Source organism: Erythrolamprus reginae, chromosome 5 (assembly GCF_031021105.1).
Source record: "Erythrolamprus reginae isolate rEryReg1 chromosome 5, rEryReg1.hap1, whole genome shotgun sequence".
In the NCBI taxonomy this organism is placed as follows: domain Eukaryota; kingdom Metazoa; phylum Chordata; class Lepidosauria; order Squamata; family Dipsadidae; genus Erythrolamprus; species Erythrolamprus reginae.
In genome coordinates this window covers 21,079,537-21,223,715 of record NC_091954.1, presented here as the reverse complement: position 1 = coordinate 21,223,715, position 144,179 = coordinate 21,079,537, and the positions used below count along the sequence as shown (strand labels likewise).

The 144,179-nt window shown below is 41.8% G+C and overlaps 2 protein-coding genes across 4 annotated transcripts in view; both read left to right on the top strand.

Moving 5' to 3' along the window:
• Positions 1-39,509, top strand: part of UNC5B (unc-5 netrin receptor B) — a 291,780-nt gene extending 252,271 nt beyond the window's left edge. The window contains exons 8-17 of one of the 2 annotated variants that reach the window (XM_070752210.1): positions 1,346-1,378; positions 8,206-8,400; positions 9,568-9,957; positions 16,001-16,088; positions 17,621-17,789; positions 20,726-20,959; positions 29,571-29,720; positions 31,814-31,978; positions 35,004-35,182; positions 38,721-39,509. In XM_070752210.1, coding sequence (XP_070608311.1) covers positions 1,346-1,378; positions 8,206-8,400; positions 9,568-9,957; positions 16,001-16,088; positions 17,621-17,789; positions 20,726-20,959; positions 29,571-29,720; positions 31,814-31,978; positions 35,004-35,182; positions 38,721-38,886 — 1,769 coding nt within the window. In that variant the 3' untranslated portion in view covers positions 38,887-39,509. The remainder of the gene's footprint in view (positions 1-1,345; positions 1,379-8,205; positions 8,401-9,567; positions 9,958-16,000; positions 16,089-17,620; positions 17,790-20,725; positions 20,960-29,570; positions 29,721-31,813; positions 31,979-35,003; positions 35,183-38,720) is intronic. The other variant, XM_070752211.1, reaches the window with a different exon arrangement.
• A 33,837-nt stretch (positions 39,510-73,346) lies between these two features.
• Positions 73,347-141,655, top strand: SLC29A3 (solute carrier family 29 member 3). 2 transcript variants are annotated; one of them, XM_070752208.1, is made up of 6 exons: positions 73,347-73,693; positions 78,664-78,965; positions 120,048-120,130; positions 126,979-127,205; positions 132,809-132,971; positions 138,700-141,655. In XM_070752208.1, coding segments are annotated over exons 1-6 (1,437 nt in total). In that variant the 5' UTR covers positions 73,347-73,692; the 3' UTR covers positions 139,361-141,655. The 2 variants fall into 2 exon arrangements, with proteins under 2 accessions (XP_070608309.1, XP_070608310.1); XM_070752209.1 differs by having other exon boundaries at positions 73,687-73,979.
• Positions 141,656-144,179: the final 2,524 nt, after the last annotated feature.

Here is a 144,179-nt window from a genome sequence, read left to right as displayed (position 1 = left end):
TTTTTTTACTTCCAGTTTGAGTCCATATAATTGTATTTCAATCCAATCCAATTCAAAATCCTCTTATCTTCTATCACCAAAACAGTGCATCATCAAACAGATAGCACAACACACACTGTTTTCAAGTCCTTTCAAACTCCTGGTTATCTTTTTATGGGCAAGGTCAGTCTCCCGCTGTCAGCTAATTCAAGCTTTCCACAGTCTGTTGTAATTTTTCTTTTAACCAGCAGATGGTGGTATGTTCCCAATAAAACAAAACAGTTCTTTTATAAAAGTCTTCAAAGTATTTTAAATTCATTTAGCAGTTATAAGATATTTTCTTCAAATTCGTAATTGTTTTTCAGTCTTTTTAATTTCTACCAAGTCAAATTATAAAGACATCCTCAAATTTGGGCTTTTAAATTTGTTCATTTAATTTTTCTATGGTATTTCCAAATGCTGGATAGCTGCTCACTCCATTTTAGAGACACTTTTCTCTCCTTTTGAATTTTAAATTTCTTATTTTGTCATTAAATCAGCCAAACACTCATCCAGCTTCAGCACTTCTTCACCTCTCTCTAGCACAAATGCTTACCGTAGATCCTTTCATCCAGACAATCCACAATCTCTCCATTTCAATCATTATGATTGTGGCCGTCCCAGCTAATGGCGACAGAGTTGTTTTCCACTCCTGCTGGCTGAGAGGCTGATGCCAGCTCCCTTGGGGGGGGGGGTTGCGAGCTCCCCAGGCCACTGACTGGTACCCCTCTTCTTCAATGGCCCTCTAGGTTCCAATTTGGTTCCAGGTCTCCAAACAACTCATATTCAGGGTTCCCTACACAGTGCGGGAGACACTGTGACATTGGCCCTCTCATCCTCATCTGGTGAGATTTGAACTGCCAAATTGCAGGCAGTTGGCAGTCATCAGAAGTAGCCTGCAGTACTGCACTTTAACCACTGTGCCATTGTGGCTCATTCCCATCATATTGAGCTGTTCTTGGGTTCTTGTGATTTCATTTATACTATATTCCAGGCCGTAAGGATGCTCGAACTTCCAACATTAACAAAAATGTTTTACTAGAGTTGTTGTGGGTCAAGAGACGCTTAAGAAGTAAAGGTTGCGCAACAGTTGTATCAAATGCTAATTTTCTTTTAGTTCATGGTTTTTAATTCATGATTTTCTTCTGCATGTAGCTTTTATGTTCCATTGTGTTTAAATTTTTCATCATTCCTTTTTCCTTTAGGTTTGCTGGAAAGGGTGGGGGATAATCAACCTTTTGTTTTCTGTTTATTACCATCATTACAGTCATGTCATGTCATCCTCATTTTCTTTTCTTTTTTTCTTTAATTTCTTCCCCTCTAACAGATAAAAGATTTGTAAGCGAACCCAAAACTCACCGTAAGTCTCCATTTCATAGTCATTTATTTTTATTGTTCTGCATTCAAATGATTGGATAATATTGGGTGGGTTTTGTTTTTTAAAAAAATAAGAGTTTCTACTTCCTTAATGTCAAGACACTCCTGAAGAAGCTCCATTGAAGGAATAGCTAAAGAGGATCAACAGGGACAAATCTAATAGAAGGAAACCTTGGAGATGCAACCGTAAAATAAGTCCATCCAGAGGCCCAATGGATTTTGCAAAAAGTGCCCTAGATTTATTTTTAAGAGTCGAAGGAATTTTACTTTAAATTTGGTAGCTGAGAGACAATAATTTTCAGCTCAGTAATAAAATTCAATTATTAAAATCCAGGCCCCCGAAAAAAGAAACATACATAAGTCTCTTGCCTTCAAGATTTCCCAAAATACTCACTTTAATAATTCAAATCTTTAGTTCCTTCATTTATTAAAAAAAAGGTGATAATAATGCTGCAATTAACTCCTCTCAGTAAAAGGAGAAGGTTCTATTACTGGGGCCATGATTGCGAAAGTACTGGTATGATTGAGAGAAAGTAATTAGTGTTAATTATATTTGAACAATTTATAATTATAACAGGATTAGCTGGACATCTCTCTCTCTCTCTCTCTCTCTCTCTCTCTCTCTCTCTCTCTCTCTCTCTCTCTCTCTCTCTCTCTCTCGAGATTCAAGAAAGGCTATGGAGGCTGCCTTTCTTGAATCCACTGTGGAAGAGACAATTTTGCATCTGGACTTTTTTTCTTCTTCTAGTTCTGTGCCATTTCCTTCCATTTCAAAGCACAATAAGACCTGAATCCTAAGTGGTTCTAAACAAATTTCTTCTTTTTCTTGCAAAAAACATGACTGGAAGGCTGAAGAGGTTTCTCTGCCCTGCCTTCTTCTCTGTTGTACTGCCAACTCACACACAAGGCTCCAAATTCCTTTCCTAAAATACAGTAGTACCTCTAGATACAAGTTTAATTCGTTCCTGAAGGGAGCTTGTATGTCGAACAACTCGTATCTGGAACAAGTGGCTTTAGACTTTGTTTTTCCCCTCCGATATAACCAAAAGCAAGGATTCTTGCGCCACCTAGTGGACGCTCGGCTCATATCCCGAATTTGAGCTCAGGTCTGGAACAGAAATTTCTCTCCCCTCGTGGCTCGTATCTTGGAATACTCGCATGTGGAGCAGCTCGTATCTAGAGGTACTACTGTACTACACCAACCCCCGATGCATCATGTCTAGTTAGAAAAATGAATAATAGGAACCTTTTCAGTTCTATGGAAGGGTGAAATGCTACTGGTTCGGCCATACCGGTAGCGACTACTGCCAGTGGTGAGCCGGTAGCAATGGCAGTGCAAAGCTCCGCCCACCCAGACATTGCCATTTTCTGTTTTTAACCCTCTGCGCATGCAAAAGGTCTTCAGTGCATGCGCAGAGGCTGAAAAAGTGCTTGCAACTGTGGCATGCCTGCAAAGCGTGCACTTCTGAACCAGTAAGGTATGTATATCCTCCAGAACCACAGATAGTCCTTGACTTACAACAGCTCATTTAGTGACCGTTCAAAGGTAGAATGGCACTGCAAAAACTGACTTATGGCTGTTTTTCACATTTACGGTCATTATAGCATTCCCATCGTCATGTGACCAAAATTCAGATGCTTGGCAACTGACACATATTTATGACGGTTGCAGTGTCCTTTTTCTGACCTTCTGACAAGCCAAGTCAATGGGGAAGCCAGGTTCTCTTATCTAACTTAACAACAGTACTACTTCACTTAACAACTGTGGCAAGAAAGGTCATAAACTAGGGCAAAGGTCACTTAACAAAAAAATTTGATTGAAATTTTGGGCTCAATTGTGGTCGTAAAAAAGTCGAGGACTACCTGTAATCACTGTTCCCTCTAATGTGCGCAGCGCGCTGGGGCGCAGGCAAATACCAAACACAGCGCAACATTTTTCAAGCCCACTCAGTGGAGCCAGCGCTGTTTCTCCCAAGCTGTCAGCGGGGCAGAAACTCCCGGCTTCTCCACCTCTGTCTGGGGCTGCTGTTGCACACACCTACCTCCCCTGTGACCTCCTGAAGGCAGAAGATTGGGGTGGGGGCTGATGGAAGCCAGCCCCCTCTTGCTGATCAAGGCCGCCCCACGAGCTTTCTCAAGCGTCTGGATACACAGTGCCAAGGGATACCCTTCCACTTCCCCTCAGCTGCCGCCACGCACCCCATATCACTTGCTCACCATCACTGTTGTAGGGCATCCGCCAGGCCTCATTTTTGTTTTGTGGGAATTGAAGTGTTCCTGTCAGCCCCCCCCCCCTTGCCAGCCTGAGGGGAATTTTCCACAGTGGCTGCTCTCAGAGGCTATAAAAGACCAAAGCATGTGCTCTCAATTGAACGTGCAGCATAAAAGATGTAATTGGTTCTGCTTGAGGGGGATCCTGCACAGAATAATTTTCATCATTATTAATTTAGGGCTTTCCCCCCCCTTTCTCTAAAGCCCATCAAAAATCAAATGAAGGGTTAGCTAATATGAACACTGTTGAAAGTATCCTGCTAGGTTTCCCAGATATTGGACAGATTTGGGACCATCTCTGAAAACTTTTACGCTCTTCGTCTCTTTTGTCTGTCTTTATTCCCTCTTCAAAATACTTTATTTCTGTGAGGCCTGGAGAGCCATTCCTTAGCTCATGGACAGGGAACATGTGGCCACAGATGTTGCTAAACTAAAACTCCCATCTTTGTTATTGTACTCAACAACATCCGGATATTACAGTTTCAGCCCATGGATCACCTTCATCCTTCCATGCCCACATTTTTCTTTCTTTCATCAGATTTTATTTATTTATTTATTTATTTATTTATTAGATTTGTATGCCGCCCTCTCCGAAGACTCGGGGTGGCTAACAACAATATAAAAAGACAATGTAAACAAATCTAATATTAAAAGACAATCTAAAAAACCCCAATTTAAAGAACTACTCATACATACAAGCATATCATGTATAAATTCTATAAACCTAGGGGGAAGGGAAATTTCAATTCCCCCATGTCTGACAACAGAGGTGGGTTTTAAGGAGCTTGCGAAAGGCAAGGAGGGTGGGGGCAACCCTGATATCTGGGGGGAGCTGGTTCCAGAGGGTCAGGGCCGCCCCAGAGAAGGCTCTTCTCCTGGGTCCCGCCAAACGACATTGCTTAGTTGACGGGACCCGGAGAAGGCCAACTCAGATTTAAGAATAGGATAGGATGGGATGGGATGGGATGGGATGGGATGGGATGGGATGGGATGGGATGGGATGGGATGGGATGGAATGCAATGAAATGGAATGGAATAGAATAGAATAGAATAGAATAGAATAGAATTCTTTATTCGCCCTGTGTGATTGGACAGTCAAGGAATTTGTTTTGGTGCTCTCAGTGTACATAAAAGAAAAAGATACTTTTGTCAAGAATCATGTAGTACAACACTTAATGATTGTCATAGGGGTCAAATAAGCAATGAAGAAACAATCAATATTAATAAAAATCTTAGGATACAAGCAACAAGTTACAGTCATACAGTCCTAAGTGGGAGGAAACGGGTGATAGGAAGGATGAGAAAAAACTAATAGAAATAGAACTGCATCTTTCGATCTAGGTCCATATATAAATCATGATGCTGTATCTGTAATTCAGAATAAAGTCTTCTTGACCATACCCACTTTCAGGGTTTCAAGAAGATGTTTCCCATCCCCACTTTCCGGGGCGTTTTATTTATTTGCCTTCCTGTCAGTCTTGTCCTACGGCCAGGGGATTTCCTGTTGGACATTTATGTAGACATTAAATGGGTTTGGCCCTGGTTAGCTTTGCAAAACCAGCCAAGGTTGACTACATGCTGCCATTTGGTTGAGCATATATATATCATAATAACATCAGAGTAAATATTATACGGACGCACTGCAGGAAGAAGATTACATGTCCTTACCAGCATTAGTCATAAATATATACAACCTCTATGCTACCTGATCTGTATTTCACCTTGCAGTGAGGCTGGTGGACCGAGGAATTACTTTAGTAACAGCTAATGATGGAAACTAGACAGAACGTTCCCCTGCAAACCCTTACCATCTTTATAAAATCCCCTGTATAGAAAATATGTATTTTAAATTACTAGTTACTTCTCCTTCATTTCACTTCAATATTCCTGCTGTCCCTTGATGAAGAACCTTCCCAGAGGACCACACACCATGATAAATACAGCCCAGATATAATCGCAGCATAAAAATCTCCTTAGTTCTGCTCCATATATTCTGCCTCGCAGAGAAGGAGACTCCAGGACACTTGTAGCGAAAACAAATGCAGAGAAATGGGAAAGAATTTAAAAGAAAGGGGAGGTGGGGGAGGAGAAACCAAGGTAGGTCATGTGAATGTTAGTCTCTTCGCTGGGCCTGGGATAATTCATCATCTTAAATAAAGGTGAGATGAGGCCTCTTCGTAATATTTTGAAAATGGCCAAAAACTGATCACAGGGAGGGGGAAAGATTACGTACCCTGCAGATTCTACTGACATTTAAGTGTTGTAGTCTTTTTATTTTATTTTCCCTGGTTCTGATTGACAGGTTTATCTGAAGAACCTCATAGAGACTGAATTTAAGGCCTACAGTTTTTGACATAAGTACCACTTATGGCAAACAAGGTGTTTTCAGAGAAGGGTGGCATACAACTCAAATAGATAGATAGATAGATAGATAGATAGATAGATAGATAGATAGATAGATAGATAGATAGATAGATAGATAGATGATCGATCGATAGTTAGATAGATAGATAGATAGATAGATAGATAGATAGATAGATAGATAGTAATGATAATAATAATAATAATAATAATAACAACAACAACAACAACTACTGCTACTACTACTACTGACCGAATTCTGAAGCATAACACACCAGACATTGTGATCGTGGAGAAAAAGAAAGTATGGATCATCGACATCACAATCCCAGGAGACAGCAGAATTGAGGAGAAGCAGCTAGAGAAATTACTGAAATACGAAGATCTAAAAATCAAGCTGCAACGACTCTGGTATAAGCCAGTGAAAGTGGTCCCAGTGGTACTTGGCACGCTGGGCGCAGTACCAAAGTATCTCAGCAGACATTTGAAAACCATCAGAATTGATAAAATCTCCATCTGTCAATTGCAAAAGGCCGCTTTACTGGGATCGGCAAACATGATTCGCCGCTACATCATGCAGTCCTAGGTGCTTGGGAAGCGCCCGACTGGTGATGAAATACGAAATCCAGCATAGTGATCTCATTTGCTGTGTTGTACTGAAATAATAATAATAATAATAATAATAATAATAATAATAATAATAATAATAATAGGTGGAAGTCAGGAGCCACTGGGGTAATGGGGGAGGGAGAAAGAAATACATTTGCAGGAAATATAATTGCCAACTCAACTGCTCAGGACCCAACACTGCTTTAAAAGGAGAAATGAGCAGAAGGAATTGCTCTATTTCAGTGTTTTTTGAACTTGGCTTTTATGATGTGTGGACGTCAACTCTCAGATTCTGGGAGTTGAAGTTCACACATCTTAAAGATCCCAAGTTTGAATAATTAGCATCATCATCATCATCATCATCAACATTATATTTCCTAACGCAAGGCAATTCTCTCCTACAAGGCAGAATATGTAGAAGCAGTTTCAAAGAATGGAGACAGTTATTGTACAAGCCTGCTTTGGCGCCCCAATCAATTGCACACTTCCACTTGTATTTATCAGTTCTTGCTAGAATAATACCCACTGCCACAGCTATTTCTCCTGATCTTCCCTTCCTATTGGTTCCCTCCTTCCTTGCTTTATCTTCCTGCTTTTGACTGGCTTATTTCTTTCTTCAACTCCTATTTGCTATCCAGGCTTTGGAAGCAGGACCATATAGTAGATTTCCCTAAACTAGCTGGCCACAATTATGGGAGATGGGAATAGTAAAACACATATCCACAGAACTGTGAATTGTCTCTCTTTCCTTCTTGGTGATTCCACTAGGCCAGTGTTTCCCAAACTTGGTAACTTGAAGACATCTGGACTTCAACTCCCAGAATTCCCCTGCCAGCAAATGCTGGCTGGGAAATTCTGGGACTTGAAGTCCAGAGTTGAAGTCAAGTTGCCAAGATTGGGAAACACTGAACGAGGCAGTCAACCTAAATAGTGGCCGGTGGAGAATTGAGCCCCAGTATCATACTGTTAAGAAAACAAAACAAAAATGAATGCTTGCTTCCTGTCATTTAGCTGATGAATGGTATCAGCTTGTCTGCAGGAAGTGGGCCAGAAGGGCTATAAGAAACACCCTGCTTAGTGCTACAGACCTGAATTGTGAGCCCATTGTCTTGGGGGAAGCTTCAACTCCTTTTCCCCCTGGTTTGAGTAAATAGGAAGCGTAATTGACAGAAGACTGGCAAATAGAGAGATTAAGAAAACTATAGGGTTCCCCACCCCAGCTTAAAGAGCTTCCCCATTATTTCTTTATGCCCCATCCCCAAATCCTGAGAGAGGTCAGAGAATGAAACAAGGGAAATGTAACCGATTTTGAATCCTTTGGCTTTGATCCTCAATGTCTATGGAGAGCCTCAATTACCCAGGGCATGGTTGTCCTAAATGTGTTTTTTTTTTCCAAAAGGCAACTGGATTTTCTTGGTTTCCTTGGCCTTTTGGAAAAACACCTTTGGGGACATCGATCCTTATGTTTCTATAGTCACAGTTTAATTGTAACTTTTCTAAATTAGAAACTGAGCAAAGAGAAAGCGACAACGCTATCTAATTTCTCTCTTTTTTTCTCTCTCCCCCCAGTATTGGAGGCATCTGGTGACGTGGCTTTGTATGCTGGCATAGTGGTCGCCATTTTTGTCTTCATTGTTATCTTGTTGGCTGTTGGGCTGGTTGTGTATAGGCGAAACTGTCGTGATTTCGACACGGACATAACGGACTCCTCTGCTGCGTTAACAGGAGGCTTCCACCCAGTTAATTTCAAAACTTCCAGAAATGGTAAGTTCCACAGCTTGCTCAGCTTTGAAGTTTGTGACATGTGGCTTTGTATCTTCTGTGTGTTGATGAAATTTCTTAGACAGACAGAGGTCAAACCTGAGATTTGAACTCATGGCTGCTGGGTTTTTTTTTTCCAACCCAGAGTGAACGAGCTTGATTTCTTTACAAGATACAGTTTCCATGAAAACAAAAAGGATATTAACAAGAGGTTAGATCAAATGGGGGAGGAGGATCCTGTTAAGTAAAAATGTCCATGATTTCATGTAATTATGACACAACCTTCTCCATCCATTTGTACTAAACGTAGTCTCATTGGTAGATCTGTTCACCTTACATTGCTGTAATGCCAACTTTCTTAGGTACATTTTAATAGATAAAATGCTTCTTTTTTTCTATGTATCAGTTTTCCTAGGAGAAATTTGTGGTATTGCTACGGGGGGGGGGGGGGGACTCGTGGCACTGTAAATATGAGATAAAATAGCTCTTTTCAACTTGATGTCCCAAGTATGTTGGACCAAAGACCCTATCGTCTTAGCTAACATTGTGAAGGAAAATGTGACCTAATATATCTGGAAGGCACCAGGTTAGAAAAAGGCCAACATATGGTAAATAATTGCTGACCAGTTGATTGCATCAGATTCAGATTCCATCTGATAAAAAGGAATCAAGTCCCCAAAAATTTCTGATATGGTATGTTAGCATTTAAAGATTCTAAAGAATGCTGCTACATTTTCTGTGTTTGAGAGATATTATAATATATTATTATTATTTATTAGATTTGTATGCCGCCTCTCTCCGAAGACTCGGAGTGGCTGAATTAGTATTTTATGAAACATACGCTTCTGTATGCTATTTGCACGAATTCTATAAAATACATAAAGTTAGCAGATATACAACTCAATATTTGGTAGCTTCTTTAACTGATCAACACAAAAGTGACACCATTTCTACACTCCACTCTTTACGGCAACACATTTATTACTGTCCATAGCAGTGGTAATCAAAATTCAGTTTTATTTACTATTTAGGCAACGGTGGTTGTTGTTGTTGTTTTCAGCTCATTACCAAGACGCAGTTAATTGAATGTGTGCTTTTTTTATTATATTACATTTCCCTTTATTGAAAATGCTTACAGATTATTAAACATTTTCCTGCCTTCTTTTTCAGATACCCCCCAGTTGCTCCACCCTTCAGTGCAGCCTGATCTAACTGCCAATGCCGGCGTATATCGTGGTCCTATGTATGCCTTGCAAGATTCCTCTGACAAGATCCCCATGACCAACTCTCCATTGCTTGACCCGCTCCCTAATCTCAAGATCAAAGTGTATAATTCCTCCACAGCATCTTCCTCCATTGGGACGCATGAAGGAGCCGACCTGTTGGGAGCCATGCCCCCAGGCACCTTCCCAGGGGACAGCCACAGGGATAACCACTTCATGAATCTAAGAAACAAAACTATGGGCTCCCAGCAGCTTCTGACTCTGCCTCGAGATCCTGGGAATAGTGCCACAGGGACATTCGGCTGCCTGGGAGGAAGGCTCGTCATCCCTGGCACAGGTATGTAAGGGAATACACGTTTCACAAGGTGAAGACTCAGCCCACTGTCTCATAGGTCTGAGCTCCGGACTAACACCAGTAGACAAAATGCCACACGCTTGAATACAGCCAGACTCTGGCAGGCAACGAGGTCAAGCAGCAGTTAGAAAAATCTAGGTCCATGATGGCGAACCTATTGCATGCTGTGGCATGTGGAGCCATATCAGAGGGAATTGTCCTATGTCAGCTGCAGCACGCATGTGGATGCTGGCCAGCTGATTTTGGCCTTAGGGTAGGTCGTTACAACTTCTGGAGGGTTCAGGGAAGCTTCCAGGAGCCCCCGAGTGAGAAAAACAGCACAAAGGGCAAAGTAGAAGTTCAAAAAATGGAGTTCTGGTTGCCCTGTTGTGCTGTTTTTTGTACTCCGGGGGTTCAGGCAGCTTCCCTGAACTCTCAGGAGTGCAAAAAACAAACAAACAGCATAATGGGCAAACTGGAAGTCTGTTTTTCTGAACTTCCAGTTTGCCCGTTTGGCTATTTTTTCACCATCCCAGGCTTCAGTGAGGCCTGTGCAAATTCATGGGGATGGGGGGGATTGTGCGCATATGTAGGGGCAGCACAGGGGGTGCACATGTGTAGTGGGGGAAAGTGGTGTGGGCATGTATATAGAGGGATCATAATCTCCCTCTTCCTGCTTGTTATACCTCTAGCTATGCAGCCAAGCATCCTACTTGCTTTCCCTACCGCCTGACTGCACTGTTCACCCATTTTGAGACTGTCAGAAATCACTACCCCTAAATCCTTTTCTTCTGTGCTATTGGCAGTTCTGTGTTAGCAAAAACTTCAGAAGAAAAGGATTTAGGGGTAGTGATTTCTGACAGTCTCAAAATGGGTGAACAGTGCAGTCAGGCGGTAGGGAAAGCAAGTAGGATGCTTGGCTGCATGGCTAGAGGTATAACAAGCAGGAAGAGGGAGATTATGATCCCGCTATATAGAGTGCTGGTGAGACCACATTTGGAATACTGTGTTCAGTTCTGGAGACCTCACCTACAGAAAGATATTGACAAAATTGAATGGGTCCAAAGACGGGCTACAAGAATGGTGGAAGGTCTTAAGCATAAAACATATCAGGAAAGACTTAATGAACTCAATCTATATAATCTGGAGGACAGAAGGAAAAGGGGGGACATGATCGAAACATTTAAATATGTTAAAGGGTTAAATAAGGTCCAGGAGTGAAGTGTTTTTAATAGGAAAGTGAACACAAGAACAAGGGGACACAATCTGAAGTTAGTTGGGGGAAAGATCAAAAGCAACATGAGAAAATATTATTTTACTGAAAGAGTAGTAGATCCTTGGAACAAACTTCCAGCAGACGTGGTAGATAAATCCATAGTAACTGAATTTAAACATGCCTGGGATAAACATATATCCATCCTAAGATAAAACACAGAAAATAGTATAATAGTATAGATAGATAAAACACAGAAAATAGTATAAGATGGACCATGAGGTCTTTTTCTGCCGTCAGTCTTCTATGTTTCTATGTGCACACACCTCTGGCAAATGAACCAAAAAAGGTTTGCCACCACTGTTCTAGGTTAAGCAAAGTCTGTTGATGCAAAGTCAGTACTGGGAGCATCCAGCTCCCAGCGCACTTAAGTAGACGAATCATGCCTTCCCTGACCACAGACTGATGTTTGCCTGATGACTGTCATGTGCTGATGATGAGCAGGCTGATGACTGTCATGCCCAGTTGATGATTGGGCTGATGTAGCAGCTGCAGAGTGGGACATGCTTCCATGCCTTGCAGCGTGGGGCTCTGCGTTGGCCTGGGACAGCTGATTGGCATGGCTTCCACTTGGCCATGCTGCTGCACCTTGCAGTTGAACTCTGGCACACCAAACCAGGTCTGTTTTGACATCCCACATCACCAGTGCATTTCCCCCCCATCACCCAGGCTCCTGCCCACACTTGATTAAATGACCTGGTATCTGGTGCCACTTCCAGCAATTAGCCGAGTTGTCTTTAAACATCTTTGCCAACCTTGCTGGCACTAAATGACATCTATAACAACCTATAAAACATCTTATACTAATTTTCTTTATAAGCAGTTGACATTTCCAAATTATAGTTCCTGTTTCACAATTTCTGCCATTTGTCTAATTCTGTTGTATAACCAATTTTTTTTTTGCCCATACTAGCATTGTCTTCTTCACTTGTTCACTTTCCAGTCTCATATCCAATAAGTAGCTGAATGTTTTCTTCATTAATTTTCCATCTGCTCTTGTTAATATCTTGCCTAATTCTGTTGTTCTGTATAATTTAACATCTTTCTCATATCTAGAATGTATCTGCACTTGTGAGTACCATGCCATATCGATCCCTTCATCACTCAGTCCTTGTTTAGTTTAGAATCCCCCTTTTCATTCAAGATACCTTTCTAACAATATTTTCCATGTTAATAAGATCTGGGTGAATCAGTGCTTCCATTGTTGAAAGCCAAACTGATATCCTCAAATAATGTTGTTCTCTAGTTTTTCCCCCAGTTTAACAATATTTATTTATTTATTTGTTTGTTTGTTTATTAATTGGATTTGTATGCCACCCCTCTCAGTGGACCCGGGGCGGCTCACAACAAACATATAATACATCATAAAACAATGTGATCCAATTAATTACGATTAAAAGGCTTTAAAAGATCCTAAAAACTTAAAAACATTCAATTTAACATTCACTCAGTAGGTCACTCTAAACACACTCGTTGGTCAGGGGGAGAGATCTAGTGGACCCAGGCCTGGTGGCAAAGATGAGTTTTCAAGCTTTTTCAGAAAGTAAGGAGGGTGGGGGCAGTTGGTTCCAGAGGGCTCTTACCCTAGGCCCCGCCAGCCAGCATTGTCTGGCTGATGGGACCCTGAGAAGACCCACTCTGTGGGACCTCCCCAGACACTGGGATTCCTGCGGCAGAAGGCGGTCTTGGAGATAATCTGGTCCTATGCCATGTAGGGCTTTATAGGTCATAACCAACACTTTGAATTGTGTCTGGAAACCAATAGGCAGCCAATGCAGACCGTGGAGTGATGTTAAGATATGGGTATGCCCTGGGAGGCCCAATACCACTCAAGTGGCAGCATTTTGGATGATCTGAAGTTTCCAAACACTCTAAACAATAATGTTTAGAGAAACAATAATGCATTCCTAATATAAAGTCTTTGGAAGTAACCATAAATTTTATTTCTCCCATACCAGTAGAAAGCATTCCAGCCCAATTGCAAATTGTTCCCCTTTCTTTGGAGGACTATTTTCTTGGTCATCTTTAATTTAACAGCTCATTTAAGATCATTCCACAGTTCCTTTGATTCCTTGTCAATAAGGTTCCAAGATTCAGGATGTCAAGGGGATTCCTTGTGGTCTCCTTGAACTTCAGAACCACGGACAGCTCTAAACAGATAATATACTGCATTGAGGTCTCTGAACACAATTGCTATACCTCGACTAATTATAACCATTTGTTTAATGACCCTTCAAAGTTATAACATCACTAGGAAAAAAAAGGGACATAACCATTTTTCACAATTAATGACCATTGCAGCACCCCCATGATGACGTGATTAAAATTCAGATGCTTGGCAACAGGTTCCTATTTATGATGGTTGCAGGTCACCAGGATCATGTGATCACCCTTTTGCCACCATCTGACAAGCAAAGTCAATGTGGAATCCAAATTCACTTAAGAAGTGTGTCACTAACTTAATGGCTGCACTGATTCACTTAACAACTGTGGCAAAAAATAGGTTGTAAAATGAGGCAAAACTCACTTCGCGTCCCTGAGCGAACTGGCAGTAAGCATAATCCGGAACCCAGCCCTGGGTGTCTTATTTTGGGGAAACCATTAGTATTCTTGGAAGTCTTACTTTGAATTACAGTTTCCTTTTCTGGAAATTAGCATTATTCTTGCTGACTTATGAAACCAAAGAGGTCTCCTGCTATTCTAATGAACCTGTATCAAAATAATAATAATAATAATAATAATAATAATAATAATAATAATAATAATAATAATAATTTATTGGACTTGTAAGCTGCCCCTCTCCGAAGACTCGGGGTGGCTCACAACAATAATAAAACAATATAGCAGTAAAACAAATCCAATATTAAAAAACATATATAAAACCCCGGCAATTAAAACCATACACCACATACATACCAAATATAAAATATAAAAGCCTGGGGGAGGATGTCTTAGTTCTCACATGCCTGGCGATATAAGTGGGTCTTAAGTAACTTGCGAAAGACAAGGAGGGTGGGTGCCGTTCTAATCTCTGGGGGGAGTTGATTCCAGAGGGCCGGGGCCGCCACAGAGAAGGCTCTTCCCCTGGGGCCCGCCAAACGACATTGTTTGGTCGACGGAACCCGGAGAAGGCCAAAAGCAGCAACTACTTTGAAATTCAGAGATAAAACTCTTTCCCCCATATTCTACCACAATCTTTTTTTTTTAGGGGATGTGCTGTTAAAACTAGCCCATTATTGACCTCAGATAGGCACTGAGAATACAATTGTTGGGGTGACTTAAGTTATTACAAGAATGTCAGCAAAAGTTACTTGACTGCCAGACTGTTAAAAATAGCTTTCTCCATTCCATTTCAAATAGATTGAAAAAAATAAATGACCATGTACATGGTTGAAAAGCTACAATAACAATATTTATACCAAAAGCATCATTCTTAAAGATAATTAAGATAGCGTCTATAGTCACCATCAAAGATGTAACTACTTAAAAACATTACTATTATTTATTATTTTTATTTGATTCGACTTTTATGCCGCCCAATTCTGTGGGACTCAGGGTGGCTTACAGCAATATAAACATACAATACAATAGTGGAAAGAAGTCAAATATTAAATACTAAAACAATAAAAACCCCATTATAAAAACCCACAAAGCAATCCAATCAAAACAAACATGCACACACATCAAACACAATTCGGCCGTGACAGATGTTAGCATTCATGGCCCCCCAGGCCTTCTGGTAAAGCCAGGTCTTCATAACCTTTCGGAAGGCCAGTAGGGTGGAAGCAGTACAGATTGGTTCCATAGAGCCAGGACAGCCATAGAGAAGGCCCTCCCTCGCTGTCCCACCAACCTGCATTGCTTAGTTGACAGGACCTGGAGAAGGCCAAACCTATGTGATCTTATTGATCTCTGGGAGGTATGCAGCAGGAGATGGTCCCATAAATAGTCTGTTCCTAAGCCATATAGGGCTTTGTACGTAATAACCAACACCTTGAATTGTAGCCAGTGCAATACACGGAGCGTTGGTGATATATGGGTGTCGCATGGTACACCCATGACGGCTCACGCAGCTGCATTCTGGACTATTTGAAGTCTCCAAACCCTCTTCAAGGGTAGTCCCATGTAGAGCGCATTGCAATAATCAAGAGAGGAGGTGATGAGGGCCTGAGTGACTATATGCAAAACCTCCTGGTCCAAATAGGGCCGCAACTGGTAAAGCAGACAAATCTGGGCAAAGGTCCCCTTAGCCACAGCCGAGAGATGGTAATCAAGGCTCAGCTGTTGATCCAGGAGGACATCCAAGTTGCAGACTTTGTCTGAGTGGGTCAAAGTGTCCCCCCCCTCAAGAACAATGGACAGACAGATGGAGTGGTCCTTCAGAGGAAATGCCCAGAGCCACTCGGTCTTGTCTGGGTTGAGTTATGATTAAGCCATATTCATTTGTTCAGAATAATTAGACATAGTTCCCCATAGAAAGATCATGGCTAAGACAAACAGATTATGAACTTTTTTGGAGGTTTGCTGGGAGATACAGTGATTGTAGGATGGGTCAGTTGCAACTTATCCTGAGTTCTTTCCTGCAGCCCAATTCAGGAGGGCGAACAGAGCCATCAGATATTATTTATGAAAAAACAGAAGATAGGAGAGGCTGCATAAAGTATTCCATGGAATTATGAATTATATCATTCAGCTGTAAAAAATAGACATAGAGTGATGCTCTAGGAAACGTTATTCATTATTTCATCTATTCCTCTTTTTTTTCTTTTGTAGGTGTGAGTCTGTTAGTGCCACATGGAGCAATTCCTCAGGGAAAGTTCTATGAAATGTATCTGATGATCAACAAAGCAGAAAATATTCTGTAAGTAGACTAGATTGTGTATCTTGTCTTTTTTAATACTCTGACCTCCCTAATATTCTAATAGCCTAAAAGCGATATCAAATTAAGGGATAGCCAGCTAAGCTTTCTTTTTATTACAACCTTCCCCATCTTCATACATTCATTTACCTTCAAATATTAACATGCCAGATTAATTTCAAAGCAATTTTCTTTTACATAAGTCTCAATGTTCAGAATTATCTTACTCAGTTCCAATTCCTAACAGAAGAAATTAGAAGTGCAGATAACGTACCATATTTTTCAGACTATAAGATGCACTGCCCCCCCTCAGAAATGTCTGTGCCTCTTATAGAGTGAATATTGCCAAAGTGCCCCCACCCACCCACCTGTCGGTCCCCACCTTTTGGCATTTGCCTTCTAGCAATTTGCCTCCTTGCAGCAAACAACAAACAGGCTGTGCTGAAGCTGACCAGGCTGTTTGCTGCAAGGAGGCAAATTGCTGGGAGGTGAAGGCAGATTTCTTCCCCCCCCCCCCCATTTTCCTCCCCAAACGTTAGGTGCTTCTTATAGTCTGGAGCATCCTAAAGTCCAAAAAATATGGTAATCCCCTCACTAACTGATTGTCCCTTGGCTATTAGACATATCCTGCCCCTTTATACAAGTTATACTACTACTTCTAATTTCCAGCCAAGAACCATAGGTATAGTTAGATTACTTAAAAACAATATTTCCCAAACATGTGCCTTCCAAATGTAATGAAGCAACTCCCGTAGCATGGCCTGGAGTTGATAACATATACATCTAAATCAGGGGTATATTCCACTTACCATTCCCACCGGTTTGCATTGCAACAGAATTACATGTTTTGCTGGCGTGCATGCCTAGGTCACATCTGGGAAATATCCCTCTGTGCATGTATAGAAGGTTCTTTGCCAGTCACAGTGATGAGAGGACTGGTTTGGGGATGTGGACAACCAGCTAGCAGGTGCAAATTTCCACCACTTGTATGGGTGAACTGATAGCAACCCACCGCTGATCTAAATGGAAAAAGCTATCAGCACCTTACTGAAATCTTAGGATTCTGACTTTATGAGTTGAGTTTATGTTGACATTTTTTGCATCCCACCTTTATTATTTTTACAAATAACTCAAAGCAGCAAACATGTCCAATACACCTTCCTCCTATTTTTCCAACAACAATAAGAACAACAACCCTGTGGGCTAAGCACTATATGGTAACAAGTATACTCAGCAAATTAGTCAGTAAAGTTTTTGGGATAAAGAAAAGGGGGGGAAATGAACCAGTTCAAGGGAAAATAACAATTATTTATTCACTTAAATATTAGGACAGTTCAAGAAAAAGAATATTTCACATTTTAAAAATAACAGGATGGTACATTTTCAAACAGTTGTGAACTTCAGCAGATATGCATTAACTATTCCACTTGTTCCTGCTAAAGAATATAGAGTTCCATTTTCTCAGATTTCTAAGGCAATTACTCTGCCAGAGTTACACAGAGCCAACAAAAGTATCTTGTGTTTGTCCTTTTTAGCTTTCCCTCTGAAGGCACACAGACAGTACTGAGTCCCAGAGTGACCTGTGGTCCTACTGGGCTGCTCTTATGCCGTCCAGTCATCTTGACTGTTCCACACTGTGCAGAGGTCACTTCCCCAGACTGGATGTTGCAGTTGAAAACCCAGTCCCACCAAGGACACTGGGAGGTAAGTTGAATTAACTAGAGGAGTAGATGATTTATTTATTTATTTATTGGATTTGTATGCTGCCCCTCTCCATAGACTCGGGGCGGCTAACAACAATGATAAAAACAGCATGTAACAATCCAATTAATAAAACAACTAAAAATTCTTATTATAAAACCAAACATACACACAAACATACCATGCATAACTTGTAATGGCCTAGGGGGAAGGAATATCTTAACTCCCCCATGCCTGGTGCCATAAGTGAGTCTTGAGTAGTTTATGAAAGACAGGCAGGGTGGGGGCAGTTGTAATCTCCGGGGGGAGTTGGTTCCAGAGGGCCGGGGCCACCACAGAGAAGGCTCTTCCCCTGGGGCCCACCAAACGACATTGTTTAGTCGACAGGACCCGGAGAAGGCCAACTCTGTGGGACCTTATCGGTCGCTGGGATTCGTGCGGTAGCAGGGGGTTCCAGAGGTAATCTCGTCCAATGCCATGTAGGGCTTTAAAGGTCATGACCAACACCTTGAATTGTGACCGGAAACTGATCGGCAGCTAATGCAAGCCATGGAATGTTGAAGAAACGTGGGCGAATCTTGGAAGCAGCTGCGTTCTGCATGATCTGGAGTTTCCGAACACTTTTCAAAGTTATCCCCATGTAGAGAGCATTGCAGTAATCGAACCTCGAGGTGATGAGGGCATGAGTGACTGTGAGCAATGACTCCCTGTCCAAATAGGGCCGCAACTGGTGCACCAGGTGAACCTGGGCAAACGCCCTCCTTGCCACAGCCGAAAGATGATGTTCCAATGTCAGCTGTGGATCGAGGAGGACGCCCAAGTTGCGAACCCTCTCTGAGGGGGTCAGTAGTTCCCCCCCCAGGGTAATGGACGAACAGATGGAATTGTCCTTGGGAGGCAAGACCCACAGCCACTCCGTCTTGTCTGGATTGAGTTTGAGTTTGTTGACACCCATCCAAGCCCCAACAGCCTCCAGGCACCGGCACCTCACTTCCACTGCATCGTTGACTGGACATGGGGTGGAGATGTACAACTGGGTATCATCTGTGTACTGCGTACTGATGATACCTCACCCCATGCCCCATGTCCTTGGATGATCTCACCCATCATGATGATGATGATGACGACGACAACCACGATGATATTGGAGTGAAGTCTTATAGAAGAAGTTGTAGTCCCAAGTGTTCAATATGTGTTGCTTATCTTAGCAGTGTGGTGGCCTAGTGGTTAGGTTAGGTTAGGTTTATTGGATTTATATGCCGCCCCTCTTCGCAAACTCGGGGCGGCTCACAACAATAATAAAAAAACAGTACAGTACATAATACCAAATCCAATGCCCACCCATCTAGTTACAATTTAAATTAATAATCTCATAAAAACAGTATATATAAAAAACAGGCACACAGTCAATCAATCAACAAAACAACATGGGCAAGGGGGAGGTGTTTTAGTTCCCCCATGCCTGACGGCAAAGGTGGGTCTTAAGGAGTTTACGAAAGGCAGGGAGGGTGGGGGCAATCCTAATCTCAGGGGGGAGCTGGTTCCAGAGGGTCGGGGCCCCCACAGAGAAGGCTCTTCCCCGGGGTCCCGCCAGACGACATTGTTTAGTCGACGGGACCCGGAGAAGGCCAACTCTGTGGGACCTAACCGGTCGCTGGGATTCGTGCAGCAGGAGGCGGTCCCGAAGATATTCTGGTCCGGTGCCATGAAGGGCTTTATAGGTCATAACCAACACTTTAAATTGTGACCGGAAACTGATCGGCAGCCAATGCAGACTGTGGAGTGTTGGAGTGATATGGGCATACTTGGAGAAGCCCATAATTGCTCTCGCAGCTGCATTCTGCACGATCTGAAGTTTTCGAACACTTTTCAAAGGTAGCCCCATGTAGAGAGCGTTACAGTAGTCGAGCCTCGAGGTGATGAGGGCATGAGTGACTGTGAGCAATGACTCCCGGTCCAAATAGGGCCGCAACTGGCGCACCAGGCGAACCTGGGCAAACGCCCCCCTCGCCACAGCTGAAAGGTGTTTTTCTAATGTGAGCTGTGGATCGAGGAGGACGCCCAAGTTGCGGACCCTCTCTGAGGGGGTCAATAATTCCCCCCCCCAGGGTAATGGACGGACAGATAGAATTGTCCTTGGGAGGCAAAACCCACAGCCACTCCGTCTTGTCTGGGTTGAGTTTGAGTTTGTTGACACCCATCCAGGCCCCAACAGCCTCCAGGCACCGGCACATCACTTCCACTGCTTCGTTGACTGGTTGAAGATACTCATCTTCCACTTGGCAGGGTTAGAGTTCAATTCTCAGTAGCAGCAGATATTTCTCTCCTAGGGCCCAAAGAAAAAAAATTCTGCTGCGAACTCCGCATCAGAAAGGACATCTAGCCAGTAAATGCTCAGCTCCATCCAGTCACCTCAACTCTGGATCCAGCCTGCAGGGCGCATAAATTTGGCTTGTAGGGCTGCCCTGGAAATAGCAAATGGTTGGGCCCACAGTGCCTCTGATAACCAAAATGGGGCAATGGTGGAAGGGGGCTTTTTGGCCTGGAAAGCCTCCTGCAACATTTTGCAGGGGGTTGGAGGGAATAGCATTGAAACAAGCCTGCAAAGACTTAGGGCTGGGGGGAAAATTTCTTCAAAGGGAATGGGAATAAAAAATCCTGCAAGCCAGGAAGATTGTTACTACCTCATTAGGGCTGAAAAAAACCCCTATTTTTTGAAGGGAATACCAATGGAAAAAAGCCTGCAAGCCAGGAATAGCCGGGAAGGTCATTAGCATCTCATTAGGGCTAGAAAAAAAACTTTTAAAAGCTGCATTTGGAGTATAAAATGCACCCGGATTTTCAGCCTCTCGTTAAATTTTCACGTACTCGTTTAAATGGGCATCCAGGTGGAACGTGCAATGTTTTTAATAACTCCTTACCCCCTTTTCTTCCTCCAGGAAGTTGTGACGATAGATGAAGAGACGTTAAATACACCTTGTTACTGCCAGCTGGAACCCAAGTGCTGCCATATCCTGCTAGAACAGCTTGGGACATACGTCCTTGTGGGAGAATCCTATTCTAGGTCAGCCATAAAGAGACTGCAGCTGGCCATCTTTGCTCCCACCCTATGTACCTCACTGGAATACAATCTCAAAGTCTATTGCTTGGAGGACACACCTGATGCTTTAAAGGTAATGCCTAGCTGAGGTTCTGCCTTCTTTCCCCTTCCCTCTTGTTAATGTATAAGCAGAGTAATCCTTGTTTACCGAGGTTGTGCACACACAGAAACATTTAGATTAGTTGTGAATAACTACTCAGCCACACACAGATATACTAACTTGAATTAAAGTTTCCTTTGAGAAATAACACATTCAGATTAAACAGTCTAAAGTCTGCGGAGAGGGACGTCATACAAATGTAATTAATAATAATAATAATAATAATAATAATAATAATAATAATAATAATAATAATAGAACTTGGGACAGCTCACAGCATGTATAGAAAAACAAGAAACAATAATAACAATCCAATTAATACATTAAAAAACAATCTTTGAAATTCTAATTAGAAAAACTATCAATATCATTCATTCAACAATCAAACTAAAGCATTCATTGGTCATGGGGGAAGATCTAAGGAAGCTCAGGCCTGGTGGCAAAGATGAGTTTTTAAACTCTTTCCGAAGGCAAAGAGGGTGGGGGCAGTATGAATCTCCGGGGGGAGCTGATTCCAGAGAGCCGGGGCCCCCACAGAGAAGGCTCTTCCCCTAGGTCCCGCCAGCCAACATTGTTTGGTCGACAGGACCCCAAGGAGACCAACTCTGTGGGACCTCACCAGTCACTGGGATTCATGCAGCAGAAGGCGGTCTCGGAGATAGTTTGGTCCTATGCCATGTAGGACTTTATAGGTCATAACCAACACTTTGAATTGTGAATTTGATATTTGTGATCCTATTAAGAAAACCCTCAAACCATAAAGGGCAATTTTTCCTTCATGACACTGAATGCTTATTATTATAAGATAAGCACTGAGTTGCTTATCTTAGACTGTGCAAAGTGATGTTTGCTCCACACAGTTTTAACGGAGACTTGACATATGTTTTAATTAAAAGAGGGGGAAATCACAGATGTATCTTACATGGTTTTGTGGATCACACCAGCAATGGTGTAATTTGATTGGCGATTTAATCATCTTTGCCTTAGCTTATCATCCACTATTCAGTTCACCAGCAGCCGTGCAATCACGTTGCAGAAGTTGAAATGTAGATACCTACAAGATCAAAGTTTTACCAGCTAATGGTATATCTATGAGGTGCAATGGCTCAATGGCTTAATAACAATGGAGATGGTTTCAGCTCCAGCACTTTGAGTCCTTGCAAGTGGGTGGTGGGGTGAGCTCCCATCACTTGCCTCAGCTTATGACTTACTTGCTATTCAAAAGCATGCTCTATGGGAGTAGATGAAATTGGTACCACTTCGATGGGGAGACGAGCTGTGTTCGGTGCAGGCAGTCAGAATTCTGATGGCTCTGAATATTCCTGGTTGCTCTAGGAAAGGTGGAACCTTTGGGTGAAGCTTAAGGAAAACTCATCTTTCTTTCTAATGTAGAGCCAGCTTGCCCTCCTGTGGCACATTTTGGGAAGAGCTCATTTCTCATAACAGGGTTGGTTACCTTGGCAAGACAAACTAGTACTTTGCAATAGCATTGTGGTCTCCTGGCCATGCACTAACAATAATAATTGGTATATCTATGTCTGTTCTTCAATGGGAGAGATAGATGTGGATATCATTATTACAGCTTTCATATCACCCAGAAGTCTTCAAAACAGGAAATGTAACTATTAGATCAGTTTCCATGGTCCATTGTCATTCTTTATTTCACTGGACGCATCTCAATCTGTATGGCCAATGATGAAGAATTAGGTTATACATTTGTAATGGAGGAAGTAGACTGCGTTAGATCTGGAAAATTTTGCATAAATTACATCAAGTAACACAAATAGATTAATGTCTGAACTACCCTTTTTACCTCCTGAAATGCATAAGAAACTAAATTCCTAATAAATGTTCTAAATGTCTTTATGTATTTTCATTAGGACTGGAGTGTGTCCCATAAAGTTAAAGATTAGTTCATCATGCTTATAAATTGCTGGATTTCTCTACATATATGCTTATGCTCCATATAAATGCATTAAAATTGCTTAATGTTATATATGCAAACAATTAATGTGGCGATCAAAAGATTATCCATTTTTGAATTTTCATCTTTAAATACCTGCACCTTTTAGAAACACTTTTTGGCTTTCTTTCCTACTTCTATACTGTACTGTTATCTTTCCCATATTTTTTAAGAAAGCTATAATAAGGTATTCAAGAAAATTGGTTGCTCAGTACTTCCTGTCCAGCTCTCTCATTTGCACTGATTTTGGACTTCTCTGCCCCAAAGAAGGCTTGCTGGTAATCCAAGCATGCAATGTGACTTAGAAAAGTGGTTACTCAAGGGAGCAAAACAGCCTGATGCAATGAGTTGAAAAGTGACCCAGAGTTTAGTTTCAATAATAAGTTCCTTTAACCCATTCCCTTAGGGAGCAGCCCTGACATTTTCCACGCAGCTCCCAGGAGAAGAAAGAAAGCATTGCCAGGCCTATTTTGTGCCCTAGTTTGAAGATATAATAAAAAGTAACTATTAGTTTTTCATAGTTTTTGCAAAGCAAAATACATTTTTCCTATTATTACTAATGTAGATAATGTGTAGACTGCTAATTCTGATGCAAATATTGAGATGAAAGAAAACAAAATAACAGTGGCCCAGCATAGACTGAATGGTGCTCTAGTCATGTATTGTAACTCCTTAACCTAAATATGAATATCTTGGAATAATAATAATAATAATAATAATAATAATAATAATAATTTAATAATTTATTAGATTTGTATGCCGCCCCTCTCCGGAGACTCGGGGCTGCTCACAACAATAATAAAAACAATATTAGAGCAAAACAAATCTTTAATATTAAAAAGAAGCATATAAAACCCTATCATATTTAAAACCAAACAACACATACATACCAAACATAAAATATAAAAAAGCCTGGGGGAAGGTGTCTCAACTCTCCCATGCCTGGCGATATAGGTGGGTCTTGAGTAGTTTACGAAATAGTTTACGGAATATTGTTTTGTCAAACAGTTGACAACCTTAGGAAGCTGGGGAAAAGGCTACAGAAAGGAAGAGTTACTACTTTGCTCTTTCATTGCTGCAGCAAAGAATAGAATACACAGGTGAAACTCAAAAAATTAGAATATAGTGCAAACGTTCATTTATTTCAGTAATGTAACTTAAAAAGTGAAACTTAATATATGAGAGATATTTATAACAAGCAAGTCAAGATTGTTCAAGCCATAATTTATCATAATTGTGATGATTAGGGGGTACAACTAATAAAAACCCCAAATCCCCCATCTCAGAAAATTAGAATATTACATGCAATCAATAAAAAAAGGATTGTATATAGAACAATATCTGACTTTTGAAAAGTATAAGCAGAGTTGAAATCCACAAGTCTTGAAGTTGCCGGGTTTGAAGACCTCTGTACTAGCCTGACCTGTTTGAGGGCCTCCACCAGTATGTTTTGATTTGGTCAGGTTCTGGTCTAAATATCGGACTTTTCTCCATAAGGTCTTCATCTAATTAATATAATGGCATCATTTACCATTTTATCATTCCCTTCCAGGCAGTGTTCCCTCTAATTTTTTGGGGGGGGTGGGCGGAAAAGTATAGTGTCTGAGTTTAGTGCCCTTCAGGACTGGGCGGCACAGAAATAATAAATAAACAAACAAACGAATGAATGAATGAATAAACAAACAAACAAACAAAAAATAAATTAAAAACCCACCCTGTTTTGCCTCAGAGAATTTCAAAATAAAATACTGCACTGTGTGTCTATAACAGTGAGCTCATAATAGGGCAACTCTATCAATATCAAAATGCCACTTAAATAGTTGAGCTAGTTTCAAACTAGATTTTGATTTTCTTTCTCTCTTCCTTACTCCCATTCTTTTTCTTTCTCTTTTCCTTCCTCTCTTTTTTCTATCTGTTTCTCTCTCTTCCTCTCTCTCTCCTTCCCTCTCGCTCTTTCCCTCTCTGCTTCAGGGCAGGTTTGGAAAACTCTGAGTTGATGATGATTTTTAAGTGAGCGATTACTCACTGCTCAGCTTAGAGGGAACTATGCTTCCAGGGTGATCTGGAGAATATGGAACCAAGGAACACACATTCTGATTTGTTATCTTAACTTGTATATTTTATTTTATTTTATTTATTTATTTGTCCAATACACAAAGAAGGTTAAAGAGAGTAAACATGTAGTAATATATATCAAAGAAAGTGTAGAAGAAAAGATAAAGAATAAAATGCATCAATGAAGAATAGAGGAAAAGATATATGAATGGAAGAGAAGATATATGAGATATAGGAGAGACAATTGGACAGGGGACGGAAGGCACACTAGTACACTTATGCACGCCCCTTACTGACCTCTTAGGAACCTGGTGAGGTCAACCATGGAAGGGGAAAATGTTGGGGGTTAGGGGTTGACACTATGGAGTCCAGTAATGAGTTCCACGTTTTGATAACTCGATTGCTAAAGTCATATTTTTTACAGTCAAGTTTGGAGTGGTTAATATTAAGTTTGAATCTGTTGTGTGCTCTTGTCTTGTTGTGGTTGAAGCTGAAATAGTCATTGACAGGGAGGATGTTGTAGCATATGATCTTGTGGGCAATACTTAGATCGTGTTTAAGGCGTCCTAGTTCTAAGCTTTCTACACCCAGGATTGTAAGTCTAGTTTCGTTTAGTATTCCAAGGCCGCCCCGAGTCTTCGGAGAGGGGCGGCATACAAATCTAATAAATTATAAACTATAACTAAACTAACTAACTTACTGAGTGGGGGTTATCTGTGAGATTTTGTTTATTCAGTTTATATATGAGGTTCAAATTATTTTTGCCGATGTGGAGAACAGAGCATTTATTGGTTGATATTTGAAGTTGCCAGGTGTTAGACCAATCTGAGACAAAGTCAAGGTCTTTTTGGAGAATAGCTGTGTTGTCCGTGGTGTTGAAGAGTTTTATATCATCAGCAAAAAGAACACAGTTGCTTGTGATATGATTGCAGAGGTCGTTGATGTAGAGAATGAAAAGAGTAGGTCCTAGTACGCTGCCTTGGGGAACATCACTTTTAACAGGGACAGGGGTGGAAATGATGCTCCCAATTTTGACAACTTGTTGTCTGTTTGACAGGAATGCTGTAATCCAGCTGTGGAGGGATCCTGAGATGCCATAAGATTTGAGTTTTAGGGGTAGTTTGTCGTGAACCACTGAATCAAAGGCTTTGCAGAAGTCAATAAATTGCATCAATGGATTTTCCTTGATATGACCCAGTCTGCCCTTGATAGCAACTCACAACAAACAAGACCAGAATAGGTTTACTTGTATGTTTTGTTTTGTTTTATAGCCAAGTTTTCTTTCTGATCAAAGTATTAAGGCCAATTATGAAGGAACCACAAGAAACTGCTTAGTTTCTGTTCCTCTGAAAATACCTATTGTCAAGTTATTTTCAAAGCCTATCAATAATGTTAGCATCTCTTTGCATCCTAATGAAAGTGACCCATCATTCTTAATGAAGTATAACTCTCCATCTGCCTCCATCTACAAACCAGAGTGATTAGTTCCAGCAATCAACACACCAAGCTGGTATTTCAAACCTTACTGTGTTGTGCGTTTTAACCTTGATGTCACAACTGGTGTTCAACCTCTCCACTCCCATCCCAAACCCCAGTTTAAAGTAGCTTTTAAAAAAAAAGAACTCTGGAAATTATCATTTTCCATTTTAATAAAGGATAAAGCTCAAGAAATTGAAGGTTGTAATGGTATGTAAGAGGAATGGAGGTGAATGCCTTCAGGCAATGAGCTCTACCTATTCGCTCCTTGAATAAAGCTTTGATCAGGATAATGTTGTGAAGGATGCAAATATAAGATGGGTGCTTTCATTATTGCTATTTATTATTATTATTTTTAGGTAAGTGAGAAACCTGCATTATAAAGAAGACTATGTAAATGAGCTGAAATAAGTCATAAAGAGATTACTGATGTTTCCAAGTGATTGGTTGGTTTGAATTACGGCATGTGAGAGCATAGTGTACTAGCATAGCTAGATGAGATTAAGTTAAATTTAGCATCTGCACATTCAACAGGTTTTGCAGGGTTCTCCAAACTTGGCAACTGTAAGACTGGTGGACTTTAATTCCCAAAATTCCACAGCCTGCATGGCTGGCTGGAGAATTCTGGGAGTTGAAGTCCACCAGTCTTAAAGTTGCCAAGTTTGGAGAACCCTGTTTTAGAGCATTAGAGAAGTATTAGGGGATAGCTGGTATTAGGGGATACCTGGTGCCCAAAGTAGGTATTATGGGTGTCAACTCAATTTCATTGAGGGCCACATCAGGGTTGTGTTTGGGAATGGGCATGGAAAGAGTGGGCATGGGCAGCTTGGCATCACTCATGTCAGGATGCCTGTGGTGGCCCAAGTGCTCTGCCAAAGGGCACCCAAGCAACCTTTTCGGCTGTGATGGCCTCCTGCAACTCTCTGCCAAAGCAACCCTTCCAAGCACTATTTTCACTATCAGAGGTACTGCAGGCCACTCCTTTACTGTTTCCAGAGTGGCTTGGTGGGCCAGATCTAAGCACCCCGCAGGCTGGATTTGGACCCCGGGCCTTGAGTTTGACACTCCTGTCTTAGAGAGAGGGGGGGGGGGAAGAGACCTTGCTCAAACTTTTATTGACTTATTCAAAGAGATACCAAGATGTATTTTGTAGATTGCTGGTAGTTCATCTGTATCCAATACTTCAACAAGCATGGAAACTCAACCTGGAACCTAGAAATACAAATAGTCATGTATGTCAGCCCTCTTCAACCTGGTATCTTCTGTTTCAGTTGGAACAGGAATTCCCAAACTTTGAATGTTAGATTGGCCTTGTTAAGCCAAAAGTTCTGGGAACTGCATCAGAGGTGGGTTTTAGCAGGGTCTGACCAGTGCTGGAGAACCTGTAACAAAATTTTTGAGTAGTTCGGAGAATAGGGGTATACCACCTCTGACTGGCTTCGCCACCATCTATTTTCTGCCTCAAATGGGGATTTTGCAGTAATTGTCCCCTGGAGTGGGGAGGGAATGGAGATTTTACAGCATCCTTCCCGTGCCACACCCACCAAGCCAAGCCCACAGAACCGGTAGTCAAATTATTTGAAACCCACCACTGAACTGCATATTTGGAAGATGCCTCTGAGGAAGGCTATTACAAGCACAGATGGCCTGCCATGCTCCGGTAGCGATTTTCAGGATGCACATGCAATTGTGCATCCCCAACATGTGCATGTGCACCCCTGCACAAGATTTGGCTGCTGTGTATGTGCAGCATGTGAAATCTGATGTGAAGATGGTCACGCGAGTGAGATTTCGGTGACTTTTACTGGGTTTTTGCTTCTGCGCATGCATGGAAGCAAAAACGTCAGCAAAAATTGCCAAAATCTTGCTTACACGTGCATTTTCTTGCAAGATTTTGGTTGCTGTGCATGCGCAGCAGCCAAAGCTCTCACCAACATGCGCGCTTGCACCCGCAAGAAGCCCATTTATTATTATTTATTTATTTATCAGATTTGTATGCCGCCCCTCTCCGTAGACTCGGGGCGGCTAACAACAATAATAATACAATGTAAACAAATCTAATATTTAAGTTAATTTAAAAAAAACCCAATTTAAGAAACCAATCATACATACTGACATACCATGCATAAATTTTATAAGCCTAGGGGGAAGGGAAATTCTCAATTCCCCCATGCCTGACGACAGAGGTGGGTTTTAAGGAGCTTACGAAAGGCAAGGAGGGTGGAGGCAACTCTGATATCTGGGGGGAGTTGGTTCCAAAGGGTCGGGGCCGCCACAGAGAAGGCTCTCCCCCTGGGTCCCGCCAAACAACATTATTTAGTTGACGGGACCCAGAGAAGGACAACTCTGTGAGACCTAACCGGTCGCTGGGATTCGTGCGGCAGCAGGCGGTCCCGGAGATATTCTGGTCTGGTGCCATGAAGGGCTTTATAGGTCATAACCAACACTTTGAATTGTGACCGGAAACTGATCGGCAACCAATGCAGACTGCGGAGTGTTGGTGTAACATGGGCATATTTAGTAAAGCCCATGATAGCTCTCGCAGCTGCATTCTGCACAATCTGAAGTTTCCAAACACATTTCAAAGGTAGCCCCATGTAGAGAGCATTACAGTAGTCGAGCCTCGAGGTGATGAGGGCATGAGTGACTGTGAGCAGTGACTCCCGGTCCAAATAGGGCCGCAACTGGTGCACCAGGTGAACCTGGGCAAACGCCCATGCACCTGCAACAGCCTGGGAGGGTGCACCAGTAGCGCCAAAAATGGCAGGGTGTTTATGTTTCTTTCATGCATGTGAATGTATACAGTTCAATATAATACAAAGTGTAAGAAATGAGATAGGTAACAGATATGGAGTATGACCTGTTCAACAATGTACGTATATATTTTTTCTTTTTTAAAATCAATATATTTTTTTTAAATAACAGCAGTCCTTTACTGATTATAGGGTAGATTTATACACTATCTGTCATTAAATGTAGTCCATTTCATGTTCCTTCACGGTCTCACCTATTTTGTATCACTTTCCCAATTGAATTGCTTTCTGGTGTTTTACTTTATGGTGCTTTTTCTTTTCTTTTGTTTGTCTCTAGGAAGTCCTTGAAATAGAAAAGACCCTTGGCGGCTATCTGTTAGAAGAGCCCAAGCCTCTACTGTTTAAGGACAGTTATCACAACCTGCGCCTTTCTGTTCATGACATCCCTCATTCACTTTGGAGGAGCAAACTCCTAGCCAAATATCAGGTGAGTGCTTTTGACCTGTCAGTTCAACACCAGATTTAAGAGTGGTTCCAAATTTAATTAGTAAAGTATTCGAATGTGCAGAACTCAGCAAGATGTCAATGGACCTGCAAGACAAGGATGAATCAGAATTTTATAAAACCTGGGACAGGTGTACAACTGGCTCAAACATAATAACTGCTAAAAACTGTTATAACTACATGTTATAACTAATAGGATATCACTATGAATAACGATTGCCTACCTTTCTCTATAGACCGGAAGAAACTAAAGGGATATCTACAAACCTACTAAGTTTTTAATCATTGATTTAATTAAACACAAAAACCGTTGTTGATATTATACCATTGCAAAGATAATCGAATATTTTATATTACACCAATAGAACTGGATAAGATGGATATCAATGTAAAGAATAATTATATAGGATAAATATTATATTGTACTAATAGGCTGTAGAAGGAAGTGCCAATGGGATGTTTGGCATTAATGTTCAATGTTGCCTTTTTATCTTTTTTCAAAGAGATTGGACATGCCATATTTGAATATATATATATATTCATATTTGTTGAATATATATATATTTGTTGAATATATATTGTTCTGTCGGGCTCTCTGGTAGACTCCTCCCAAAAATTCACAGGTACAAATTTCAGACACACACACGTTTGAAAATTAAAAACAATGTTCTTTATAATTTAAACTAAGCCTTCTTTTGGTATAGCAAAGAGCACTGGTCTCCAAACAAACTGGTAATTTGTACAAGTCCCTTATCAGTTCTGTGATACTTAGCTTGCAGCTATGAGGCAATTCGCAGTCCTTCTTCTTTCACAAAGTGACACACACTTTGCTCTGGTTTAGTTTCAAAGCAGGGAAAAATCAGCACACAAAAAGTCAGTAAAGCAGTCATGAAACACACTGATCAGATAATCCTCCACAATGGCCAAACCCACAGGCTGCTATTTATAGCAGCCTCACTAATTACCACAGCCCCACCCAACCACAGGTGGCCTCATTTTCTTTGATAATAATCTCTCAGTTGTTGTTGCCTATGCATCGCTCTCTGCATGCGTGGATATATCATTAACTCTTGTTCTGAATCCAAGGAGGAGCTAGATAATTGATCTCCTTCTGAGCTGTCTGCCACACTCTCCTCCTCCCTGTCACTCATGTCTTCTTGGTCAGAGGAGCCTTCATCAGCAGATTCCACCGGGGGCAAAACAGGCCTGCAGCATTTGGATGTCTCCCCCACATCCACAGTCCTTGGGGTAGGAGCTGGGCCAGAGCTAGCCACAACAATATATATATTTGTTGAATATATATATATATATATATATATATATATATATATATATATATATATATATATATATATATTTGTTGAATATATATATATATATATATATATATATATATATATATATTTGTTGAATATATATATATATATTTGTTGAATATATATATGTTTGTTGAATATATATATATATATATGTTTGTTGAATATATATATATATATTTGTTGAATATATACATATTTGTTTTCATAGATTTTCACCTGTATAAGTATGTAGGTCTTGGCATATCCCATGTAAGATTGAGTGAATCTTAGAGACATTTGGACGAGGTCCCACTCGTCATCTTCAAACTGGTGCTTTTGGCTTCGTGCTAGGGAGAACAAAGCATGGTCTGAGCTGCCGGCCCTCTATAAATAGTGGTGGGTGGGTGTGGAGTGCTGGCTCAGCTGCTGTAAGTGGATTGATTGGCTGTGTTGAAACATCCTGATTAGTTGCTGGGGTAACACCTTGAGTAGTTGATGCAATTGATGTATGCAGATTAGTTGATGTTTACAGATTACGGATGACATCCTGAGTAGTTGTTGCATGTTGCCAACATTGGAGACCCCTGATATAAAGACTTTAAACCTTGTTTTTTGCTTCTCCTTGCCTGGAATTTGATATGAAGACAAAATACATGGGATTGATTTTGTTTAGTTTATTTTATCTTTTAAAGGGGCCCTCTGTAAATTTCCAGAATGGTGACATGTTGTGACACACACATTTGTTCATCTTTTCTGTTACTTTTTCTATTTCCTTCAGGAAATCCCTTTCTATCACATTTGGAGTGGTAGTCAGAGGGCACTACACTGCACCTTCAGTCTTGAAAGATACAGCCCAGCTACTACAGAACTTACTTGCAAAATCTGTGTTCGGCAAGTTGAAGGAGAAGGGCAGATATTTCAGTTACATATTACACTTGGAGAGGTAAGAAAGGGGAACTTAGATAAGAAAAGTGAATGGATGGATGGATGGATCGATCAATCAATCAATCGATCGATTGATCGATGGAGACAAAAGGAATAGGATATATATTTAATAATGGGCCTAGTAGTTTCTCTGAAACATTGTATTGGCCAGATACAATCGATAAAATATAGGCTAATGTTCATGTTAGGTTCCTCTAGTGCAGCGGTTCTCAACTTTAACAACTTTTAAGATGGATTTCAATTCCCGGAATTTCTTAGTCAACATTCTAATTGGGGATTTCTGGGAGTTGAAGTCCACACATCTTAAATTTACCAATATTGAGAAACACTGCTCTATTGTTTAATTTCAGCCACGATTCACTTCCACTTCTGCTGTTTCAAATGTCATTACTATTATATGGACAGTTAAAGAAAATCATATTTCTTATTGTCTGCTAATGTATCTTTGATATATCCATCTCTATTCTACTGGATATTAACAATACAGCCTGTTCTTTCATGTAATTGTTGTGTATCAGTTGGAACCTGCTGGATATTTTAAATATCCATTTCAGTCAGAAGTGAGTTCCTCCCAATTCGGACTAGTTCTGTAGAACTGGTAGCAACTTGGTGGCCAGGGTTGCTGGAAACAGCAGTGATTCAGATCTGCCACACCCCCAAGTCGGGGGTGTTTTTTTCTCCTGTGCATGCGCAGATGCTTTCTTTTAGCACTGCGCATGTGCGAAGTGCAGGGGGGGCGCATCACTGAGATAGATAAATAGAAATGGCCAAGTGTGATTGGACACACAAGGAATTTGTCTTTGGTGCATATGCTCTCAGTGTACATAAAAGAAAAGATACATTTGTCAAGAATCATGAGGTACAACACTTAATGATTGTCATAGGGGTCAAATAAGCAATCAGGAATATACATATATTCAGCATATAAATACAATAAATAAATAAACAATATTGTTTCCTGAACCGGCAGTGAAGAAAACCAGAATCCACCCCTGATTTGTGTTTTTATTTTAATTCTGGACAAAATATTATTGCTGAAACTTTTTTTGGAAAGCTCATGAAAGCTATCAAAACTGTTCAGCAACCAATTTGGTGGATGTACTTTATATATGGCAAGAAACAAAGCAGTGGGTGAATTCTCCTTCAGGCATTATACTGTGGTTGCACTTGAATTAGTGTTAGCCAACTTCAGCTGATTTTGAAAAGGCTAGGAGACATGGAGATATGTCCCTCACCCACCCACCCACTTTTAAAGGGCCACTTTTCAAAGCAGCCTCTCTCCTACTCGCCCACTGGCAGCAGCTGTGTCATCAGAAGGGCAATAACTATTTAAGAAGAGGGCAATAACTATTTAAATCTCAGCCCTGAGGCTCTTCCTGTACTTCTGAGATCATGGCTGTTTAGCCAGTTACATACAGATTTGTACAATTTCCTATTAAAGTTAGGAAGTGCATTATTCAAAACATTTCAAAACCACCCTCCCTCCCCCTGCAGACTAATTTGAGATTCCTGTCCTAATGTTGAAGGCCCATTATAGTTCAGTCATGCATGGCATTATTAGATAGCTGTTTCCTTCTGCACTTACCGAGGCAGGATAATTTGATGGTGCTGTGAAGATCACCGTTTATTTTTAAGACATGATACCCTTCACGTTCCTATTATTTTGATTTTTAGCATTTAGTAATTTTCCTAGTGCATTTTACTGACTGCTCCCTCCCCCCTCCAAATGCTTCTGGTTTTGTTTGTCTAGTATGTGGCAAACAAACAAACAAAAAATTCAAAGTTTTGTTCTGCAGCATAACCAAAGCTTCAGCTAATGTAGTTTAGAGCAGTGTTTCCCAACCTTGGCAACTTGAAGATATCTGGACTTCAACTCCCAGAATTCCCTAGCCAGCATTCACTGGCTGGGGAATTCTGGGAGTTGAAGTCCAGATATCTTCAAGTTGCCAAGGTTGGGAAACACTGGTTTAGAGGGTACCAATTCTGCTAGCTTCATTGCTGCTGCTAGCCACCAAACACCTAATCAGAAAATTGGGAATGCTGGCTCCGTTCCCTTCTGAACAGGCTTTCAAAATTCCAGAAAATGTAACCATCATTGCTCAAATGCCAGTAGAAGCCAGCTCCAATACTATTGTGTACTGACTACAACGAAACAAGATGGGACCATTTTCACACGTGAAGTTGATATGGGCTTTTAAACTTTTCTTGTGTAAACCTCTCTAGAAGTTTGTCCATTGTTTCAGTGACTAAAACCCAAAGCAGAATCATTTGTTGTATGCATATACATATGTATATTTGCCTCCCATCAAATACAGTATGTGGTTTCTGTTTATAGTAAATCTTTCAAAATCCATCTTGAAAGTGCCAGAAGGCAGACCGATTGTCACCTGAGAATATTTTTTGTTTTTTTCTTGTAAATCATGGTTGTCATTGAACTTGTGAGGTTGTGAGACAGTTTGACATCTGTAAATGACAAAATGGAACATATCAAGTTTTTAAAAATTTCCATATTTATCCAATTAATTGCTCAGCCTGCAAACCGGGGTTTTTTTGTTATAAGAGCTCCATTTGCATAATAATATACACAAGCCATTTCCATAACAACAAATGTATTGAATCAGCAAAATCCAAAATCACAGTTTTATTGTTTTTCCACCTCAAGCACAAAGTTCAGAAATGATTTCCAAGTGGAAACAAATTTATCTATATTATTTTCTTTAATTAAAGCAGTCGATTCATCCATCTCTGCTAACTTCATTAGCTTTTGCAACCAACCACCCATTGTAGGAATTAAAATATATTCCTATTTTTGTGCATAGAGCTATATAAAAGTAAAAAAAATGAGACTGTATGTTATTATCTTATTCTACAGGACTAAAGAGAGTCAGAACTCAATGCTTTTCTTTCTTTTTCCTGTTCTCCCCTACACTTTGTCCCCGTTTTCCTTATTTATTTTCCCATTATTTTCATTTTTCTTCATGTTTTATATTTTGATAAACTAATGCAAATTTCAAATTTTAAAGAACTCCAGCTCCTTTGATGCCTTGCGGTCCTACACTGGTGGTGCCATGATAACCCAGCTTGGACCACATGCCTTCAAGATTCCTCTGTCCATTCGGCAGAAAATCTGCAACAGTCTTGATGCTCCTAACTCCAGAGGGAATGATTGGCGGCTCCTTGCCCAAAAGCTTTCCATGGATCGGTGAGTTTTAATTCTATGCTTTTATTGTCCCACAGGAATTAAACCAACCAAGGAAGTTGGTGAACTTGTGTATACAGTGTTCCCTCAATTTTCACGGGTTCGAACTTCGCGAAAAGTCTATCACATGGTTTTTCAAAAATATTAATTAAAAAATTTCTTCGCTGTTTTCCCCCCTATACTACGGTTTTTCCCGCCCGATGATGTCATATGTCATCGCCAAACTTTCGTCCGCCTTTAATAAATATTTTTTAATAAACTTTAATAAATAAACGTGAGTAATAATCTAAATGGTTGCTAAGGGAATGGGAAATTGTAATTTAGGGGTTTAAAGTGCTTGAGATACTGTCCATAGCCAAAAATAGTGTACAGTGGTACCTCATCATACGAACTTAATTGGTTCCAGGAGGAGGTTCATAAGGTGAAAAGTTCGTAAGATGAAACAATGTTTCCCATAGGAATCAATGTAAAAGCAAATAATGCGTGCAAATCCTTCAGGAAAATCCCAAACTTTAGAAGGGAGGCGAACAGAGGGCAGGGAGGAGCAGCTAAAGGGGGCGGGTGGAAGAAGCAAGGCTAGGCTAAAGGGTGAGTGGGAAGGAAGAAAGGCAAGGGGGGGCGCCCCTCCCTTTTCTTTTTTCAAAAGACACCGTTTCAGTGCCTTTGCAAGGATGCAAAATCTTTACTCCTCCAAGCTGCCCCTCCCTTTTCTTTCTTCAAAAAAGGGGAAAAAAGAAACCCCTTCATCCCAGCAACAGCTGCTTGGGTTCGTAAGGTGAAAATAGTTTGGAAGAAGAGGTAAAAAAATCTTAAACACCGGGTTCGTATCTTGAAAAGTTCATTAGAAGAGGCGTTCGTAAGATGAGGTACCACTGTATTTACTTCCGCATCTCTACTTCGCGGAAATTTGACTTTCGCGGGTGGTCTCGGAACGCATCCCCCGCGAAAGTCGAGGGAACACTGTAAATATTCATTGAAGTTGTTTGGTCATTTCAGCCCTGACCTGCAGAGGCACTTTTGAGAACCAATTCATTTAGATGCCGTAATTTAGCTGAATGAGATGATGTGAATGAATAGCTTATGGGGCCACCTACATGGTTTTTACCCATTTTGCCAATATCAGAATTCCTGCCTACAATACTGAAGAGATGTATGAAGCCACTAGTGGAGATTTGCCAGTAGTTCAAGACCCAAAGATGCTTTTCTAAAAAACACTGGACTTTATTTTTTCTTGAAGATGTTTTTTATCTTATCCAAGAAGTTTCTTTTGTTCTTGGGGTGAGAAGCAAAATGTCTTCAAGGAAAACCAAAGTTCAGTTGCCTTTTGAAAAAGCACCTTTGGGCCAACTGTGATCTGAATGACTGAGAACCTCCATGGACATTTAGTAGGATAAGAAGCGATGACCAACATAACCACTTTGATTAGAACCAGAGATATAAAGGGATCCAACTTTGATGATGTTCTGAAAGTGTTTGAATTCCTGGGCATTCTCCCTGGACTTAGAATAATTATGAGGACTTGCAGGCTCCTCTTTTTTTCTTGCTATATATGGTTATTTCTCCTGGATGTACAGCTTCTATTTTTTCTTTCATTTTCCCCTCCTTTTTTTAAAGTGTTGGCTGCCCAGAGGTATCTGGTGTCAGGCAATCTCTAAGTCATAAATAGAACTACAACAAAGGTGGAAAAAAGTAGATTAAGTTCAACAGTCCTGATTGAACAAGATTATCTGTGTTTAATCTTCAAAGCCTGGTTTTAAAACCATAAGGTTCTAAACAGTTCAAATCCGAATTATCTGTGATAATATCTCTTTCAATAGTTAACAACCTGGATCTGCCACAACATAGAGAAAGGGCCTCTTGTATGGTTCAGAAGATAGTTGCCTGGTTGGGTAATAATCTTCTCAACAATAGAATGTCTTTTCCAGGGGTCCCCAAACCTGGCAGCTTTAAGAATTGTAGACTTCAACTCCCAGCTTGCCTGTAATAATAAAAGAAAAAAAATAGGAACTTAAATATAGAAACTGGTTAATAAATTAGCTCAGTTCATTACATGTGTGAATCAGCTTTGGTTGCCGTTCGTTACTCAACTTCTATTATTTTCGATATTTTATTTCAATTATATGATATTTTTGGCTTTATCAGTCACCAGACTTAGTTTGTGAGATGAATGGCTAAATAAATCTAAATCATCATCACCAGCCCAAAGTTTCAATTACGTGGAAGTTTAAAGCAGTTTATTTAGTATTATTGGGCTGCGCTGTTAGTTGAAGAACATTTACCTGGAGTCCTGGATGTATACAAAGAACTATTTCATACGTTCCTTGAAATAATGTTTAGAAATCCTAAGGGCAATATGATGGGGTTGTAATGTCTTAGTTGATTTATTGACAGGGGAAGCTTAAATAAAATATCTCATCCCCATGATTTTTCCTTAGTCCTTAATATTTTTATTTTATAGTCTCATATTTTTCTCCACTGGCCTTCTTACATAAACCACTCTGGTCCTGAAAATAATTATGATTTCTCGGTTCTGATTTCATGGTGGTATGGATTTAATTAGGATACTAGTTCACTTATTTATTTATTTATTTATTTATTATTTATTTATTATTTAGATTTGTATGCCGCCCCTCTCTGCAGACTCGGGGCAGCTCACAACAAAATACAGCAATCATAACAAATCCAAATAATTTAAAATATTTAAGAAGATTTAAAAAGAACCCCATTTACTAACAAACACACACACAAACATACCATGTATAAATTGAACATGCCCGGGGGAGATGTTTCAGTTCCCCCATGCCTGACGGCAGAGGTGGGATTTAAGGAGTTTACGGAAGGCAGGGAGAGTAGGCGCAGTTCTAATCTCTGGGGGGAGTTGGTTCCAGAGAGTCGGAGCCGCCACAGAGAAGGCTCTTCCCCTGGGGCCCGCCAACCGACATTGTTTAGTTGACAGGACCCGGAGAAGGCCCACTCTGTGGGACCTAATCGGACGCTGGGATTCGTGCGGCAGAAGGCGGTCTCGGAAATATTCTGGTCCAGTGCCATGAAGAGCTTTAAAGGTCATAACCAACACTTTGAATTGTGACCGGAAATTGATCGGCAGCCAATGTAGACTGCGGAGTGTTGGTGTAACATGGGCATATTTAGGAAAGCCCATGATAGCTCTCGCAGCTGCATTCTGCACAATCTGAAGTTTCCAAACACTTTTCAAAGGTAGCCCCATGTAGAGAGCATTACAGTAGTCGAGCCTCAAGGTGATGAGGGCATGAGTGACTGTGAGCAGTGAGTCCCGGTCCAGTAGGGTCACAACTGGTGCACAAGGTGAACCTGGGCGAACGCCCCCCCCTCGCCACAGCTGAAAGATGTTTCTCTAATGTGAGCTGTGGATCGAGGAGGACACCCAAGTTGCGAACCTTCTCTAAGGGGGTCAGTGATTATGTGAACAATGGCTTCAGAACAGAATATTTCAATAACTAATGTTGATGTTGAAGGTCAAAGTTGATACTTGCTAAGCTCTCCTACTCTCTACCTTATTTAGGTACCTAAATTTCTTTGCCACCAAAGCCAGCCCATCGGGTGTGATCCTGGACTTATGGGAAGCTCAACATCAAGATGACGGGGATCTTAACACTCTGGCCAGTGCCTTGGAAGAGATGGGCAAGAGTGAGATGCTGGTTGTCATGGCAACAGAAGGAGAGTGTTGATGCAACTGTTGGAGACTTCCAGCCACGTGGAGGATTGAGTAAGAGAGGGACAGGAAAGAAAAAAAAAACTTAACAGAGGAAAAAAAGCTCTTTGGAACCAGTGGGAAACAGTTGCAAAGAAGGAGCTGAGCCAAGGCGCTGAAGGATTCAACTCAGGTTTCTTCTCCTTCTCATACTCTTCCCTCCTGAAATCACAATCAGCCTTAGAAATTGCGGAGTTTACAAGCAATCCAAGTGTTAAAGACTCCTTCCTCCTATTCCTCACAGCCTTTGGATTACAGCTTGAAAGCAATGCATCATTGCTAACGGTGACCACAGCCTCAGGCAGCAGCGTGTTCTCCCAATCTCTGTTGTCTCTGTGTGTCTCTTATTATGAGGGCTGCTGGAATCTGGGCTGTTAATTTGTTTGGTTCTTTGTTGATCTCTTTTTGACTTTCTCTTTTCCCATTCCCTACTTTGCTCTTATTTCTTCTTTTCTAGCATTTATGCTTTGAAGAGTTGAGTACAATTTAGTAAAGACAACTCCTGTTCAGAAGCTTCAGACAGCTTAAAATATCCACATGTACAAGGGAAAAAAATGGAAATCCGTTTCTTAGGAAACGCAAGTAAATGTATTATCCAGATCTTTGGATGCATCCTTTTTTAAAAATATATATATATATATAAATATATATTAAGAATCTTTCATCTATGTGAGAGCAAGAATATCTTGGCACACAAAGAGAAAGAGAGAGAGAGAGAGAGAGACTTTTGGCAGTAAATTTAAAAATGGTCAATGTATGTCAGGAGTCTCAAACTGGCAGCATGCATTACCCTGTTTCCCCAAAAATAAGATGTACCCCGAAAGTAAGGCATGTCAGAGGTTTTGCAGAATTTGCTAATATAAGGCACCCCCCCGAAAATAAGGCGTAGTCAAGTTTACATACGGTACGGTGGAAAAACATACGGTACCATTCAAAGCTGTTCATAGCGGTACCGTAATAATGTGGCGTCCCCTGATGGCCCCTTCCATCACTTTGTACCATCCAGTACAGCAGACACAATCTGCTGCTGTCTCACCGCCATTACAGTCTCCACTACAGTGCGTAGACTGTAGTTCCTCTGGTGGCCGGAAGCTGCAATAGCGGGAGTATACTGTTGTACCATATAAGTGCTGTCGTTTGTGTGGGTGGGTGCCATACTGACAGGTACCGTACCGTAATCAGTGTACCATACGGTACACTTTCTTTGGGGGTGTCAGCTTTTCTGCCTGTCAATTTGTCTTATTTGAGAAATATAAGGCACCCCCCGAAAATAAGACGTAGCACAACTTTTGGAGCAAAAATTAATATAAGACAGTGTCTTATTTTGGGGGAAACACGGTATCACATCAGATGCATCACTTAGAGGCCACGCCCACCCCAGTTCTGCAAATGGGGAAAAGGTTACAAAACATCAAAGGACAGTAACATTATGCGGCAAGTTTGACACTTGTGATATATATATCTGAAGCTTGGTGGGGAAGGATTGCTAGTAGGATTAGAGAAAAAAAATGAGGGTCTAAAAGGACAAATTGTGTCCTTTTTCACATGGTGTTTAATTTTCTTTTATTACTATTATTATAGTTCACCATAGTAACAAGATTGCCAGAGTGTGGGAACAAGCTAACAATCCATTCATAGCATAACGCACTGACTTCTGAAAATGTAGTTGTAATGTGGGGTCAGATGTAAAAGCCTATAATAATCGGACATTTTGGGGTATACAGATTTGGAAGGCGGGGGTTTTTTTTAGAGCTTTCTGGGAAGACCAAAATATTGTGCATTCTTCCCAGCCTTCAAAACAAGTATAATCTTATTTCAGTTATGTCTCAACTCACTGCCTGCTTTGTGGCATTTATTCTCCTCTGAATTCGGTTCTTTTGGTGGTCCAACTGGAATGACACTCTGGCTAGTATCACAGTAGCTCCATTAAATTTGTCTAAAACTGTTTTACATTGTACGGGCTATATAGCATCAATTCTATACAGTGAGCTAAAATTCAATTGTACTTGATATACAGTGGTATCTCGGTATTTGACTGCTTCAAAAATTTGGTACTCAATGCATTTTGATGCAAAAAAATATGTTGCCCCAGTAGTCGTAGTTTCTTTCATACTTGGTGTGCTACAAAAGGAAGTAGGGGAACAGCTGCAGAGAGCAAACAGGAAGTTGACCGTGCTGGGAAGCTAGCCGACATAGGAAAAAGGACTAACAGAAAAAACTTCCCAGCCAAAACAAAGAATCACATGATGAGTTACCTAGTTTGTTTGGCACTTAGTACACATTGTGCTTCCCGGAACCAATTAACGTTGAATACTGAGGTACGACTGTACAGGTACAGCCTACAAATATGTGTTTCTCAGCTGTGTTCTAAAGCTCTTTTTAACTGTAGCAATGTCAAAATAGAATGATAGAAACCTTAAATGTGGAAGTATTTTTGCAGTCTTATGTCTGAATGATTTGGGGATAAGTTGAACTAAAGAGGCCTATGCTAACAGATTCCATCATAGCCCAATGTCTGTATGAGAATACACTCCATAGAATAACAGAATGACAAGAGTTGGACAATCCAGTTTTTCCAATCTCCAGAAAGTTGAAAAAACTGTAATGCTCACATATATACCACCTTATTTGGATAGAATGTGTGCAAAAAGGGAGAACAGTAAAGTTATCCATTTAAATGAAAGCTCTTCAGAATGTATTTTGGATATTGAGAGAAGTGGTATTACGGAGTGAATTTAAACTTTTAGGCGAATCCATTCATTATCACACACATACCATATTTTTGGACTATAAGATGCACACACCCCTCATAAAATTTGGGTGCGTCTTATACTCTGAATGTAGCTGGTTGTTGTTGTTTTTAAAAGCCCTAACAAATCGCTGAGGATCTTCCCAGCTCTTATGGGTTGCGGGCTTTTTCATTGCTACTCCCTCTTAAGAATGTTTTTTAAGCCCTAACCAGGGGATAAAATAATGTGCTGAAGCTGATCAGACTAAGGTTGCTAGCCAGATGAATACCTGGTAGGCAGATCCCACCCTCCCATTTTCCTCCCCCAAAACTGAAGTGTATCTTATACTCTGGTGCATCTTATACCCTGAAAAATATGGTATATTTCTAGTGATGGGCGAACCCAACGGTGTTCGGGTTCGGCAAGTTCGGATGAACTTTACGCAAAATTCGGATGAACCCAAACCGAACCCGAACGGGGAATCCCTCCCATGAAGAGATTCCAGGGGCAGAGCTTTGACGTCACCGGCAGGTTGCTAAGGACGCCAAGGTGATCACTTCCTGGATTCCATGGAATCCAGGAAGTGATCACCTTGGTGTCCTTAGCAATCTGCCGGTGACGTCAAAGCTCTGAACGCCAAACACAACCTCAAACTTTGCCCAAAGTTTGAAAAAAATTCAGGTTCGGGTTCAGCATACCGAACACCACAAAATTCAGTACGGACCCGAATTGTGCGGGTTTGGTTCGCTCATCACTATATATTTCCCCTTCTGTTTTTACAGTGTTTGCTGTATACCCTTTCTATCATGTGAAGTTGATGCTTTTAGGTTTGTTTGTTGTTATTGTTTTTTTACATGGCTTGTATTGAGATCTGTTGAGGTATGAAGGTTGCTGCAGGAATGTCAATTCAGTAACAAATGTGTGTGGGATTTATTCCCGGTAGCTAAAGTTAACCATGATACACCTTTAGCAAGAGGGTGAGGTTGTAGCTGCTGAAGTAAATAATGGGAGCACTGAGGAATCAATGCAAAAATGTATTTTGTTCTGATTGTTTATGCTTCTGAAAAGTAGAATGCAAGTAAAACAGCCCCTCATTTGCTTTTATACCCTTTTATTCTTTTTTACTGAGAGGTCATCCTTTGAATCACAATACAGCTCAGGTGCTCCTTGATTTGCAACCACAATTGGCATCAGAATTTGTGCAACCGCTAAGCAAGGCAGAATCTGGCTCCCCATCCCCCCCCCAATTGATTTTACTTCTTAGAGGACAGATGGGAAGGTCGCAAATACACACCATTTACTACTACCAATATCTGTGGGTAGGCTGCAATAGTTATAAGTGCGAGGACAGGTCATAAGTCACTTTTTTTCAGTGCCGTTGTAACTTTGAATGGCCTCTAAAAGGAATGGTTGTAAGTCCAGAATTGCCTGTGTTTGGGAAAATGTGACTAATTCTCCCTAGTCTGGCCATTTTCCCACTTGCTATTTGATAGCATCACTCAATCAAAGGATGCCAAGCCCATCTTTATGGCTGTTATTTTGGCACAACAAGGTTTGGATGGTGCTGGAAAAGGTTACAAGATGGTTGTGAGGAAGGACTTCTGTCTACCTGCAACCATGTTTGATGACAATGATGCAAGGCACAGGGATTCCTCAACCTCTCATATTTCACAGCATTGATTATTTAACTACAACTAGACATGACATTGGGTAAATTAGGGAGTAGGGCATGTCAATCTCTTTAACAGAAGAGTGTGATCAAGGAAACAAGAACCACATCTCCTTTAATTGAATTTCCATGTTAAGGGGCTACAGTAGAGAATCTTGAGAACTGACATAACCATTCAGCAAGTCCTCCCTTATTAATAAGTTCATTAAATGAGGAGGACTTTATCTTGGGACATCTGTGCTCTACACTACAGATAAATTTATTTGATGAGCCTATAATGAGATTTCCCATTGCTGCTTGTTTAGAGCTGTTCCTCCTTTGCTCTCAATCTCAGCATAGTCTCTGACAGGAGCCTTTCCATTTTATATGTGTACCTCTTTGAGCCAGCTTCTTTCTTTCCTTCCTTCCTTCTTTCTTTCTTTCTTTCTCTCTCTCTCTCTCTCCCTTTCTTTCTTTCTTTCTTTCTTTTATTTAATGCATTCCAGCATGTGCTGCAAACAGCTTTTTTAATCTTTCCTCCTTCCTAAGATCTATCTGAGAAGTGCACTTTAGTTCTAGCTTGCTTTACAGAAAGGTTAATATCCACCATTTAAAGTAGCTGAAAATTCACAAGGACATCACAACCTGCCGAGACCTTAGTGTTCTCACCTTAGAGGTATTTTATGATATTTTTAACTTTTCCATGTATGATTTTGCAAGATTTTGAGGTGAGATTTAAGATTTAAGTGAGCGAGCTGAAGTCTCGTGAGATCTTGCGCCATTTTCAAAAGTTATATTGGGAGGCTGCCAGGAACCCTGGAAAGGTAGCTAACCCGTAGAAGAAGAGAGATTGTGATCAATGTTCTTGAACTTTTCTCAAGAAGCATTTGTATCATAAGTAGGCAAAATTGTATGTTATTTCCTGTGTAATCCTCATAGGTAGGTTGGCTAACCAGAAGCTCTATCATTTCTCATACACATTTGCAAAACTGAGATAGCAGCAGGCTGATGAAAATTCTTTAAACCTCCTTAGAACCAGCAGCATTGGACAGCTGGATACACCCCCACCCCTGGACTGGTCCTCCAGCTTGAAATCCATCCACCAGCGCCATATTTACACAAAAATAGTGCTCTGCACATGTGCAAAGGCTTCTATGCATTTGCAGAGCAGTTTAACCCAGGGGCGACTGGGATGTGCAAAACACGCACTTCTGGCACGACTCTAAACAGGTAGGGAAGGAAAGTAGAGCCCACCCCTAGACTGAATGTGTACTTAACGTGGGCAGAGAATTGCTGCCAAGTAAAATAGAATTCACCCAAACAAACATATTAAGGCAATGCAAAGCATTCCGAAAGGGCTTTTTGCAAAGCATGTTAGTAAGGTCCTAGAAGCAACACAGACTCCTACTACTGCACTGAAGGCTTATCTGTGCATAATGTGGCCGTACACACATTTAATTTTGTTGCTGATTTCAGCAAAATATTTTGCACTGCCCTATAGCATGTCCTGAGCATCTTGGCATTTATGTTATTTTAGTCCTGAATCAAAATGCTGTCTTACAGAAAATACTGTGGCCACCAATTGAGATACTGACTATATTAAAAAAAACATACACAATTCTATCCGTAAGCATAGTGACAAGTATTTTTTATTAGTACTTGAGAAGAGTGCTTAATTCTCTTTGGGCAGATTCCTCCCAGTGGCCACAAATGATTAATTGTAGAAGCTATAAAAAAGATTGAACTAGGAAAAGTGTAGAAAAATCAGATGAATTATTGGCTCCTTATTATAAACGCTTTAATGATGGAGTCCTGCAACCTTTGCAAAACACAATTAATGCTGTCTTGCAGAGAGGAAAGATGCCTGAGATATCAAAAGATTCAAATAAACATTAATACCTAGCAAAGGATTTAGCTTGACAAGAAATTATAGTCCAATATAATTACTAAGTGTTCACAATGATCCTAGCTGATAGATTGAAAATAATTTTTACAAGAATTTATTTGTGAAGATCAAGCTGAGTTTTTATCTCAAAGACAAAAGATGTTATAAGCATGTTGATATTTTGGAATATTTTGAATACCTTTTGGGGATATTTACAGTGCTGACATCACCATTCCTGCCTGGCACTCTCAAAATTATTAGTTCTGTGTTGCTCCTGGAGACTGAAGGAACCAAATAAATGGAAGCTCTTAGCAAATTAGTTTTTTCATTTTCTTTTCTTTTTCTTAGAATAACAATAGCTAAACAATGTTGTTTGGCGGGACCCAGGGGAAGAGCCTTCTCTGTGGCGGCCCCGGGCCTCTGGAACCAACTCCCCCCAGAGATTAGAATTGCCCCCACCTTCCTCGCCTTTCGTAAGCTTCTTAAAACCCACCTTTGCCATCAGGCATGGGGGAACTGAGATATTCTTTCCCCCTAGGCCTTTACAATTTATGCATGGTATGTTTGTATGTATGTTTGGTTTTATAATAAGGGTTTTTTAGTTGTTTTAGTATTGGATTGTTACATGCTGTTTTTTATCACTGTTGTTAGCCACCCCGAATCTACGGAGAGGGGTGGCATACAAATCCAATACATACATACATACATACATACATACATACATACATACATACATACATACATAACAGAACAGAAAATAAAATAAAATAAAATAAAATAAAATAAAATAAAATAAAATAAAATAAATATTGCAAAAATGAGCATTGGGACTTTTACACTTCTAACATCATTTCAAAGCAGGCAAATTTATGAACAGGCCTTGTTTGATTCCAATGCAACTGCTTTCTCTATAGAAAAACAGGATGTAACAAATATCAGACCATACATTAAATTTGTCAAGAATCATAAGGTACAACACTTAATGATAGTCTGGGTACAAACAAGCAATCAAATCATTTTAGGAACCAATCAGTATAAATTCTAAGGATACAAGCCACAAAGTTACAGTCATATGGTCATTTGGGAGAGGAGATGGGTGATGGGAACACTGAGAAGATTAATACTACTGCAGACTTAGTAAATAGTTTGACAGTGTTGAGGGAATTATTTGTTTAGCAGAGTGATGGCATTCGGAAAAAAACTGTTCTTGTGTCTAGTTGTTTTGGTATGTAGTGCTCTGTAGCGTCATTTTGAAGGCAGGAGTTGAAGCAGTTTCTGTCCGGGATGCGAGGGGTCAGTAAATATTTTCACAGCCCTGTTTTTGACTCGTGCAGTATGCAGCTCCTCAATGGAAGGCAAGTTGGTAGCAATTGTATTCACTCAGAGTTAATATTGGTGTTACGACAGTTTTCTTCTTTCAGTTGGTAATGCTTTGCAGTGCCTTATATAGATATTTTATATTGCAGATGTTCTAGGACATGATTTTTCCTTTAACAAATAATACAAATGATTGTCTTGTAACAGTTCCGGTATTAAATATAAGTCATCTCCACTTTGAGTGGAAAACGAAAGGCAGCACATTTTAATTTCCTTCGTGGTGATCCCACAGTTGTCCACAACATCTGTAAAAAGCCACATGCAAAGGAGTCCTCAGCTTGGGCGGATCTTTCCTTCAGGTTTCTAGTCCTGATGATCACGGGTTGAAAACAAAGGTGGCGGCTGTTAAAGGATCAGGAATTGTTCTCTATATAGATAGTCCTCGGTTTTCAATAATTCATTTAGTGACCATGCAAGGTTACAACAGCACTGGAAAAGGTGTTTTTCACATGATCGTTGCAAGTTTCACATGATCAAACTTCAGACACTTGGCAACTGACTGGCAACTGATATTTTGGAATATTTTGAATACCTTTTGGGGATATTTACAGTGCTGACATCACCATTCCTGCCCAGCAATCTCAAAATTACTAGTTCTGTGTTGCTCCTGGAGACTGAAGGAACCAAATAAATGGAAGCTCTTAGCAAATGAGTTTTTTTCATTTTCTTTTCTTTTTCTCAGAATAACTATTTTACGTTATGGCGATTGCAATGTCCCGAGGTTACGGGATCTCCTTTTGCAACCTTTTGATGAACAAAATCAATGGGGAATCCAGATTAATTTAACAACCGTGTAACTAACTTAACAATTACTATGATTCACTTATCAACAGTGGCAAGGGTAAAAAATTATAAAAATGGGGCAAAACCCACAAATGTCTCACTTAGTCACATAAATTTTGAACTCAATTGTGGTTGTAAGTCGTGGACTACCTGTATTTGTTCTAGGAATTTGGAAACAGGTCCAGGTGAGCAAGGAGCTGAATAGAAACCTGTGTTAATAAATCCATCCTTTTGCCAGTGTTTTTTGCCTATCGCATTTTCCAGATCTTCCCAGCCGAAGAATTTAGCAGATATACTGAATATTGTGAAGGAATACAAACAGCTAACTCCAGCAGTACAACTCCAATGCAAATGCATGTGCATTGCTTTTATTTTTTTATTATTTTATTTTTAAAAAACCAACAATTTGTGCTGTTGCAAGAACTATGTAGTCGCAGGGTATTTTCTTATAGCCACTACCTCTTCAGATATTGTCCTCTTCTGCCAGCATGGTGTGGAGCAGTATTGCTCCAAATGCTGGTCATGTTCTTAATTCTTCTCCCCTTTCACAAGTGCTGCTTTGTAAGCAATAACTTCAAGCAATGGCATGATGTAGCAGGTTTTGTACCAAGAAGGTGTTGAGCTTCAATGATGCCCTTAAATTAAGGATTGTAGAAGCTGTGTCCACACACTCTCTGCTGTTTCGTTCCAGTTTTGATGAGCTCTATCCAGTACATACACTAGGCAGAGTTAAAGGAACTTGAGTAATACGACATCTGAACATCCACAGGGTCTCCACCTTCTCCTTAGCCTGACTTCACAAACCTGGTACCCTCCTAATTACTGAACCTTTGAGCTCAAAATTCCAGCTGGAGGGGACTGTCAAAAGCTACACATGCTATTGATGAACTCTAGGACAAAAGGGGGACAAGACCCTCACTCTCAGGGAGCAGAATTGTTACTAGAGATTATTTCTTTACTTGATAGCTTGGTAACCAATTGTTCCTCAGGATGTCTCATTCATTTATTTGATCCTTGCCCCCTCACCCGAAAAGATGTTGAAAGCAAGTTAGATTTTCTGCTCCAACAAACAGCGACATTTCACAGAGAGGCGTCTGGTTTAGAACTGTTTCAATGATGCAATATGGAGCAATGTTGATGAGGGATCCTTTATTATCACAAAATGATACAGCTCAACTTTTCATACAGAAAAGACATTTTTATATCTGTAGTTACACTCCCTCTCTCTGCGGAGAGGGGTGGAATACAAATCTAATAAATAATAATTATATCACACATATTTGCTGAATTTGAAAATTAAGGGAGACTAGGATAGATCTATTTCAGCCTTATTTTGGCCTCATCAGCTAGCCATATCCTCACTGCCATATATATGTATGTATGTATGTATGTATGTATGTATGTATGTATGTATGCAATGTATGTACACATACAGATAGAATTGTCGGCTATCAATAAAATTAACTGCCTTGGAAATGGCCCTGGGTTGGGCCGAGAGGCAAATAAGCAGCTGTGATGTTCCTTCAATACACCAGGGTGATTCAACACAAAAATATGTAACCCTTCCTTGGTGCAGAGCTGAAGGGATTGGATACTGTAGCCTAGAGGATAATTCTCTGCCTTACAAGGCAAAGGTTGCAGGTTCAAGTCCCAGGGGGTATGGCTAGATGATGAGGCCAAAATAAGACCGAAATAGATCTATCCTAGTCTCCCTTAATTTTCAAATTCAGCAAAAAAAAATTTCTTAGATTTTCGGGTTTCTTCCCATGTAGGTTTCAGAGATTTCTGGCGACGTTTCAATATATTTATTTATATATATATATATATATATATATATATATATATATATATATATATATATATATACACACACACACACACACACACACACACACACACACACACACACATATATAAACTGGTATGTTGAGAAAAAGCATCACTGGGATGGAATTTGCAGTGCTGCAAATTAAAGACCCTTATAAGTTTTCTTCTAAGGTTATGTAAAGCTTTGATTTAGAGACTCAGCTTGAAAGCGTAGATTTGCCTCCAAAACTGAATCGAGAGACATGAATCCAAAAGTTCCCATTGTTGATTCAAAAGACTCAAAACAGTTTGAGTCTGTGAATAGACTCAACAGTTTTACAAATCCGTTTATATTATTGACTTACGTTGAATCAACACTCCCACTGAAATCAGTGATTTGAACTAGAGTGAAACAATCTAGAACATTCTTGCTTTCTTCAGCTCTTCTTGGCCTCAAACAGAAAATTATTTCTGTAAGGTTTGCAGTCCTGTTCTCTAGTCTTTAAGGATGTGTTTTGAATTTGTGCCATTGATAGTTTAGATTAGAAGGACAGAACATCACAATCCAAATGCTGTATTTCTTCAAAGTACTTTATACAAAAACAAATTTCCAGTTGCAGCTTGGAAATCTTTAAAAGAGTATGGCAAACTATATCAAGATAAATCAGTATTGGGAGTTTCTTTTAATCCATCTGATACTGGGTATTTTAAAATGTGTGTCCTGTATATTCATTAGTTGGTCATAATTTCTTATAACGCAAATATCAGGGATCTACATATGCAATATATAGATCTGGCTAAATGTCCAGATTTTTGGAACCAAAAGATAAACTGTGTTTTACTTAATTGCCGCTGGGCTTTTTTAAAAAATGAAATAATCTGAAAGCCTCTTTCCTGTGTTCAGTAATAAAACAAAAACTGCTTCTGTTAAATATAAATATTATAGTCATTTAACCACAAGGTATTTGGGAAGGACTGCAGGCATTTCCTTCCTCTATAGCAGCAGGTAGAGAACAATGTGTCGTGGTGGTGGTGGGGGGGGTATTTCTTTTTTTATTCTTATGGGATATTTCCAGATAGTTGGGGGGAAAGAGATTGATCCCATTCTCAGTAAAATGTATGAAAGGAGTCCCGTTTCCTGTGTTATGATATTTTTATATGTCCACACTCAATCTAATTTTCTATTATTGCTAAATATTTGAATGAAGACGGGGCAATAGGAGGGAAAGTATTAGATATAGACAAGGATTTAACACTAGAGGTTGCTCTTTGAACCTCGATCTCTTTGGGCAAGGTATTGTTTATTTTGGGGCTGCATTGAGCAAACCAAATTAAGTCAATCTCCTCAACCCAATGCCCTCCAAAAGTATTGGACTACAATCCTCATCATCCCCAGCAAACATATTCGGAAGCAGTTGGGAAAAGCTGGTTTAAGGGATCAGGTTAGGAACGTAAAGATAGCGCTGTGGGATTTACAGGTGTCCATTACAGGTGTCTATTGAAACATTACAAAATCTTCTGCATTAATTGTATGCTACCTAGACACAGATTTTAAGGGCCAAGTGTCTTAAATATATATTGCGCTCTCTCTTCTCTCTCTCTCTCACTCTTTCTCTCTCTCTCTCTTTCACTTTTCCTGTTAATTTTGTTCAAGACCATATACAGTACATCTGGGAATCCTTGACGAGGCCTCAGTACGATCATTATTATTATTACTTTTCAGTTGCATGAACTTGTCTCTGCAGTCATCCAGAGGGAAGATCCTACAAGCTTATTTTAGTTGCTTATGTCAACTGTATGGGAAGAGCTAGAAATGGCATGTATGCTCAGAGACTGCTTATTGAGGGCCAATAGGAAGATAGGAATGCATTGGCCTGCCAAAGAAATCCAAAGAATGCAATGAAAAGTAAGAAGCAACCACAGCAGGCCCTTTCCAAAGGACTGCAAGGCTTCTGCCTTGCTCTTGAATTCATGTACATATGTGCGCGCATTCATATGTGTGAGTCTGGTGTCAGAACTAGGAAATGGGTCTGTGCTTGAGAAAGAGAGAACTCAATATAACAGATTGAGGGATGTTTGGACATGACAAGAAAAAGGAAATGGACATTGATTTCTCTAGCAGTTAGTAGAGTGCCTCTATTTCTTTGCTTTGGTTAATGTAGAACAGTGTTTCTGAATGTCAAGAACTCTACAAGATGTGAACTTCAACTCCCAGAATTCCTCAGCCAAGAATTGAAATTCACACATCTTAAAGTTGCTGAAGTTGAGAAACACTGGTGTTAATTCTAGTTATTCCAGAATTGGGAGAGCTGTCATTCTGCTGAAAGGAAGCCCGCATTTATTTTACCTTTTATCTTTTCAAGAGTGACCATCATTCTCTAGTTTTTCCTTCTATTTCAATATTTATACCTCCAGAGGATTTCTGGGTTTTTTGGGGGGGGGAGGGGGCAGAGTTTGGAAGCATCCTCTAAACACTCTGTTTATTCTGTACACTAAGAATTGTAAATAAATTTAGCATTCCTATTGTAACAAATTAATTTTTATGCAATAAATTATATTTCCTAGTCTAATAAAAAGTTTCAAACAAAAAAGAATGAACTGGTTCTTTGTGATCTGAGTAAGCTGACATCCTCCTTACCACTAAGAAAGGTAAGTTTCAGGATCTGTGTAGCACTGTTACTGGTGGCTAGTTTCTCCACTGGGGAAAATAAAATATAGAATGCTGAATGTGCCACAAAGAATGCAGGTAATGTGGCTTTTGAGGCCAACTCCACATAGACTCTGGAAAAGGGCCTGGGAGGAAGAGAGAATATTTACTTCTTTATCAAATGTCCAGACTGCCTTTTGAATGTGTTACCACTCTACACTGCTTGCAAAGTCTTAACAATAAAGGACTCAAATAAAATAAATAATTATGTGAGTGATGGCGAACCTATGGCACGGGTGCCACAGCTGGCACGTGGAGCCAATCTGCTGGCACGCGAGCCGTTGCCCTAGTTCAACTCTAATGTGCATCTGTGTGGTGACCAGCTGATTTTTGACTCACACAGAGGCTCTGAGAGGGCGTTTTTGGCTTTCAGAGAGCCTCTGGAGGGTGAGGGAGGGCATTTTTCTTCCCCCAGCTCCAGGGAAGCCTTTGGAGCCTGCAGAGGGTGAAACAGGAGGCTACTGGGCCCAACAAAAGTTGGGAAACAGACAGTTTCCACCCTCCAGGGGGCGGGGGAAGCTGTTTTTGCCCTCCCCAGGCATTGAATCATGGGTGTGAGCACTCATGCAAGTGTGATAGCACGTGCACACGCTCTTTCGGCACCCAAGGGGAAAAAGGTTCACCATCACCATCAAAAAAAAAAAAAGGAGAAAGCAAGCAACAATCCTGTTAAAAACTCAAGCGTCGGACCAGGATTCCATCAGCCACTCTCATCAGCACCTGGGATATTTATTTTGATAAGGTCACGATAGAGACCAGGGGCGAAATGCTCCCGGTGTGCTCATGCCTGTCAATCATCAGCCGGTCACAAAGGGAGTGTGAAGCTCTGCCCATCCACCCGAATGTTGCCATTTGGGCTCTTTTACATTCTGAGCATGCACAGAACTCTTTCCGCACATGCAGAGGGTAAAAGAACCCAAATGGCGGCATCCGGACAGGTGAGCAGAGTCTCGTACTTCCTTTGTGACCAGCTCTCCGACGACTGAGAGACACTAGCAAATCAGGAGCATTTCACCCTGATAGAGTCTACCAAAATCTCCGGGGGAGGGGGGGTCCAGAGAGCAGAGTCCATGACAGAGACAACATTTGGTTCTTGAGCCCATTGTTTAATCAGTGGGGCTCCGATGTGTCAATTCTGTCACACCAAATGGGACAGGCAGAAACTACAAGTTGCCCAAAGTTATTATTGTGATTAAGTAATTTGGTTGCCAATAACATGCTAGGAACTGAAGATTGTTTAGCTTCTTATAGGATAGCTGTCAGGCTGAAGCCATCATTTGATTTGGAGACTTTGGCCTGCCACACATTATGCATTAGACCAGGGGTGGGCAATTAATTTTGCCTTGGGGCCGCATGAGAAATTGGGATGGTTTTAGAGGGCTGGACCAATATAATTAACTCAGTTCTACCCAATACTGTATATAGTATACATATGCTATCTTTTCATAAACAAACAGTATGTTAAAACAATGCAAAGATTTACAATGCAATCTAAACACCCAGACTCTGGCCTGACCTAAACACCCAGACCCAGTCTACAGACCCTAATAGTTTGCTTTATGGCAACACGGTGCACCACTGGTCACTGGGCTGCTTGGAGCAGTATAGATCATGCCACGCCTCCACGCCCACCCGTTTTAGCACAGAATTGGAGACGTGATTAACCAGGAAAGTAGGAACCAGATGAGTTGTTGTTGTTGTTGTTGTTGTTGTGTAGGAACCAGATGAGTTGTTGTTGTTGTTGTTGTTGTTGTTATTATTATTATTATTATTATTATTATTATTTATTAGATTTGTATGCTGCCCCTCTCTGAGGACTTGGAGTGGCTCACAAGAAGAAGAAAAAAAACAGTACAAATGCAATATTTAAAAAACAATTTAAAACCCTTAAACAATCATACATCTCATGCAGACCATACATAAAGTGGAAACGGCCCAGGGGAATCAATTTCCCCATGCCTGACAGCAGAGGTGGGTTTAGAGGAGTTTGCGAAAGGCAAGGAGGGTGGGGACAGTCCTAATCTCCGGGAGGAGTTGAGCCCCGGCAGAGGTGGTGAGCTCTTTCATCCTCACACTAAAGCAGACCCCGACCTCCACAAACCAGTCTGTTCTGTCTGGGTTCCCCCAGACCTCAACACCAACTGGAAAAAACAGCCAGACACTCTGGTAAAAGCCAAAAGTATTTTATAACTGGAAAAAATAAGCACAGAGGAAAACCTGTTCTTCCCAACAGACAGGCTATAATACGGTACAGCAGGGTCCTGATGTCCAGACAATACAGCAAGCTTCTTGCTGGCACCCCCCCCCCCCCCAAGGTTTCAATAGTCAAAGGCACAAACCAGGAGTCCAAGACGCCAAAGTTCACAGTCAGGTCCCACGACTCTCAAAGATAAAACTCCACAAACCAGGAAGGGTGGGTCTGCCTTTTAGCCTTTCCCAAGAGCACCACACCCAAACCCAGCTGTTGCCACTTTAAATGCTGAAAGTATTTAGCCAATTGATTCCGTCTCTGAGTAGCTCTTCGTTGTCGCAGATCAATTATGGCTTGTGCACTTTCCTCTAAGGAATCCAGGCTGCTTGCTGGGGAGAGCTCCCCCTGGTGGGACTCTGGCTGTCCTCCCTCTTCTTCAGCCTGGGATTCCTCCTCCTCGTCTGTCTGCACCTCCTGTTCCTCAGCCTCTCCCTCTGAGCTGGAAACCGACAGAAGGTCAGCCGTTCCCGGAGGGGCCTCAGACGGAACCACAACACAGTCACAGATAGCGGGTGGGCCGGATGTGGCCCACAGGCCGCCCCTTTCCCAGATCTGCTTTAGACTAGTCGTGCTATGGGAATTTGGGAGGGGTTGTTGCATGACAGAAGTAGAAATGTAGCCATAACAAATTCCTTCTAGATTCGCAAGGTCATCCTTTGTTCGAGACCTGCCTGGAAGTTGATGGGAATAACAGACACATTGGCATGAAGGAGACTGGTCAACGTGATGAACTTGTGGGTGTGGGAACAAAGGAATGAACTTTAAAGTGGGTGGAGAAACCCTAGTAGTGTTAGATTCACGTTTCTCACAAATGCACCAACATGGCTCTGCTAATAAATTGAAACTTTGAGGAACGCTATTTATTTTTTTAATTTATTTATTGGATTTGTATGCTGCCCCTCTCCATGGACTCGAGGCAGCTAACAACAGTGATAAAAACAGCATGTAACAATCCAATACTAAAACAACTAAAAAACCCTTATTTATAAAACCAAACATACATACAAACATACCATGCATAAATTGTAGAGGCCTAGGGGGAAAGAATATCTCAGTTTCCCGATGCCTGACGGCAGAGGTGGGTTTTAAGGAGCTTACAAAAGGCAAGGAGGGTGGGGGCAATTCTAATATCTGGGGGGAGTTGGTTCCAGAGGGCCGGGGCCGCCACAGAGAAGGCTCTTCTCCTGGGTCCCGCCAAACGACATTGTTTAGTCGACGGGACCCGGAGAAGGCCAACTCTGTGGGACCTAACTGGTCGCTGGGATTTGTGCGGCAGAAGGCGGTCCCTGAGATAATCTGGTTCAGTGCCATGAAGGGCTTTATAGGTCATAACCAACACTTTGAATTGTGACCAGAAACTGATCGGCAACCAATGCAGACTGCTTCAGACTCTGATTTAATTTCAGATGCTACTTGAAAACCTGACAATATCATTATCATAGAAGAAAGCATGGCAGATATGAATGGGAGGGAGGAGAACAAGCCTTGAAAACCCAGGGAATCACTTTTCAGGGGAAAATATATGGCTGGAAGGGACCTTGGAGATCTTGGAGTCCAACTCCCTGTTCAAGGCAATAACCTTATACCAGCCAGTCAAATGGTTGTCCAGTCTATTTTTGAAAACCTCCAGTTAAATAGTTGACTAAAGGAAATATGGCAGCTGATAAAGATGCTATAATGATTAACATGGATTGTATGAGATTGAATCTGGGTTGGACACTGGGACCAAAGATACACTCTCCTGAGCTTTCGGACTCATTGTGGAGTCCATCTTCAGGGAACAGGCCCCTTGTCAGTTAACGGGAGTGATGATTTATCATCAACTTATCAAGTACTTAGGAGCCAAGAGCTTGCTAACATAAGGAAAGAGTAGTAGATCCTTGGAACAAACTTCCAGCAGACGTGGTTGGTAAATCCACAGTAACTGAATTTAAACATGCCTGGGATAAAATACAGAAGATAGTATAAGGGCAGACTAGATGGACCATGAGGTCTTTTTCTGCCGTCAGTCTTCTATGTTTCTATGTTTCTAAACAACAGCCAATTGCCAACTATCAACACACCAGTCAGCCAATAGGAAGGCATTACATACATTTGACTCACAGACTAGCCCAAAACTTATATTCCAGGAAAGAAGATCTCCACTTGAATACTGATTGGGCTCCAGCAGGAGTCTGAAAGCTCGGAAGAGTTGAACTCTGGTCCCAGTGACCAACCCAGATTCAATCTTGCAATATTCTCCTGGGACACATATATTTGCCTTCACCCTGAGCCAGGATGGCGCAGCAGGTAGAGTGCTGTAGTGCAGGGCCACTGAAGCTGACTGTATGATCTATAGGTCAATGGTTCAAATCTCATCACCAACTCAAGGTTGACTCAGCCTTCCATCCTTCCGAGGTGGGTAAAATGAGGACCCAGATTGTGGGGGCAATGTGCTGGCTCTGTTAAAAAGTGCTATTGCTAACATGTTGTAAGCCGCCCTGAGTCTAAGGAGAAGGGCGGCATAAAAATTGAATAAATAAATAAATTCATGGATTTGTACAGTTTCGGTGACTGTTGAAAATGGATTGCTGGTCTACTGGCTTCTATTCAACAGAGTAAGATATGCTGATAAACCTAAAATGGCATGAACATCAGTGTTCCCTCTAATTTTTTTGGGGGGTGGGCGGAAAAGTATAGTGTCTGAGCGGCAGTCCCTTCGGGACTGGGCGGCACTCTTTCCCTCTCATTCTTTCCCTCTCGGCTTCTGGGCAGGTTTGAAAAACTCTGAGTTGATGATGATTGTTAAGTGAGCGATTGCTCACTGCTCAGCTTAGAGGGAACTATGATGAACATTGTCAAGAATTCACAGGATGTTGGGTGAGACCAAGAATTATACATGGGCTGGGTCACATGTAACATGAATTACACATGAGAACACATATAATGAGTCTATAACCCTTGGATGAGAACATGGGTTGTATAATTTCAATGACTGATTAAAATGGATTGTTGGTCTGTTGGTGCTATTTAACAAGGTAAGAAAGGCCGATAAAATGGTATGAACACTGATAATGATTTATAGGATGTGGAGAGAAACCAACATAAAACTCACTGAAGTGTTTCAGAGTACAATCCAGGGGAGAAGAAGGCTGCAGAGGGAAAGTGCATGGGATGCTTACCTGGAAGGCCATGGGCCAGGAGATTAATGGAAATCAGAAGATCAAAGGTTTACCAATCAACCCAAGGTCACTTGCCAACTCCGTGAGGGATGGCAAATGGTCAATTAACATTGTGAGACCTTCACTTAAACCTAAATGGGTAAATAGAGCTGGTCCTAATAATCAGTAAAATACCGTGGTAAGTACACACAGTTCATTTCTTGAGGGGATGAAATATGCTGACCTCAAAACTTTGGAGAATCAAACTTCACAGGAAGAAAAAATAAATAAAGCATGAACATTTTTATTACTCCAGGCTTTGCTAGAGAAAGGGGCAAAATGCCCACATAAAGAAATACAAACTACCGTATCTTTCGGGACTACTGTATTTTCCCCAAAATAAGACAGGGTCTTTTGATCCCCAAAACATGGCCTTGACCTTATTATCGGGGGGGGGTCACTATTTTGGGAGTGCAGTAGGCGGCAAGTGTGAGACTGGGTGTCCCAACACCGCAGCCTCCCCTCCCTGTTCTTGAAGCCGGATGAGCGCCATTCCCACCCCACTCTGGGGGGCAGCCAGAAGTGGTATTTGCCGACCTACTCAAAATTTCTGCTACCAGTTCTCCAGAACCTGTCAGAACCTACTAGATTTCACCCCTGCATCGAATAAAATTGAATTAAAAAGAGGGAACACCCCTCCCCCCAATAAGAAACCTGTGTGGACCTACCTGTTTCAATCAGATGTTCTATTCTTTGCACTATTAAGAGTCACCTATATGTGAACTGGAAGCCAGACAAATTTATTTTATTTTATTTATTTATTTATTTATTATTTAGATTTGTATGCCGCCCCTCTCCGGGGACTCGGGGCGGCTCACAACAAGGCATAACAAATCGTAACAAATCCAAATAAATTTAAATATTTAAAAAAGTTTAAAAAGAACCCCAATATACTAACAAGCACACACACAAACATTTAATAAACAAATACAAATTAAAAGCCGAGAGGTGCAGATTAAGCAGGAAATGTCTTTGGAATCTCAAACAGAAACATTTCCAATTCTGGATGAAGAGAGAAGGACTGAACAGAAGCCTGGTGTGCAAAATATTTCATTTATCATCGAATGGAGCCTTCGGCATGGTATTACTGCCACCATGAAACATGAGGGTGAAGCTGCCCCATGCGCCCTACATTGGCTTACTTCAGGACCCCTGCAGACTGTTGTGGTTGACTCTGCACCAGCTCCTGCTCCAAGGACCGCGGGGGTTGATGTGGGAGAATCCTCACATTATCAGAGGCCAGTTATACCGCCAACAGCTTCCGACAGTGAAGTGTCTGTGTCAGGGGAAGATTCTGGAAGTGAAAGTAGCATCAATGGAGGAGGAAATTACAGGCAGCCCATCATCATCATTATCATCGTTAGATTCAGAGGAGGAGGCATTCATAGATGTTCGCAGACGCAGGTTGATGTCAAGGAAGGAACAACTGTGCAAGTATTATAGGAAATAAGGGAGAACCCTTGTGGCTGGGGCAATTAGGCTAATGGGGCTGCTGATAAATTGCCTCTCGGCTTGGGAGTTTATCCATTTGGAGAGAGAGAACTGTATTTTAAGTCAGGATTTTACAAGGACACTTTGAACTGTTTCAGGATTTTACCAGGACTCTTGGACTAATTCACAGTTAAGTTTGGCTTGAGGACTCTTGAAGGGTGTGTGGTTGTGACCTCTTCACAGCTGCCTTTATCTGTTTTGCTTTGGCTTTGGCTTATCACAGCCTTCAAAGTTTGTGGGTTGTGGGAGAGCACTTTGGCTGATAAAAGTGTGTTGGGACCGTATTTTGTCTTTGTGATAAACTGCCTTTGTTTACTTTACAAGAGAGTGTGTGTTTGAATTTCCACTTCAGACTTAATTGGGGCTTGTAACTTGATGCCCGGCATAACACAGACCAGGCCATCCATGCCCCAACACCTGCCTCGCCTCACCTCATGTTGACAGCACCCCAAGCAACCAGATGGAATGGACAGGTAGCTGGATGCCCAGGCTCTTAAGTAGGGCTTATTTTGGGGTAGGGCTCATATTAGGCACAAATCATCATACTAGGTTGGGAATGACAAACCTTTTTTGGTTTGTGTGCCAAAAGGGAGTGTGTGCGCGCACATGTCCACACCCATTCCCTCCCCCTGTGCACGTGCTCCCTGAGAATGTGCACAATCTCCCCTGTCCACACGCAAGCACACAGGCGCCACTGAAGGCTTCAGGGATGCTGAAAAAAACAGGCAAAAAGGCAAACCAGAAGTTCAAAAAAAAAAGGACTTCCAGTTTGCCCGTTGTGCTGTTTTTTTACACTCCGGAGCCTTCAGGGAAGCTTTCTGAAGCCCCGGAGTGGGAAAAACAGCAGAACAGGCAAACGGGAAGTCAATTTTTCTGAACTTCTGGTTTGCCCATTAGGTGGTTTTTTGCACTCTGGAGCTTCAGGGAAACTTCCCTGAAGCCTCCAGAGGGCAAAATGGCCTTCTTTAAGGCCGAAAATCAGCTGGCTAGCCCAGCATGTGCTCTGGCTAGCACAATATGACCCTGCGTGCCACTTGTGGCACGCATGCCATAGGTTCACCATCATGGTACTAGGGCTTATTTTTGGGATAGATCTTATTTTCTGGGAAACACAGTAGTCAAGTTGGCCACATGACCATTGGAAATGTCTTCAGAAATGCTGACTCCCTCAATTAAGAAACAAAGATGGGCATTGCTCCCTAGACTGGGAAATCTTTGAATTAATCCCAAGACCACCTCGACAGTTTATCTATAGTTTTGCTACTTGGAAATCAAGAATTTCTTTTTCAGGTATTTTGAAATGGACGATGGGATTGATCAGCTGTAAGATCAGTTCCTTAAATATTCTATTAAAGGAAAACTTCAAACAAAATGAAACCTGGGATTTTTGGGGATTATTTGTGAGCCATGATGTTACTAAAGAAGCTTTGGGTTCTAGAAAAGTTAAAATTCTTCAGTAAAACGAGGTCAAAAGTTTATTTCGGTAGATCTGCTTTTCCAGTGGCTGCTTTGCCTCCCAATTGCTGCTTTCTTACCTGTTGTGGTTCAGTCTGGGACCCCTCCGGGAATGGCTGACCTTCTGTCGGTTTCCAGCTCAGAGGGAGAGGCTGAGGAACAGGAGGTGCAGACAGACGAGGAGGAGGAATCCCAGGCTGAAGAAGAGGGAGGACAGCCAGAGTCCCACCAGGGGGAGCTCTCCCCAGCAAGCAGCCTGGATTCCTTAGGGGAAAATGCTCAAGACATCATAGATATGCGACAAAGGAGAGCTAATCAGAGACGGACTCAATTGGCTAAGTATTTCCAGCATTAGAGGTCAAAGCTGGGTTTGGGTGTGGTGCTCTTGGGAAAGGATAAAAGGCGGACCCACCCTTCCTGGCTTGTGGAGTTTTATCTTGGAGATTCGTGAGACCTGTCTGTGAACTTTGGTGGCTTACAATCCTGGTTTGTGCCTTGGACTATTGAAACCTTGGGGGGGGGGGTGCCAGCAAGAAGCTTGTGGTATTGACTGGACATCAGGACCCTGCTGTAACGTATTATAGCTTGTCTGTTGTGAAGACAGGTTTTCCTTTGTGCTTATTTTTTCCAGCTATAAAATACTTTTGGCTTTTACCAGAGTGTCTGGCTGTTTTTTCAGTTGGTGTTGAGGTCTGGGAAAACCCAGACAGAACACTTACCTATATTAATTTCCATTTAATCAGGGATTATAATAAACAGAAGAATCACGCATGCATCCAGCATGCCAAAGGTATTTAGTGAAGGCCATTCATTTAAGTAAATATTTCCATAAGAAAATTTGAAAAATTACCCAAATAGACTAGTACACCAACAGATATAGTAATTAAAAATGCTAACAATGTTATACAGTGATCCCTCGATTTTCGCGATCTCGATCTTCGCGAAACGCTATATCGCGATTTTTCAAAAAATAATAATTAAAAAATACTCCACGGTTTTCCCCATCTGATGACGTCATACGTCATCACCAAGTCACTTCTCTCTCCCTTTCTCTTCCTTTTTCTCTATCCTTTCTACCTCTTACTCTTTCTCTCCCTTCTTCATTCAATTTTCTCTCCCTCCCTTTCTCTCTCTTTCCTTTCTCTCCCTCCCTGTGCCTGCCCTGCACCACCCAACAGGGACGGACAGCCCCCGATCGTCGGTTCGTCGCCCCCCCCCACACAGAGGGAGATCGGGCTGCGAGGGCAGTGGATCCGCGTCCCCAGCCACCGGCTTGGATTCCCCTCCCGGCGGCATTGGGCTGCCCTGCATCACTCACGCGCTCGACTGCGGTGGCTGCTTTGGCAGGGAAGGAGGAGTTTGGGGAGAAGATGAAGGCAACGGGCAGCAGCTGAGGCGAAGCGAGGCAAAGGTGGCGAGGAGCGACGAATCCACCTCCCCAGATTGGGCTGGTGGGGGCGGCAGCCACCGGAGGGAGATTGGGCTGGTGGGGGCGGCGAATCCACCTCCCCAGCCACCGGAGAGAGATCAAGCTGGTGGGGGCGGTGAATCCACCTCCCCAGCCGGGCAGCGGCCGGCCGAGCGAGCGGGAGAGCGGCGAGTGAGTGAGCGGCCGGCCGGGCAGGCGGGCGAGCGCCAAACGGCGGGCGAGCGGGTGCTGGGGGGGCGGGGGCAGCCGACATTGAAAGCAACCTGTCGGCTTCCGAACTTTCGTCGCTCCCCAGCTCCACCATCTGCGCATGCGCGGCCATGGGAAAAAAGGGCGCGCATGCGCAGATGGTGTTTTTACTTCTGCACCGCTATATCATGAAAAATCGATTATCGCGAGGGGTCTTGGAACGGAACCCTCGCGATAATCGAGAGATCACTGTAGTGGCATTCAATAAATACCACCTGTTCCTTTTATTTTCCCATTTAATATTCCTTCTTTGTTTTCATATTCTCTATTTATGCAGAGATACCATCACCAATACTATTTGAAAAATACAACTTTTGTTCAGTTTGCTCACTGATATGGTTAATTTGGATGAATGATGGAATCCACTCATCATATAAATAGGAAAGATTTCAGCTATGAGAATATGCCATGAGATGGCAGCATTGCCCTTCCAACATTTGCTACAACTGGATATTTGCTTTTTAAGTTTATTGTGCACAGTTGGAACAAAGCGAACCAATCCTGTAATGATCAAAACTCACAGCCTGACATCTATTGAACATGCATTTTTATTAATCATTATATTGTGACTGACTGCTTGAGCTAACGTTGGATGTGGTCTGACAAGTTAGTTTGGCAGTTAGTTAGCTTGTTTGGCAGGGAAGAACTTCTTTTGCATCCTCCCAGGGGTGGGCTGCTGCCCGGACTGGGGGGGGGATGCAGTGGAGTAGCAAAAATGGAGCTCCACCCCAGAGCACCCAATTTGCACAGAAAGATGTTGAAAGAAAATGCAGGGTATCCTGCATAAGCCACGCCCACAGTGTGGTAGTAAAAATTTTGGTAGCCGTTCACTGCGTCCTCCTATACCAGAGGTGCTAAATTCAAGGCCTGTGAGCCAGATGTGACTCGTAGGGTGCTTAGATTTGGGCCATGGGACTGGTCTGGAAACAGCAAAGGACTGGCCCGCAACGGCCTCCTGCAGCCCTCTGCCAGCGAAAATGCCTCCCCACTCCATTTTTGCTGACAGAGAGCTATCAAAACAAACTAAAAACAATACAAAAGGAAAAATATTTCCCCTTGATCATTTGAGCAGGCAAGAAGGCCCAGGAAAGGAGAAAGGGAAAGAGGAAAGAAAGAAAAAGAAGGAAAGATAGGAAGGGAATGAGGAAGGAAAAAAGAGGAAGGAAGAAAAAAGGAGATGGAGGAGGGAAGGAAAAAGGGAAGGAGGGAAGAAAGGAAGGAAGGAAGGAAGGAAGGAAGGAAGAGGAAGGAAAAAGGAAGAGGAAGGAAAGAAGGAAGAGGAAGGAAGGAAGGAAATTATGAGAGGGAGGGAGGGTCTCAGGGGAGTCCTGCATAAGCACTTGGCCACCACAAGTGCCCCCAACACAAGTCCTGTGTCGTCAATATGGCCATGCCCTAGCCATGCCCACCATGGCCACTAATAGCGGCTTCCTAACAGTACAGTCAACGCCATTATAATGGTAGCGAAAATGGAGCTACTTGCGCATCTCCGGCATGCGCCTGCATTGTCTGAGCAAGATTTTGATTCTGCGCACGCGCAAGAAGCAAAATCTCACGAGATGTGCACAAGAGAGACTGTCACTGGTGCTTAAGAAAAAAGGCAAGGAGAACGGCTTGCCAGAAGTTGTGAATACTCCAACACTGGAAGTTTTTAAGATGTTTATAATCATCTGTCTGAAGTGGTATAGGGTGTCCTGCCCAAACAAGGGGTTGGACTAGAAGACCTCCAAGGTCCCTTCCAACTCTGTTTTGTTGTTGTTGTTGTTGTTGTTGTTGTTGTTGTTTATGATGTTGTTGTAATTGTTGTTGTCATTACATTATTATTATTATTGTTGTTGTTGTTGTTATATAAAACCAGAGCAATTATCAGCTGTTAACTCACTGTTACAAAATGCATATGACAAACTTACATTAGCCATTACTGGCCACCACATGTTTACTAATTTGCATTACAGGTAGTAATTTAAAACACCCATGCTTTTGCTTTCAAAATTGTCTTTATTAATTGGACCGGAACAGCTATAGTTAAATGCAATTCCTTTCTGTTACTGCTTCCAAGTGCGTTGTTGTCACACAAACTCTTGTTCTCAACTTACCTGAGACGCAGACGGTGCTCTGACTTGTTCACTGTAAACAGTTCTAAGGTATCAGGCAGGTCCTTTCAAGATTAGGGTCAGGTCATGGTTATATTGCTTACCTAGTGTTAAATACACCCTCGGTCTTATCCCCTCTATCTTTATCCCTACCTCTATTTCTATCCTCTCTAATGCTGGCTGGGGAATTCTGGGAGTTGAAGTCCAAATATCTTCAAGTTGCCAAGGTTGGGAAACACTGCTCTACATAAACGATCTCTGTGACAATATTACAAGCAATTGTGTTCTCTTTGCTGATGATGTTAAGCTATTTAATATCTCCGATAATACTTCTACCCTTCAAAAGGACCTTGACCATGTAGCTGAATGGTCTCCCAACTGGCAACTGCAAATCTCATCCAACAAATGCTCTGTCCTACACATTGGTAAAAAGAATCCGAATACTAAATACACACTTGGGCAAACTGACCTCGCAGAGGACCCTCACTCAGTCAAAGACCTTGGAGTACTCATTTCCAATGACCTAAGTGCCAGAGCCCACTGCAACAGCATTGCCAAAAAAGCACTAAGAGTCACAAACTTAATTCTATGCAGCTTCTTCTCTAGAAGCACCGATCTACTAACCAGAGCATACAAAACATTTGTGAGACCAATTCTTGAATACAGCTCACCTGTGTGGAATCCTCACTACATAACAGACATTAATACAATTGAAGGAGTCCAGAAATACTTCACAAGAAGAGTCCTCCACTCCTCCTCATGCAACAAATTACCTTACTCCTCCAGACTTCAATTACTATGGTTAGAAAATTCACAGCTACGTCGCTTCCAATCTGATTTAACTGTTGTTCATAAAATCATACATCACAATGTACTCCCTTTAACAACAACAACACAAGAGCATGCAATAGATACAAACTAAATGTAAATCGCTCCAAACTAGACTGCAGAAAATACAATTTCAGCAATAGAATGGTCAACGCCTGGAATTCACTACTGGACTCTGTTGTTTCTTCCCCCAATCCTAAATCTTCAACCTTACATTATCTACAATAGACCTCTCCCCTTTTCTAAGAGGTCTGTAAGGGACATGCATAAGTACACCTTTGTGCCTACGGTTCTTATCCTAATGTGTTTTTATCTTTTCTCTCTCTATCCTTACATTATGTTAAACATACTACAATACAATACAATACTATATTTGTATGACAAATATAAATAGATTAGATAGATAGATAGATAGATAGATAGATAGATAGATAGATAGATGAAGGAAGGAAGGAAGGAAGGAAGGAAGGAAGGAAGGAGGAAGAGAGAGAGGGGAGGAGGTAGGAACTTAGTTCTCAATCCTTCTCTCCCTCTTAGCAGCCTGGATAAGGGATTTCAGCAAGAAAGGTTTAATCTGGCCCCTGAAATACTAGTCGTCTGTGGGCAAGGATTTTATTCCGTGCAATATGGAGACGTGTGTTCATTTACAGTCTGAAATGGCAGCGCTTAGGCACAAATTTATCTTCCCCATAAAGAGCAAGGGGAGAGATACAATCTGAAAATCCCTCTTTCATTTTTGTTAATCTCACATTGCCTTAAAGGTGACTGGTTTAAATTTAAATGTTAAGGCAGATCAGTAACTTGCAAATGAAATTCAGCTAGGGTGATGCCTCCAAGGAAGTGAAGTGAAGAATGAAAATGAATTAATTTGGAGTAGTCACTTTCTCTCCAATACATAAATGAAGATTTGAACATAGCAGCATCACTAAAAGTATAGTAATAGGTTGCATTCCATAAAGGAAGTTATAATTCTTTATATAGAAGGTGTATGAACTTATATGAAGATGTTTCCATATATTTGCTAATATCTACTACCATGTATGCATGATAAAGAGATATTTTCTCCATATGATATACTGTATCCCTCTTCTTTCAACACTTTATATCAAGTGCTGTTTCTCAACTCAGGCAGCGTGAAGATATGTGGACTTCAACTCCCAGTATTCTCCAGCTGGCCACTCTCCAATAATAAAATCAGGTTCTATCATTTTCAATTAACGTGGTCTTGCAGTCTCGCTCATCTGCAGGAACGTATTTAGAAAACGATCTTCCATTACTTTAGCTAAGCAAAAAGTCTATGGCATTTCAGAATTTACAAGCACTGTTTACAATTTGGGGAAAAACATTAGTCTGGACCTAATAGTTCAAAACAATCATTGCGAAGAAAGCCACTGTGAAGAAAAGGGTTATGGGACTGATTTGGAAATTTAATCAGAAAAGCAATTTGATAATTTGGATTTCTGAATCGAATTGCAAAAAAGAAACACAAAGTCTGGATTCAGTTTAGATGCCTCTAACTCGAAATTCAGACAAAGGAGTCAGGCAGTTGAAGGCTTTTGCACAGGAGTAAACATAATTTTCCTGGACCAATCTGGAATGTCTAAATGGGATCAACTTGATTTTCCAAAAAAGATCCAAAAGTCAAAATCAGATCAACTTTCCAGGCTCATCTGAAACTCTGAATGAAAACAGCTTTCTGAGCCAATTTGCCAATCTCTCTCTCTCTCCCTCCCCCTCCCTCCCAAAGGAAGTCTATTTTGAATAAATGCAGAATTAAATCAAACTTAGGCCTTCAGAAGAACTTCACTGGTCTTGTATCTTAATCAACCCATTTATTTATTTAAGTTTGTTTGTTTGTATATTATTTGTCAAACATTGATAGGATAGTAGTAGTTTGTATAAACGTAAGTTAAAAGCAACAATAAAAAGACAGTAGGACTGGGACAGTAGGCACACAATAGGACAGTAGGACAGGGACAGTAGGCACAGTGGTGCGCTTATGCACACCCCTTACAGATCTCTTAGAAATGGGGAGAGTTCAAAATCTAAGATCTATTGGAATAAGGTAGAAAAATGATTTAAGGAAATTACAAACAAGGAAATTAAGAAAACCCCGGAATTTTTCTTACTAGGTATTACTGATACTAAATATAAAAAAGAAATATACTATTTAATAATTCATATATTAGCAGCAGCAAGAATTGCATTTGCACAGAAATGGAAAGAAAGGGAAATTCCAAAAGACGAAGAAAATTATGGATTGTGCAGAATTAGATATGATGACGAGAAGGTTAAATAATCAAATGGAAACAGAGTTTTATAAAACTTGGGAGAAAGTATATAATTGGTGGAATGCTAATAAAGATTAATAATGATATAACAATAAACTATAGAAAAGTTAAAATTTCAAGGTAGAATATATAGTATACTGATACTTAATGGATAATTTTTAGTTTTACTAATTGATTGTGATTATTATAACTGCAATGATATAACGAAAATGATTTTATACCATAGTACAGTGGTACCTCGAGATACGAGTTTAATTTGTTCCAGACCTGGGCTCTTAAGTCGAGCAGCTCTTATCTCGAATGACTTTTCCCCATAGGAATTAATGTAAATAATTTTAATTGGTTCCAGCCCTCAAAAAACTCACAAAGTTAGTCTAAATTATACAGAAAGACATGTTTTTAATGAAGAAATGTACATGTACATATAAATGAATAATGAAGTTTCTTTCACTTAACTTGTAAACTTTCTTAAACTTTTAAATTTACATATGTTCAACTTCTCTGCCACCCAATCCTGTAGGACAGAGGTCCCCAACCCTTTTTGCACCAGGGACCGGCTTTAAGCGATCAAGAGAGGAATGGGTGAATGAATGGACGGAGGGTGGGAAGGAAGGAAGGAAAGAGGGAAGGGACAGAAACAGAGGAAGGAAGCAAGTAAACTTATGAAAGGGGAGAGTAAGAGAGGAATGAGTGAAGGGAGGGAGGGGGGGAAGAAGGTGGGAAGGAGAAAGAAAAGAAGAAATAGAGGAAGGGAAGGTAAAAGAGAGAAAGAAAAAGAGCAAGAAAGAAAGAAAGAAAGAAAGAAAGAAAGGGGGAAGGGACAGGAACAGAGGAAGGAAGCAAGGAAACTTATGAAAGGGGAGAGTAAGAGAGGAATGAGTGAAGGGAGGGAGGGAGGGAAGAAGGTGGGAAGGAGAAAGAAAAGAAGAAATAGAGGAAGGGAAGGTAAAAGAGAGAAAGAAAAAGAGCAAGAAAGAAAGCTGCAAGCCCCCCCCCCCCCGAGCCCCCCAGGCCGGCTGCAACCTTTTAAAACACGCGCGCCGCTTCGCAGCTGTCTCCTGAAGCCGAACGCAGAAGTTAGCGTTTGGCTTCAGGAGACAGCTCCTTGGCGCTTGTATCTCGAATTTGGGCTTGTAAGTAGAACAAAAATATCTCTCCCCTCCCAGCTCTTATCTCGAGTTGCTCTTAAGTAGAGCAGCTCTTATGTCGGGGTTCCACTGTAGTATATTAAGAGATATGTTACTAACAATTTTTATCTTTCTGTATTGATTTAATTATAATTAGTTATTCTTTTTTGTAGTAGTAAAACTTCTATGCTTAGCGGAGCAATGGTAGCTCCTCTACATGTTAAATGTTGTTTGTTTTGTTTTGTCTTATATTTTAAAAAATTAATAAAAAATATTTGAAAAAAAAAGAAATGGGGAGAGTTCGACTATAAGGTTAAAGTTTTGGGGATTTGGGGAAGAAACCACAGAATCAGGTAATGCATTCCAGGTGTTGATCACTCTATTGCCGAAGTCGTATTTTCTGCAGTCGAGTTTGGAGCAGTTTACATTGATTTTGAATCTATTATGTGCTCATGTATTGTTGCGGTTGAAGGTGAAGTCATTAACCATTAACAGGCAGGACGTTTTGGTATACGATTTTATGAACTACGTTTAGATCAGATTGGAGGCGACGTAGTTGTAAATTGTCTAATCCCAGTATTTCAAGTCTGGTGGAATAAGGCAGTGTTTCCCAACCTTGGCAACTTGGAGGTATCTGGACTTCAACTCCCAGAATTCCCTAGCCAGCATTTGCTGGCTGGGGAATTCTGGGAGTTGAAGTCCAAATATCTTCAAGTTGCCAAGGTTTGAAAACACTGGAATAAGGTATTCTGTTGCGAGAGGAGAAGGGAAGGACTCTCCTTGTGAAATATTTCTGGACTCTCTCGATTGTATTAATGTCTGATATGCAATGTGTGGGCATATGCACCATCTCTGGTGATGCAAGTCTTAGCCACCCAACCAGAAAATTACCTTGTGACTCCACAAAGTGATACTATAATTAAATGACAAACCGACCCAACTTTTAATTACAGTTGTTAAAATACTGGGTGAAAAAAAAAATACTGGGTCTGAGATCCCTATAAGGACAGGAAGAAATTGTCCCCTTTTATTCAAGCTGAATAAATTACTAGAGGCTCTAGGGGGCGCTGTTCAGTCATGTGCAGTGCAACGCAGCCTTTTCTAGTCACATCGAACCAGAGGTGGGTTCCTTCCTGTTCAGCTGTAGGTATAAACAATGCTGGGCAGCAGGTTCGATTGATAAATGATTAACATTCCCACTTTATTCAACTGTAAGTCATCAAGGAAGCTGGGTTTATTAATTTCCTGGCCCGGAAAGGCTTTGCTGGACAGAAGGAAAGCCCAAGTAGTCAATTTCACAAGGGAAAAAATATTTTTAATAGGCTCCACCATGTCAAAAGCTGCAAATTTTCCAAATGGGGATAAAAGATATACAGCCAAACACTTGTTTTGTTTTTGTTTGTTTTTGCTATGGCCCAGATTTTGCTATTGCCCAGGTTGACTCAGCCTTCCACCCTTCTGAGGTGGGTAAAATAATAATAATAATAATAATAATAATAATAATAATAATAATAATAATAATAATAATAATAATAATAATAATTATTATTATTATTATTATTAATTAGATTTGTATGCCACCCCTCTCTGAAGACTCGGGGTGGCTCACAACCATAATAAAACAGTGTGACAATATAAACAAATCTAATATTAAAAAACATTTAAAAACCCCTCATTTAAAAACCATGCAACACACGCATACCATACATAAAGCTATAAAAAGCCTGGGGGAGATGTCTCAATTCCCCCATGCCTGGCGATATAGGTGGGTCTTAAGTAGTTTGAGAAAGACAAGGAGGGTGGGGGCAGTTCTGATCTCTGGGGGGAGTTGATTCCAGAGGCCCGGGGCCGCCACAGAGAAGGATCTTCCCCAGGGGCCCGCCAAACAACATTGTTTAGTTGACGGGACCCGGAGAAGGCCTACTCTGTGGGATCTAATCGGCCGCTGGGATTCGTGTGGCAGAAGATGGTCCAGGAGATATTCTGGTCCAATGCCATGTAGGGCTTTAAAGGTCATTACCAACACTTTGAATTGTGACCGGAAACTGATTGGCAACCAATGCAAGCCACGGAGTGTTGGAGAGACGTGGGCGAACCTAGGTAAAAATGAGGAGCCAGATTGTTGGGGGCAATATGCTGATTCTATAAACCCCTTAGAGAGGGCTCTGAAAGCACTATGAAGCGGTATATAAGTCTAAATGCTATCTAGCAAAGCCGATGATGTCTTCCGCTTAAGCCAGGGATGTCCCAGCCTTCTGGCTGGGGAATTCTGCCAGTTGAAGCCCACAAGTCTTAAAGGTGCCAAGTTTGGACCTAACAGAATCACCTCAGTGATGCCCAAGGAAGATTTTTTGGAGGATATTGAAAATTCCCTCCCTTTTTACAATACTGGAATAGAAATGTGCCCTCTGCTTCATCTTTTGCAAGAATCTCTCCCTCCACACACACACATATACACAAATACAGGCACACAAGCATTCTCAAGGACCAGTTTTGTATGTAGAAGTAGTTTTGTATGACAAAGCCAATCATGTCACATGCAATATCTAGAAGGGGAGGTGTCCTATCTTGACAACTTTTAAGTTTTGTGGGCTTTAACACCCCTCGCTGGCTGGGGAATTCTGAGAGTTGAGGTTCACATGTCTTAAAGGTGCCAAGTTTGGACTTAAGAGAAGAACTTCAGTGATGCTCAGTAATGGGCTGCTGCCCCCATGGCGGGGGGGGGGGGACACACAGAGGGAGTAATAAGTTTATGTACTATTTATTGAATAAATAATAGGGTTTTTTATTGTCCTTCTTTCTCTAGTACCTTAGTATGATCCTTAATCACTTTTAAAATAGGAAATAATTAGTGTTTTACCCATAAACGCTTTAATCATTTTAATCATTATTGCAATGAAAGAAAATTGAGCTACTTGCCTAATCTGTTATCGTACTGAACCTTATGGGTTCAGTACAAAAACTTACAATGTTACTGTGCTCTTCAACAAATATTGCTGTCTATCACTTGTCCTTTTTTGTGGCTACTTAAATAATGTGACTTAATGGACTGAAAAAAGAGTCCAAGCACCTATTTGAAAACTTATCTTGGTCATAAGCCACTCCCACCCAGTCAGATGACCTTTAAGCACCCCTTCACATGATTATCAAGCCACTCCCACCTGGTCACATGACCATCAAGCCACACCCACAAAAATAAGCCAGACCCAGTGTGGCAGTAAAAATTTTGGCAGTCCATCGCTGGTGATGCCCCAAGGAAGATTTTCAGAGGACACTAAACATTTCCTTCGCTTTACAATACTGGAATAGAAATGTGGCTTTTGCTTCATCTTTTCCAAGAAACTACACACATACAAATAAATACAGGCACTCTTCTTACTACTCTTTCTTTGCTTTATTTTTCTATTCTTCCTCCTCTGGTATTTCTTTCCTTTCTTTCTAAATCCCTTTTCCTTTCTTTCCCTCTCCATCCCCAATCACGCATGCTATATAAGTAAACTATAATTGCTAGAATGTACATTATATATATTCCCTTTACTTTTCTGTACCCTTTTTCATGTATATAACCAATAAATATTAAAAAAAAACCAAATAAATACAGGCACACAAGCACTCGGAAAGATCCAATTTTATATGAAAGATCAGTTATGTACGTAGAAACATAGAAGACTGACGGCAGAAAATGACCTCGTGGTCCATCTAGTCTGCCCTTACACAATTTTCTGTATTTTATCTTAGGATGGATATATGTTTATCCCAGGCATGTTTAAATTCATTTACTGTGGATTTACCAACCATGTCTGCTGGAAGTTTGTTCCAAGGATCTACTACTCTTTCAGTGAAATAATATTTTCTCACGTTGCTTTTGATCTTTCCCCCAACTAACTTCAGATTGTGTCCCCTTGTTCTTGTGTTCACTTTCCTATTAAAAGCACTTCCCTCCTGGACCTTATTTACCCCTTTAGCATATTTAAACGTTTCAATCATGTCCCCCCTTTTCCTTCTGTCCTCCAGACTATACAGATTGAGTTCATTAAGTCTTTCCTGATATGTTTTATGCTTAAGATCTTCCACCATTCTTGTAGCCCGTCATTGGACCTGTTCAATTTTGTCAATATCTTTTTGTAGGTGAGGTCTCCAGAACTGAACACAGTACAGTGGTCCCCCGATTATCGCGAGGGTTCCGTTCCAGGACCCCTCGCGATGATCGGTTTTTCGTGAAGTAGCGGTGCGGAAGTAAAAACACCATCTGTGCATGCCGAAGATTGGGGTTTCCCTGCCGCCCACGCAAACTCCTCGCTGCTGCCGCGCCCACCGCTTGTCCGCCCGCCGCTTGTCCGCCGCCTGCCTGCCTGCCCTTCGCCCGCCCACGCCGTTCGCTCGCGCCGCTTCCCAGCTGAGTCCTGAAGCGAACTTCCGCGTTTGGCTTCAGGACTCAGCTGGGAAGCGGCGCTGGGGTTTCCCCGCCGCCCACGCAAACTCCTCGCTGCTGCCCGCCGCTCGCCCTCCCGCCAGCAAGAGGGGGAAGACCCAGGGAAGCCGCCCAGCAGCTGATCTGCCCGGCGCCATCTACGCATGCGTGGCCATAGAAAAAAGGGCGCGCATGCGCAGATGGTGTTTTTACTTCCGGGTTGAAAAATCGCGATATAGCGTTTCGCAATGCTCGAGATCGCGAAACTCGGGGGACCACTGTATTCCAAATGTGGTCTCACCAGCACTCTATATAGTGGAATCATAATCTCCCTCATCCTACTTGCTTTCCCTACTGCCTGACTGCACTGTTCACCCATTTTGAGACTGTCAGAAATCACTACCCCTAAATCCTTTTCTTCTGAAGTTTTTGCTAACACAGAACTGCCAATACAGTACAATACTCAGATTGAGGATTCCTTTTCCCCAAGTGGAAGCAGTTTTGTGTGACAAAGCCAATCATTTCACATACAGTAATCTAGAAGGGGGGGGGGGTCTCCAATCTTGACAACTTTTAAAGATGTGCGGCCTTCAGCACCCCTTGCCGGTTGGGGAATTCTGGGAGTTGAAGTCCACAAGCCTTAAAAGCTGTTGGTAGCCTCCACCCCCACCCCCTTCCGCCTTTAGGAGAAGAATCTAAGCGGCGCCCCCAAGGAAGGTTTTTCGGGGCGTCTCGGCGGCACTTCCCGGGGCGAGACAAGGCGCCCCTCTTGGCCTGGAACCGGATTCGAAACCTTTCCGGAACCAGGATTGGCGCCCAGCCGCGCTGCGACTAGGCCTCCGAAGGGCGGCCGGCCGGTGTTGTCGCGCGGCTCCGCCCGGTTGCAAAGAGGGAAGCGAGGCCGGGCCGAGGCGTCGTGGAAGAGGCGGCCCGTGGGAGGGGTTTTTCCTGAGGGCCGCCGGCGGTTGCTCGGCAAAAGCCTCGGCGGATGAGTTGGATGGGGAGGCGCCTAGAAGCGGCGACAGTAAGTGGTTTTCTTCGGTGGCTCTCCCGGCTCGCTCTTGCGCGGCCCCGCCGACGCTTTGTTCGGCTGGCGTCCCTTCCTTTTCTTCCTCCGCTCGCTTTTCTACCTTTCTCTTTGGAAGGACCGGTGCTTTTCAAGCGCGCATCTTTCTTTGCCCGTCCGAATTTCGGTCTAATCGGTCGGCGAGGCTCCGTCCCGGACGCACACCTACGAGAATCCCCCGGGTTGTTTCCTTAAAGCTTAATCGCTTGGGAAGCTGGTCTCTCCGCGCCGCTTTCCTTTTACAGTGGGTAGAAAAACCTCCCTCCCCCCCCCCCTCCGGTGATCCTATGGTGAAAAAAACCCCAAAGAGCAATTTTCGTGCTGGAGGTTCCCAGATTTTAAGATTCTGTTACTTTGTTTTAAACGCGCAAGGAAGTGCGCGTTCGGGGCGCGCCCGTGTCTCGGGCGCGCGCACGCTAAACCAAAACAAAACTTGAAAGGCTTAGCAGTCTCAGAATTCAGAATCTGTCTGTCTGTCTGTCTGTCTATCATCTATTCTATCTTTATCGTTTGTTTGTCTGTCTGTCTATCTGTCTGTATTATTTGTTGTGAGCCGCTCCGAGTCTTTGGAGAGGGGCGGCATACAAGTCTAATAAATTATTATTATTATTATTATTATTATTATTATTATTATTATTATTATTATTATTATTTATTATCTATTATCTATTATCTATCTATCTATCTATCTATCTATCGTCTGTCTGTCTAGCTATCTATTTATTTTGTCAAAACATGTACAAGATTATTATTATTATTTATTAGATTTGTATGCCGCCCCTCTCCGTAGACTCGGGGCAGTTATTGGTATGAACATAAACAAAAGAAAAGTAGGGACAGGTAAATTTGGACAATAAGACAGTAAGACAGGGATGGTAGGCACAATGATGTGCTTATGTATGCCCCTTACAGACCTTTTAGTAATGCCAGGAGGTTAGCTTTGGAGTGGCTTACCTCCCTAAAGGTCTCTCTTTTCCAGGGTCAACCCAGCAGGAGGATACAGCTTTGGGGTTTGGCTTTGGGGCTGGCCACTTGGCAACTTTAAGACTTGTGGACTTGGCAACTTTAAGACATGGCAACTTTAAGAATTGTGGACTTCAACTCCTAGTGTGCTATTGCTATTATGAGGGTTGCAGCATTCTGGGCTGATGTGGTCACCATTTGTAACCTTCCCAGCCAGCTTCCAACAAGCAAAGTTCATGGGGAAGACAAATTTAGTTAATGACCATAAGGTTTTTTAGCAACTGCAATGATTTGCTTAAAATTTGCGACAAAAAAAGTTCATAAAATCAGGCACACTTGACTTAACATTCATCTTGCCTAGCAGCATAAGATGTGCCCCAAACTGTGGTCACAACTCAAGGACTACCTATAATCCCTCGAGAAGGCTATTTATTATACACCAGACTTCTTTTAAAACTGAGCAAGTAACAATTTAGAGCCCCGTCTCCCCAAGTAAATGAATAGCAAACTCAATGCATGCCCTCAAACTCTGTCAATAAAACCATATGACAAAATAGAGACAAAAGACAGATTTCTTACTGGTACCAGTAAGTCCCAGTGAGCCTGCAGATACTTCCTGAGCATTCATTAGACTGTTCCACCGGAGTTTTTAGATTTGTTTAGATTTGTTAAAAAAAGATTTTTAAAGGCAGAGTGCCAGTCCAGAGTACCTCTGCTGATTACAATTACGGGCACCAAATCAATTATAAGCATCTCTAAACCAAAAATAAGAAGGATTTCTTTGTCTCATTTGCCCAGAAAAGGGGAGAGAGTCTAAGGAACATCCATACTGGCACAAGACCTCAGTTGGTTCTGGTGAGCAGTGTGGTCGGGTGGTAGGAAAAGCAAGTAGGATGCTTGGCTGCATAGCTAGAGGTATAACAAGCAGGAAGAGGGAGATTGTGATCCCCTTATATAGAGTGCTGGTGAGACCACATTTGGAATACTGTGTTCAGTTCTGGAGACCTACAAAAAGATATTGACAAAATTGAACAGGTCCAAAGACTGGCTACAAGAATGGTGGAAGATCTTAAGCATAAAACGTATCAGGAAAGACTTAATGAACTCAATCTGTATAGTCTGGAGGACAGAAGGAAAAGGGGGGGACATGATCGAAACATTTAAATATGTTAAAGGGTTAAATAAGGTTCAGGAGGGAAGTGTTTTTAATAGGAAAGTGAACACAAGAACAAGTGGACACAATCTGAAGTTAGTTGGGGGAAAGATCAAAAACAACATGAGAAAATATTATTTCACTGAAAGAGTAGTAGATCCTTGGAGCAAACTTCCAGCAGACGTGGTTAGTAAATCCACAGTAACTGAATTTAAACATGCCTGGGATAAACATATATCCATTTTAAGATAAAATACAGGAAATAGTATAAGGGCAGACTAGATGGACCATGAGGTCTTTTTCTGCCGTCAGTCTTCTATGTTTTTATGTTTCAAAAAAATCAAGATTAATACCGAATGATCCACATCCTTTTTTTGTACATGTGCTGTGTGTGTGACACATAAAAAGGGCGTCCGATCATCTAGACCTGATCTCCAGTTTGCCTTCTATCTAATATACCAACTATAGCAGCCATTTTGTGACTAGGCAATCAAACTGTCCTATTTCAACCATTTTGTCTAAGTATCCAGTCAGGAAAATACACATACACACCCACAGCAAAGAAACTGGGGAAAGCTGGTCCTGGATTAAAAATTAGTGCCCAATGCCTAACAGTTTTTCAGTTCCGTTCCAGGTCCCTCTGGAAATAACATCAAGAATGTTTAATCTGTCGCTGCAACTCCTAATGGTAGCTAGTTGAGATTTTGTTTCTCAATACACCCAAAGATAGAGTTACCACTTCTGCTCTGCAGAACTACCTACGAATCACCAATAGATGACAGGAAAGAGTAAATGTTCTGTCACTTTGCTGCCATCTAGCAGTTCTCTGGAGCAGGGGTCTCCAACCGCCGGTCCGCGGACCAGGACCGGGCCGCTGGGGTTTTTCAGCCGGTCCGCGGCGCCAGGGCCCCCTCGGCCTTTCCGCGCTGCCCACCGCCTGCCCGATTTGCCCCCTCTGCTCCTCTGCCACCTCCTGCCTTTCACCGCAGCTCCTCCCGCACCCGGAACGCACACCCTGCCCGCCTCACATTTGCCGAGAGCACTTTCGCCCCGGGGCTCTCAGCAAAGGGGTTGCAGGAGAGGCGGGGCCGGCGGAAGGTGATATTCAATGTCGGGGGCGCATGGGCGGTTGCGCGCACTCCCTATCTCCCTGCTAGCCCACTCGGAATATCACCTTTGCCGCCGGCCCCGCCTCTCCTGCAACCCCCTTGCTAAGAGCCCGGGACGAAAGTGCTCTCAGCAAATGTGAGGCGGGCACGGTGTGCGCGCGTCACCGCTGAGAAGAACGGAGAGAGAACGAGAGTGAGTGAGAGCAACAGACAGCAAGATAGAGAGAAAGTGAGAAAGAGAGAGAGAGAGAAAGGGGGAGAGAAAGAGATAGCAAGAGAGAGAGAACAAGAGAGAGAAAGAGCGTGAGAAAGAAAACAAGAGAGAAAGAGTAAGAGAGAGAGAAAGCAAAAGAGACAGAAAGAAAACAAGAGAGAGAAAGTGAGAAGAAGAGAGAGAAAGAGGGGGAGAGAGAGAGAAAGAGAGAGGGGGGAGAGAGAGAAAGAGAGGGAGAAAGAGAGGGAAAGGGGGGAGAGATAGCAAGAGAGGGAGAGAGAGAGAAAGAGAGAGGGAAAGGGGGAGAGAGAGGGGGAGAGAAAGAGAGAGGGAGAGAGAGAGAGGAGATAAAGGAAGAGGAGAGAGAGAAAGGAAGAGAAAGAAAGAAAGAGGGATAGAAAGAGAGAGAGAGTGAGAGATGCTCAGTGAGCCTTTCTTTGAAGTTGCCTTTCTTTCTTTCTTTCTTTCTTTCTCTTTCTTGCTTTCTTTCTTGCTCTTTTTCTTTCTCTCTTTTACCTTCCCTTCCTCTATTTCTTTTCTTTCTCCTTCCTACCTTCTTCCCTCCCTCCCTCCCTCCAGTCCTTCCTCTCTTACTCTCCCCTTTCATAAGTTTCCTTGCTTCCTTCCTCTGTTCCTGTCCCTTCCCTCTTTCCTTCTTTCTTTCCTTCCTTTCTTCCTTCCTTTCCTCCCTCCATTTCTTGCTTTCCTTTTCCTTCCTCCCTTCTTTCCTCCCTCATTCCCTTCTTTCACTCCTTCCTCTCTTACTCTCCCCTTTCACACCTTTCTTTGCTTCTTTGCACCCTTCTTCTGTTCCTGTACCTTCCCTCTTTCCTTCCTTCCTTCCCACCCTCCGTCCATTCATTCACCCATTCCTCTCTTGATCGCCCCTTTTACGGCGCCGCTGACAGCTAGCTCCCCCCCCCCACCGGGCCATGGAAAACTGGTCTAGCTTAAAGCTGGTCCCTGGTGCAAAAAAGGTTGGGGACCTCTGCTCTGGAGTGCTGCAGGAAAGAGTAAATGTTCTGTCACTTTGCTGCCATCTAGCAGTTCTCGGGAGTGCTGCAGACTGGTTCTGGGAACTAATCAGGGAGCCTACATCCTTTCATGGAAAAGTTCTCAACGTCAGTCTCTGGTGTCTTCAGATAGGATTGGGTAAACCCTCTCCATCCTGAAGGGAGCAAAAGTAATCACTGGAATACTGAGCTGAAGAAGCCAATTTGGTACAAAATATCAGACCAAATAATATGATTTATATTTCCCCCCCCCCCAAGGCAGCCAATATTTCCACTGTCATCTTTCATAAGATGAGAACTGAATTAAGATTGCAAGTGCTAGAAAAAAATCTCCATCGTGCATATCTTAATTGATAGCCTTTTGTAGGTACAAAGAATCAACCATACAATAATTCTGATGGTGAGGACTTGCATTGGGTAACAAAGATTTTGTGGTTAATATTTTATCCTAATGATATTTATTTTCTTCATAAAAGTGTCTCTTGATTTGGAAGACAGCGAAGATGACTTCCAGCCCATCACAAGCTCTTTGTACAAGTCAAAGAACCCCACAATCCAAGAAGAGAAAGCACTCCTAGAAGAATCAGGGGCAAACCAGTATATTCTCGGAAAGCCCAAAGACCATTGGAATGCCACCTATATGATTTTCTTCCTCCTTGGGACCAACTCTCTCTTGCCCTTAAACTTTATTATCACTGCAAAGCACTACTGGATGTACAAGCTTCAGAACTGCTCAGAAGACATTTCTCCTGAAGAGGAAGGATCATCAGATATCCGCGTGAGTATGACATTTTTGGGATTTAAGTTAATTTGCTTACATGAAAACAGGACACAGACAGGCATCTTCTAACACAGTGTTTCCCAACCTTGGCAACTTGGAGATACAGTGGTACCTCATGATACGAACTTAATTGGTTCCAGGAGGAGGTTCCTAAGGTGAAAAGTTCGTAAGATGAAACAATGTTTCCCATAGGAATCAATGTAAAAGCAAATAATGCCTGCAAATCCTTCAGGAAAATCCCAAACTTTAGAAGGGAGGCAAACAGAGGGCAGGGAGGAGCAGCTAAAGGGGGCGGATGGAAGAAGCAAGGCTAGGCTAAAGGGTGAGTGGGAAGTAAGAAAGGCAAGGGGGGTGCCCCTCCCTTTTCTTTCTTCAAAAGACACCCTTTCAGTGCCTCTGCAAGCACCCTGTTCTCCTACTTTTGTTAATGCAGTCTTTCCCCCTCCAAGCCGCCCCTCCCTTTTCTTTCTTCAAAAGACACCCTTTCAGTGCCTCGGCAAGCACCCTGTTCTCCTACTTTTGTTAATGCAAAGTCTTTCCCCCTCCAAGCCGCCCCTCCCTTTTCTTTCTTCAAAAAAGGGGGAAAAAAGAAACCTCTTCATCCCAGCAGCAGCGGCATGGGTTCGTAAGGTGAAAATAATTCGGAAGAAGAGGCAAAAAAAATCTTAAACACTGGGTTCATATCTCGAAAAGTTCGTTAGAAGAGGGGTTCGTAAGATGAGGTACCACTGTATCTGGACTTCAACTCCCAGAATTCCCCAGTCAAAATGTCTTCAAGTTGCCAAGGTTGGGAAACAATGTTCTAACAAGTCTGATTAAAAAGCATAAAGTTTTATTAGATTTGTTAATCCAAATAGGTGCTACTGGACTTCTCCTGATTTGTGGTTGCCATGGACCAGGGTGTTAAACTTAAGGATCCTGTCCATGGGGTGCTTAGATCTGGCCTGCAGGGTCACCCTGGAAACAGTAAAGGACCAGACCGCAGTGCTTCTGCTGGTGAATACAGAGTTCAGTACAAAGCTCTATTTTTGGCTGTGACGGTCTCCTGCAACCCTCTGCCAGCAAAAACAGAGCTCAGGAGTGTCGTAGACAACCCTTCCGAACTCTGTCTTTACTGGCGGAGCACGTGGGCCCCCAAAGGTGCCCCCGACATGAGTGATGTCGAGCTGGCCACATCCACCCAGCTCTCTGATGTCGTCCTTATGAAATTGATACCCCTACCATAGTCAATTTCTTCAAAATACATAGAAGGCAATCATTGACTGACTTCAGTTGGGTTGGCAAAGATATGTGATTTCTGTCAATAAATAATTGGGTGTTTTCATTTGGAGAAATGTAAAAGCAGCATGATAAAGCAGGTCAGCTCAGATGATGGTCTTCTGATTTTTTATTTTCGGAAAGACAACTTCCACAACTCTTTTGCCAACAACCTTGGAGAGGGGCCGCATATAAATCCAAATAACAAACAAGCAAACAAACAAACAATAAACCACACTTGCAGGACTGATGGGATGTGATCTTCAATGTGGTTGGCAAATAGCAGACTTTCTACTCCTATGCCGTTTTTATTATAAGAATTTATAGAAAATATACATTGGGTAGAGAAATTGAGAGAACAGGTTTTTCTTCCCTTTCTCTGGGTTTTTCCCCCCACTATGGCAATAGAATTTGGAAGTATGTGGATAGTTCTTTTACACAGTGAAATTGACTTGGAGAATATTCTAGATTCTAGATTGGGCATCCAACCTTGGAAACTTTAAGGCCTGTGGACTTCAACTCCCAGAATTCTTCAGCAAGCCAAGCTGGCTGATGAATTCTGGGAGTTGAAGTCCACAAGTCTTAAAAGTATCTCTTACTTTTACTATCTCTTACACACACATAAGAAAATTGAGGCAAAAGGCACATTTCTATTCCAGTATAGTAAAAGGGAGAGAATTTTCAGTGTCGCTAATGCCTTCTCCGGACTGGGAATTTTTTCAACAATTTTATTTAAACGTGCAGTGAATTCCCCAAAATTAATATTTGCAAGACTTGTTTAAAAGCCTGTCCAGCAGAAGAAGAACAGAGAGCCTAATGTTCAGACCTCCTCTTTTTTGTGGCATGTTTGAATCTCACCAGGCTCAAGATTGACTCAATCTTCCATCCTTCTGAGATGTGTAACATGAGGACCTATTTTAGATTGTTGTGGGCAATATGGTGATTCTGTAAATTGCTTAGAGAGGGCTGTAAAGCACTGTGAAGCAGTATATAAGTCTAAGTGCTATTGCTATTGTTATTAATGTTCAGAAGGGGTGTGTGTGTATGTGTGTGTACAACATACATAACGAGATAGATGTCCCTCCATCGTGTTCAAGGAGGACCTTGACATCTAACTGGTTGTGGGCTGTTTACGATGTGTCCGCAGGTAAGGCCTATGCGGGCACAAAATGTTCTGCCACATGGAGTCTACGGAGAGGGGCGGCATACAAATTTAATAAATAATAATAATAATAATAATAATAATAATAATAATAATAATAATAATAGTCACAGCATTTGCAGCTCTGGCTTTGCAGAGTGCTCACTTCTCTCCTGCTTTGGTTATTCTTCTTTCCTCGGATATCTGGCAGGCTTGGTGAATCAGCATGTGCCATGTTGATCAAACTTGTGCCAGGGTTTTCCAGGAAGTGGAGTCAATATCGAGGGACGCAGGCGGCTTTCAATGTGTCTTTGTATTGCTTCCTTTTCCCCCCCGTGCGATCACTTTCCGAAACCGCCTTGTGCCGCATGAATTCCAGCGGCCGATTAGGTCCCACAGAGTGGGCCTTCTCCAGGTCCCGTTGACGAAACAATGTCGTCTGGCGGGACCCAGGGGGAGAGCCTTCTCTGTGGCGGCCCCGGCCCTCTGGAACCAACTCCCCCCAGAGATTAGAACTGTCCCCACCCTCCTCGCCTTTCATAAGTTATTAAAAACTCATCTTTGCCGCCAGGCATGGGGAAACTAACACAAACCCCAATTGTCAAGGCTGGTGTAGGGTTTGATTGGGTGTGTGGTTATTTTATTTTATTATAAGGGTTTTAAATTGCATTTTAAAATTGGATTTGTACACTGTTTATGTTGTTGTGAGCCGCCCCGAGTCCTCGGAGAAGGGTGGCATACAAATCTAATACATTATTATTATTATTTCCTTTAGACAGCTCACCATAGAGGAGCTGTTTAGGGATGCGATGGTATGGCATCCTAGCAACATGGCCTATGGCTAATAATAAATAATAATATTAATAATAATAATAATAATAATAATAATAATAATAATAATAATTTATTAGATTTGTATGCCGCCCCTCTCCGAAGACTCGGGGCGGCTCACAACAATAATAAAAATAATATTATAGTAGAACAAATCTAATATTAAAAAACATATAAAACCCTATCATTATTTAAAAAAACAAAGAACACATTCATACCAAACATAAAACAAAGTATAAAAGAGCCTGGGGGAAAGGTGTCTCAACTCCCCCATGCCTGGCGGTATAAGTGAGTTTTGAGTAGTTTACGAAAAACAGGGAGGGTGGGGGCAATTCTAATCTCCGGGGGGAGTGGTTCAGTCGCTGGGATTCGTGCGGTAGCAGGCGGTTCCGGAGGTACTCTGGTCCAATGCCATGTAGGGCTTTAAAGGTCATAACCAACACTTTGAATTGTGACCAGAAACTGATCAGCAGCTAATGCAAGCCATGGAGTTTTGCTATTAATGAGAGGGGCATGAAGCAAACATGTGGTCTATCTTTAATAGTGGAAGAACCTCACTGCTCACCCGAATTCCTGAAAGATCTTGCTGATGTTTAGAAGGTGTGTATGTGTGTGTGTCTGTTTGTATGTATGTATGCAGCACAATGGGGGAGAGAGAGAGAGATGGTTTAATGATATTGCTTTACAAATAAATACATCATTTTTCTTTTTAAAATATCTGCATAGGCATTTGAAATTCCTTTGCAGCCTTGCACAGGCATCCTAATTCATAGAGAAATCAATATGAGAGAGGCTACGAATTGCCAGCCTTGAGATAAAAGACTTTCTGAGCCTGATAAATGTTTATAGTTTTCCCAGTTGCCCGGGCCGTCATCTGTTAAGCTCACAGACTTAAAAAGACTTTGTTATAATATATGGACTGTGACAATTTTCCAGCTACATAATTGTAACTGCTATTTAAATAAGGGGCTCCAATCGAATAAAAGAGCAATGCAGGTGACAGGTGTTGGATCTGATGTGAAAAGATGGAGACAGAATTCTCATGAGAGGTTTTGGGAATACAGTAACTTTGAGGAATCATTTGCTTGGGATTCTGATTTAATTGTGGATGCTATTTGGAATTCCAAGAGCACTTCTTAGTCATCACGTGTAGACCTCATGACCCTGGCAAGCTCAAAAACAGATTTTGGAGGCTCAAGTCACTGTTGGGCATACAAGGCTGACCTGGGTCCAGTATTTATTTGCCTTGTACCTAGGATGAATAGCTGGATTAGAGAAGAGGCATTATAGTTTACTCTTTGTAGCTACAACCTTTAGAAAAGGTAGGAGTGCCTTTTACAAATCCTCTAGCCAAGCAGAAAGACAAATCATAGTTCCCATGTAGTCAGAGCTTCCAAACCATGGTTACTTGGAATATAGACTATATTCAATTCTAGCCTTAATCAGAGCACCAGTATAGAAGAATAATAGGTTTAGTCTAGACTAGATTTCCACTTTCAACAGCTATCAGATTCTCAACAGGAGGTTCAGTAAGAAGGTGAACTAAGATTCAGATAATACGGAGGAAGTCAGGAATTAGGCGTGTCTACTGCTAGTTACTCTCTTCCGATTAAAATCAAAATTCCTAGAGGCTGACTGCAAGATATTACAGTGTTCCCTCGATTTCCACGGGGGATGCGTTCCAAGACCGCCCGCGAAAGTCGAATTTCCGCGAAGTAGAGATGCGGAAGTAAATACCCTATTTTTGGCTATGAACAGTATCACAAGCCTTCCCTGAACACTTTAAACCCCTAAATTGCAATGTCCCATTCCCTTAGCAACCATTTAGATTATTACTCACCATGTTTATTTATTAAAGTTTATTTTAAAAAATATTTATTAAAAGCAGAGGAAGATTTGGCGATGACATATGACGTCATCGGGTGGGAAAGATCGTGGTATAGGGAAAAAAACCATGAAGTTTTTTTTAATTAATATTTTTGAAAAACCGTGGTATAGACTTTTCGCGAAGTTTGAACCCGTGAGAATCGAGGGAATACTGTAATAGATTAACAGAGTTGGAAGGGACCTTGCAGGTCATCTGTCCAACCCTTTGCCCAAGCAGGAGACCTTACATCTGCCTCTACCTATTGTGATTGTGAGGCAAGAGCTCCACCTCTAGCCACAAAATGTAGAATCAAAATACTGGGAGATACAACAGTGCTAGGTCTAGAGCAGAGGGTTCCTCAACCCCTGAGTTGTGGACTGCTCCATGGCCCATTGGGAACCGGACTGTATCAGTGATAGTGATTTATTTACAAATCTGTGGGATTAGATTACACACACCAAAAAGCATCCCCTCCCCAACACCGCTGCCACCACTGCTGGTCCATGGAACCAGAAAGGTTGGGGACCATTGGTCTAGAACAGGGGTGTCAAACTTATGGCCTTCAGACCGGAGTCTACAGAGAGGGGCGGCATACAAATTTAATTAATAATAATGATAATGATAATGATAATAATAATATCACATGCAAGCCACACCTTCATCTAATTTAACGAAGGGAAAAAGTCGTGATACATCACATGACAACGATGCAATGAAGCGAGTTTAACACCCCTGGTCTAGAATGGGTCAGCAATTTTTCAGGCATTAGGGACCATTAAATTCATGATTTTAAATCCCATAGACCACTAATATGATTTTTTTTAAAAAAAGATAAATAGTATTTAGTGCAATGTAAAAAAAATGCAAATAATTTTTCTGCAGGCCACCAAAAATTATCTTGCAGACTGCTAGTAGTCCGCTGACCATCAGTTGGTGACTTTCTGGTCTAGAAGATTCTTCATATGTAATTTTTTTGCTCCTGGAAAGACAAACAAGTGGGTGAGATACTTGCCTTCCTCAAAGTTGGAACATTTTGCCAGATTTCTGCTTTTGCTGATGGAAGCTATCAGTTTAATCACATGCCTCTCCTTCCCAGTTTTCTTAATGATGATCTAATTTTGAGAAGTATCAGCTGCCTGCATGCAGATAGTTCTTGACTTATGATCACAATTGAGCCCAAACTTTCTATAGCTAAGCAAGACAGTTGTTCAGGGAGTTTTGCCACAAAATTTTACGACCTTTCTTGCCACAGTCGTTAAAAGTGAATTGATGCAGATGTTAAGTTAGTAACCCAGTTACTAAAGTGAATCTGACTTCCCTATTGGTTTTGCTTGTCGGACGATCGCAAAAAGTGATCTCGTGTCCCAAGGACACTGCAGCCATCATAAATAGGAACCAGTTGCCCAAGCATCCGAATCTTGATCACGTGACCATGGGGATGATGCAGTGGCTGGGAAAACAGTCATAAGTCACTTTTTTCAGTGCCATTGTCACTTTGGTCACTAAATAAAATGGAATGGGATGGGAAGGGATGGGGTGGAATAGAATTAGAATTATTAGAATTAGAATTTCTCCAGATACTGCCACGTCCATTATCCAGAATTTTTTGTCTTTGTTATGCAGCTGTTAAATCTAGGATGCAGGCGCCTGTCTGTTTGAATTCTAAAATTCTACTTTAGCTTCTTCATTTACTGTTACTTTCTCTAAGAACATATGTAAACAAGTGCAAGAGAAAATATGAAAAATAGAAGAAAAATAATGCAATGCAAATGAATAAAGCAGGGATTTAAAATGTCATGGAACTCATAACTTTCCAAAATACTTTTATGAAAATTAGATATTAAATAATATTTTTCAACACAATATAAATACATATTATTAAAAACCTATGCGTTCCAGATTTCTCCCCTCTTACATTATTATTAAATGTTTATTTTTATTAAGAAGAAGTTGCTAAGAATTTTGTTTAGTATAGAGGTAAGGTTTCAGATTGCAAGACTTAATTACTATTAAGGCCAAGGTAAAATCCTTTGGCTCACCAAACTTCACAATGGTCTAGTTCAGAGGTCCCCAACCTTTTTAGCACCAGGGACCGGCTTTAAGTTAGACGAGTTTTCCACGGCCCGGTGGGGGGGGCTTTGGTCATATGGGGGTGGGGTTATGGAGGGGTGGAGCTTAGTGACGCAGCCCTCCACACTTCTCCACAGGGCGGGGAGAATCAGGAGGCTCCTTTGGCGGCTGGGGGCTGCCTGGCTTTGTGATTTTGGCTGGGGGGTGGGGAGTTAGGAAGGTCCTACTTCTCCCCCCACCAGCCAAAAATTCAAAGCCTATCTGCTGAATACGGGCGATGAGTGGGACAGAGCAGCGCGGAAGCCTCTTGCAGCAGCTGCCACAGCCACCGGCTTCGGCGCCGCTCGTCCCGCTCATTGCCCGTGTCTGGCAGAAGCTGCTGCCCGAGTGCTCTTGGCCGGCGGGATTTAAAGTGCTGGGGTGGGGGGGTGTCCCAGCGGGAGGTGAAGCACTGGGGTGGGGGGGCTGTCAGGACACCCCCCACCCCAGCACTTTGAATCCCGCCGGCCAAGAGCACTCGGGCAGCAGCTTCTGCTGGATACGGGCGATGGGCGGGACGAGCGGCGCCGAAGCCGGTGGCTGTGGCAGCTGCTGCAAGAGGCTTCCGCGCCATTCTGTCCCACTCATCGCCCGTATCCAGCAGATAGGCTTTGAATTTTTGGCTGGGGGGGGAGAAGTAGGACCTTCCTAACTCCCCTCCCCAGCCAAAATCACAAAGCCAGGCAGCCCCCAGCCGCCAAAGGAGCCTCCTGATTCTCCCCGCCCTGTGGAGAAGTGTGGAGGGCTGCGTCACCACCCGACGCCCCACCCCGTCCTGCATAATGTTCTCTGCCGGGAGGGCAGCGGCGCCGCGGACCGGCTGAAAACCCCCAACGGCCCGGTCCTGGTCCGCGGACCGGCGGTTGGGGACCTCTGGTCTAGTTTACCTGTTTGAGTTTAGCATCTTTATATACCATACATAGCACAGGTTCAAAAAACCCCCCCATCACCTGCAAAGACAAAGAGAAATATTTAGGGATCTGATTAAACTAACTTAGAACATCCATAGCTCAGCACTAGCTTCTGAGATGGTTTACTGAAGCTCCTATTCAACTCCATCTCTAAGTACAGTCCTGTATGTGCTAGGGCAAAAGTCTTAAAACTTGGTTTTGCTAGTGCAGAACAGTCCTGAATGTGCTAGTGCAGACATTTTCAAACTTAAGATTTATGGACTTCAACTCCCAGAATTCTCTAGCCAGCAAAGCTGGCTGAGGATTTCTGGGAGTTGAAGTCCACAAGTCTTTCTTTATTTTTCATTATTTTTTTCATTGATAAAACACACATTAAAAAGACAACAACAAAAAAGAAACAGTTAACAAATATGTGATGAGACTTCTAATATAAGTCTAAAATATAATCCACAAGTCTTAAAGTTGCCAAGTTTGGGGACTCGTATGCTAGTGTCTTTCCCAGAGGACTTAATGGTAGACATTTTCAAAAGCCATTTGCTATATACAGTGGTACCTCTACTTAAGAACCTAATTCGTTCCATGATCAGGTTCTTAAGTAGAAAAGTTCTTAAGTAGAAGCAATTTTTCCCACAGGAATCAATGTAAAAGCAAATAATGTGTGCAAACCCATTAGGAAAGAAATAAAATCTCGGAATTTGGATGGGAGGAGGAGGAGAAAAAAGATGAGGAGGACAATCGTTGCTGAAGGAAGAAGGTGAGGTGAGGTGAATTAAAAAAAATCCAAAACTTTAAGGCTTTTAAAAAAAAGAGGGACTCTGAGGTGGTGAGGAGAAGCACGTGCCTCCCATACACCCAGTGTGAGGCAGCCTCCCATACACAGCACCAGAGAGAGAAACCCAGGTAGGCGAGAGGGGGAAACCTCCCACTCCTTTGATCAAAAGGCGGCGGCTGCTGCTACCTGCTAACCTCTTCCTTCCCATGCTGAAGGGCTCCCCTCTCCTTTCGCTTGCTCGCTTTGTAGCCAGCGCCTTTCCTTCACTGTGGTGACTCCTCGGTTTGGCTGAAGCCAAGTTGATCTGGCGGGGCGAAGTGCCCCCTTTTGCCTTTCCACGTCCAGACGCTCCGAAAGGCAACCTCACGCTGGGTGTATGGGAGGCAGCTTGAGGGAGTCACCACAGCGAAACGGTTTATTCCCTCTCGGAGCACCCAGAGAAAGGAAAATGCTCTGTTCGCTCTGGGCTGCCAAAGCCTCCTTAAGCGCCACCGAAAGGCTCCTCTGGCAGACCAGAAAAGCCCGAGATGGCTCGGATTAAAGGGGTAATGGCAGAAAACTGGCTGGCCCTTTGTGCCGCTCTCAAATTTCCTGGGAAATATTTCCGGGCTCGAGTTCTTAAGTAGAAAATGGTTCTTAAGAGTGCTTCCGGTGGCTGAGAGCCGCGCTGAGAGGTTGGAGATGGAGCTCCGTCACCAGACCTCCATTTTTGCCCTGGTGGTCGCAACCCAGCGATCCAATCGGACCCAGACAGTCCGATCTTGAACAGGGGGCTCCCGTGCACCAGAGGGGGTATTCGCCGCTGCCCCCAGATGTAGGATCGCCCCGCAGCACCAGGAGGAAAGATCCGGGGCTGGATACCACCAGCGCCCAGCCATAGTGGCAACTCCACACAAGAGGAAGTACAAAGAAAAAAAAGTACAGAAGTCTAAAAAGAGCATAGAGAAGAATGAAGGTAAAGCAAATTTTACTCCCACAAGAAGAGGCAAAAAAATCTTGAACACCCGGTTTTTAACTAGAAAAGTTCTTTAGTGGCGTTCTTAAGTAGAGGTACCGCTGTATTCAGTTGCCCTCTCTTTGCGTGTAACTTGACCACACAAAGCATTCGAGGGGAGGTTATTCACAATGCATGCTAGCACAAGCAAGCTTTCCTTGAAATGTCAAAGGCCCATGCTTGTTTCATGGCATGGTTCCTGTGATGACTCTCCAATTGGTTACATGCACACACATACAAACAATACCAGTATTGAGTTTGCTGGTGAAATAATAGTGCGTGGAGATCGCTCAGTCACAGCTAGGGAGAGATCTGGAGCCAAGTGTGAGTCTTCCGTAGGATAAGGCTGCCTCATTGCTTCATTTCTGACCACATATTTTGCACCCCACGCCATAGTTCCCTCTAAGCTGAGCAGTGAGCAATCGCTCACTTAAAAATCATCATCAACTCAGAGTTTTCCAAACCTGCCCAGAAGCCGAGAGGGAAAGAGTGAGAGGGAAGGAGAGAGAGAGAGGAAGAGAGGAAGAGAGAGAAACAGAAAAAAGAGAGGAAGGAAAAGAGAAAGAAAAAGAATGGGAGTAAGGAAGAGAGAAAGAAAATCAAAATCTAGTTTGAAACTAGCTCAACTATTTAAGTGGCATTTTGATATTGATAGAGTTGCCCTATTATGAGCTCACTGTTATAGACACACAGTACAGTATTTTATTTTGAAATTCTCTAAGGCAAAACAGGGTGGGTTTTTTATTTATTTGTCTGTCTGTCTGTCTGTCTGTCTGTCTGTCTGTCTGTCTGTCTATCTGTCTATCTATCTATTTATCTATTTATTATTTTTGTGCCACCCAGTCCCGAAGGGACTTCCGCTCAGAAACTATACTTTTCCGCCAACCCCCCCAAAAAATTAGAGGGAACACTGCCCCACGCCCCAATTTCGAATGCTTTGTACAAGTCTAATATGAAGTAACAACTCCTTCTCTTCTTTTCACAAACACGCGCTTCCTGTATTTGCTGCTGAGTTTGTAAAATAGCTGCTGCAGCTGTCTAAGAAAACCAATTTTTGCAAGGGCTATCAAATTCCATCAGAGGCTTACTGGCCTATCTGACAGATTGCAAGAGAGTCTGGGGAGGATTAAAATGAAGTTCGGACAGCATAGCCCTAAGCAGTGAGGATTGGCTGTTGGAGTGCAACACTCAGAAAGGCATAAACAAATAAATTAATCCGGATCTTGAGAAGAGGTCCCCAGAGGACACAGACCATTCTCAGGACCTTACAATTCGAAAAAGTAGGAAGCCTATATCTGTTTGCTTTCTGATTGAAACGTCTCTTGGAAATATTAGCTAGTCGCACATGTGTGCAGGCTTAGACATTAAAGCAGCAAGCTGTGAGTTCAATCTTAGGTAGAGGCAGATATTTCTCTCTCTGGGCACAATGAGAATATGTCTGCTGAACAAAACTCTGCATTGGCGATAGGAAGGGCATCCGGCCATTAAAATACTGCCAGCTCCATTCGTTTGCCCAGACTCCACCCTGCAAGGGATTATGGGGTCATTAAAAGAAGATGGTGATTGCTGGTCCCTTTTCTAAATTCAAGCAAAATACAACAGCCTCTAATCATCCCTAAGAATGTTATGCTGGTCTGAATTAACCAAGAGATTCCGGTTTTAGAAACATAGAAATATAGAAGACTGACGGCAGAAAAAGACTTCATGGTCCATCTAGTCTGCCCTTATACTATTTTCTGTATTTTATCTTACAATGGATATATGTTTATCCCAGGGATGCTTAAATTCAGTTACTGTGGATTTATCAACCACGTCTGCTGGAAGTTTTTTTCCAAGGATCTACTACTCTTTCAGTAAAATAATATTTTCTCATGTTGCCTTTGATCTTTCCCCCAACTAACTTCAGATTGTGTCCCCTTGTTCTTGTGTTCACTTTCCTATTAAAAACACTTCCCTCCTGGATCTTATTTAACCCTTTAACATATTTAAATGTTTTGATCATGTCCCCCCTTTTCCTTCTGTCCTCCAGACTATACAGATTGAGTTCATGAAGTCTTTCCTGATACGTTTTATGCTTAAGACCTTCCACCAGTCTTTGGACACGTTCAATTTTGTCAATATCTATTTGTAGGTGAGGTCTCCAGAGCCTTCAAAGCAAATATAAATACTGTAGATGATTATTACCACTCTCCTAGTAGGATGTTATCATCTCGTTCCCAATGCTGAAGGAGCATAGAAGTGGAAAATGTTCAACCAGTGAAATAGCTGGCCTTCAGAAATTGTGGGAGTTTCATCACTGGAAGCTTTCAAGAAGAGACTGGCCTGCCATTTGTCAGAAACGATGTAGGGCAGTGATGGCGAACCTTTTTTGGTTTGCGTGCCAAAAGGATGTGTGTGTGTATGCTAGCACACATGTTTCCACACCCATTCCCTCCCTCCTGTTCTGCCGAGCTCTCTGGTAGAATCCTCCCAAAAAATGCACAGATACAATGTCAGACACACACACGCTTGAAAATTCAAAACAATGTTCTTTATACCGAAAATGCAAATAAACAGAGCACTCTTTTTGTTTAGCAAAGAGCACTTGTCTCCAAACAAATTGGTAATTTGTACAAGTCCCTTATCAGTTCTGTGATACTTAGCTTGCAGCTGTGAGGCAATTCACAGTCCTTCTTTCATAAAGTTAAACACACTTTGCTCTGAGTTAGTTTCAAAACGGGGAAAAATCAGCACACAAAAAGTCAAAGTCAGTAAAGCAGTCACGAAACACAATGATCAGATAATCCTCCACAATGGCCAAACCCACAGGCTGCTATTTATAGCAGCCTCGCTAATTACCACAGCCCCACCCAACCACAGGTGGCCTCATTTTCTTTGATAATAATCTCTCAGTTGTTGTTGCCTATGCATTGCTCTCAGCATGCGTGGCTGTATCATTAACTCTTGTTCTGAATCCAAGGAGGAGAGAGATAATTGATCTCCTTCTGAGCTGTCTGCCACACTCTCCTCCTCCCTGTCACTCATGTCTTCTTGGTCAGAGGAGCCTTCATCATCAGATTCCACCGGGGGCAAAACAGGCCTACAGCATGTGGATGTCTCCCCCACATCCACAGTCCTTGGGGCAGGAGCTGGGCCAGAGCTAACCACAACACCTCCCATCCATGCGTACACCTTGCGCTGCCCCTGTGTATGCACACAATGTCCCTCCGTCCCTGCACATCCTCACTGAAGCCTGGGACAGTGAAAAAACAGGCAAATTCAGAAACAGGGACTTTCGGTTTGCCCATTGGGCTGTTTTTCACACTCCGGGGCTTCAGGAAGCTTCCCCGAAGCCTCCGGAGTGCGAAAAACAGCACAATGTGGAAAACGGAAGTGTATTTTTTCTGAACGTCCAGTTTGCCCATTGGGTGTTCTTTTGCACTCCAGGGTCGGAGGGTAAAATGGCCTTCCCCAAGTCAAAAATCAGTTGGCTAGTGCATGCATACATGCTGGAGCTGACATAGGGCAACACTTGATGTGCCCTCCGATATGGCTCCGAGTGCCACCTGTGGCAAGCACGCCCCAAGTTCGCCATCATGGGTGTATGGTCTCTTGCTTGGCTGGGGGGTTGGACTACAAGACCTACAAGGTCCCTTCCAACTCTGTTAATGTATTGTGTTCTCCTTCTTCCCTTCACCTCACCTGGCACCTAGAGAGGAAAAGCCCTATTTCCCCTCCCCTTACCCCTCCTTAGCCAGAACACAGAGTTTTATGCAAAAAGATTTTTCTGGCAGGCTTCGATTGGAATGTGTTGCTGTTTGGAAGCTCAGTATCAAATACAGTGGTACCTCTACTTAAGAACTTAATTCGTTCCGTGACCAGATTCTTAAGTAGAAAAGTTTGTAAGTAGAAGCAATTTTTAGAAGCTCAGAATTTTGGTGGGAGGAGGAGGAGGAAGAAGAGGAGGAGGACAGTCGCTGCTGAAGGAAGAAGGTAAGGGGAGGGGAATCAAAAAAATCAAAAACTTTAAGGCTTAAAAGAAAAAAAAGAGGGACTCTGAGGCAGCGAGGAGGAGCACGCACCTCCCTCCATTGGCTCTGGGCTGCCAAAGCCTCCTTAAGCGCCACCGAAAGGCTCCTCTGGCAGCCCAGAAAAGCCCGAGATGGCCAGGACTAAAGGGGGAATGGCAGGAAATTGGGTAGGCCTTTGTGCCGCTCTCAAATTTTCTGGGAAATTTTTCCGGGCTCGGGTTCTTAAGTAGAAAATGGTTCTTAAGAAGAGGCAAAAAAATCTTGAACACCCGGTTCTTATCTGTTTTGGATGGCTCTGGCCCAGCTCCTGCCCCAGGGAATGGGGAGGTGGATGCAGGGGGAACTTCAACATGTCACAGGCCTGTGTTATTGCCGACAGAGTCAGTTCAGAGTTTAGTTTCCTCGCCCGGAGAAGGTGGGAGTGACTTGGAAGAGGGGGGCTTGGCACACAGCCCAGACAGTAAATCTCCATTATCTTCCATTGATTCAGATGAAGACGTCTTGGACCCACGCAAGGGCAGAATTATGCGTAGAAGAGACCAAGTAAGGACATATTACAGGAGATAAAAGTGGCCACCTGTGTTTGGGTGGGGCTCCAGTAATTAGGGCTGCTGCTATAAATAGCAATGTGTGGGTTTGGCCATTGTGGAAGAGTATCTGATCGCAGTTCTTCAGGAATCCTGTGTTGCTGTTTTCTGGACTTTGTTGTTTTTTCACGCCTTTGAAACCAAAGCAGAGCAACGTGTGTGTGTGTGTGTGTGTGTATGTGTGTGTCTCACTTCGTTGGAAGAAGGGGTGTGAAGTTTCTTCACAGCTGCTAGCTAAGTACTTAATGACTGCTTAAGGGAAATTGTACAGACTATCTGGTTGTTTTGGGACGAGTGCTCTTTGCAATACAAAAAGAGTGCTTAGTTTATTTTGAATTTTGTGATAAAGAACATTGTTTTGAATTTTCAAACGTGTGTGTGTCTGAAATTTGTACCCTTGAATTTTCGGGAGGCTCCTACCAGAGAGCCCGGCAGAACATTATCTAGAAAAGTTCTTAAGTAGAGGCATTCTTAGGTAGAGGTACCATTGTATCTGTGTATGTCACAGGATTTCCACAGGTTGGTTATTCCTAGAGAACTCAAGAGAAGGGAGGGACTTAAAGAAATCAAACATCGTCTTCTAAGAAGCTAATATTGTGCACCCTGATTTGGGGTTCTGTTGCACGCACCCTATCTCTTTGCCAAAGTAGGTATATAAAAACAGAGTCCAGATGTGATCTAGAACTCTACAGGTGCCGATTATGGTCTCTCTTTTTCAAAGAGCAACCTTATTTGGAATGATGCAAGCTGCCTATAGTATTTTATGGCTTTTTCCAATGCCCTGGCAGGTGTGATGAGGCAGCCTATTGCAGCCATGTGCCTCTGGTCTTGGCATGCTGAATTAGGAAGATGTCACTTCTCAATTCATGGTCTAGACAGTCTGCTACAAAAAGCCACCTGAGAACGCTTGGTAGGCAAGTCTGGGGTGTAACTTTCCCCCCTCTTCGTCCACCTTTGGATTTTTAAACTCTTAGGAAGCAAATACCGTAATTTCTCATGGTAAACATTAAGACACCTATCATAACGAGTGATTATAACGTGTTGTGATCTATTTTTTTCTTTCATTTTCTAGCTTGTCTACCCCAGCTTGAATGTATGGTTGGATGCTATTGTTGTATTCATTTTTCAAACTCTGACATGGTGAAATTAACTAACCTGATTTGCAGCTTTACTGAAAAACCATGTTTTCCTACTTAGACAAATAATGCTGTGCTTAGTGGGGAAGGAAATACCCATACATTTCAGGTAAATTGTGGGGAAGTGAGTAATATACATTTTTGTGTAATGTGTGGTTTCTGTACCGCAATGGAAATGATTTGTAGTTACCTCCTTCTGGGATATTTTTTTTCCTCCAATTTCCCAATTTATGAGGCTAGAAATCCTAAAAAACCAGGAATTACTAAAATGGCTGTTCAATGAAGTATAGGCATAGAGTTGATGGCTAGAGAGGCTAGAGAGAAGTTCCCTTAAGATGCGTTTCAGCAGGAGTCTGAAAGCTTGAAAAACAAACAAGGCCTCTGTTCCCAGTGACAGATCCAGATTGGATCCTGCAACTTTATCCTGGGACATGGATATTCGCCTTCATTCATAAGCAGGGCTAGGCTTAGTTAGAATCTTATGAGTTTAGGTTTTCCTGGGAAATCTGAGCTGTGGTGGCGCAGTGATTAGAGTGCAGTACTGTAGGCTACTTCTGCGGACTGCTGACCGGCAGTTCAAATGTCACCAGGCTCAAGATTGACCTATCGTTCCATCCTTCCAAGGTGGGTAAAATAAGAACTCAGATTGTTTAGGGCAATGTGCTGGCTCTGTAAACCACTTAGATAGGGATGTAAAGCACTATAAAGCGGTATATAAGTCTACATGTTATTATTGTTGTTATAGAAGACAACAGCAGCAATATACAGTAATACCTCGTCTTACGAACTTAATTGGTTCCCGGAGGAGGTTCGTAAGGTGAAAAGTTTGTAAGACAAAACAATGTTTCCTATAGGAAACAATGTAAAATCAATTAATACGTGCAAGAAAAAAGGAATCACGTCTTCCCCACCTCCGTTTGAGCCTCCCAACCGACCAACAGCTCGGCGGCTCTTTTGCAAAGCTGACAGCCGGGCGGCGGGGCTTCTCAGCATCCTCCCGAACCCAAACTTTTGCCGAACATCCAGGTTCAGCATTCAGGAGAACGTCGAGAAGCCCCCCGGCTGTTTCAAAAGGCGACAGCCCGGCGGCGGGGCTTCTCGGCGGCCTCCCAAACGCTGAACCCGGAAGTTTGCAAAAGTTTGGGTTTGGCGTTCAGGTTCGGGAGGATGCCGAGAAGCCCCCTGGCTGTTTCAAAAGATGACAGCCGGGCAGCGGGGCTTCTCGGCGGCCACCCGAACGCCAAACCCGAACTTTTGCCAAACCTCCGGGTTCGGCGTTCGGGCGGCGGGTTCATAAGGTGGGAAAAGTTCTTAAGAGGCAAAAAATTTCCAAACCCCAGGTTCGTATCTCGGAAAGTTCGTATGACGAGGGGTTCGTATCATGAGGTACTACTGTAATTGTAAAAAAAAATTAGCAATCAAGCTGGACTTGGGGGAGCCTCTACCTTAGATAGGATATGTGGTTGATATCAATTAGATTAGCTTTATTGATTAGCGCATATGCCATACCAAAATACAATATGTATCATCAATGAAATCCTTTAAAAGCCATTTAAAATAAAAATAAGGCAAAATACAATAATTATGGAATAAAATACAATAATTTAATACATGAAATACGACTAAAATAACATAAAATTATATTTCTGTATCACCCCTACACTCAGTGATGGGTTGTAAAATATTTTGCCACTGTTTTGCGGGCGGGCATGAGCAGGCACGACATTTCTGTGCTTGCACAGAAGCACCCCGAGTGGGTGGGTGAAGCCTCCTGCTGCTGGCGCTACTGATTCTAAGAACCGGTCTGAACTGGGAGCAACCCAGCATTGCCTACAATCTCTCCCAATCAGGCCCATATATACCGATCTCAGTTGGACCATTTTAGTCAATGGCTGATGTATAAAATACTGAAAGCATTTTGCCAAAGCTCTGAGTAGATAGAATGGCTGCCGTGTGAGTTAATAAACTAGAGTTATGGGTGATTATGGTTTATGTCGTAGAGGCATCCAGCGTGAACATGAGGATGGGCTCCCTAGCTCCTTATTCCTCTGTTGATGAGATGCATGGAGATAAGTCATTTCCCACCGTGGTGGAACATATGCACGAACAACAAAGTGACTACTTCCAGCGGTGGCTTCGTTTTGTAAACTCAGTGAGAACTTCCTGCTTAGCAAAAGCAGGAAATGGTTATAGATCTTCTCTAGGATGGCCATCACTATATTTTGGAGGGGCTCCCAACGCGTGGTTCTTTTGCATTAGTGGGTATCGTGGGGACAGTTTTGCTTCTGCGCTCTAGTGTAATAGGCTTGCGGAAAGGCATGAGTTTCTCGCTTCTCATTTAACATAGGAGTGATGTTCAGCTTGAAACAAAACGTCAGTAAGAAATGATGTGTGCCAACTTCCTTCAGTGCTGTTTATTTAGGATAACCGCTCAGACACTGAATTATAACCACCATTGGAAATGAATCACGGTAAAGCAGCCCAGAGGGGCAGTAGAAGAACAGCACTGCACAGGCATTGTGATTCTATTGGTAGTAGTGCAGCCTTGCCTTTAGTAAATTGTCTAGTCCATCTTCTGATGGACCTCTCAATGGTGGTTCTGGTGGGAAGAAAGACATTCCGTTCTTTCAAACAAGACTAGAAAGCACAAATATATATCACATCACTCTAGCAAGTCTCCATTTCTCCATTTGGAGTGTTAAAGATTAGAAGCCTTTGTGTCCGTGTTAATTGCTGCCATTTTTCTGCAGCCAGCATGGAAACAAGCTGCTAGCCTTATGGAAATGTAATAACATCTTCTTCCCAGCTAATAATACTTGTTGCCTTGTTGATAGGGCTGATTGAAAGTCATTTCATAAAACCAAGAAGCGCTGCTTTGAGGTCACTCCATCAGTTCAGTATGGCATATTGTGCAGACCGATATGATAAAGTGGATGTGAAAATACAGTGATACCTTGTCTTACAAACTTAATTGGTTCTGGGACAAGGTTCTCAAGGTGAAAAGTTTGTAAGACGAAACAATGTTTCCCATAGGAATCAATGGAAAAGCGATTAATGTCTGAAAGCCCAAAATTCACCCCTTTTGCCAGCCGAAGCACCCGTTTTTGCGCTGGTGGGATTCCCCTGAGGCTCCCCTCCATGGGAAACCCCACCTCCGGAGCCTGTGTTTTTGCGATGCTGCAGGGGAATCCCAGCAGCGCAAAAATGGGTGCTTCGCTGGCAACGGAATTTCGGAGGTGGGGTTTTCCAGCGAGGGGAGCCTCAGTGAAATCCCAGCAGCGCAAAAACACTGAAGTCCTCGAAACCCCACCTCCGGACCTCTGTGTTTTTGCGCTGCTGCGATTTCACTGAGGCTCCTCTCACTAGGAAATCCCACCTCTGGACTTTCATTGCCAGCGAAGCGCCCATTTTTGCGCTGCTGGGATTCTCCTGCTGGGATTCCCCTGCAGCATCACAAAAACACGGAAGTCCGGAGGTGGGGTTTCCCATGGAAGGGAGCCTCAGGGGAATCCCAGCAGTGCAAAAACGGGTGTTTTGCTGGCAACGGAAGTCTGGAGGCGGGGCATTCCAGTGGCGGCGGTGGGTTTGTAAGGTGAAAATAGTTTGTAAGAAGAGGCAAAAAAATCTTAAACCCTGGGTTTGTATCTCGAAAAGTTTGTATGACGAGGCTTTTGTAAGACGAGGTATCACTGTATACATAAAGGCCCGTTTGATCTAGTGGTTTAGGTACCAGGCTAAAACCAAGGGGTTGTGAATTGCAGTGTGGCCTTAAGCATGAAAGCCACTTGCTGGGTGACTTTGAACCAGTCCAACTCATCTCATAGAGTTGTTGTTGTGTGGAAAATAAGGGCAGGAAGGAATATTATGCATGTTTGCCTTATTTATAAAAAATAAAGGTGGGCTAAAAAATAAAAAAGAGTGAAGGTACTTAGTTATCAAATATATAGCAACTCCTTCAGTATCTTATTAACTTGCATTCTGTTTGATAGGTAGGTAGGTAGGTAGGTAGGTAGGCATTTATTTATTGTTTGCTTGCATTTTTTTTAAAAGATAATCTTTATTAAATGTTTGGGTACATTTTTTTGAGTCGAGCCGGGGGGGTGAGTTCCAACGGTAAAATATTTTATATAGATTTTCCGTGTATGATGTTGCTAGAGTTAGTTTGTGGTTTGTGTTCCAAATTTTTCCCATTCTGCTAAATTTATGGAATATCCAATATGCATTTATTTATTGTTTGCGTGCTTGCATTTATATACCCCTCCATTTTACATCAAACTCCGGGAGGCTCCCAATCAAAAATGAAAACAATATAAAAGTATTAAAACCGTAAACATTAAAAACAAAATTCTGGCATTGAGTTAAGCTTCTGACATGCTGTCATGTCATCCTATTCCAGCACTGAATATTCTTCAGTGTATTTTTTCTGGGGGGACACTAGGAGGAAATATTGGATCACTAGCAGGCTGGCATTTGATAGCTTCAGGGAAAAGCATGGTACAGGTGGGCTTGGCACAGTAAATTTGAATTGGCCCTTTTAAAAAAAGGAGGGGGGATTTGTCCTCCCTTTATTAAATGCTGAAGCCAAAAATGCACCTTTTGCAGCCAATGTGTTTTAAAATTCCAGGCACTTTTTCTCTGCCCTGAAATTCATTTTTTCCTGATCCTGATTTGCAAGCAAGTATGAAGTAGCTTATACCATTTCTTTCTCTCTCTCCATATCTGTTCTCCTTCAGCACTTCTGGAACCTTATAGCTTTCTTTTTATAGTACCTGTTAAGAGTGCAATATTTATATAGTGATTGGAAGGCCTAGGGAGGTTTTTGCTTCTGCTGAAGATCTCCGGTGTAAAGATGAAGCCAATCAGGCTGCTGGTGTTGCTGCTACCATCGGTGTGATAGGAACCAGCGCTGTTTGATTTTTGTACAGATATCCTAGCCTTTTAGAAAAGGCTAAAATAAAACACAGTTAGCCCTCGACTTACAACAGTTCATTTATTGACTATTCAAAGTATTAAAGTTTGTGCAAAAGTCAAAACCAGAAGCACACACAGATGACTGATTCAGCTGGATTCCTAAACTTCTTTATAAACATAGTAACATATGAATTTACAATACCATTAGCAGAGTTTTTCTTCAAGCAGTCACAGACAGCAAAGAACAGTTAGTTTCATTTCAGCAGAGTTCAGAATGGAAGAGTACAGAGTGGAGACTGGAGCCACACCCAGCCTTAAACTTCAGTTTCAGTTTCAATTCTCTGTACAGACTCAGAAGTGTTTAAGTCCCATTGGCTGACTTAGTTGCTATACCTAGCCATTGGCTGACCATGTTATCAATGGCTCTCCCAGTTCATGAATATGTTAACACGAAGTTACCAAGGCATTGAAAACAGTGACTTCTGAATGTTTTCCACACTGAGGTCCATGGTAACATCTCCAGGGTCACATGACCAAAATTTCATATGTGTTATAAGAAGTGTCCTTTCTGCGTTCGGTTCCAAGTGGGGAAAATGACACTGGAAACATGGAGGCTGTTTGGAAAGATGGTCTAATGCTGGACAGAAGGACCACATGGTTTGAGGTCCTGGGGAAGGGGGGATTCTCATGCCTCCAAGATGTTATGTGCCTGAGTTTTATACCCTCTGTTGGAGCCCATCTTAAGACTTTCCTATGATGAATATCTGACAGGTAGATTTTTTAACCTATTTTTCTCCCCCAAAACTAAGGTGCATTTTATAATCCAGTGCATCTTTTATTCCAAAATACGGTAAATATTTTCATAGAAACATAGAAACATAGAAACATAGAAGTCTGACGGCAGAAAAAGACCTCATGGTCCATCTAGTCTGCCCTTATACTATTTTCTGTATTTTATCTTAGGATGGATATATGTTTATCCCAGGCATGTTTAAATTCAGTTACTGTGGATTTATCTACCACATCTGCTGGAAGTTTGTTCCAAGGATCTAACTACTCTTTCAGTAAAATAATATTTTCTCATGTTGCTTTTGATCTTTCCCCCAACTAACTTCAGATTGTGTCCCCTTGTTCTTGTGTTCACTTTCCTATTAAAAACACTTCCCTCCTGGACCTTATTTAACCCTTTAATATATTTAAATGTTTCGATCATGTCCCCCCTTTTCCTTCTGTCCTCCAGATTATACAGATTGAGTTCATTAAGTCTTTCCTGATACGTTTTTATGCTTAAGACCTTCCACCATTCTTGTAGCCCGTCTTTGGACCCGTTCAGTTTTCTAACAATAGATATTATTTTTTTTCTGTTTTTCTCTTTTTTATTCAAGTTTTGTCTTAGTAACAGTGTTTTAAACACTGTTCAGTAATAGTATCACCACTTCTCAGACACTTGACTTCTTTCAATTTGCTTTTTTTGCATTCGTGTTTTATAATTTTTAGAATGTTGTAATATTTTCAAGATAAAAAGCATTACCTGAATGTTCATGTAAACATACAGTGTTTTTTGATAGATAACTAAGTGCATTCCTAGAGTAGTCAAACAATTCTTAACACTTGATAACACTTGTAGTATACTGCACATATGTCTTGTGTTCATAAATATAGTCAGTGTTACAGCTGGGCAGTCCTTCAGAGTCAAAAGTGAAAAAAGAAGATCTGGAATATATGGGAATGTTCAAGTGACATCTATCTGCAACTTCTTTTTGTAGGATTGCACTGCAGTGAGAACAGCTGTGCAATCCAGAAAAAGATGCAGCTGCTTTAAAAGTGCAAGTACAGTGATACCTCATCTTACGAACTTAATTAGTTCCGGGACGAGGTTTGTAAAGTGAAAAAGTTGTAAGATGAAAACAATGTTTCCCATAGGAATCAATGGAAAAGCGATTAATGCGTGCAAGCCCAAAACTCACCCCTTTTGCCAGCCGAAGTGCCCGTTTTTGCGCTGCTAGGATTCCCTTGAGGGCTCCCCTCCATGGGAAACCCCACCTCCAGACTTCCATGTTTTTGTGATGCTGCGACTTCGCTGAGGCTCCCCTCGCTGGGAAAACCCCACCTTCAGATTTCCGTTGCCAGCAAAGCGCCCATTTTTGCACTGCTGGGATTCCCCTGCAGCATCGCAAAAAACACGGAAGTCCGGAGGTGGGGTTTCCCATGGAGGAGAGCCTCAGGGGAATCCCAGCAGCACAGAAATGGGTGCTTCGCTGGCAACAGAAGTCCGGAGGTGGGGCATCCCAGTGGTGGCAGCTTGGGTTTGTAAGGTGAAAATAGTTTGCAAGAAGAGGCAAAAAAATCTTAAACCCTGGGTTTGTATCTCTAAAAGTTTGTATGACGAGGGGTTTGTAAGACGAGGTATCACTGTACTTCAAAGATGCAGCTACTTTAAAACAGGATCCTCCAAACTTGGTAACTTTAATACTTGTGGACTTCAGCTCTCCACTACATTGACTGAGGAATTCTGGGAGTTGAAGTTCATTAAACTTTGGAGACACCACCACCCCTTTTAAAGTACTGTTAGCAACTGCTATGTGTGTGCCCCAAAGCATTTCTTTGTTCCTTGACAAGAAAGTGACAAAACCTGACATCCAACAATCGATGGCTTTGTTGCTTTTCTTTCCTACCTTCTCTTCTTCTGGTTGGGTTTCACATCTTCCTCCTCTGTAAATTTCAACTGTTCTTGGCTGTTGATTAACTGAAAACCGGTTGAGTGCCTTGGTTATGTCTTCCATGGCTGTAAAGCTTTTTATTATCTCTGCTTATTTGGGAAAGGAAATTGGTTCTGGAGGGGAGGTCTGTATCTTCACCTTCCCTCTCCCCAAAAGCTAACATTTGAGGTCATATTCTGACACCCTCCCATAAATGTGTCACTGGCCTTTAATTGTTATTTATGAGGAGCTTGCAGCTGTACAGTTGTTCCTTCTCAATTCTGCAAGATAGAAATTCCCTTCCCCCTTCTTACCTGTCATCCCATGTGATGCCTATTACCAGGTATGTGTGTGTTGTAGTTGTTTTTGAGACCTGTAGAAATTATGCATTTGACCTAGTGATGATCTCATAAACCCATTCTGAGGCATGTTGTAGATAAAGATGCAGCAACTGTTGCCCCATCTGCTAACCTGTGGTCCTCCCAGGATCAAGAATTGAAAGAGAATGGATCTCCAGCTAGCAATCCATTTTCAATCCCTCAAAGATATGTCTTGCTCCTGACTCTCTTTTTTTTTAGGAAGATTTACTGAGGAGCAGGGTGGAATAAGCATTTAGAAGAAAGGAAGCAAAATGTTGAGTTTTTCAGGACTTTCCTTAGAGAAAGAGGCATTATTGCTCTTTGTTCACTTGCCTTCTTTTTCTGGGCAATCTGGTGGAGAAAATTTAATTCATCATATTCAATTCAGTCCACAACAGTGTAGCAGCTAAAAAAGGAGATGCTGTGAAGGAGACTGTGGCTGCTGTCAAAGTCCCTGATGAAGACGATGTCTTCAAAGGGGCTAAGAGCAACCCAGCCGTGTGGGATCACTCACGAGCACGAATCCTAGAAAGAAGACTTGGACACACTTTCTCTCTGGGTGAAGTGACACAGTATGGAGCCGCGTACTTCTTTTTATTTGGGAGCATAAGCAAATGGGGGTAATTACACGTACATGTCAAGTGATACACAAACATCCAATAACATGACTTCAAACATGACATACTCTTTGAGTCCTTCCTTTTCCCAGATATCACAAACCAATTTCCTAGAAACACTTTTCCTTTGAGCAAATGTTTCTCACACCTAATTTCTCTGAAGCCTTCTGCCTTATCACAACCAATCTCCTTAATCACCGTCTCGTCCTGTGTTTGCTTCAGGCAAGGTAAATCTTCCCCCTTTGATCGCATCTGGGGTGATGTAAACTTGTTTATTAGTGAGATGTTTATTGAGCCCTTTGTTTTTCTGTTGTAAATTTACCAGAAGTGCAGACTAGGCAATTAGTACTGTCCTATCCTGGCTATAATAGAATCCGGGTAAGAAGAGCAATTTTATGCTAGAGGTCCAGATATATGATATAATCCTATTCTAACATTTATGCTATACTGCAACAGGAGACAAATGATGAACTTGCTTCTCCTTCTACAACTCCATTTTAACTTACCCTTCCTACTACTGAACTACTGAAACCCCCATTGTCATGACCTTTAACCGAGTGAAACAGCAGTGGGCAGGCCACCATTTCCCAGTGTTTCCGGAATGGGGAACAAGATTTTTGCTTTTTTTTTTTGTATCTACGCATGCGGAAAACCAGGTAAGTCCAGCCCTGACGCTCACGGCCCTGCGCTTGTGGCCCTCCCAGCCCTGATGGTCCGTAGGCAGAGTGTCCAGCAAACCTGGAAAACCAGGAAATCAGAGAATTTATCAGGGAAATCGGCGGTCCGGGAAATATCAGGGAATTAACAGGGAATTCGTGAAAAAAATTGAATAAATCAAGGGGAAAAAACAAACGATTAAAATGTTTAAAAGTCAGCGGAAAATCATGTAACAAAACAAATTGATTGCACTGCTTGGCAGAGTCAAGCAAAAATGAGCATAACTGTGGCAACCACTTGCTTCCTTAGCTACCGATATTTCTCCATGGCTTAGCCGTTTGATATGACATCATCTATGACTGTGCCTTAACTAGATCACAAGTTACAGGAAAATATCAGGAAATTTCAAAATGCTTTCCCCCTGGACACCCTGGTAAGTGATTTGAGCCATTCCTTTTGCCCAGACAAATCTAATCAGAGGTTGGTTATGGGAGAAAAACATGGGGAGATGATTGTGTTACCTGCCTTGAGTAGACAGAGAAAATTTAGCTCATCTTTCTCTTGAATTAATACAGTAAATGAGTCTCTCTAGAGACTGAGAGGTTATGCTGAGTTTAAAAAATACAAAAGGAAAAGAAACGTCAATTGTAACTGAAATTGTGGGCACTATTTAAGTCACATTGAAATCAGCACTTGTCCATTTTGATTTAATCAAGGTACTTATTAGTGCAGAACAGACTTTACTAGAATTGTGTGTGTGCGTTTCATGTTCTATCGCCTGATTTTCTGTAGCAGCAAGATGTAGCTCCAGATTAAATTTGATTAAAACTAATTCTGTCTCTCCTTTTGAGCCATTAATGCAAGTTTGAGCTGGGAAAGCAGCACTCTAAGCGCAATTGCCTATGGCATCGGGGGGGAGGGGATGAAAATTTATTTTGAAAGGCTGTTGTTTCACTTCTAAATCATTCCCTTCCTCCATTTCTACTTTTAAAGATTTGAATGATCAAAGAAGGCAAGGGAAGTGACATAAATGGAGTTGTTCTGCGCATTCCAAATGATTTTTGTGCATCTTTGACTTACCTGCATGTGTATCAGAGTTGTTATGTCTGTCTATGAAAAAGATAAATAAACCAGGTCATGTTGCTAAAGGATTATTGCTGGATACTGCTCATCTTTTCATTACCCCCTCTTCAGGTTTACATAATCTTAGCAAGTGTCCACCTTGAAGCTGACCTGGCTGAGGCCATTTTGCAGCTTCACTGGAGCTGAGGGATAGGGAGGGGGGAAATAGTGATAGATGAGGTTTTGGTAGTCAAAACAAAATACTTTCCCCTGGGAACCAAGGACATTTTCACAGGTAGTTGGAGAGAGGAGGAGTACAGTTACCAGGGAACTGGATGGCACCTTGATTAGACCATTTATTTATTCATTTACTTACTTACATACTTACCTACTTATTTAATTTAGATTTATAAGCTGCCCATCTCCTGACGGACTCAGGGCGGTGTACAACAATATAAAAAAATACAGTGATACCTTGTCTTATGAACTTAATTGGTTCCAGGATGAGGTTCGTAAGGTGAAAAGTTCGTAAGACAAAACAATGTTTCCCATAGGAATCAATGGAAAAGCGATTAATGCGTGCAAGCCCAAAATTCACCCCTTTTGCCAGCTGAAGCGCCCGTTTTCATGCTGGTGGGATTCCGCTGAGGCTCCCCTCCATGGGAAACCCCACCTCCAGACTTCTGTGTTTTTGCGATGCTGCAGGGGAATCCCAACAGTGGAATCACAGCATTGCAAAAACGGGCGCTTCGGCTGGCAACGGAAGTCCAGAGGCAGGGCATCCCAGCGGCAGTGGCGGGTTCGTAAGGTGAAAATAGTTTGGAAGAAGAGGCAAAAAAAATCTTAAACCCCGGGTTCATATCTCAAAAAGTTTGTATGACGAGGGGTTCGTAAGACGAGGTTTCACTGTACAAAATTAAACCCCCAATATTAAAAAAAACATTCATCCTTCTATTATTCATCGCTACTGGCTGGAGCAGAGTGTTGTTGCTCAACGGCCCCAGGCCTGCTGGCAAAGTCAAGTTTTTAAGGCCTTTTGGAAGTGTGAATCTCTGGTGGGAGTTGGTTCCAGAGGACCGAAGCCACCACAGAGAAAGCCCTTCCCTGCAGTCCCGCCAGTCAGCATTGCTTGGCTGCCAGGACCCAGAGGAGGCCAACTCTGTGGTCCCACAAGTATATGACATTGTTTGGGAAAGGGGAAAAGCTTTTACTTTTAATTATGTGAAAACTGTGGGAACATACAGAATCAGTTTTCACCAGCCTGTGCTAATAAGGTATGCCCAACAAAACTATTATTTGAGAAACCTACCTGCCTCAGAGTTCTGTTTGTTATGGGCATATTACTTGGAACCATGACAGCAAGTGTCAGACTGGCTTCGTTCAGAATTTAGGAAAAGTAAAACTCAGAGTCCATTTTGAACTTCAAAGGTGAACTTTACTAAATCAGAAGTGAATGCATTGAAATAAAAGCAAAGTCTGAGGAAAAAGGCACGATAGTTGCCCATTACAGAGTAACCTCATACACCCCCATTGGCAATTCAGCCAATCCCCATTGTCCATCTTCGTCAGGTGGACGTATCTTCATCGCCGTGTCATACTTTTGGAATGCACACCACTAACCCACCCCTTTATCACTCCTTCTCAGGAGAAACAAAACTCTCTTGGGCTCCTCCAGCAGACTTCCACCCTCCCAAATCCCAACACACACACACACACACTGTTTCTCATGACTGCTGAAGCGCAGTTGAAGGATGAAACACAGCGAGGTTGACAACAAGATTGCAAATGATTTTGATAAGGATGTCTATGGAGATTCTGTCATCCAGATATCCTGTTTCCTCTCAAAATAAGACATCCCCTAATAATAAGCCCAATCGGGCTTTTGAGTGCAGAGCAATAAGGCCAAATGCTTATTTCAGAGTTTAAAAAAAATATAAGACAGGGTCTTATTTGGGGGAAAATATGGTAATAGTTGTCCCAAAGGTGCTTTTTTCAAAAGGCAACAGGACCTCCTTTGTTTTTCCTTGAAGATCTTTCACTTCTCATCCTAAAAGCTTCTCTAATTCTGACTGAACAATGGAAAAAGGAACAATTTATCGTCCTGGTAGTCATCTGGTCATTAGCATTCTTTCTGGGGTCTATGACAATTCACCATGGCCAACTCACCATGGCTAGCTTGCCACAACCAATTTGTCATGGCCAACGTACTGCAGGACAACTTGCCATGCCATCTCATTGCAAGAGTTACATCAATATTTTTTTTTAAAGATGGGATAGACTCGTTAAAGAAAGGCTGCAATAGAATAAAATGAAATGTGAATTTCAAAAATTTAAATAATTTTCATTTATTTAGAATAATTAAATAGGATTGTTAAATTGTTCTGCAGCGAGGTGTCCCACAGCAAGTTGGCCATGGTGAATTGGCCGCAGCAACTTGGTGGTAGCAAGTTGTCTCATTCCCCTCTCTTGGGGAGTTGTTGAGGCCACTTGGATTATCACCGATAAACCTCCAAGTTTCCTCAATAGGGTTAGCAGGTGACTGCAGGGAATATAAATCCTTCCATCCTCAACCATTCAGTCAGAACTGAAGAAGTTCATTGAATGAGAAGTGATATGACTTCAAGGGAAAACCCCCCCACAAAACCCAATTGTCTTTTGATAAGGATATTGAAGAGGCTGGAATGGACAGGAGAAGAGGGACCTTAAGTCATTTTTTTTTTAATTATTACATAGATTTCTGGCATTCTAGACCTGGAAAATAAAAGGTTTTGTTTATGATGTTGTGATCCTATCTCAGTCTGCTGATTGAAAAAAAAATGGCATGACTTGTCTACATTCCTGCTCACTCACCCTGAAGTTCATTTCTGTAAGTGGGAAGAATGAGAAAGTTTTATTAATCTCCAGATTGACAAGCTTGTGTAGCAGGGGGCTCGCCATAATTGTATAAGCTGCTCACACTATCTCAAATGGGTAAGGAAGTTCTGCCATCCAGCTGTTGCTACATTACAATTGCAGCAGATTTTATCACACTGAGAGTTGTAATTCAGTCACATCTGGAAACCTATATATTTTCCATCTTGATGTAGACACCTGAGTGAGGAATCTTCGCAAATATAGTAGCTCCCACTGCATATACCTAACATAGGAGAGTCACAAGGATATGCCAGTAAGAGCGGCAGACAACTAATATATGCTAGTTACCAAGTGATTACAGGAGAGAATTGTTGAAAAAGCAGCATAATCCCTCTTTGTAGGGTGCCTAGAAAAGAATATTGTGATATTCTTGTGATAAGATAAGTATGATGACATTTTGGGAGGTGCCACCTTCAGACTGTCGGTACTATTGATATACAGTATATTTCATTTCTAGTGAGTGCTGAGAAAAAAACACTTAAAATGCAAATGATTAGAGCTGTGATTCTCGCCAATCATCTCCTATTTTATATTCTATAATATTAAATAATATGTTGATATGTGACAAAATTGATGTTTATAAACCTTAGGGTTCTAAATACGGGGTTGAAGTATATTGAGATTATCTAATAAAATTTCAGAAGGTCTTGGCTCAAATTCTAATAATGGGATAGGAATAAAGACCTTTTTAGTATGCTGTGGTTTTCAGTCTTTCAGAAGTACCAAAGTAAATCAGAATTAGTCAAAATTGCATAATTTACGCATCTCTGAGAACAGGCTGTCTTTATGCCAAATTTAGGTTATTTTGTGATGAATCAAAAATAGTCCTTTTTCAAGCTTCATGCTTTGTTTGTTATTGGATTGGTTCCTGCTTACTAAGAGAACCACTTAAGAACCTTTCACTTTGAAATGTAATTTTCTGATCAGGATCACTACCCTTTTAAAAACCTCTCTACACTAGAACTTATCTTTATGCTTCATTTTATCCGAGTTGTCATAAAATGGCTAGATGTTCCCCAATCGTCATCTGGTTTTTCCTTAAAGAACAATAAAACCCGAGGTCCCTAAATATTTCTCAATATTTCAACTGCGGTTACGCACACATGTTAATGAAGCCTTGGCAGGTTGCGTTCAAGCAAAATCAGACGCCAGCAAAGGAGTTTAATGTGCGTATATGTCAACATACGAAGTTGATTGCACAGCTAGGAGCCAAGAACCTGCCTGCTTGCTGAAAAGACCTGAACCACATTTTCAAGAAGCGACGGCTTGCGTTAATAGCTCGATACAATTATGGAAGCTTTTATTTTTAGGCTATTAGCGTAACAGTCTGGATTTGATGCCTTAAGTGATTCACCCTCAGATCTGAAGGCTAGAGAAACAACTGTGAAACAACTGCATCTTAATTTGCCAGGACCAAGAAAGAGAGAGAGAGAGATGGAAGGGGCTTTCTGTACGTAGTCCATCTTCACAGTCAGTCAAGGAATTAAAGCTTAGAGCAGGGGTGTCAAACTCAAGGCCCGTAGGCTGAATCTGGCCTTGAATCTGACCCCTAGGCCCAGCTTGGAAACAGTAAAGGGCCAGCCCCAGTGCCTCAACCAGCTAATAATAATAATAATAATAATAATAATAATAATAATAATAATAATAATAATAATAATTTATTGGATTTGTATGCCGCCCCTCTCCGTGGAGCTCAGGGGGGCACATTTAAATCTGGTGAGTTATGAGTCAAGACTTTATAGAATATATTAATTTGCTCATATTCAACTACTTTTTCAACTCACCAATTGTTCATTACTTGCACATTTTTACAGATGGACATAAACCGTTTCAACTCCTACCCTCAAAATATTGCTACAGAGCACTGCACACCAAGACAACTAGACACAAGAACAGGGTTTTTTCCCCAAACGCCATCACTCTGCTAAACAAATACTTCCCTCAACACTGTCAATTTACTAAGTTTGCACTACTATTAGTTTTTTCTCATTCCTATCACCCATTTCCTCCCGCTTATGATTGTATGACTGTAACTTGGTTGCTTGTATCCTTAAGATTTTTATTAATATTGATTGTTTCTTCATTGCTTATTTGAATCTTATGACAATCATTAAATGTTGTAGCTCATGATTCTTGATTCTTTTTTATGTATACAGAGAGCATATGCACCAAAGACAAATTCCTTGGGTGTCCAATCACACTTGGCCAATAAAGTATTCTATTCTATTCTATTCTATTCCATTCCATTCCATTCCATTCCATTCTATTCCATTCCATTCTTTATCAGTTAGCATTGGGAAATCCCAGAATATATTAATTTGCTCATATTCAACTACTTTTTCAACTCACCAATTGTTCATTACTTGCACATTTTTACAGATCTTCCATATCAGATGATCATTTTGGTGACTGTCGTGTAGTTATATTACCTTCTTGCACCAAATAGATATATAATCCAGTGATGGCGAACCTTTTGGGGGCTGAGTGCCCAAAGCGCGTGCACCCCCAAATGCAATGTGAGCGCCCCAGGCATGCATCCCCCACCCCTCCAAGCATGTGCCTTCCATGTGTGTGTTTGCTTGCATCCCTCACGCATGCACCCCATCCCTCAGGTACCATTTTTGGGACATGAGGTTGCTGCAGGAAGCCTTCCAGGCCCAAAATGGGTGTGGGGCACTCAAACTCCCAAAATGCAATGCGAGCACTCTGCCCCCATGCATGCATGCACATCCAATGCCCCCTGCCCCCATGCATGCATGCACATGTCCTTCACATGTGCCCTGTGCATGCGTGACAAGACTCAAAGACCAGCTGGCCAGTAGGAGGCGCCTGCACTTGTGCAGTGGAGCTGGGCCGGTGCAACGGCTGGCGTATCCACAGAGAAGGCTCTGCTTGCCATAGGTTTGCTATCATAGATATAATGCATTGTTCCTTCTGCCTCTGCACTATCTGTACTTTGAATCATTTGGCATTTTTTTTTCAATTCTGGCCTTGATTGCCTTCGTTTGAATAGCTTGCTCTTGAGTAGCGTCAACCAAGCCTTCAGGTTTCGTTTTGTTTTTAATGTTCCAGTTGTAAGTGATTGCCAGTTTTATCTTTATCTACTTTCCTTTTGATCTCTTGTAGACATTGACGGTGTAATGCCTTTTCTTTCTAGCATGTGGTTCTTGTTTTTACGGCATTATTTCTATATTTGTGGTTTGGTTCCTAGACATTCAGTAAAGTCCAGTTTAATTTGCATCAGTGATTGTTCCTGGTTGTCTTATATAATTATCCAATGCATGCTTTACTTTGACAGTTTGCTTAATTTGAAGTAAACCTCTTCCTCCATCATAATATAATAATGTAATGTAATAATATGATTTTATAATTATTTTTATCCCACCTTTATTATTTTTAGAAATAACTCAAGGCATCAAACATACATGATTATTAATTAATTAATTAATTCATTCATTCATTCATTCATGGCATGGGGGAATTAAAACTTTCCCTTCCCCCCTAGGCTTATAGAATTTATACGTGATATGTTTGTATGTATGGTTGGTTCTTTAAATTGGGGTTTTTTAGATTATTTTTAATATTAGATTTGTTTACGTTGTCTTTTTTATTGTTGTTAGCCGCCCCGAGTCTTCGGAGAGGGGCGGCATACAAATCAAATCAAATAAACAAACAAACAAACAAACAAATTCATTCATTCATTCATTCAATTTTCTTTCGCCCATTTTCCTGAAACAATAACCCTGTGAGGTAGCTGGTCCTCAGAGAAAGTGAAAGGATATTTCCTTTTGATTCTGAAGCGTTGGCTGCCTGCTAAGACTAAGCTATGGGAATGTCTTAAATGTATTTCTGAAGATGGAGCTACAAAGACAAGTGTTTCTTTTTCTTCTTACTTTGCCTATAACAGTGATGGCGAACCTATGGAACGGGTGCCACAGGTGGCACGTGGAGCCATATCTGCTGGCACACAAGCTGTTGCCCTAGCTCAGTTCCAATGTGCATGAGTGTGCCAGCCAGCTGATGTTTGGCTTGCACAGAGGCTCTGGGAGGGCGTTTGGGGCTTCCAGAGTGCCTCCAGGGGGATGGAGGAAGGCATTTTAAACCTTCCCTGGCTCCCCGGAAGCCTTTAGAGCAAATGGATGGCGAAACACGAGCCTATTGGGCCCACCAGAAGTTGGGAAACAGGCCATTTCCAGCCTCTAGAGGGCCTTGTGGGGGACGACTGTTTCCACCCTCCCCAGGCATTGAATTATGGGTATGGGCACTCGCACATGCTCGATAGTGCACATGCATGCTCTTTCGGCACCCTGAGGGAAAAAAGGTTTGCCATCACTGGCCTATAACATTAAATAAATAAGGGATGCTTGATATAGAATAGAATAGAATAGAATAGAATTATTTATTGGCCAAGAGTGATTGGACACACAAGGAATTCGTCTTTGCTGCATATGCTCTCAGTGTACATAAAAGAAAAGATATATTCGTCAGGAATTGTAACACTTAATGATAGTCATAGGGTATAAATAAGCAACCAAATCACATGAGGAAACAGTCAATATAAATCTTAAGGATACAAACAACAAAGTTACGGTCATGCAGTCTTTAGTGGGAGGAGATGGGTGATAGGAACGATGAGAAGATTAATAGTAGTGCAAAAAGAGAAGTACAAAAATCATAGGATTCGAAGGGTCAGGATCAAGGATTCTATACGAAGCACTGGAATCCTGGTCTGCGTTCTATTCTATTCTATTCTATCTAGTCAATTGTGCTTTGGCAAATCTTAGTATCTTTTATATCAAATGATGTTTCTGAATGGTTTTCATTAATAGGAAATGTGGATAATCCAATTATGCCTGTAACTTATTCCTTTTTTAAAAAACACAGTCTGGCCTGATGCGATTCTTTTCATCACTTTTGAAGCCAGGTAAACACTGGATGACCAGTTCAAACTCAGATCAGCCTAATGGTGAATTTCAGTAGCTGATGGTTTTCAGTAGCTGGTGGCTGAAAAGATGGAAATCTCCACCTTTTCAGCTTGGTTTGGAGCTGGCTGGACAGCACTAGAGAGGGGGACAGTTGCACGGAGTCATTAGAAGTAGGATTCTGAACTTGGCTGCCTGCAGATAAGCTCACAACAGTGAGGTATTCCTGGCTCCAACCTGCTTGTCACTGCTAATTTCATGCCCTGTGATCCAGGTAACGCTCCGGTGCTTGCTTCGTCACCCAGGGATTCAGTTCTCCCCCTTTTTTTTAGCTCAGAAGGAGCCCAGAGATGCAGCTGCTGCTGAAATTAAGCTGGCTAAAAAAATTTACGTTGTCAAAGCATCTGGGCAGGATAAGGCTGGCTTTTCCCAGAAGCCAACAATTCAATTCAATTTTCAATTCAATTTATTAGATTTGTATGCCGCCCCTCTCCGAAGACAATCTTTGCTGTTTTGGGGGAACATAAACATAGGAGCCCTTAAACATCCAGTACCTGTACAGAAATATTGTTTGGTTTGGATGAAGAAGCAATTAGGTACTAACAGTCCATTCCATCACCATAGCCTTAAAATAGCTTGGATTGAATTGATTAATGTGGAGTTGGATGTAAGAGCTTTTTTTTCCCTTATGGAAAGCTGATTGAGCTGGTGTCAAAGTTCTAGGTGACATCCAGATTTAAATAAAGGAGCCGGGGTGGTGCAGCAGGTAGAGTTCTGTACTGCAGGCCACTGAAGCTGACTGTAGATCTGTAGGTCAGCAGTTCAAATCTTATCATCGGCTCAAGGTTGACTCAGCCTTCCATCCTTCCGAGGTGGGTAAAATGAGGACCCGGATTGTGGGGGCAATATGCTGTCTCTGTTCACAAGTGCTATTGCTAGCATGTTGTAAGCCGCCCTGAGTCTAAGGAGAAGGGCAGCATAAAAATCAAATCAATCAATCAATAAATAAATCAGAGTCCAAGTCTAAGCATTCCTCAAAGTTCTGAGCTTCCCACCCTGTTGAAAGTTCACATGCCTTGCCCCCACCCACCCACCCACAAACATGTTACATTGCCCACTCAGGTTGTGCCAGCGTGGCAACTCCTTTCGCTTCTGCCCAGGTGGTGGACATATGATGGCCTTGAACTTCTCAAAAGAATGCTTGGTGGCTTCATCTGTTACCTCATGAAATCACCCCTCCCAAGTTCCCATAAACATCAGGCCTTTTACAGATAATCTGGCAAGCTGTTGATTTATCACCAACTTCTTCACCGGCTTGACCGCTGGCTTCTTTGCAATTCTCCCAAGCAAACTTTTCACACATCAGGATTTTGCATTTTCTTGTTCTTCTAAATCAGGGGTGTCAAATTCGATATAATTCAGGGCCACATCAGAGTTCTGTTTGACCTCGGGGGGCGGCCTAACCAGCTTGATGTCACTCCTGTTGGGGGCAACTATGGTGGCCCAAATGTTCTGTCAGTGAAAACGGGCTCCCGAGCTCCATTTTCACTGGCGAAGGCATCGTGAGCTGGTCCTTCATTGTTTCCAAGATGGCCTCGCGGGTCAGATCTAAGCACACCATGGGCTGGATCCGGGCCTCAGGCCCTGAGTTTGACACCCCTGTTCTAAATGAATGAAGAGGAGTATGAAGGAATTAAGCAAAAGAGCTTGGGACAGCTCTCTTGATGTTTAGGCCTTCCATACTATAAATAGGTCAGGGGACGTAAAAGTATTTTCTGGACTGTCTGAATCATAATGTGCCAGTGTTAGTGATGTGTGACAGTGTTTCTCAATCTTATGACTAAGACGTATGGACTTCAAGCCCAGCATTTTCTAACCAGCTATGCTAAGAGTTGACATCCATACATCTTAAAGTGGCCAAGGTTCAGAAAAACTGATATGTAAGATACCAAAGACAGTATTCCTCAAGAATCATTTCTTTTTTCAAGAAATCCTTGAAAAGATTTCTAGCTTTTAAAAAAAAAGAAGGAAATGTTTTATAACCAGATGTTTAGCATGCTTCAGAAGGCTGCCACAGAGGATGGTAGATATAATCAGAATAGTTTTGGTGAATTTCAACCTAATCTTACCAGTAGTAGTGCTAGAATCGAGTTACTGGTGACTGGCAGCCATAATTTTTGACAGCCATAATTTTAATTTTTATGAGAGAAGTACATCACTTCCTCCCCCCAATAATTTTATTAAAAATCACGTTGAACCCAAAGGACTTCCCCCCCCCCCAAAGGCAACTGTTTGTTTTTGTTTGAAGATGTTTTGCTTCTCATCCAAGAAGCTTTTTCGCTTTTGAATGAATTTCTTCAGAACTGAAGAAGATTCTTGGTTGAGAAAATGTCTTCAAGCAAACAAAGGAAGTCCAGTTGTTTTTTTGGGGGGAGGGGAGAGGAAGCACCTTTGGGAGAACTATGACCTAGATAACAGAAAATCACCATAGAGAATCATATTGAATACATATTGAATACATATTGACTACCGCACGAATCCCAGCGGCTGATAAGGTCCCACAGAGTTGGCCTTCTCCGGATCCCGTCGACCAAACAATGTCGTTTGGCGGGCCCCAGGGGAAGAGCCTTCTTTGTGGTGGCCCCGGCCCTCTGGAATCAACTCCCCCCAGACATTAGAACGGCCCCCACCCTCCTTGTCTTTCGCAAATTACTCAAGACCCACCTTTATTGCCAGGCATGGGGGAGTTAAGATATTCCTTCCCCATAGGCCATTACAAGTTATGCATGGTATGTTTGTGTGTATGTTTGGTTTTTTATAATGAGGGTTTTTAGTTGTTTTATTAATTGGATTGTACATGCTGTTTTTATCGTTGTTGTTAGCTGCCCCGAGTCTGCGGAGAGGGGTGGCATACAAATCCAATAAATAATAATAATAATAATAATAATAATAATAATAATAATAATAATAATAATTATAATAATATTGAACAGATAAAAATTTTCAAAACTCTTCTTTAAATCAGTTTCACAAAACCCTGCCATTTAAAATCTTTCCAGAAACAACTGCAAAGTCACTCCTTTGCTGAATATTGCAAAAAAGGGAGGGAAAGGAAGATCTTACAAAGAGAGATCATTTCCTTCTTTTTTAAACAGACTGGAAATGAAACTCACACATGGCTGGTAGGCTTGTGGCTCACGAAATTTTCAATCTTAAAAAGGCAAAATCAATAAATAAAGCTCCAAAGGGGTTAAAAAGATGAGATTTGGTCAAACCTTGAATCCATGAAAGGCTGCGTTTATGGCTCAGAGCACAACAGACACCACGACTCCCAGCTGACCTCTAGGAGTTGCAAAAGCTTCAGTTCTGCAATCTATTCACAAAAAAGCAGCAGATTGGAGCATATATGGTCAATCTCTAGACCTCTTTTTGTTCCAGAGAGAATTTTGACAGTCTGAACCTCACATCCAGCTGCATTTTTTGCTGCACTGCCCCCATGATCCACATTGAAGAGAAGGGTAGGCCTTCGTTTGCCTTGTCTCACTAGAAGTCGGAAGTTATAATTTTTCTCTGGATAAGAATAGAATAGAATTCTTTATTGGTCAAATGTGATTGGATACACAACGAATTTGACATTGATGCATATGCTCTCAGTGTATATAAAACAAAAGATACTTTACTGTTTTGAGACTATCATTAAGACACTTAATGATAGTCATAGGGTACAAATAAGCAATAAAATCATAAGACCAATACTACCATAAGCCTTGGTCGAGAATACTGGAGCCCCAAATGAGGAAGAACATATAAAAACCAAAGTATAATTTAAATATAACTTAACTAAATGTATTTAATTCCCTTGTATTCATATAATGTACACATGTATAACACACCCACATGCTATATATCTATCTTGGTGTATGTATGTATATACTGTATATACTGTATATTTGTTTACGTAGATTTTATATACCAAGACTGTCCTACATACATACATACATACATACATACATACATACATACATACATACATATATGTCACATGTTTTTTGCTGAATTTGAAAATTAAGGGAGACTAGGATAGATCTATTTCGGCCTTATTTTGGCCTCATCAGCTAGCCATACCCTCACTGGGACTTGAACCTGCAACCTTTGCCTTGTAAGGCAGAGAATTAACCTCTAGGCTACAGTATCCAATCCCTTATTATGTAATTATATGTAAGAATTGATCATTCCACAGCAATTGTCTCTAATCTCTGCAACAGTATTCAAAGTTTGGAGAAGTCTATCTATGGCTTTTTTTCACCCTTTTCTGTTGCAAGAAAACCAATTTGCAGCCATTAGAGATGAGAAGTTGACTCGCCATTATCATCAAGAATGGAGCTCAATTTGTAGGGGATATTCATTCATTCATTCATATATGCATGCATACATAGAATTTCTAGGTCATCCAATCTCAATCACTCCAGGTAGCTTTACCTTCTGGTAATGGCCACAGAAGGGGACTTTTTCAAGGATACCACGGCTTTAATGAGAAGGGTTATATTCCCTCCTCAACACATATAATCTTCATGATAATCAAGTGGACACATCTGTAATGAAATTTACAAAAACAAAAGACATTACTGCATATTTTCTCAGTAAATAAGAGGAAGTTTGCCTCTGAGAGTCTTAAGGCATTGAATTATTCACATTAATTGCTGCCTGTGATTTGATGTTTAATTTGGTAGGAGGATATAGTTCTGAATACAGCTTCAGAACTTCCTGGAGGAAATGTAAGCTCTTTCCAAGCCAATCCCAAATTATGAGGCTTCTTTGGTCATTAGCAGAATATTTTTCCCTCCATTTGTAGTTCGCCATTGTAGTCTCAATGCTAAGATTCACATATTTGTGCATTGCTGGTCACGGGAGTGAGAAGTTCTCCCTTTTCATTTGTGTTGTAGACAGTCACATGATTGATATTCTACCCAACTGCCTATTAATAGTTTTTGGAAGTAGTATGCCCGCTTTTCAGCTAGAGACTGATGGTTTGATTGTTGTGCAACCTCTGCATCCTTGTGAGTTTTAAAATACCATGAAAATGTGATCTTGGGTCCCAAGATCTCAGTGGAATTGGTTTGTGGTGGAGAGATCTGGAGAGAGGTCATAACAGAATAACAGATTTGGAAGGGACCTTGGAGGTCTTCTAATCCAACCTCCTGCTCAAGCAGAAGACCCAGTATCATTCTGGACAAATGGCACAAGATGTTCTGACCCAGTCTTAGCTGAAATAAGAAACAGGCTCCTTGTCAGGAAAAAAACCCTCTTCATTTTTCTCTTGTGAATTAATTGCATTCACCCAACAAAAAGTTCGGCATTAGTCCTTCTGAGGTCTGTACTGCAGTTAACTTCAAAGGAGTTAACTGCAGTATCGACCTTATCAATTCTTCACCATAATTACAAGGTTGTGACAATGTTCCCTCTAATTTTTTTTCGGTGTGGGCGGAAAAGTATAGTGTCTGAGTGGCAGTCCCGTTGGGACTGGGCGGCATAGAAAGAAAGAAAGAAAGAAAGAAAGAAAGAAAGAAAGAAAGAAAGAAAGAAAGAAAGAAAGAAAGAAAGAAAGAAAGAAAGAAAGAAAGAAATCCCATCTTTTTTATTAAAAGAAATTAATAATTTTAAAAAACCAAAACCCATTACTATTAAAACTGAAACAACAAAACCAAAAACATAACTATTAATAAAAACAGGTGAGGGCTGGGTTTTCTTTTCTCTGTTATTATTTAAGTGCTTTTACCATATGCTTTAAATCAAGAGTCACTTCTCTCTCTGTTTCTCTCTATTTCCTGTCATTCTCTGCCTCAATCATCTTCTCATTTCTCTTTTATTCTCCCCTTTTTTCTATCATTTCTCTCTCTCTCTCTTTCTTCCACTCTTCTCTCTCTCTCTTGCTTTCTCTGTCTCTCTCTCTCTCTCTTGCAAGGGGGCCGGAGGCGAGGGGGGGGCGGGGGCGGCTGCGGCTCCATGTGCGCCCTTGGAAAAGGGTGCTCAGGGGGCGTTTTGGGGTGCGCGCGCACAGGCACGCACAGCATACAGGGAACAGTGGGCTGTGAGCTCCCAGCCGAAATGCCGCAAATTAATTTCTGGCAAGTAGTCTTTGATGCATGAAACTCAATGAGCAAAATCCTCAGAAATACGAACTGTTGTCTCCTACGACAACCACTCCCCTTTCCTTTTATTTATTCCCAAGCCAGGGAGGGGCTTTTCAGCATCCATGTGTGTTTGCTTCATGAGTCAACACCTTATCCTCCATTGTTCTCCTCTCCTAACTGCTCTGTGCATACATACATCTGGAACAGGCTCCAGCTGTTCTTCCTCCTCACTTATCTCAGCCTCCAAAGGCAGCTGTCTGTCCGATGGCTGGGAAATGTTGGACAGCCCTGGCTTTATCTCTGCGTCCGACACAGAGCATCCACCAGAGCTTTCCCCAAATTTGACCAATGGCCCAAGTTCCCCCCTAATCTCTTCAATGTCTGAGTCTGCCACCAGCTCTGCTGGAAGCTGGCAGGTCCAACGATACTTCACCACAAGAGCCCTTCACTCCACCACTCGAAACAGAATTCCCTACGAAACTAGACTTACAATCCTGGGTCTAGAAAGCTTAGAACTACGATGCCTAAAACACGATCTAAGTATTGCCCACAAGATCATATACTGCAACATCCTGCCTGTCAACAACTACTTCAGCTTCAACTGTAATAACACACAAGCACGCAACAGGTTCAAACTTAATATCAACCGCTCCAAACTTGACTGTAAAAAATATGACTTTAGCAATCGAGTTGTTGAAGCATGGAACTCATTACCAGACTCCGTGGTGTCAACCCCCAACCCCCAACATTTTTCCCTTAGACTTTCCACTGTTGACTTCTCCAGATTCCTTAGAGGTCAGTAAGGGGCAAGCATAAGTGCACTAGTGTGCCTTCCGTCCCCTGTCCAATTGTCTCTCCTATATCTTTTCTCCCATCCATATATCCTTCCTCTACTCTTCATTGATGTATTCTATTCTCATATCTCTTCTTCTATCCCTTCCCTGATATTTACTACTACACGTTTTTATTCTCCTTAACTTTCAATTTGTATTGGACAAAATAAATAAAATAAATAAATAAATGAATGAATGAATGACCGACGAATGACCCAGAGGGACTTGAACCCACAATCCTTAGCTCTGGAGGCTGATGCTTTATCCATTAGGCCACTGAGTCACTCATATCCTTATCCCTTTTGTAGCACAGTTTATAAAATTCTGTTTTGATGGTCTCTTTTTTTTCCCCCCTCCTAGAATTTCTTTGAAAGCTACATTTCCGTGGCTTCCACTGTGCCTTCGGTCCTGAGCTTGATTGGGAACTTCCTGCTAGTCAACAAGTAAGTGTGATTGCATTAGTGGCCTTACTTTTTCCCCCTCCCCTCTGCCCTGCCTCTGGCCTTAGCTGTGCCATGTGTCTCCCCAGGCTGCAGCATTAACACAGCGGTGATTTTAAAAAGTCAAGCTAAAAACTCTTGATGAGAAATTGAGCTTGCCCAGAAAAATCCTCTGCCCAACAGCAAAACTTCTCAAAGTCGTAGCTATTTGCTTTTGTCCTAAATTAAGACAGACAGTATCTAAAACCATCTAGATGATCACTTTTACTAGGTTAATGGAGGCTGCTCCAACCAGATGTTCTCCAGGGGAACTACAATTCATCATGCTGGGCAATATCAGTAGGAAGGGTTGTTAAATACATGGAAAAGATGAGAATCAGCAAGAACTTAACGAAGAAGGCAGTGGCCTCGGATTCAGCAGCTCCCGTGTTGGGCAAAGAGGAAGGAGACAATAGAAGGTCCCAAGGTCAAAGATCTCCTGGTGGACTTAGCCGTCTGCAGTGACACAGAACTCAAGGAAGTCTTGATTGCTACTTCAACAGCAGCAGACTATTTGAAGACAGCATAGTTGCTAGCTGTGCAATTTGTCTCTCCCATATGCAAAAGGAAAGTAGGTCACTGTTTTCGAAGGAGAGGGTGGGATGGAGGGATCAGCACTTCTCTACCTTCGCTGCTCCTGCATGACCCTTGCGTTTTGCAACTTGAAGGAGGGAATGCATAGCACAGGAACAGAAGCAGAAACAGGCTAAGATGTGCGCGCGCACAAGATAATTGAAGCTGCTCATGCAGCAATCGCTACCTGTGTGCCATCCTTTATCGTACTGGTAGCAATCCGCTACTGGCTGGAAAGGACCTCGAAGAGCTTCTAGTTCAACCCTTGTGCCCAAGGCAGGAATCATTATACTACCCCAATCTCTTCTTCAATATGTCCAGTGATGGAGAAGCCACAAACTTCTGAAGGCAAGCCGCTCCACTGTTACAAAATTTCTCCGTAGTTCTCCGTAGTTCAAGAATGGTGGAAGGTCTTAAGCATAAAACGTATCAGGAAAGACTTAATGAACTCAATCTGTATAGTCTGGAGGACAGAAGGAAAAGGGGGGACATGATCGAAACATTTAAATATGTTAAAGGGTTAAATAAGGTTCAGGAGGGAAGTGTTTTTAATAGGAAAGTGAACACAAGAACAAGGGGACACAATCTGAAGTTGGGGGAAAGATCAAAAGCAACGTGAGGAAATATTATTTCACTGAAAGAGTAGTAGATCCTTGGAACAAACTTCCAGCAGACGTGGTTGGTAAATCCACAGTAACTGAATTTAAACATGCATGGGATAAACATATATCCATCCTAAGATAAAATACAGAAAATAGTATAAGGGCAGACTAGATGGACCATGAGGTCTTTTTCTGCCTTCAGTCTTCTATGTTTCTATGTTGCTTCTCTCTTTGTTTAGATTCCACCCATTGTTTCTTGTCCTGCCTTCAGCTGCTATAGAGAATAGTTTGATTCCCTCTTCTTTGTGGTAGCCCCTTAGATATTGGAAGACTACACCCAGTGATGGGCTCCTAAGGGAGCGGTCAGGAACGCAGTTCCGGTAGCAAAATTTGGAGCTTCACCCCAGAGCACCCAATTTGCATAAGACACGCCCACAGTGACTACACCCCTTTTTTTCACTAGACTAGACAAGCCTAATTTGTGCTATCATTCTTTGCATGTAATACATCCTTCAGTTCAAATTTTGCCAATCCTTTGAGGTACCTATCACAGACTAACCTCCCTATCCCTTCCAACATTTTTCTCTTGTTACCATAGCACAGGAAAAGAGATGTGAAGAGAAGTACAAAAATCATACGATTCGAAGGGTCAGGATCGAGGATTCTATACGAAGCATTGGAATCCTGGTCTGCATTTCTTTTCTTTTAAAACAGAGAGAGCTCTGACACCAGTAACTTGCGTTTTGGCATGAGAATTCTCCCCTGCTCAAAAACGCAATCCAAACCCCACCTTTTGAAATAATCCTTAGGTATGTTCTAAAGCAGGGGTATCAAACTCAATTTCATTGAGGGTCGCATCATGGTTATGTTTGACCTTGCAGGGGGAGTGGCCAGGGTGGGTGTGGTCAATTCGACGTCACTTGTATCAGGCGTCTTTGGCGGCCTGAGCGCTCTGACAGTGAAAACTGGCACCCGAGCTCCGTTTTCAGCTGCAATGGCCTCTCCCCTCTGCCAGCGAAAGTGGAGCTCAGGAAGATCTGCATGCTGCCTCCCCTGAGCTCTGTTTTCACTGGCAGAAGTACAACGGATCAGTCCTTTGCTGTTTCCAGGGTGGCCCCTTAGGCCAGATCTAAGCCTCCTGCAGACCGCATTCAGGCCCTGGGCCTTGAGTTTGACACTCCTGTTCTAAAGGAACAACAGTCTTTTAGCTGAGAAAATTTTGAAATTTGGTAGATTAATTTACTTAAGGTCTCCAATCTATTTCAAGTTAAAGCCAGTCAGTGTTTGTTTGTCTGTCTGTCTGTCTGTCTGTCTGTCTGTCTGTCTGTCTGTCTGTCTGTCTGTCTGTCTATCGTTAGAGTTGAAAGGGACCATGTAGGTCATTAAGTCCAACCCCCTGCCTGAGCAGGAAACCCTACAGCACTCCAGCCAAATGGCAGTCCAGTCTCCTCTTGAAAGTGTCCAGAGTTGGACAGCTTATAACCTCCACAGGCAGGCTGTTCCACTGGTTGATCGCTCTGACCGTCAGGAAGTTCTTCCTTATTTCCAGGTTGAATCTCTCCTTGGTCAGCTTCCAACCGTTGTTCCTCATCTGGCCCTCTGGTTCCCTGGAAAATAGTGTGATCCCTTCCTCTCTTCTTGCAGCCTTACCTATTTCCAGATCTAAAACTCTGGAGTTGTGGGTAATTTTAATTCAGAACATCCGCAGGGCACTGGGTTCAGGAAAGTTGCCCTTAAAAGAGTCTTTTTTGCAGTTCCTTTCTTGGAATTATTACTTTGCTTGCCTGCAGACTTTGTAGATGTTCATTAATTTGAGGCTAGGTTTGGCAGGACATTAAAGCAGGCCTCTTCAACCTTTCCGGCTTTGTTGCAACCCAATAAGACAGACACAGACTTCAGAGGAGAATCAGAACTGCAGAAAAAACAATTGCTACCAACTTGCCTTCCATTGAGGACCTGTATACTGCACGAGTCAAAAAGAGGTCCGTGAAAATATTTACTGACCCCTCGCATCCTGGTCACAAATTGTTTCAACTCCCACCCTCAAATTGACCCTATAAAGCACCGCACACCAAAACAACTAGACACAAGAACAGTTCTTTCCCCAAATGCCATCACTCTGCTAAGTGGTGTGGACTTCAGCTCCCAGAATTGTCCAGCCAGTCAAAGAATTCTAGGAGTTAAAGTCTATATTGGAATTATTACTTTGCTTGCTGTAACGCTCTCTACATGGGGCTAACTTTGAAAAGTGTTCAGAAACTTCAGATCGTGCAGAATGCAGCTGCGAGAGCAATCATGGGCTTTTCCAAATATGTCCATGTTACACCAACACTCTGCAGTCTGCATTGGTTGCCGATCATGGCACCAGACCAGATTATCTCCGGGACCGCCTTCTGCTGCACGAATCCCAGTGACCAGTTAGGTCCCACAGAGTGGATCTTCTCCGGGTCCCGTCAACTAAACAATGCCGCTTGGCGGGACCCAGGGGAAGAGCCTTCTCTGTGGCGGCCCTGGCCCTCTGGAACCAACTCCCCCCAGAGATTAGAATTGCCCCCACCCTCCTTGCCTTTCGTAAGCTACTTAAAACCCACCTCTGCTGCCAGGCATGGGGGAACTGAGATATTCTTTTCCCCTAGGCGGTTACAATTTTATGCATGGTATGTCTGTATGTCTGTTTGGTTTTTATTATTATGGGTTTTTAATTGTTTTTAGTATTGGATTATTATTATATGCTGTCTTATTATTGTTGTTAGCCACCCCGAGTCTTCGGAGAGGGGCGGCATACAAATCCAATAAATAAATAAATAAATAAATATTTCTTTAAACTGCCATGGTGAAGAAATATTGCCATGTCAAAAGACATCTTGGTTTCTGTCCCTCTGAGGTCCCAGAAAGGATACTTAATACTGTCTTTAATTTTACACATCTTTATAGAAAAATTAACTGATTGTCACAATAAAGTCATGGTATACTTGCTGAATTGCTAGGAATTAAGTTGGAGAAAGCTCTCGTTTGTTTAAATGGCATTCTCTATCAAAAAAATGCCCCCATTATCAGTCTTACTGTGCCGATCCTTATCTGTAGAATTCCTAAAAATGGAGAATTAAATTAACACCCCCCTCCCCATTCCATGAAGTAAAGCTGATCCAAAGACCCGAACATCTTATATATTCTCTTACTTAGGAATCCATTTCACAAAACCCATTATGCTTAATGCGTTACATTTTAAACATAGCATTCATTTATCTTCGGCACATTGTTGATTCTGCTGAGTGGCGCATCCATAATCAATAAGTGTTTTATTATGCTAAGTTTTCAGCATCATAAATACACATGAGTCTGGCTTGCATTTATGGAAACTCCCAGGAAAATTGGTTCCCTGTAGCTTGATTGCCTCCAGAGATTAACTTATGACTACTCCATACTCCGTCCTTCTTAAGAAGCTCTGTGATTATTAAAATATGGCAATGGGTCTGAACCAGAGGTCGTATTCAGCTGGTTCAGAACTATTTGGGCAAACCTGTAGCGGTAACTGCAGGTGGGTTACCCATCCGCCCGGACGTAATGCCATCCTATTTAGCTACTTTTTCAAGGTTGGCTGCATGTGTGGAAGGCGTGCATGTGAGTAAAACACATCCGTGGAAGGCTGGGTGCACATGTACGGAAGTGGCACATGCACTCACATTTGTAAACCAGTAGGAAAGGCAAGTGGAAACCACCCCTGGTCTAAACTGGATCTCATGCCTAACTTTTTTGCAGGATTAAGGTGAGCAAATCTGGATTGTCCACTAGCATGTCTTTTTGGTGATTGTAGAACCCTGGAACAGTGCAGTCCCAAGCTAATTGTAAGCCACTTTTTGTAACTTTGAGTGGTCACTAAACGAACAGCTGCAAATTGAGGACCTTCTCCAAACATCAATAGATATAAACCATATACACCAAATCTCCATTCTAAACCTTTTTCCCAGACAGGGCTTTTTTCCTTTGTTTTCTTCCTATCCTCATTCTACTTTCATTCTCATTTCTTTCCTTTTTTTTCCTGTCCTTTTCTCTCCCCCTTCCCCCTCCCCCCCCCTGATCCATTAAGGACACTACTACTGAAGATGGTCTTTTCCACATTTAGAACTTCCTAACCGGGATTTCCTCTCTCTAGCTATAAACCGGTAACTTCCTTGCAGCATTTCGAAAATTTTCATTGGGGGAAAAAAGCAGGCCATACGTAGAAGCTAAGAATTTTTAATTTGTAGAGAAGGACATTTAATTTGCAGTAACAAAGGCTGCATTCAGTCATTTAGCATTTCTTAATTAAGCACATGAAAGAGAAAATCTGTGTGCTGTTTATCTCGGCATCTAATTTCTTAGTCTCTTTGTCCTACCATATTCAGCCTTATTCAAGAACCCTGTCCTTTCTACCCTGTGTCTTTCCCAGGATAAAAATTTTGAAATGTAATACTTCTGTAAGCTTCTGAATAAACATGTTCTGACCGGATAACAGAACTGGAACCAAGCAATTTTTGGTTGGGCTTCTTTAATAGAGATGTTCACCACTTATTCGGTTATGATGCTGCAATTCTTTAACATCTGTTCATATTCATTAATTTCTCTCCTGGCTGTTTCAAAGCAAAGGAGCTTTTGCTGAGGGGTAAGTGTAATATAATAAATATCAAATGATCTAAGTGCTAAAGCCCACTGCAACAATATCGCCAAAAAGGCTTCCAGAGTTGTTAACCTGATCCTACGTAGCTTCTGCTCTGGCAATCTCTCACTACTGACTAGAGCCTACAAAACCTATGCCAGACCCATTCTCGAATACAGCTCATCTGTCTGGAACCCACACCACATCTCAGACATCAACACTCTCGAAAACGTCCAAAGGTATTTCACCAGAAGAGCCCTTCACTCCTCCACTCGAAACAGAATACCTTACGAAAATAGACTAACTATCCTGGATCTTGAAAGCTTAGAACTGCGGCGCCTAAAACACGATTTAAGTATTGCCCACAAGATCATATGCTGCAACGTCCTTCTGGTCAACGACTACTTCAGCTTCAACAGCAACATCACAAGAGCACGCAACAGCTTCAAACTTAATATTAACCGCTCCAAACTTGACTGTAAAAAATATGACTTTAACTATCGAGTTGTCGAAGCATGGAACTCATTGCCGGACTCAGTGGTGTCAGCCCCCAGCCCCCAACATTTCTCCCTAAGACTCTCCACGATTGACCTCTCCAGGTTCCTAAGAGGCCAGTAAGGGGCGTACATAAGTGCACTGATGTGCCTATCATCCCCTGTCCAATTGTCTTTCCTTATCTCATATCTCATATATTTTCTCTCCTTTCCTTCTACTTCTCTTCTTTCTTACTTTCTATCTTTATATATATTACTTAATGTCTATTCTCTTTCATATGTATTGTATATTGGACAAAGAATAAATAAATAAATAAATAAATAAAAATAAATAAAAATACTTTATTGTCATTGCCAATACAACAAATTGTCATTGACAATGAAAGTCACATGACATCCAGAGACCAGTCCTACCACGCATAACAATCAGAAATAAAATAAAATGTCAGGACTGAGGAAAATCTTAGGTTGTTAAAAGACCCGCCAACTTATTTGTTTCTTTTCCAGGGTTTCTGTCAACGTCCGTATTCTCTCCTCCTTGTCTGTTATGCTGGCTGTTTTTCTGGTGATTACAGTGCTGGTCAAAGTGGACACTTCAGCTTGGACACTGTGGTTTTTTATCATCACCATTGTTTGTGTGGCCGTCATCAGCAGTGCTGCCACCATCTTCATCAGTAGCCTCTTTGGCTTGTCAGGATCCTTTCCCATGAGGAATTCCCAGGCACTGATTTCAGGTTTGCTGGTTTATTTTTTCTTTACAAAAAATGCTTAAGTACTGTATTTTGGGGGGGAGGAAAGTAAGAAAAAAAAGCTGATTGGAGGGGAGTGGTGGATCGGCCTCTCTGAATACCCTCTATCAGCTGTTCCCAGAGGTGAAGATTCATTGGTTATGAGCTCTGTGCCTTGCTTTTTCAGCCTGGGAAACCTCCGTTTTAAAGACATTTTATTCAGCTTCTGAAACCTCCATTGTAGCCCTGCTCAGCCTTTCAAATAGAAATTTCAGAGGCTGAAAAAAAAATGGAGTGGCCTCTCTCTTTGAGAGGCTGGCCGAGGCTACTTTCGGAGTATAAAGTACAGTGGTACCTCATCATACGAACTTAATTGGTTCCAGGAGGAGGTTCGTAAGGTGAAAAGTTCGTAAGATGAAACTATGTTTCGCATAGGAATCAATGTAAAAGCAAATAATGCGTGCAAATCCTTCAGGAAAATTCCAAACTTTAGAAGGGAGGCGAACAGAGGGCAGGGAGGAGCAGCTAAAGGGGGCAGGTGGAAGAAGCAAGGCTAGGCTAAAGGGTGAGTGGGAAGGAAGAAAGGCAAGGGGTGCGCCCCTCCGTTTTCTTTCTTCAAAAGACACCGTTTCAGTGCCTTTGCAAGCATGCAAAATCTTTACTCCTCCAAGCTGCCCCTCCCTTTTCTTTCTTAAAAAGACACCATTTGAGTGCCTTTGCAAGCATGCAAAATCTTTACTCCTCCAAGCTGCCCCTCCCTTTTCTTTCTTAAAAAGACACCGTTTCAGTGCCTTTGCAAGCATGCAAAATCTTTACTCCTCCAAGCTGCCCCTCCCTTTTCTTTCTTAAAAAGACACCGTTTCAGTGCCTTTGCAAGCATGCAAAATCTTTACTCCTCCAAGCTGCCCCTCCCTTTTCTTTCTTCAAAAAAGGGGGAAAAAAGAAACTTCTTTATCCCAGCAGCAGCTGCTTGGGTTCGTAAGGTGAAAATAGTTCGGAAGAAGAGGCAAAAAAATCTTAAACACCGGGTTCGTATCTTGAAAAGTTCGTTAGAAGAGGCATTCGTAAGATGATGTACCACTGTACACCCAAATTTTTGCCTTCTTTTAGGGGTGGGGAAGGTGTGTCTCATACTCCAAAAATACGGTGAATTGCTTATTGTAGGAGGTTGTTGAGATTCTTCTAGTATTGTGTCCCGTGGTAATAGTTGGGTTAGCATGGCCCCATGACTTTGCACTGAGGGTTTTGTCCGTGTGTGACAATTATTTTGATCCTGATAATATTTTTAATCTAGATGACTTTTACAGTAACCTGAAGAGGAGGTTTGAAATAAAATTTATGCTAAGAAGCCACCCTTTTCTTTATTCTTATTCTCTCATTCTCTGGTATTTCTTTTTTTTTAAAAAAATATTTTTATTAAATTGCAAAGACAAACGAAACATACATTACATGTAACATTTAGTGGAGCAACAATTGCTCCTCTCAAGGTAGAAGTCATCTTTGTATTCGTAATAAGAAAAGAAAAGAAAAAAACTTTTTATCGTTATTTCACACCATCTATTAAATACTTAATAATATCAATTGTAAGATAATAGGTAAAAACACATCTAAAATATTTAAAAATATATAGAAATTTTAAAATTATGAGTTAAAATGAACTAAGAAGAAAAAAAGAATCACTATCCAGTACAATATAACTACCAGGTACACTTATATTTAAAATAGTATAAAAATAAGGTTATCTCTGTTTCTTTGTATCCCACCAGATATATACCTTTTGCCAAACATCATAAAATTCTGATTCTTCTTGATTTTTTTAACCTTCTCTTCATCATGTCAAGCTCAACACATTCTAAAACTTTCTTAAGTACTGGTATATCTGTTTCTTTTGGGGCCTAAAAGTCTTTCCATTTTTGAGCGAAAGCTATCCTAGCTGCTACTAAAATGCGGATTATTAGATAATATAGTCTCTGGTATTTCTTTTGGGGAGATTTATCTTTTTTTAAAAAAAAGGTATGGATAGTCCTCGATTTATGGCTATAATGGAACCTGCCATTGTGATGGTTGTTAAGTGAGGCAGCCATGTGATCACCTCACTTAAGGCACTCCATCCCTGGTCTCCCCCAATGAAATGTGGTTGGTAAGTGGAGCATGCTGTGCCTCAAGACTTGTGGGGGCTCTGGGAGGCCTTGTATCCTCCCTGGCCTATTTACCCCAGATTTCTCCAAACCTCCTTAATCCCTCAGGCACCCTGTGCTCCTCTTTTCTCCTTTCAGAGTCCCAAATAGCCATGGCCCTGCTAACTAGATCCCCACAGGTACCCTATAGCAATGTTTTTCAACCAGTGTGCCGTGGCACACTAGTGTGCCGTGAGACATGGTCAGGTGTGCCGCGAAGCTCAGAAAGAGAAAGAAAGAAAAAGAAAGCGAGAGAGAGAAAGAGCGAGCAAGAGAGAAAGAGAACAAGAGAGAGAAAGAAAGCAAGAGAGAGAAAGAGAACAAGAGAGAGAGAAAGAAAGCAAGAGAGAGAAAGAGAACAAGAGAGAGAAAGAAAGCAAGAGAGAGAGAGCAGGAGAGCAAGAGAGAGAGAGAGGGAGAGAAGGAGAGAGAGAGAAAAACATAGAGGGAGGGAGGGAGAGAGAGAGCAAAAAAGAGAGGAAGGAAGGAAGAGAAAGAAAGAGGGATGGAGAGAGAGAAAAGAAAGAGGAAGGGAGAGAAAGAGGGAGAGAGAAATATAGTGAAAGGGAGGAAGAGAGAGAGAGAGAATTCTTTGTCCAAACTTTTTTTAGCCCCCCCCCCCTGTTCAATGTGCCCCAGGGTTTTGTAAATGTAAAAAATGTGCCGCGGCTCAAAAAAGGTTGAAAATCACTGCCCTATAGGCTGTGGGGTACTATCCCAGAAGCAGGTGAAATTTCGGAGCAGCCACAACGGGTTGCTCCCAAAATGGCGTCCATTTCTTGGATTGATGCACATGGCCTAGGGATGGCGAGAGGGAGAGTGACCTGCTGTCATTCCCCAGCAAGATCTCCAAAGCTTCCAGAAGGAGATCTACAGTAAAAGATAAGTGATTGGAGATGGGGAAGAAAGGCTGGGACCTGGCAAGGTGGGTCATAAGGGTGAATCCACCAGAATTTTGTTTATGTGTGTTCTCTCGGGCTCTCTGGTAGAATCCTCCCAAAAATTCACAGGTACAAATTTCAGACACACACACGTTTGAAAATTCAAAACAATGTTCTTTATAATGAAAATTCACTTAAACTAAGCCCTCTTTTGGTATAGCAAAGAGCACTCGTCTCCAAACAAACTGGTAATTTGTACAAGTCCCTTATCAGTTTTGTGATACTTAGCTTGCAGCTGTGAGGCAATTCAAAGTCCTTTTTTCACAAAGTGAAACACACTTTGCTCTGGTTTAGTTTCAAAGCGGGGAAAAATCAGCACACAAAAGGTCAAAGTCAGTAAACCAGTCACGAAACACAAAGATCAGATAATCCTCCACAATGGCCAAACCCACAGGCTGCTATTTATAGCAGCCTCACTAATTACCACAGCCCCACCCAACCACAGGTGGCCTCATTTTCTTTGATAATAATCTCTCAGTTGTTGTTGCCTATGCATTGCTCTCCTCATGCGTGGCTGTATCATTAACTCTTGTTCTGAATCCAAGGAGGAGCTAGATAATTGATCTCCTTCTGAGCTGTCTGCCACACTCTCCTCCTCCCTGTCACTCATGTCTTCTTGGTCAGAGGAGCCTTCATCAGCAGATTCCACCGGGGTCAAAACAGGCCTGCAACATGTGGATGTCTCCCCCATATCCACAGTCCTTGGGGCAGGAGCTGGGCCAGAGCTAACCACAACAATGTGGGAGCTCTGCAGGAACTATAACTTCAAAACTGAGTCATACATATTTTATGGGGGGAGGTGGGTGTAACTTTGAACTGTCGCTAAAGACCAGTCCTATTCCAAGCACTACCTGCACTGAAAGAAAACATTTGCATTCAGCTCCATGTTTGTTTATATTTTGAGGTGGGGTGGAAAAAACCCAAAGCTTTTCATTGTCTTATTTGATATTCACATTAACGCTCATCTCCATAACTGATGAGTTCCAAGTTTGCAGGTATGAATGATGAGTCCCCTTGAGGTTTATCAAGGATGGATTGCACTGGGAATGCAATCTGAGAATTTTAAAAAATGTGGGGGAAGAAGGGGAGAGACCAAAATCAATGCTGAGATTTATTTTATGTTATTTTTACTTTTGTTCCTGCACCGCAGAAACAAATGTAGTTAAGGGTTGACCCCTGGTGGAGATTTTTCACCATAGTCCTTTTTGGAAGCCTTTCAATGTTTAACTATACATTATCATACATTTATTTTATTATGACTATAAAATGGAAAGTCACATGGTACGGTAATAAACCTTTGCCTTGTGTACTCAAATATTTTTCTGACAAAAATGGAAGCTCAAAGGACATAAGACCATCCTAATAAGCGATGATATTTCTGTTTGTACATATTTGATCCAAAAAGTTAAAGTTAACATATTTTTTTACATTTTGTACTCTTTTCTTAGTTATCTTAACACTTTCCTTTACCAATTTGTCACCCAATATATGGCTGGTAATCTCAATATTTTGAAAGTAATGTTGACTTTTTATTTCCCTACAACTATATTTTTTTCAGGCTCCTCGGGGGTGATTTTTGCCACAATATTCAAAAGTAGTTTGTTTTTTTTATAGTGAGGGAGTTCCCCTACTCTGGTAATAGATAATGAATTCCTCTTATCTTTTGATATATTTAATCCCTCTACACATGTTTGCTTGGATTAAAAGCAAAATTAATTTATGTGTGTGTTTTTCCATTACTCAAATTGTACAACTGTCTTATGTGTAAGAGCAGGGTGGCGCAGCAGGTAGAGTGCTATACTGCAGGCCACTGAAGCTGACTGTAGATCTGAAGGTCAGCGGTTCAAATCTCATCACCAGTTCAAGGTTGACTCAGCCTTCCATCCTTCCGAGGTGGGTAAAATGAGGACCCGGATTGTGGGGGCAATAAGCTGGCTCTGTTAAAAAGTGCTATTGCTAACATGTTGTAAGCCACCCTGAGTCTAAGGAGAAGGGCGGCATAAAAATCGAATAAATAAAATAAAATAATAAAATAAAATAAAATAAATAAAATAATAAAATAAAATAAAATAAAATAAAATAAAAATAAATAAATTTGTGCACATGTGTGTATTTACCATCTTACTGATGAGCAATTTAGAAGTCTGCCTGAACTTAAACAATGACCTTACATCCACATTTATGGAGTGACAAGGGGATTCATGCATAGTAATTGGAACCAAAGAAAGGACACAAATTCATTGCGGGCGTAATAAACTAAAACTTCAGAATTCCAGGCAAAATATCTAATTGGGGCAAAACTGGGATTATTGTTTCCAGTTCCATTTCAGTCTCTTGCTCCTCGATTTCTTCTTCTCCGATTTGGCTGCCAAGCAGATTGTGATTCAACATGTTTCATTTTGACTAACCCAGCATTGGCTTGACCTTATTTCATTGATGTTTGCGCATCTTCTCCCTCATCCCCCGCCCCTTCTGTATCCCCATTACATAGGTCAGGCCATGGGAGGAACGGTGAGTGCCCTGGCATCGGTGGTGGATCTGGCAGCATCATCGGAAGTCACAAACAGTGCTCTGGCCTACTTCCTGATAGGGGACATCTTCATTGTTTTGTGCATTGTGATGTATCTGGTTCTTCCCAAACTGGAGTACGCAAGGTAACAACCATTGTCCAGTTAGATCAATAATAATCAGCCTTGATCAGGGCTGTCAAACTCCATATCATTGAAGGCTGCATCAGGGTTGTGTTTGGCCTTAGGGGGATGGGGTGGGTGTGGCCAGAGTGGGTGTAGCCAGCTTGATGTCACTTATGTTGGGGGCGGCTATGTTCTTCCAACGAAAACTGGCTTCTGAGCTCTGTTTTCAGCTGTAATGGCCTCCTGCAACCCTTTGCCAGCAAAAATGGAGCTTGGGAGGGCTGTGGACGCTGCTCCCAAGCTCCATTTTGCGATGCAGAGGCACTGTGGGGGCTGGTCCTTCGCTACCTCCATGGTGGCCCCTTGGGGCAGATCTCAGCACCCCGTGGGCCAGATCTGGCTCCCAGCTTTGAATTTGACACCACTGGTCCAGGGGCGGATTGCTCTTACCTGCTGCTACCAGTACGCTGCGCACACAGCATGAAGATTCTCACACACATGCACTATGTACACCTGGTGCATGCGTCCCCAGTGTTATTTTGCTTCTACGCATGTGCAGGAAACCAAAACATAACGAAATCTTGTGAGGGGCCCCAGACCTGTGCATGGGTCCCCTTGCGAGATTTTGCTTCTGCACAGTAATGGGCAGCCAAAAATTTTACTGCCACAGTGAATGTGGCAGTTTTTGTGGGTGTGGCTTAATGGTCATGTGCCTGGGTAGGAGTGGCTTGCTGGTCATGTGACCGGGTGGGAGTGGCTTGAACGATCATCTTCGTTCAAGTGAACTGTTAAATCCTCGACTCACAACCTTACCATTGTCGCTCGCTGGGGTTACAATTTGCTTCACGTTTCCCACGCTCTCCTTCCTGGGTCGCCCCCCCCCCCCCGCCTCAGGCTGGGTAGCTAGGTGAACGGGGGCTGCCAGAAGCATAAATGCTGCCAGTGGCCGCCCACGGCTTCTGCTTGGCGGGAGGCAGCTGAGTGAGGCTGGAGGGGAGCCGAGCAGGAGAGAGGGAAGCTTGTCTGAGGCCAGGAAGGAGGAAAGAGGAAAAAAGTAAGGAGTGCAGATGCAGCAGCAGCAGGGGAAAAAAGGAGAGCCGAGCCGAGACCAGTAATCCAGGAAGTGACAGCTGCCAATCAGCTGGAGCTGCGCACGCATCTTATTTATTTGTTTGTTTGTTTGTTTATTGGATTTGTATGCCGCCCCTCTCCAGAGACTCGGGGCGGCTAACAGCAATAATAAAACAGCATATAATAATAATCCAATACTAAAAACAGTTAAAAACCCATTATTATAAAAACCAAACATACATACAAACATACCATGCATAAAATTGTAAAGGCCTAGGGGGAAAGAGTATCTCAATTCCCCCATGCTTGGCGGCAGAGGTGGGTTTTAAGCAGCTTAAGAAAGGCAAGGACGGTGGGGGCAATTCTAATCTCTGGGGGGAGTTGGTTCCAGAGGGCCGGGGCCGCCACAGAGAAGGCTTGTTTAGTTGACGGGACCCGGAGAAGACCCACTCTGTGGGACCTAACTGGTCGCTGGGATTAATGTCCGCCAGTGGAATTATGTTCCACACTGTCCTGCCTGCTGCCCACCCCTGCTTCTGCATATGCACAGGAAGCAAAAAATATCAAAAATTAAAGAAAAAAGATGGTGGCGCCCGAAGAACTGGCACCGGAGCGATCACACGCAAATCACACAATCTGCTGGCTGCTACTGGTCTGCAGTCACCTACATCCCTGCACTGGCCTAGATGTTTAAGGATTGGGCTGTGAAATACTCAGCTCTGGATGTCACGAGCCTGCCTTTTCATGAGAGCCTATTATAGCTAGGGAAAGTGTTAGGCAGTGCCTCTGCTGTTTGTTTCTCTTTTCTCTCCCTAGGCTGATCAATGCAATCTTGGAATGAAAATACATTATATATTACAAGTTGTTTTCTTTCCTTTTTCTTCCTTGGCCCCCCGAAAAAACCCCCAGGCATACACTCTGGTATGGATACAGTGTCAATATAAAACGAACCCCAATTTCAATGTCACTTGCATTCCTGACAGTAGGGGCAGCTACCAATCTTAAAACTCTGGAGCACAGTCTGTCTGGATCTTTTCAAAGAACTGGGATTTGGCTTTTATAGATCTGGCATTTTGCAGTATCCTTCCCCTGACACACCCACCAAACCAAGCCTACAGAACCAGTAGGGAAAAAATTAGAATTTCACCCCTGCCGTTTACCAAACTACAGAGGAAGTTTGACCAGCTCACAGAGGAATTCTGTCTAACCTAGGTTGTGGGACTATAATTCAAATTAATGTCATTTTGGGCAAACATATGATGTATTATGCAACATGGAATTGATAAGATCTGAAGAACCATGGTTTGGGGGGGATAAACAAATTCAACTAAGTTGTTCAATTGTGTAAAAGATCGTGAACTTGTCATGTTGAAATCTTTAAAAAATGTGCCAGGATAGGCCTAAGAAATGGGCCTTAAGAAAGAGCTACCAACCATGTTACACTGCAAACAAATTGATTGCAATACGAAGGATAATTAAAAAAAGAAAAAAGAGACAAGTCAACCTTGAATCTAGCTCCAATAGTTGCACTTCATCTGCATCCTTTCTTTGGCAGCCTTGAAAAGTAGATTTCCATTCTTTTCGATGTGTTTTTTTCCTGTCAACTTTCCAGTTCAACCCCACAGCTGTGAAATTCTTTTATGGTCCTTTATCAAAATACTAACTGGAGCTAAATATGCTTAGCTTCCAAGATCAGTTAAGGATGGGTAGGTTCTTCTCCTTGCTCAGGGAAGAAAGATAATAGCCTGAACTACTCAAAATTTCCACTTCTGGTTCTCCAGAACCTGTCAGAACCTGCTGAATTTCACCTCTGGTAAAGAGTCAATATTTTCTCATGGATTAAGTTCCATGTAATGCATCTGGTAAAGTGGCATTCTTCAAATATAATTTTAAATTGGACATCCTGTGAAAATAGTTCCCCAAAGTTGAACTAATTTCTTCCTAAATAACTAACAGGTTGAAGAATTTTCCCCTTCTCCTCCATGGGAAAAAAATACAGGTTTTTAAAATTTTGTAAAGGCTAAGGAAGCGTCATCAGGGCTTCTTTTTGTAGAATCCAGTTTCCTACTTTGTCCAAAGAGTCAAATTAAAGCAAACCCCCAAACATGACAGTTTGTTCTTTGCATGAAAACACCAAGCAAAGCGGAACATCTCACCTCTCTGATAATCAGTTCCTTTGTTAAATTGTTCTTTCTGTTGGGTAGTTTTTTGTTGAATTCTGCCTTCCTGAAACATCTTATCCATTCTGAGATGATACAGAACATGTCTAGAATGGCTTTGTGGAACAGCAGTAGAGCTGCAGAATTTGTAAAGTAAGTCAAAAATATTGAGTACTGGCTCAAGAGCAGTAGCAATGAGAGAGAGTCCTAGTGGACTATCACTGAAATACGAGCGATATAAATCAAGTTCACATGATATGTTAGTACAGTAGTACCCCTAGATACAAGTTTAATTCGTTCCAAAACCGAGCTCGTATGTCGATCATCTCGCATCTCGAACGAATGCCTTTAGACTTTGTTTTTCCGTGCTGAGATAACCAGAAGCAAGTATTCTTGTGCCACCTAGTGGAAGCTCGGCTCGTATCCCGAATTTGAGCTCGGGTGTCAAACAGAAATTTCGCTCGCATCGTGGCTCGTAACTTGGAATACTCGCATGTGGAGCAGCTCGTATCTAGAGGTACTACTGTACTGTTTTATAAGGCATTGGTAAGACCATACATGGAATACTGCATCAAGTTTTGGTTGCAACAACAACAAAAAGATGTTGAGATTCTGAAAAAAGGGCAGAGAAGAGCAACAAAGATGATTAGGAGACTATGAGTGACATGATAGCAGTGTTCCAATATTTAAGGGGCCGCCACAAAGAAGAGGCAGGGATCAACTTATTCTCCAAAGCACAAGAAGGCAAAACAAGAAACAATGGATGGAAAGAAATCAAGGAGAGACCCTAGAACTAGGAAAAAGTTTGCTGACAGAACAATTTGTCCTGGAACGGCTTGCCTCCAAACATTGTTGGTCCTCCTTTATTGCAAGCTTTTAAGAAGAGGCTGGACAGCCATTTGTCTGAAATAGTCTTGGGTTTCCTGCTTGAGCAAGGTTGGACTATAAGACCTCCATGGTCTTTTTCAACTCTGTTATTCTATTAAAGGAGTGGTCCTCAACCTGTGGGCCGTGACCTTTTGGGGGTCAAATGACTCTTTCCTATAAGACCATAGGAAATATTTCTGATGGTCTTAGGAACCGAGACACCGCTCTTCTACCTGTCTCCACGCGGGTCCACCGACATGCAAATATGCCCACATACGAGTACCTGGTGTGATGACATCATCACACCAATCCCATCACATAAACTCTGTACAAATACAAGTACAGTGGTACCTCTACTTAAGAACGCCTCTACTTAAGAACTTTTCTAGATAAGAACTGGGTGTTCAAGATTTTTTTGCCTCTTCTTAAGAACCATTTTCTACTTAAGAACCCGAGCCCGGAAATATTTCCCAGGAAATTTGAGAGCGGCACGAAGGCCCAGCAAGTTTCCTGCCATTCCTTTAATACCAGCCATCTCGGGCTTTTCTGGGCTGCCAGAGGAGCCTTTCGGGGGTGCTTAAGGAGGCTTTGGCAGTCCAGAGCGAACAAAACATTTTCCTTTCTCTGGGCACTTGGAGAGGGAATAAACTGCTTCGCTGTGGTGACTCCCTCGCACTGCTTCCCACACACCCGGGGCCTTCCAGAGTGTCTGGGCGCGGAAACACAGAAGGAGGTGCTTCGCCCCGGCCGAATCAACTCAGCTTCAGCCAAACCGGGGAGTCACCACAATGAGGGAAAGGTGTCAGCTACAAAGCAAGCAAGAGAAAATGGAAGCCCTTCAGCATGGGAAGGAAGAGGAAGCAGGTAGCAGCAGCAGCCACCTTTCGGTCAAAGGAGCTGGAAGTTCCCCCCACTCACCCCCTGGTTCTCTCTCTCTGGTGCACAGTATGGGAGGCAGCCTCGCGCCGGGTGTATGGGTGGCGCATGCTCCTCGCCGCCTCAAAATCCCTCTCTTTTTTCTTAAGCCTTAAAGTTTTAGATTTTTTTCATTCCCCTCACCTCCCCTTCTTCCTTTGGCAGTGACTGTCCTCCTCCTCTTCTTCCTCCTCCTCCTCCCACCCAAATTCCAAGCTTTTATTTCTTTCCAAATGGGTTTGCATGCATTATTTGCTTTTACACTGATTCCTATGGGGAAAATTGCTTCTACTTACAAACTTTTCTATTTAAGAACCTGGTCACGGAACGAATTAAGTTCTTAAGTAGAGCTAACACTGTATATATGTGACATGGTTGGTGGACCAGTCACACATGCGTAGAGAGCAGCTCTGTGTTGAAAGTAGCAGTATTGGTGGTAAAATGACACATCACGAATTGTAATTACTGGATAAATTTAAAATCATGTACTGAAAATAATTTTATGGTTGGGAGTCACCACAACATTAAGAAATTGTATTAAAGGGCCACAGCTTTAGGAAGGTTGAGAACTACTGTATTAATTAAAGAATCAGAAGCAACTGAATGATCGAACAAACATCAACATCAACTAATGAGCTCCTTTCCATCTCCTAATTTTCCTATCTCAATTTCCATTTTTGATTTTGCTGTTGGTTTGTTTTTCTCTGACTTCTTTTTCCCCCTTCCCCCCTTTTCAGGTATTATACCACAACGCTGTCACCAAACGCTTTGCCCAGCAGTTACTTGGAGGAAGAGGATATGGCAACAGATAACCCCAGCCATGTCTTGCCAAATAGAAACTACACTGATAAAATCCCTCCTCTGTGGCTCATTTTGAAGAAGGTTGGCATGTTAGGTTTCTGTGTCTTCTATGTCTACTTCATCTCAATCACCATTTTCCCTGCAGTCTCGTCCAGCATCGAGTCTGTGAACAAATTGTCAGGGAGCCCATGGACAGATAAATACTTCACACCTCTCACTAGTTTCCTTTTGTACAATTTTGCCGACTGGTGTGGACGGCAGGTCACCGCATGGATCCAGGTTCCTGGACCACGAAGCAAGTGGCTACCAACTATGGTTCTCTTGAGAACTTTGTTCATCCCCGTCTTCATGTTATGCAACTTTCAGCCCCGAGTACACATTCCAAATGTCGTCTTTGCCCATGATGTGTATCCAATGGTTTTTGTTGTGTTCCTAGGATTCAGCAATGGCTACCTGAGTACATTATCGATTATTTATGGTCCCAAAGTCACTTCGAAGGAACTGTCCGAGGCAGCAGGAGTTTTGATGATGCTCTTCATGCAGGTGGGATTAGCATTAGGATCGGGATTCTCGGTTCTTGTTGTCCATCTCATATAGGTAGGAGATTTCAAGCCATTCCTGGAACTTCATTTCCACAAGGACATTGTGCAAAAAAGGAAGAGCAAACACAGGCCTACCACTGGGAGTATTCCATTTCTTAGAAAGTGGTATAGGCGTTCTGGCCTTTGGTTGTACAGAAAAAGCTTGGAAACGCACCACAAAATGCAGAAGTGAAATTCAAAAGTATTATCGAAGGTCTCACTCTTTTTTTTCCCTTTGGCAAATGGGGTTTTATTTTATTTAGCAATACAACTCATGTTTCTTCGCTGGTTTATAACATGGAAACACTTATGTTTTTCTATGAATATGAAAGAGTGGCATTCTAGATTTCAATGTTTTTACTAAAATCCGTCCCTTAACTTATCAAGAATAATAAGTCCATTTGGAGAATTCTGCAAAGGGATCAATAACTCACAGTACCTTTCAGTGTAGGTTTTACATGACCTTTATTAAGTGAAATATGCCTGTAATCCAGCTTCTGTTAAACATTTCGATGCAGATCAAATAAGGATTCTCAAAAGCTTTTCATATGAAGAATAGCTGAGAAACAATTTTGGTTGAGGAAAAGGTTCCCTTAATCAATAAATCTCTGGTGGATATTTTTCAAGGGTAAATTACAAGTGTGAGTGCCAAATGAAGTTAAACAGAGATTAAAATGGGACCAACCATGATTTTTCACTCATTCTACCCTTATAGTTATATAATTGGATGAAATTCATAGGAGTTGCAATATATGCAATACACAAACACACACACACACACACACACACACACAACTATACTGCAAATCAACTTATTATTCTGGATCCTGAAAGACTTGAATTTTTTGGGAGAAAAACATGGGTGCCTGCAGTCATTGGACCAGAACGTTAGCATGTTGTTAAAGGGTTAGCAACTCTTTCTTTAATGTCAATAGTTGTTAGATTCATTTTTATTCTGCAATCTGGGTGTTGTGAATCTCTCCTATTCAGAAAAGAGGACCAGACGTTTTATAAACAATATGACTTAATCAAATTAGAGAATTGGGTAGTAGATTTGCTACTTTGCTATTAGTTTTTACTTATTTAGGGCTAAAAATAACTTTTATTTTTATATCGATGTGTAATCCTTTACAGAACTTAAGTAGGGCAACCAATTCTGGATTGCAAACATCTGAATGACCACTGGATAACAGCAAAGCATCAATGTTTTCTGTGTCTCTTTGGTGCCATCTCATGGTCATTTGCAGACCAGTTGGGAGTAACGCTAACTTCCTTTGATGGCAAATATTTCATTTTTACATTCTTGAGGAAGCATTAAGCAATAAGAGCACTTTCTTTGAGTTTCACTACATACACTTTTTCACACGTTGTAATTTCTGATGCAGATTACATTTGTGTGTAGAGGAAAAGTCACTTTGTATAATGGCCAGTGTTTGTAGAGATTTTCAGTCCTCCAGGTCATGGTTATCCCAAAGGTGATTTTTCAAAAGGCAACTGGACTTTTTTTCTTTGTTTTTGCTTGAAGATGTTTCACTTCTCATCTAAGGAGCTTCTTCAGTTCTGGATAAACTGAAGAAGAATGAGAAGCAAAATGATTTCAAGCAAAAAACAAAGAAAGTCAAGTTGCCTTTTGAAAAACACATTGGTACAATAATGCCAGTGTAATAAATCTAGAAATGTCTATTAGCCTGGAAACAGAGAGAAATGATTATGCTGATCAGATTTGATGATATATGCAGGCAATATCCTTGTATTAAATCTGCTTGTGTGAAGTAAGTACAAGATTGAGGAAAATGGGAATAATCATTTTTAATAGTTGTGAACTGTAATTTATCTCCCATTTTCTTCCTGAAACTTATCTGCTTTCAACCATGGACATTTTATACAAATGCATCCAACTTCTAAAAAAAAAACAATATAGTTTCAGCAGCAGCCTTCCACAACCTCGTCTAGACTTTACAAAACCAGGTATTTCCAGATATGTGAAGTTTGCAAATCCATTACTTGCATCTTGCATAATTCCATACAAGGTCACTAGCCCAGTACATCTGGAGGACAATACAATGTGGAAAGCTGATGTAAATCATGCTTTCTGTAAGATTCTATTGTCTAGCTTGTTTGTAAATACACTTAACTCTTTCAATTTTGGAGCTTGTACTGGAAATTATTTCTACCCCATTGGTCAAGATGGGGTAGACCCATTGGTCTTTGAAAAAAAATTGTTAATTCCAAAACACGATAAAATATAATGTAAGTTTGAGACTGGTGTGTTTGTTGTAATATAACAAGTATTGAAAAGATTTTGAACTGGTAGTCTTGTTCTTTTTCTCATTCATTCATTCATTCATTCATTCATTTTATAGATATGTATAAGAATTTAGAAATAGGAAATAATAAAGCGACATGATTGAGAACAGACTCTGGATGGAGTTCCCTAAGTTAGCATCCATTATTAAGCTTAGGTTCACTAGTAACGCATACTGACTCTAGCTGAATAAGTAATTTAAAAATAAATATGCTCAGATGTGAATAGAATATTTATTAGGCATATGATGGAGAAATCACATCTGTATGGTTTGTGATAGGCTTTTGCATAAACTCTGGAAATTGTAAGTGAATACAATTAGAAAAGCTTTTACTCTTTGCTGCCTAGATTTATGACATCGGCAGAGTAGTTTTAAGTAGTCTCAACTTTCATTAGCTTTTCCATTTGGAAAACTGCAAAGACCAAGAACGTAAAGAGTAGCTTTGATGGATAATACCAAAGATTGTCTTTGGCATTTTATTTTTCACAGGGGCAAACTAAATACCTTTTGGGTGCATCCAAGTAGGAAATAGAGGGTTATCCCCTGTTCCTTTTGCTTCCTTGAAGCTAATACTGGGGATCATTCCCCCAGAATCAGAGGTAACACAAGATCAGTACCCTTTAATAAATCTGCCCTCCGTGAATTTATCCAATTCCTTTCAAATCACTATAATCTCTTGTGGCAATGAGTTCCACAAGTTAATCGTGTAGTGTGAAGAAATTATTTGTTCTAAATCTGCTGCCACTGAGCTCTCCATTGTAACTCCAAGATTGGTTTCTTACAGTCAGACGTCACAAATGTATTTGTGAAGTTAGCGGGGTTCCCAAAAGATGCATTACTTTAAATTTTAATCATATTTATGTTACATTAATGTAACACAAATAATAAAATAATTTAAAAGGAACCTTTTTACTTCTTATCAGCTGAATGTAAGTTGACCACCTCTTTTTTCCCAGTCAACATGTTTGGAGAAAAACTTCATATTGATATGGTTATGAATAATTACTTTTTGGAAATAAGTTCATGATTTCTCCCATAATATTCAGTATATATTATGATGGAAAGAAATTTGTAACAAAAAAAGGAGAAATGATTCAGTAGAATGAACTGGAGGGCAAACATAGAACTCTCCTGGGATGTTGGTTAGTTTGAGTTTGTGAAAAAGATGGATAATTCTTCCCTATTTCTCATCAGTTTGCAAGTACAATGAAAAAAAATTCAGATTCTGTGACAATCTTTTTTTTTTTTTTTAATCTTATCGGACATAAACATAGGCGACATAGGTGGGTCTTTAGCAAATTACGAAAGGCAAGGTGGGTGGAGGCGGTTCTAATCTCTGGGGGGAGTTGATTCCAGAGGGTCGGGGCCGCCACAAAGAAGGCTCTTCCCCTGGGGCCCGCCAGACGACATTGTTTAGTCGACGGGACCTGGAGAAGGTCAACTCTGTGGGACCTTATCAGTCGCTGGGATTCATGCAGCAGAAGGCGGTTCTGAAGGTATTCTGGTCCGATGTTATGTAGGGCTTTATAGGTCATTACCAACACTTGGATACTGAATTCTGAAGAATGGATAATGATTCTGAAATTTTACTCAAGCTTTGCCGTTTTGTCAGGATCTGGAATGTTACTCCATAGGTCCATGTGTTTCTAAGCCTAACTTTGGCCAAAAGTGGAAGAACTTCATGTTTTAAAAAATGGGTTGAAATACTCACAGTAGCTGTCATGTCTTCCCCAAAATTCAAGACGGTGCAGACTATAAAGACAATGGACATTTTGCCATCTGCAAAAATACAGCTGTGGATGTTTTCTTTGGTTGCAGATGCAGAGGAGAGAGAAAAATAATGTAGCAAAGGAAACATAGGACTCGGGTATAGTGACTGGTTCCAATCCATTTTGTAAGCTTGCATTTTGCAAGCTTTTCCATTACCACTTAAAAGACCTAATTCCCCACTGAATCCCAGGAAGGATATTAGAAAGAAAATAAAAAAATCTCTATCCCAAGGGACATAGAAATCTATCGATTCTAAGTGGAAAATAGTTCTGTTGCTGCAATTGCACCGTTATCCCTTCCATCTCAATAAATCCAAACAACTCAATAAATAAGTTGTTAATTAAATGTTGTATGATGTTGTGCTTCTCTGTGTCCTAAATGTCCTGTTTGGGACTGCAGCTCAATTTTGGAGTTTTCTGAACTCGCATCTCTGGTTTGTACAAGTGGCAGCTATGACTAGAAAGACCTTTGCTTGCAGTTGTGTGTCAGTTGTGCCCATTTCCAAACCAGAAAGACCTCCAGGTCTTCAGTCATACTTTTGGTTACATTATTTGTGTCTGTGGCGATGCTGTCTACTTAGGTCTACCCAGGGGGGAAATCCAGCAGGTTCTGACAGGTTCTGGAGAACTGATAGCGGAAATTCTGAGTAGTTTGGAGAACCGCAAATACCATCCCTGGCTGATCCCAGAGTGCGGTGGGAAGGGAAATTTTGCAATATCCTTCCTCCCCAGTAATGGGCAGCCAAAACTTTTACTGCCA

Bases quoted from the DNA above. Each gene is read 5' to 3' on its own strand.
- SLC29A3 (XM_070752208.1), top strand. The intron at 78,966-120,047 runs GTGAGTATGACA...CCCCCCTCCTAG, and splicing joins AAGGATCATCAGATATCCGC to AATTTCTTTGAAAGCTACAT. The intron at 120,131-126,978 runs GTAAGTGTGATT...TTTCTTTTCCAG, and splicing joins AACTTCCTGCTAGTCAACAA to GGTTTCTGTCAACGTCCGTA.